Source organism: Poeciliopsis prolifica, unplaced genomic scaffold (assembly GCF_027474105.1).
Source record: "Poeciliopsis prolifica strain line A6 unplaced genomic scaffold, Auburn_PproV2 SCAFFOLD017, whole genome shotgun sequence".
In the NCBI taxonomy this organism is placed as follows: domain Eukaryota; kingdom Metazoa; phylum Chordata; class Actinopteri; order Cyprinodontiformes; family Poeciliidae; genus Poeciliopsis; species Poeciliopsis prolifica.
Window position 1 is genome coordinate 6,078,275 of NW_026562392.1, and position 137,732 is coordinate 6,216,006.

General features: G+C 41.1%; 15 protein-coding genes and 1 non-coding gene across 18 annotated transcripts in view; 7 read left to right on the forward strand and 9 right to left on the reverse strand.

Moving 5' to 3' along the window:
- The first annotated feature begins 13,753 nt into the window (after positions 1-13,753).
- Positions 13,754-42,485, forward strand: LOC129367479 (zinc fingers and homeoboxes protein 2-like). Of its 2 annotated transcripts, none has more exons than XM_055041921.1 (13): positions 13,754-13,834; positions 32,234-32,646; positions 32,834-33,553; positions 34,919-35,131; positions 35,284-35,535; positions 35,675-35,890; positions 36,049-36,133; positions 36,254-36,439; positions 37,560-37,969; positions 38,893-39,145; positions 39,238-39,394; positions 39,601-39,717; positions 40,969-42,485. In XM_055041921.1, the coding sequence occupies exons 2-12, from the start codon at positions 32,548-32,550 to the stop codon at positions 39,713-39,715; spliced, it is 2,706 nt and encodes a 901-aa protein (XP_054897896.1). In that variant the 5' UTR covers positions 13,754-13,834; positions 32,234-32,547; the 3' UTR covers positions 39,716-39,717; positions 40,969-42,485. The 2 variants fall into 2 exon arrangements, with proteins under 2 accessions (XP_054897896.1, XP_054897895.1); XM_055041920.1 differs by lacking the exon at positions 13,754-13,834 and adding an exon at positions 13,943-14,056.
- Positions 42,486-43,570: 1,085 nt separating this feature from the next.
- derl1 (derlin 1) lies at positions 43,571-50,400 on the reverse strand. Its single transcript, XM_055041922.1, has 8 exons — positions 50,072-50,400; positions 48,626-48,737; positions 48,467-48,531; positions 47,886-47,912; positions 46,714-46,809; positions 46,541-46,593; positions 46,318-46,428; positions 43,571-45,422 (listed from the first exon to the last, which is right to left on the reverse strand). The coding sequence occupies exons 1-8, from the start codon at positions 50,222-50,224 to the stop codon at positions 45,272-45,274; spliced, it is 768 nt and encodes a 255-aa protein (XP_054897897.1). The 5' UTR covers positions 50,225-50,400; the 3' UTR covers positions 43,571-45,271.
- Positions 50,401-51,788: 1,388 nt separating this feature from the next.
- Positions 51,789-62,889, forward strand: tbc1d31 (TBC1 domain family, member 31). The gene is made up of 23 exons (XM_055042115.1): positions 51,789-52,194; positions 52,355-52,495; positions 52,973-53,088; positions 53,234-53,412; positions 54,042-54,193; positions 54,299-54,458; positions 55,404-55,604; positions 55,694-55,864; positions 56,793-56,872; positions 56,948-57,094; positions 57,183-57,316; positions 57,405-57,538; positions 57,864-58,043; positions 58,130-58,362; positions 59,104-59,176; positions 59,302-59,381; positions 59,467-59,602; positions 59,671-59,763; positions 60,505-60,633; positions 60,772-60,966; positions 61,152-61,221; positions 61,674-61,823; positions 61,945-62,889. Exons 1-23 carry the CDS (start codon positions 52,124-52,126, stop codon positions 62,094-62,096), a joined length of 3,177 nt encoding a protein of 1,058 aa, XP_054898090.1. The 5' UTR covers positions 51,789-52,123; the 3' UTR covers positions 62,097-62,889.
- A 1,503-nt stretch (positions 62,890-64,392) lies between these two features.
- On the forward strand, positions 64,393-69,112 carry LOC129367568 (protein FAM83A-like). Its single transcript, XM_055042112.1, has 6 exons — positions 64,393-64,720; positions 64,811-64,930; positions 65,497-65,591; positions 65,688-65,855; positions 65,943-66,067; positions 66,692-69,112. The coding sequence occupies exons 1-6, from the start codon at positions 64,423-64,425 to the stop codon at positions 67,887-67,889; spliced, it is 2,004 nt and encodes a 667-aa protein (XP_054898087.1). The 5' UTR covers positions 64,393-64,422; the 3' UTR covers positions 67,890-69,112.
- Positions 68,893-72,211, reverse strand: zgc:101716 (uncharacterized protein LOC492784 homolog). Its single transcript, XM_055042113.1, has 8 exons — positions 71,897-72,211; positions 71,615-71,716; positions 71,079-71,222; positions 70,575-70,625; positions 70,351-70,495; positions 70,163-70,274; positions 69,410-69,542; positions 68,893-69,323 (listed from the first exon to the last, which is right to left on the reverse strand). The coding sequence occupies exons 1-8, from the start codon at positions 71,999-72,001 to the stop codon at positions 69,165-69,167; spliced, it is 951 nt and encodes a 316-aa protein (XP_054898088.1). The 5' UTR covers positions 72,002-72,211; the 3' UTR covers positions 68,893-69,164.
- Positions 72,212-73,121: 910 nt separating this feature from the next.
- LOC129367570 (fucolectin-4-like) lies at positions 73,122-75,709 on the reverse strand. The gene is made up of 6 exons (XM_055042114.1): positions 75,601-75,709; positions 75,421-75,500; positions 75,182-75,211; positions 74,808-75,087; positions 74,238-74,383; positions 73,122-74,072 (listed from the first exon to the last, which is right to left on the reverse strand). Exons 2-6 carry the CDS (start codon positions 75,485-75,487, stop codon positions 74,050-74,052), a joined length of 546 nt encoding a protein of 181 aa, XP_054898089.1. The 5' UTR covers positions 75,488-75,500; positions 75,601-75,709; the 3' UTR covers positions 73,122-74,049.
- A 2,615-nt stretch (positions 75,710-78,324) lies between these two features.
- Positions 78,325-80,933, forward strand: LOC129367700 (fucolectin-4-like). The gene is made up of 6 exons (XM_055042332.1): positions 78,325-78,345; positions 78,489-78,522; positions 78,753-78,782; positions 78,878-79,166; positions 79,890-80,035; positions 80,611-80,933. The coding sequence occupies exons 2-6, from the start codon at positions 78,489-78,491 to the stop codon at positions 80,931-80,933; spliced, it is 822 nt and encodes a 273-aa protein (XP_054898307.1). The 5' UTR covers positions 78,325-78,345.
- Positions 80,934-82,529: 1,596 nt separating this feature from the next.
- LOC129367599 (fucolectin-1-like) lies at positions 82,530-85,000 on the reverse strand. The gene is made up of 4 exons (XM_055042152.1): positions 84,861-85,000; positions 84,203-84,515; positions 83,317-83,462; positions 82,530-83,094 (listed from the first exon to the last, which is right to left on the reverse strand). The coding sequence occupies exons 1-4, from the start codon at positions 84,892-84,894 to the stop codon at positions 82,745-82,747; spliced, it is 843 nt and encodes a 280-aa protein (XP_054898127.1). The 5' UTR covers positions 84,895-85,000; the 3' UTR covers positions 82,530-82,744.
- A 2,226-nt stretch (positions 85,001-87,226) lies between these two features.
- LOC129367610 (zinc fingers and homeoboxes protein 1-like) lies at positions 87,227-99,812 on the reverse strand. Its single transcript, XM_055042164.1, has 8 exons — positions 99,322-99,812; positions 96,999-97,297; positions 95,983-96,455; positions 95,120-95,338; positions 94,821-95,036; positions 93,949-94,113; positions 92,481-93,734; positions 87,227-92,054 (listed from the first exon to the last, which is right to left on the reverse strand). The coding sequence occupies exons 2-8, from the start codon at positions 97,192-97,194 to the stop codon at positions 91,770-91,772; spliced, it is 2,808 nt and encodes a 935-aa protein (XP_054898139.1). The 5' UTR covers positions 97,195-97,297; positions 99,322-99,812; the 3' UTR covers positions 87,227-91,769.
- Positions 99,813-102,152: 2,340 nt separating this feature from the next.
- On the reverse strand, positions 102,153-118,008 carry LOC129367619 (ATPase family AAA domain-containing protein 2-like). Its single transcript, XM_055042178.1, has 29 exons — positions 117,626-118,008; positions 116,342-116,496; positions 116,225-116,262; positions 115,960-116,140; positions 114,603-114,690; positions 114,406-114,487; positions 114,089-114,253; positions 113,796-113,916; positions 112,582-112,683; positions 112,329-112,437; positions 111,922-112,037; positions 111,447-111,621; positions 111,175-111,263; positions 110,858-111,017; positions 110,154-110,244; positions 109,867-110,044; positions 109,666-109,802; positions 109,443-109,575; positions 108,453-108,639; positions 107,920-108,105; positions 107,701-107,836; positions 106,756-106,952; positions 106,497-106,656; positions 105,427-105,549; positions 104,959-105,126; positions 104,242-104,874; positions 102,939-103,072; positions 102,708-102,836; positions 102,153-102,523 (listed from the first exon to the last, which is right to left on the reverse strand). Exons 1-29 carry the CDS (start codon positions 117,821-117,823, stop codon positions 102,494-102,496), a joined length of 4,401 nt encoding a protein of 1,466 aa, XP_054898153.1. The 5' UTR covers positions 117,824-118,008; the 3' UTR covers positions 102,153-102,493.
- Positions 108,175-108,308, reverse strand: LOC129367763 (small nucleolar RNA SNORA5). Its single transcript, XR_008606737.1, has one exon. It is a non-coding gene; the product is annotated as a small nucleolar RNA SNORA5 (small nucleolar RNA).
- Positions 118,009-118,277: 269 nt separating the features above from the next.
- Positions 118,278-121,478, reverse strand: psma2a (proteasome 20S subunit alpha 2a). Its single transcript, XM_055042402.1, has 8 exons — positions 121,400-121,478; positions 120,824-120,900; positions 120,516-120,648; positions 120,114-120,236; positions 119,737-119,818; positions 119,505-119,578; positions 119,121-119,178; positions 118,278-119,018 (listed from the first exon to the last, which is right to left on the reverse strand). The coding sequence occupies exons 1-8, from the start codon at positions 121,438-121,440 to the stop codon at positions 118,902-118,904; spliced, it is 705 nt and encodes a 234-aa protein (XP_054898377.1). The 5' UTR covers positions 121,441-121,478; the 3' UTR covers positions 118,278-118,901.
- A 529-nt stretch (positions 121,479-122,007) lies between these two features.
- mrpl32 (mitochondrial ribosomal protein L32) lies at positions 122,008-124,168 on the forward strand. The gene is made up of 3 exons (XM_055042064.1): positions 122,008-122,187; positions 122,348-122,544; positions 123,323-124,168. The coding sequence occupies exons 1-3, from the start codon at positions 122,091-122,093 to the stop codon at positions 123,572-123,574; spliced, it is 546 nt and encodes a 181-aa protein (XP_054898039.1). The 5' UTR covers positions 122,008-122,090; the 3' UTR covers positions 123,575-124,168.
- Positions 124,169-126,231: 2,063 nt separating this feature from the next.
- On the forward strand, positions 126,232-128,008 carry zmp:0000000930 (uncharacterized). Its single transcript, XM_055042325.1, has 2 exons — positions 126,232-126,462; positions 127,498-128,008. The coding sequence occupies exons 1-2, from the start codon at positions 126,329-126,331 to the stop codon at positions 127,829-127,831; spliced, it is 468 nt and encodes a 155-aa protein (XP_054898300.1). The 5' UTR covers positions 126,232-126,328; the 3' UTR covers positions 127,832-128,008.
- Positions 128,009-128,701: 693 nt separating this feature from the next.
- ccdc127a (coiled-coil domain containing 127a) lies at positions 128,702-131,435 on the reverse strand. 2 transcript variants are annotated; one of them, XM_055042322.1, is made up of 4 exons: positions 131,360-131,435; positions 130,718-130,855; positions 130,069-130,313; positions 128,702-129,972 (listed from the first exon to the last, which is right to left on the reverse strand). In XM_055042322.1, exons 2-4 carry the CDS (start codon positions 130,845-130,847, stop codon positions 129,526-129,528), a joined length of 822 nt encoding a protein of 273 aa, XP_054898297.1. In that variant the 5' UTR covers positions 130,848-130,855; positions 131,360-131,435; the 3' UTR covers positions 128,702-129,525. The 2 variants fall into 2 exon arrangements, with proteins under 2 accessions (XP_054898297.1, XP_054898298.1); XM_055042323.1 differs by having other exon boundaries at positions 130,718-130,852; positions 131,360-131,421.
- A 255-nt stretch (positions 131,436-131,690) lies between these two features.
- The window catches only part of sdha (succinate dehydrogenase complex, subunit A, flavoprotein (Fp)), a 7,276-nt gene continuing 1,234 nt past the window's right edge, over positions 131,691-137,732 (forward strand). The window contains exons 1-11 of the mRNA XM_055042208.1: positions 131,691-131,765; positions 133,545-133,628; positions 133,742-133,903; positions 134,035-134,178; positions 134,381-134,545; positions 134,632-134,780; positions 134,863-134,987; positions 136,757-136,925; positions 137,010-137,205; positions 137,293-137,464; positions 137,573-137,691. Of these exons, the coding sequence (XP_054898183.1) occupies positions 131,703-131,765; positions 133,545-133,628; positions 133,742-133,903; positions 134,035-134,178; positions 134,381-134,545; positions 134,632-134,780; positions 134,863-134,987; positions 136,757-136,925; positions 137,010-137,205; positions 137,293-137,464; positions 137,573-137,691 (1,548 nt within the window). The 5' untranslated portion in view covers positions 131,691-131,702. The remainder of the gene's footprint in view (positions 131,766-133,544; positions 133,629-133,741; positions 133,904-134,034; positions 134,179-134,380; positions 134,546-134,631; positions 134,781-134,862; positions 134,988-136,756; positions 136,926-137,009; positions 137,206-137,292; positions 137,465-137,572; positions 137,692-137,732) is intronic.

A 137,732-nucleotide genomic window follows, 5' to 3' on the forward strand; every position in this document is an offset into this window, starting at 1 on the left:
TCAAGGCGACACAGAGCTGACCAGAACGACAAACAAATGGGACTCGGTTTAAGATTTACTGCAAACTCCTCGCGGCGTCTCTGGTCAAAGCAAAGTCACTCCTTGGGTCCAGCGTATTGCATTCATTTCAAACCTGCTACACCCGCTGTTCCTATCTGCATGCTCTCTAACACAATATGAGAAATAAAAACTCTGCAGAACTGAACATCTGTAACTCATTCAAACTCATTCAAACACTACTTTAGGTCAAAGTAGTGTGCAAAAGACAGAAAAATAGATTAACAGAATTATTACTGACTATGTTCTGTACTATGGCTTAATGCAGTAATGCATTAGTTATTCAACTTTTGGATTACAAACAGTAATTGCATTGTTGAAGGGATGCATTTCTGCATTTTGTTGGCCATCGATGCCAAAACGAATAACATCAGAATTCTGTTAAAAAAATTAAAAAAAAAACATATTTTTAAGCTCTGAAATAGTTCTCAAGTTACTTTGGTTTACTGATTTACTTTAGGATGGATTCACTTAACTTTCTATCAACTATTTGACCATCTTTTTATTTGTTTTGCTCCGTATCAGTCGAGCACTCAGTCAAAAATGTCAGGCCTCTCCATGGAATCAGTGTTTCTGTCTGAAATGATTAAATGTGGGATTTTTTGGAAATGAATAAGTACGGCTCATTTGTGAAAACCAGAGATATGCGCAAATAAATTCCGAATTTCTGAGCCAAGGCCCATTAAAAGATGAGGGGTCAAACAAAAGTTCTTTGTGGTGGCCGAGGACACATTTTTATTGAAACTTATGTAATAAATGTCACAATTCATCCATAGCACCTGTAAACGTGCTTTGGCTGTCTGAATCTGAATATTTCCACAATGTGTGCCTTCCTGTCTGTATTAGATTATCTCAACTTACTTGATCAGGCGGAATGTGTTCAGGCGCCAGGTCAAAATTTTAAAAGCTTTAAAAACATTTGTTACAAACGTGTCAGTAAATTTTTACCTTAGGATGATCAGAGATGCGGTTTAAGGACTGAGGTCTGTTCAGAATGTATTCAAAATGATTATTTGAGCCACAAATGATCTGCAGTTTGTAATAAAAATGTCACTTAACATTAAGAAAAAGTAACACTGAACAGACGCCATGCCTATGATGAAACATGATGGTGGCAGCGTCATGCTGTGTGAACATTTGTCTTTAGTCGGGACAGAGAAGCTGAATAGGAAGGTAGATGTACATAGGCAGGAAGTCGACAAAGCAGACATGAAGGCACCTTCAAATGACAGAAGATTCATCGAACACGCATAAATAAGTCGAAAGAACAGTCTGGGTATGTTCATGTTAAAAAATAAAAGGCATTAAAACATGACATAAAACTGTAAAAACTGTAAAAGTGTAAAAGTTTTGCATAACACCTAACTTTGAATCAAATTAAAAGACATTTTGTTAATACAGAATGTTGCATCAGACCAGCAAAATATATTTTTGATGTAGGAATGTGGGCTTTAAGTTATGCTTAAAAGTTTTGATTTTAAAATGCTACGTTTAATCAGACAAACCAGCCTCATTGGTACAAATATTCCAATTTCCTGAGGTGTATCATCAACACCTCTTCAAGCACAGTAAGGTTTCAAAGAGTCAGCAAAGGGAAAGCAGAGCCTGCAATGCACAAGCCTCTAACAGCCATAATAAACTATAAACCACTTGCCTAAAGCCACTACTACTGCATTCTTGGGTCATTTGGCTGTCTAGAGACATTTTTGGCTTTCTCTGAAATATGTTTTCTTAGTAATCTGAATGCTTGGACACCAGACACATTCAAAAAATGTATTTTAAATACCAAACGAGGATGTGACTCACGCTGCACTGCAATGCTCTGCCTCTGGTTTAGCATTGCAATCTCTGCAAGAAGAGTGGGACATTTGCTCTTTGCTAAGGAAGCACTTAGGATCAAAGAAATCACCTTGTGGGATAAAATGCTCCAGGCTCCAGATGGTGAGGGTACATCGGGGAAGTTCACTTCCTCAAAAGCTGGTGTAGATTTCAATGGTTTTTATATTGGGGTTAGAGTGGGAATGGAGGCTAACCGACTGACAGTTAACAAATGGTCTCGCAACTTTTATAGAGCAGGGGAAAGGAAACCAGAATCTCTCTGAAGTACATTTTTTTTCTAACCCACACGCAGACACAGTGTACATTCCCCAGTCCATTACACTTACCTTTATCGCCATGTCTGAATCACTGACTCCTACCTCGGGTCTAGCTGTAATGACTCACCTCAAACTCAAGACTTAAACCTGACAAAAATTTGAATCTCAAAAAGTCCCTGGTTTGTCCTCCGGGACGACATGAAGTGGACAAAAGTCAACGTCCGGCTTTGGCTTCCTGTCAAAAAACAAATGCAAGCTCACATGAGTGACAGTAAAACATAATGGAGCCACCGCAGTTACAGAAAGATTTATGATTTCCGCACGGTAGACGATAAAATTTGGTTTTGGCAAACTCTCCTCATTCTCAGGAAGTCAATCAGAGCCTCTTTAACAAAGCTCCAGCCTGCATGAGTTTGTTTAGGAAAAGGCAGCAAAGTCCTCCAGGGAAGAGCGGAAAAGTCACAAGAGACCTGAGTTTGACATGTATTCTGGAAAGCTAACTTTTACTGAGTTTAATTCAGTAGTATTTGCTTTTAGTTTTATTTAATTTAACGGGCAGCCTAAGGATTCCCAATTTGTCTTTGTCTAGAAAAAGTAGCTATTGGAAGAATGCACTGTTAAAATATCCTTTAGCTAAATTTGTAAATTATAAATACAGAATAATCGTGACTTTTTTAAAATTTTTAACTGGTTGAGATTATTTAAATCTGATTTAGTTCATACAAACTTTGCTTCACTCTCAATAATTCCCTATGTAACACAAAAATCTTGCACTTCAGTAATAAAAATAATTACTGCATAACATATTGGCAATATCTAGAACATGATGCAACTCCATTAATACTCAAGATCCCCTATGAAAACACCAATGAATGCTTATTCCAAAAATACAAACACCAAGTATATTTTGAAACACATTAACAGCTGAAATCTGCTGCAGCTCCGCTCTTAAGGCACAACCAATGACTGCCAAGGAAAATAAATGACGGCTTTGCAAAAGCTGGCCAATAGCAGGTTAAGTAGCATTGTACCTCGATATTTAATCTCCCCAAGCTGAATGGGACATTACCCTCCAAAGGAAAATATGAATGGCAAATAAACATTGGCCAAGTTTTAGATCAAAAGCTAATGTTACAATATTACGCAAAGTAGTAAATATTTTTTTAGAACAAATGTGGACTCTACCTCTGAATGCCAAAGACTTCAGACCAAAGCTTGAGGGACCTGGAGGTCTTCTTAGTAAGTCTACGCATTACGTCTTGGGAAATATGAACAGGAAGACCACCAGAAGGACCTTTCTTCTTTTTCCTGCCAGCTTGAGGAAACAACCAAATTTTTTCATATTAACTGAGAACGTACAGGTCTTAGGTCCACGTTGGGTGCCACTAGTGTAAGTTGAGAAAAGGAAACTGAGGCTAAAGCTTTCTGACACACACCCACAGTTTGGAAAATAAAAAGATGTCTTGATTTTAGCTAAAACCTTCAGCTGGTAAGGTCAGAATTTAGAGTGGTCAACATAACAGTATGGATAAACCCTGAATTCAGTGGGTCAGGCTGCTGCTGAACCACTGAAGGAAATCAACTTGCCACACTCCTTCATCATTCAGCTCTGTTTGAAGAATCCTGAAATGTTTTATGTGAAGAATTAAGGCAGGTATAAAGGCAGAAGGAGGTCCAACCTGGCACTAGCATAATGTACCAGATAAAGAAACGAGTTTCCTAACTAAAGGTGCTAGGATACGAAACACTGAGGGTAGCTTAGCCATGCAGTCCATTACTTTACTTTCACAGACTAGCTGGTGATGCATGAAACAATATAATCTCAAAAGTGAAGGTATTTTGTTGACGTGTACATGACACGTCAACAAAATAATGAATTACCAAGCTTCCTAAAAGCATTTGTGCATATAGTTTTAATGCAGGACTTTAATAACCGTTCATGTTGGAAGCATTGTGAAGTCAGAGCAAGACATCACTTATTATGGACAACGGTCTGTGTGTCTTTAATATGCTCTGAAACAATTAGCTTTGCACTTGCAAAAAAATACAGTGCTGCATGTGCATCCCTTCAAAACTTTGCCACCTTTTTAAAAACCAGCCAGAAGCTGAACTTTCCACAAAACACCAAAGAGAAACAGCATGAGACCAGGTAACACTCCAGATCCCATACTGGAGATCAAACAGTGTTCACAGGGTTCAAACAATTTTCCCCCTCAGTGACCACAAGTCTGCTCAGTCCCTTTCCTGTCCACGCTTCAAACGAGCTGTTTAACCTAGCTTCTTCGACCATTGGTCACACATTCAATTAAATCATCAAATCTGAATCAGTGTAGCTGGAATTCATCCTGCTTCCGCACTGAGCCCAATTCAAATTGACCGGCTCAGGCTGTGGTCGCAGCAGTGCCTCCATTCACCCGTTTGCTGGGTTTGGTTCTCTCTGCCCTAAATGGACACCGTTAGCCCACAGGCTCATTAAGCCACTTTAGCCCCATTAGTTCTCCTCCTTGACACGCAAGACGCTCAGCTGGAAGGCTCATGTTTGGGTTCTGACAAAGAGTCAAAGAGAAGGAGAAGGGGATGAGGGGAACAAGATGTGGAAAGATTTCAAAAACATTTGACCATTTTCATCTTTTCATCTCGCAAGGTCTATTATTGTGTGGTGTTTGCTTACTAATTAAAGACTGAGATGTCATTTCTTTGTTGCAGAAGTTACCACAATTGATGCTGTGGGATAGATGAAAAGGAAATGTGACGACAAAGAAAGGACAATGCTGCGAGAGTGAATATGCTGAGGGAGTGACAGATCTCATATTTTCATTGGTTTACATATATATATATATATATATATATATATATATATATATATAATATATATATATATATAATATATATATATATATATATATATATATATGTGCGTGTGTTTGTTTTGTTTTTGTTTTTTTGCCATAATGGAGGATTTCTAAAAAGAAAAAATAATTCAAGGCTTAAACAGTGAATTGAAAGGTTGCTTTTAGTATTTTTTTTTGTGATGTTTTATTGCAGAATATCATCATAACAAAAAAAAAAGACAAGAAAATACACAGAGTTACTGAAAAATGTGGAGGTATGATAATAACAAAGGAGAATTGCGAAAGCAGGAAACGGTTAAATGACTCAATGAGAACTGTGTATAAAAAGAGTCAGAAACTACCAAGATAAATGCTGTGATGATGTACTGCTCTTCGGGAGATTATACCCCGATTCTTAAGGCCTGCAATAAAACTTCAAAGAACTATTGAGCTCCATATTTACTAAATACTAGCATGGCTCTGTTTATAGCTGTCGAACTTTTACTGCAGGATGTATGTTGGGTTCTGGCCAGATCACCGAGGGACTCTCTCTGAAATCCTATACACAACAAAATCAAAGGGGGAAACATCCCCCATAAACCGCGAGTACATTGCAGCGGAGAACATAAAGTTGTCCTTGTATACTCTGATTACAGACCAACAACCCAATGGCATCATGCATGTGTAAACCCAGTGTATACACACTAAAACCGAAGTAAGTGAAAGCATCAGTGGCACGCTGAAAAGTAAAACTGCTGCATTATAATTTATCTTGATACAGATTCTTGCTAGTCATGACCAGTTTTTTTGTTTTGTTTTGTCTTTGTTTTTTTGATTGTTTTTTTATTGCTGCAATACATTCACCACAATATGGAACATTAATCTTAAGCGCAAAAAGTTTATGGCAACCATTAGGGTAATTTATTTAGGGTACCGTGAAGACCAGAATTATTTTATTAGTCAGACATTTCCTGTCTAACTAATGCAAATAAAGGCCAAAAGAGCAGCAAAATATAAAAACAGAAGATAATCTTGATTATACCTTGAAAGGAATAACAGGTAGAACTCATTTAGTTCCCACAACATGACTGATGATAATGTCTAGCAGCCAAATTTGCCTTTATTCACTTAGACCAAGCAGTTAAACTAGGATTTTATGGTGATTTATTTTCTTTTATGCTGATTTTGTGGTGCTGCTTTAAATATTCTAAATAAATTTGCCTATATTTGCACTTATACATAACAGCTAATGTGATTTTTTTGTTGTTGTTAGTCGGTATGTCAATCAGTGACTGTAACTTGGCTTCTAGGAAGGATGAGGGAGCTGTGCAATAGAAGTCAGATATACCTCCAGGGGGTTAGCAACGTTTTTAACTATTTGTGTGGAAAATTTGCAATAAACCCATAATTAAGCAATAGCTCGCAACAGTGCGAGGATCTGTTGATTTGGCATAAATTTCCTTTATCTCAGAATTGCAAACAACTGGAGGGACTGGGCAGCAGTGCTGGCTTTCTCTGCTCCATACAGTCAAAACTGAATAACAAAAGTAAAACATGAAATTCGGTTAGAAAATAACAATTTAGAAAAGGATATTGCATGAACAATTATGCCGTATAGAGAGTAACAAAGAAAACAATTTTTGCTCTTATATAAATGAGATTATATTGTCCAGTTACTGTTGACTTATTTTTAACTTGCAGTTTAGGATGGTGTTTCTTTACCATTATTGCCAAATGACAGTAATGGGCTTGTGAACTGTGTAGGGTGATGGTGATTTAGAAAAGATCCAGACCATTCCACAACTTCACAATTGTTAAAAAACAAATTTAAAAAAAACAAGAAACAAAGAGGCGTTCTGCCAGAAAGCCCTGAGGACAAACTTCTTCCATGTGCGGTCTTTTCCCAAAAGTTGCAAAGTTATGGTTTATTCAGAAGATGGATTTGCGTCATTGACCCCTGTCTTCCAACTGCATTCAGACCCCTGGAACAGATTATGTCTCTATGGAAGAGATTAAGTCGAAATGAATGGTGCAACAAAGCTCACGAGAGCGTGGTTCTTCTGTTCAAACGGTCTTGCTCTCGACCCCCTCTGTGGTCAACTCAAACCAAGCCGACTTAGATCAGCAAATTCTCTACGTTTTAATTAGCCTCTTCTCAAAAGTGAATCTGAATGAAAATTTGGCTGCAGCCACCTATTTCTCATTGCAACTTCCCCTTGCCTTCCCCGCCCTTCTACTCTTTTGCTTTTTGTTATCTTCTCTCCAACTCCAGCCACTTCATCTCTACTTCTCAATCTCCTTCCCATCCCTTTGTTCTCCTCTTTCTCACTCTCTCTTGGATGCATTACTGTAATTTCACTTATTTTGCCTCTCCTATCTCTGCTTTCCATTTTTCGTCCCCTCCCCTCTCCTCACTTAGACACTGGAAGCCATATGGGCTAATTGCAACCATGTGTTTGTTTGATCATTACAGTGGCAGCTCTGTCAGACTCTGAGAACCTTTACTGTAGCGCAGGAAGGTGGCACCCACCGACGTGCACATGCGTGCATGCAAACACACAAAACACACACACACACGTGCAGCCGGTCTGGGGCCACTACAGACTAAAGACACACAATCTGAAACACGGAGTGGAAGCAGTTTCATACCTCCTCCCGGTTAATATCGCTGCGATGAATATTCTCATATCATGGTTCTCACGAAGTGACAGTACCCTGAACCGCAAAGGATAAGTGTTTCACAGAAATGGAAATGAGCAAAGGATTTGCTCGTAAAACAAAACGCTCGCTCTTCCACTCTTTCTGTGAGCATTGGGAAATCATGACGATGCCAAGCTTTGTGTATTGTGTTGTTGCCTTTCTCAGTTCAAAAGAATGCTGGTTTTGTCCTGCAAAACAAAGGAATTACGCACGTTTTTAATCAAAGAAAGATGAGAGGCTAATAAGAAGGAACACTGAAATGTTTCTTTGTTTTTTTTTGTTTTTTTTACAATCATGACTTGCTGAATTTCAGGAATTTATCAAATTGAGTGGATGCTTGTGTACATTAGGACATATAGGTTTTTGTTCAATACTTTCTAGAGTATTGTACAAAGGAGTTTGATGGGGTTGGGATTCTCCTTTACTTTCAAAGCAACGCATAAAAAACATAATATAACAGTGGAATTTGCTGGCAAAGGCATAAAGAAATAATCACGATAACATGCAGTTGGTATTTCACAGAATATCTGTGTTAGCATCTTCAGTTTTTATAACTTCAAATTATGTAGTTGAGCCCTGAGACAGAGAATACAACTAATCCGAGATGGACCGAGACCAAAGCAGAAGTGGAAATTTGAAGTGGAAGGTTAATTATCTGGAAGGAAAATATTATTGACACAAAAAAATGGATTTAGGAAGAGGTGAGGTACCACTAATCTTCCCTTGTGAAACACATAATGAGAGGAACATGTAAATAATCACGTATTGCAAACAAAAACATAAAGATTTACAGTAGTAGATCAATTTAGTCCTGGCCCCTCTTGGATTTATCAGTAGCTTCAGCCTGTCGGATTGACTAATCTGGATTATAATCTGGGCCTCATTTCAAATAATTCATTTAAAGATTTCTGTCCTAATTACAAAACCTTCAGTTCCAGTGATGTAAAGTGATGTAAAGTGATGTAAAGAGTCTCCAAGTGGATTCTGTCTAAAAACCGATGTCTTAACAGGACTTTTAAATATAATATATAACAATTAAACTCTTCATGCTGTTTCCTTAGCTATCATTTTAGACACTTTAGAAAACTACTATACAAGAACAAATGGAAGAATAGTGACATGACGAGCTATTTATCTAAAACGTCATCTTGTTCTTTTACTCCTGTGAAGCTTGTTTCCACTCCGCTCTGTTTGCACCATCATGGCCCCAACCGACAGCTGTGTCACGGCTGAACCTGAACGTGGGAAGAGAAGTCAGGCTGAGGCTACGGCGATAACAGGACTGATAGCTCCCAGTGCTCTCTCAATGAAATGTTACCAAAACAGTCTGTTGATCGTGTTCCAACTGTCTGCTGTCTGAAAGGGTCCAGCTCTGCTCACCAGGGATCCAAATGCAGAAGAAGAAGAGACAATCACACACATTTCATCATGAGCAATTGCTTTCATCAGAGCTACAAGAGCTGGTGCAACAGAGCACATCTAGGAGGAAGTGAACTGGTAAAAAGATTTACTAATAGGAATATTGAGCTATATTACCAGCCTCGCTGACCTGCAAAAGCAACCACATCCATTGACTTTTAACATGTTTCTGCACATATTAGAAAAGCAGATAATTGTGATGCTAAAATAAAAATTTAACTTTTTTTATCATTATTATTATTATTATTATTACAAATAAGCTAAAAGTGTGTCATTATCGCATTCGGGGCTTCTTTTAAGGACTGAAATATTTTTCATTTATTCTTTGTAAAATAGTTCAAGCACACACATTCTGGGTAGAAAGTGTTTGGGAAAAGCAATTTTTCAGTCAAAATAGAAATTCTTAATTTGATTTTGATCTGGACTTTGACTGGGCAATTCAAACAAATAAACATGCTTTAATCTACGTGAACGTATTGCAGCTCTATATGTTTAACATCACAGCGCGGTACGACTGTTGTGTTTTACTATAGGATGTTGTGTTCAGGAGGCTTCTGGCTTTCTGGCACACATAGCATTTTGCAGGTAAGCATCTAAGTTCAATTTTGGTTTCATCTGACCTGAGTGGCTCTTGCACATGTTTGCTGTCTCTTGTTTAGCTTGTGGGAAATTGTGAACAAGACATTTCATAGCTTTTTATTTTTAATAATTACCTTTTTTTTTTTCTTTTAGCAAGGCCAGGTTTGTGACACGCAACTTCTTCAGAATTAAAAAAGACTGCTCTTCTGCTTTATTCTCTGCCTGCCTAATATAAACTGTTCTTTGAATAAACAGCAATGTTTTTTTTCAGGGCTGCGGTTGTCAGTCAATAGAAATGGGTTTAATTAAAATATATATATAAAAAAAAAAAACTAGTATACTGTAAAACAGAGATCTGACCAGTTTGATGAGTCTTTTTTTTTCAGAGCAATAAACTGATTCACAGTAGTTATTGTATTTAAAATGGTGTGTTTTCAGATTTCAAAGAAAGTAAAAAGGAATAAAAGAGCAGTGCATTTCTACTAAATGGGGTAACAAATTAGCTAACTGAGCCCAAGCCATTCATCAGAACCAACATGGGTGATTTTGTGAACTCTCTTGCGTTGTTGTTTCCAAGCAACCAAAATTAAAATCCTCAGATGCTCATTATTCATATTTTCAAGTACAGCACAGCTATCACATACATTTATCACAGGGCAACACTACAGCGAGTGAATCTGAATCTGAATGCAAAGCTATTCATACACTCAGCAGAGTTAGATTTAAATGATGTCCCTTCAGTCAAAAAGTTTGTTTCTCATAGGTCTTATGACCTATGAGAATTATTATTTCAAACAATAATTTTTTTTTACCATATATATGTTTTTATTTACAATTTTAGCTGTTAAAATTGTAATAATTAAAAATTATTTAGACCCTTATCAAAGTGGGAAAGTGTTTCACTGGCATTACAGCAATAAATACTGCTTGTAACTGTTGACAACATTTCCACATGTTTCTACTACTATTATAAAAATGTATTGTTGGTAATGACATAAAAGTTTTAAGGTTGATTCATATGTAGGTCCCTGTATAGATTATCACCCGTGAAGCGACTGGGACTCCCAGACTTTAAAACTCGTCGGTTAAAATAAAATGTTACTGTTTGTCTGTTTCTGCCAGTGGTATGAATAAATCTGGCCTTAGCTGTAATTGCTTTCTTGTACTGAGAACTGAAAACTGTGCATTTGAATAAACACAAGAGGAAGTCACATGCCTTATTATTTATAGTTTTAGAACAAAACCTTAATGAAATTCGGCTGGTGTCATGTTTTCTGTGTAAATTAAATAAAAAGGCACACGAATGCTTACATTCACCCACAGAGTCCAGTTGAATGTTTCCTGGAAATCCAAAGCCTTTAAAAATGTTAACAGCCAAGTGACATTTGAAATTGCAAACAAGCTTTAATAGGTCACTTAACAGGAGAAAAGTGGAGAGGAAAATGTCCAGCCTGCAGGCTTCTATCTGACCACATGCTGACACTGTCGTTTCAGCTCGGAGCAAGCGACAGCAGCAAGACATTTTGTTATTCAAACAGCATTTGATGCTGTCTCTGTCATGGTTTTATGAAAGAGGTTGATCCCATTCAGTCTTTTGATTTTTCACCTCCTATTGCCTACATGACCTGGAATCAGTTGTATTTAGAAGTCAGCTTGTGGTAAAAGTCGTAAACAAGATATCTGCGATGGTTAATTAAAAAGTCTAAGTTGCCTTAGACTTGTCATTCATACTTATGATTGTTGATCCAAATCCATTGAGAAAACATAGGTGGAGTTCAGTGCAGTGTGTATCAATGCAGCCACTTGGCACCATCTAGTGACCTTTTATTTAACTCACAGATCAGAGTATACGTTTTGTCTCACCACGTGTAAATGCAAGAAGTAAATAATAATACAAAATAAGAAACTGTCCTCTTTTTAACATTTAGTTTCCATTGAAAATCTGGGCAAAGAACACATAAATCATGTTTGATGGAGAACATTTTCTGAAACTAATAGTTGAAACGAGGCCTTGTTTCTGTTCAATTCACAAAAAAGATATGGCACAATTACTTTTTGGGTTAGCGGTGCATGTAACCATAATTGACCTCATTTGGATTGTTGACACAAAATACGATTCTTTCAAATAAAAGTCACCCTCTGTCTTTTATTGCATTTGTAAATATTCATCTGAGGCTCCCGTGATCTTCATTAAAAAGCATCAGTATTAAGAGATTTTTAAACTGAATGATTGTTGCTCTTCAGAACAATGGTTATTTAAAAAATGATACTTTTGTCTTTCTTGAGCATAAACATGCTTCTGTCCGATGTGGGTCAGTTCACCCATTGACTTGTTTTTTCATAGTCATTTTGATGAAAGCCAACCTGAACAATAGCACACGCTAAGGATATTATTTTACGTTGGATCTTGTTCGTCATGTTTTGTCTCATGCTGCGTGTTATTGTCCACCTAGCTGTTGGCTGTCATTGGTGATGGGAGTGCGGGGGCTGGTTTGTGGAAAAGAATTTCCCCTTTGGGGACAATAAAGTCTTGTCTATGTAGACAAAATTAGGCCAGGAAAAAAAAAAGCTTTTTCCATGTGCCATTCAACTAGAAAATAAGCAAATCTGTTCGAATTAAATAAAACAGCAAGGGTGCAATAAACTGGTGCTTTTGGTAAAGCACCATTTGAGTTACTTCATGCAAGTGTTCCTGCGTTAACAAGCTCCAATTGTTATATTAAACCTGATTCACCTGACAGACAATTTTTTGTTTGTTTGTTTTATTTTTTTTGCATTTCTTAAAGACTACTTTCAGACACACCTTGTTACTGCAGACCTGTCTGGAGAACAGGTAGAATGCCCCTTAGCGGCAGGTTTAAACAGGAGTCTTGAGGCAGAGAAACGGTGCAGAACAACCAGGTGTTTAATCTCCGACATTTAACAAATAGACGTCCCTGCTTGCAACAGCCATGGATCCCGGCAGCAACCACACCTACGAATCTGCAACGTGGCCACATGGAGGCTTTGATAGTCCCTGGCTGCACCGATTAACTAACCCACCAAGAAACAATGTAGGACAAAATACATATAAACCAAATCTTCAACGTAATATTAACAAGCACTCTTCATTTTAAGCAGTTATTTCATTTCTAAAAATATCCTCCTATAAATATAAATCCAATCATTAAACTTCTAAAATGCATAGTGCTTTGCTTCCCCTCTTCCATCTGTATTTGGTCTCTTCTGGAACCTTTAAAAGGTGCTCAGGGCACCTGGGGAGTCTTTTTTGCCTGAACACCCTGCAGAGGACAAGACAGAGGTAAACCATATAAACATTTAAATGCATTTCCACAGTAACAATACTTCCATTTGTTTGTTTTAGTTTAACAGGACACCATCAGTTCCAGCTGAGATGCCACTGCACAAAAACACAAACAATAAAAAAAGTTAAATCTTCATCTGTCTCTTTTATCCTTCACCCACACATTTAATGTGTTTTCACCCAAGTAATGAAGACCTTCATTACACTGCAAAAAAGATAACAGGTTTCAAACTTTACTGTAATATTACACCTCGCTGTTTGGGTTCTGTGTTTTTTCTTACACAGGTTGTAAGAAAAAACGTGTCATCAAATGGACTGTGCCTGAGCACAGGTCAGCAGTTTTTGCATGAATCCAGAGGAGGTCAGTGTTGCGTGTCTGCTTGTGACCTCAAGTCACTTCCCCTGACCTCACACTAACCCCTATAGATTCAGCAGGGAGAGCGTTTTTAACTTTGAATGAAGCAGAGGCAGAGCAGAAATGCGGGTTTCCCCTGCTGCATCCTGGAAGAGACCGCCTCCAGCTGAGGAAGCACTGCAGCAGCTCTGCTTCTGAGGGATGGGGCTGGTGGGCGTGGCCGCGGACGGTGGGTGGGACTTTGGCTGGCAGCAAACGCCCCATCGCTGGCTGTAATATTCAATGAGCTCCGAGCAGAGGACATCATCAAGGGGCAACTTGACGGCAACAACACGCAGTTCATTCATTTTCAGCGCCGCGGACATGCTTGGTGGACACTTCAGGTTCCCTCCTGATATCGGGATGCAGAGTTGTCCCACTTCTCTCCTCCGGCGGCCAAACTTTTCCCGGCCGTATCGCCATGGAGCCGCTGTGGACGGACACCGGCGCTCCGGTACGACATGCAAATACGTACTCTGACGTCGGCGATCATGTGGCTTTTGGCGTAGATCCTCCTTGTGATCGCCAATTTTTTCCCTTCCCTGTCGCCTGTTGTCTCGTCGGCTATCGGGCCGCCGCGAGACTCTCGAACCCGTTCGGCGTGCTCGCTGCTCCGGCGGTCGCTTCTGGATTGTACCGCGCTACCTGAACGTCGCGTCAAGAAGGGGGTGGGCAGGTAAGAAACGGCTAAACTCTTCCCCTGGTTTTCTGTCGACTCGCCGCGGCTCCGCGGACCAAAAAGTCCCCCCAAGTTGAAGCTGCGTGTTGTTGTTTGTTTGTGTCCCTCTCGGTGCTTCGTGACGTCCACACGCCGCCGCGTAAACATTTTAAGTTGTCTCGCCGCATGAACTTTGCGTGGCTCTGCCGTTTTACACCTGCGTACGGGGGGGCACAACGTGTCCCCTCCTGAAGTTCGGCGGACATTTTCGAGCCCGGTGTGGGAGTTTGATTCCGATATGCTGTGGCGGCGGCGGGCAGAGAGGAGAAACATCGTGTCGACTTTTCCTCCTCCCCCGTGTCGACATAACCAGCAAAACATGGCCGTCTCTGCCGACATGTTGTTACGTCGGTGGCGAGAGGGGAACATTTGAGAGGGGTGGTGGAGAGAGAGGGAGAGAGAGAGAGAGAGGGAACGTGTTTCTCTGCGCCCCACTCTCACGTCTCGCCTGGGCCCGGCGGAAAGGACCCGGCAAAGTCCGCGAGGCGGCGGGTGCAGCCGCTCTCTGCTGGAGGTGCTGAGGTTTTAACTTTTAGACTCCGAGCTTGTTTCTCCACTTTGATTTGGGAGGCTCTGTGATGTAGGCGGACCGTTGCCCCTGGTGATGCCTCCTCTTCCCCACCGACACGCACGGCGCCGCTAGTGTGGCTCCTCTCACTGCGGTGATGTAAAGCTCCCCCGGTTTGTGTTTTCCCGTCATTGTGTCAACTTTGACCCCCGCCAGCTTATAATGTTCACCGCCACTCAGCCTCCTCGGGAGGGGAGTTGTTCCCAGTGTTCCCACTGTACCCACTGACAGGTTTCGGAGTCATGGTGGCACCTCTGCATCCATCAGGGGTTTATTTAGGTAAGGTCACAGAGGTGACATGAACAGCCACAACACCTGCCCGCCCATCACCTCCTGCAAGTGTTTTCCATAACAACTGGAGCAGCTTTAGGTCACAGGTTTGTCACCGTTCATCCTCCAATAAGGAGGATGTGACAGGGTTTTTTTATATATATACAAAGCCCCTGAGCAGACTTTACTGGGAAACCCATCAAACTTCCTGTGGCGTGTAGTGTTAATACACACACTACGTTATCGGTACACTTTAAAACATTTTTTATTTACTAAACACATTTTGTGACGTCATGTAATTGAAATCTATATTCCATTATTGCACTTGGAATCTGTCTATTTGCGTAAAGAATATGTAAAGCAAAACAAAATGAAAACAAAACGGTAATCGAGGCGTTCAAGGACGTCAGCTATGGCCTTTAATGCTGCTTCGATCAGCCTGTGGGAGTAAAATTAAAGGAGCGCTTTTAAGCGTGACGGTTATGATGATTCATTGCACTTGGACAGAGGAGGGAAAAATAGTAGTTCTGATTCTCTTAGCTCTCATCCAGTGCGTCATACGAAATCTGTTGTTGATCCAATGTCTTTTTTTCTTTTCCTGTCGTGTCTTGGATGACCTGATGTTCTTCTGTATTTTGCTTTTTTTTTTTTTTTTTATGTTCTCTGATCAACAACCCTCCTCCCCCTCCCTCTAGAAGATGTAAAGTGATTTTGATCACAGCGCAGTTAACCCTCCTGTCAGGCCCGTTACCAGCTGTTCCCTTGAGGATAAACTTGGCTGCGCTCGCTTAGGTTTGAACTCCCTGTATTTTTTTATTGCGTGTGTGTGTGTGTGTTTTCCCCCTCAATTGTGAAGAGAAATTTGGGTCGTGTTTGTTCTTCACATGGTTTCTGCTTGGTCTTTACATCAGAGATGATGTTACGTAATGTGGAATGATAGCTGAAGTTTCTTTTCTTTTTTGGAGGCGGTGGCCAAACGATAAAAGCGTGTACCTGCTTCGGTTGATTAAAAATCGGATGGCTCCCTTTGAAATTGTGCAAAAAAAAAAAATTCCAAGCTTCTTTCGTTTTGCAGAATTTGGAGAACCATCTGTTCAGTGTCAAGTTCTGTGCATGAGAAAGCAGTGCTAAGTATTTTGTTTGTATGTTTTTTTTTATTGTTGTTTTCACTTTTATTTTTTGTCTGTGCTGTTTGGACCTTTTTAATCATTATTCATTACATGCAGGGAATATAAGTACCTTATGCATCCTAAAATTGCCGGCTTTACTTACATCAGGTTGCTTCCTTTTGAAGCAGTGTAAAAATAAATCTTTCTCTTGCTTTATTGTAATGTTCTGTTTTTTTTTTGTTTTGTTTTTTTTCCCAGTTGTAGCCAACCATGTGGTCTTTCTCAACACATTGTGCTCTTTCAGAATGTCACAGTGAAAACATCCAGCTGTGAAGCTATCTACTCTATTTGTTCCTAGAGGCGTTTATCCGTTTACCATAGTCAGATGGTGGAAAATGAACAAGACTCGCTCTGTCACATTTGTTTAGATCAAACGGCTTCAAAAACTCGTGTCAGACTTGAGCAGCGGAAGGAAGGGGAAAAACACAGAGATTGTTCTGTTTAGGCATATTTATTCAGGCAGTCCAAAGGCAAGCTGTTAAATCAAAGTTGGAATTGTGTTTGACAGCAGTGGATTAGAGGAATCGTGTTTCGTAAAAACTCCCGCAGTGATCAGAGCTGCTTTGTTTTTATTGTTTAAGACTTTTTTGCGTCTCTTGCTAGGACATTAGGTCCGATCCAGTCCGGTGTGATTTGCAGAGGAGATGACTGGTGGTTGCCGTGCAGCCGGATGTTTCGCGCGTCAATCATTTGAGCAAGTTTACCTGCTGAAACCCGTGTGGAGATCGATTAGACATCCGACATTGTTTTCAAGGGAGATTTAAAATAAGTTTCTGGTGTAGAGAAAAGGTTAACAAGATTGAGTACAGCTTTTTAAAATGTATGGCTTCCCAAAGCGCTTTGCTTATTTTGAAAACTGTATCATAACAATTCCTTTCATTGCTCTGCTTTCATTTTACGATTGTGAAATGTATTCTAAATGCAGAACGGGCAAATTGTTTAATTTTTCTGTAATTGGGATGCATATAACTGGGTCCAGAAAACTCAAAGGACTTTGATCAGATGATAACCTATATTGCAAGTGTAAATTACATAACTGTATAATGCAACACATTGACCATGTTTGATGAAAAATCAGTTTTATTGCCGATTTCCTACAGTACCACTGGTTGCAGCAGTGCTTCGTCCTGAATTGTTGCTTTAAAACCTTCGGATGATGTGTGAAGGTGCATTTTCTTCTGGTCTTCAATCCGCTGAGAAGTCACAACATATTTATATCAGGAGCAGAAGTGATGTCAGAAGTGATTTCAACAACTTAAATCTCACTTTAGCATCCTGTACTTGTAAGCACTGACTGTGATTAGTTTGAGTAATGAGGCACGTTCATACAGAACACATGTGACTAGCTTGTTAGCTTCCACAAGTCTGCTTTTTTATTTACTTCGTCCAAATTACATTTTCTATTTACAGAAAGATTTAGAGACGCTCAGCACAAAAAAATGTTCCTTTGTCACTTTTTATTATTTCTCAGAAAACAATCAAAAAACATCCTGATTTTTCAATTTTTTTTTTTTTTTTTTAATTCTGATGTTCTGAAATGTGTTAGCTTTGTCAGGAGAATCGGTAAAGGAAACTGGTTGAACTTTTAAGCTGCCATTAGCAGCCCTGCAATGAGCTGCTTATTTTACGGACAGACACTGTGGCGGATTTGTTCGTTTTCATAACATTGTTGTCTTTATGAGTGAGCGGTTCCCATCTGGTGGTCGAGCTGTTTCTTTCACTGCTAGACATATTTTTAAACAGAGAAGTTGGTAATGAGAGGGGAAATCCCTCTTGAGAACCAACACAGCAACGTGTGTATTTGTGTGAATGCCAAAGGGCAGCAAAGAATAGTGGAGCATCCATACAATCAGTGTGACTTTAGTAACTTTAATGAAAAACTCTTTTCTTTTAACTTCAGAAATTAATACGTCAAAATGATTAGTTTTATAATGGATTTTTTTTTTTCTATCCGGGTATAGATTAAAACCTGAAACAGAATTATGTTTATGTACTTTAAACAATTCCTGTCTGTTTATTCAGTTTTGAATATTGTGAAATATGCAGTGAAAAAAAGTTTACTTCCTGTCAGATTTCTTTTTTTTTTATCACACTTAGATGTTTCAAATTTTTAAATAAATTTTAATATCAAAGATGATGTAAATGACAGAAGCACTTTTTAAAGCCACGATTGAGTAAAATACCATCACTCGTCTTTGCTGAATGGTTTTCTAATATATTTTCTAAATGATTTTCAAGCATAACCTGCCTGTTTAAAGTCATTCCACAAGATTTGTATCAGATTCATTGCCTGACTTTGACTAAGCCACTCCAAAATCACCGTTTTGTATTTTTGAATCATTCAGAGGTGGAATGCTGGCATGTTTTATACTAGTTTTCAGCTGCAAAAACCAAGCGTGACCTAGCTGGCTAAACCTTTTCCTTTAGGATTTTTCAGCTAGAGAACAGAATTGATGACTTCATTGTTTAGCAGGTCATCCAGGTCCTGAAGCAGCAAAGGAGGCCTAGAGCATTACACTACCATCGTTGGACTGTAAATCTGTCTTGCCAGTCCACAGAATATTTTCCTTTAAGTCTTGGGGAGCTTGCTGTTGAGTCCTGCATTAACTGTGAACACACACAGTCAGGGTGTCCATGTGTCCTTAAAAAGTCTGAAATTCACAAAGCCTTAAAATGTCTCAAATTCATTCAGAAATTCAAGTTGGTCCTAAATACGCTGATCACAAGTGTAAAATTTGGCCGTTTCAGGACTTTTTGCTTATTTATTATATCTGCGCAGTTTATTTCTCTTGTGCGACTTTTCCATCAGGCAAACACTTCAGTCGCATGCAGACTCAAACTCTTTATTATGTTCTGTGACTTGGGGCAGTCGATGCTCCTGCTATCTGGCTGCTAATAAACCCTTGCTAGCCTCATAGCTTTTGCATCCATCATTGGTAAGTGCGAATTATCGCCAGTTGGCCGGACGACGTTTGTCTTTGCCACTGTCTCACTTCTGTTACCAACCGATATGACGCCACGGGCATGCTGTCCCAAAAAGCTTGGCACTACTTTATAAAATATGCAATTTCATTTGTACATTTCTGTCTTGCTATAAGATCTGTATAATGGCTGCAGATCTTAAACATATTACCTTTTTAAGACCATTATCGATTAACTTTGAGCTGGTGAAGTCTGAAGAAAGTCTGGGAGTGTGTTAGATGTTTTTCTTGGTTATTTTGTAACCTTCTGTTACATATAGATTATTATACTGCGGTATAATAATCTATATGTTTTTCTGGTAACTAAAATTCTTAGAATTTGTTTTGTAGCTCTTTAGGAACCGATAAATGTCAGCGACTTTGTTTCTCATCTGTTCTTGCACATCCTTACTTTGGAGCTTGGTGTGTTCATTTTTGCACTCTGTTTGACGTAAACAGCATTTATACATAGTTCGAAAGGCCAGCTTCTATTTTTGTAGATTGGGGTGAAAAGTTGAGCGTCTCCAACTTCAAACCGTTTATCCAGAACTCTGATCCTACAGCAATAGAGCACATCCAGAGATTGTTATAACAGAGCTTTTCTCTCTCTCTCTCTCTCTATCTCTCGCTCTCTCTCTCTCTCCTGTTTTAGATATTACTGATGGAAATATTGTGTGCTTGTATAATCTGCTGTCTAACTAATGGGGGGTGGTGGGGTGTTGAACATGTTTTCTTGTTTTGCATACTGATTAGAACCATCCATTGTTTCATAACCGCACATTAGATTTCCACATCTCAACCCGAGCCGTATAATGGCTGCCCCTTCTCTCTGTGGAACGCCGGAGTGAGTCATCACGGGTTCGGAGGACGGAGGCTGTTATCACCATGGCCTGCCGTGCTCACACGGGCCTCGTGATGACATCACTGGCGTCTAACACGGGCCTTTGTTCCTGCGCTTTTTGGTTCAGGTCTTCCTCTCTGCCAGCTTCTCAGACGTGTTGTTAGGTGACTAAGGCAACCGCAGAGATGAGCTCATCACCTGTAGGTGGAGCCGGAGGAGGGGTGGGTGGAGGGAGGGGGATCAAACGGTGGAGGCTGCGACTGGGAGTAGGTATGATGTTTGAGAGTGAGAGAAACGAGGAGGAGACAAGTACACTGCTGTTCGTAAAAGTGATCAGGCGTGGTGGTAAACGGGGAAACATTAAAAGTGGATTAATGTCCTTTTAACCTTTAAAAACAGTTTTTCATGTTGGTGTCAATTTTCAGTGTAAATGGCTTAGGTATGCTGGCTTCAGACTTCCTTGAAGTCCCCCATCACATCAACATTTCCAGGTAAAATGCACAAAAGCCCACAACAGTTTATGTCCGTGAACACAGTTCGGTTCTCACTGGGGTTGGGATCTCCGTCTCCTGCTACAGAAGCAGATCTACGTCTCTAAAACCTAAACCGAGCTAAAGGTGACTCTCAGAGAGCCGTGGAGGGACAAAGAAAGACGCCGGAGTCAGAATGTCTGAGCAGCATGAAGGAGATACAAGAGTAAACTGAGACTTGTTGTTGTGAGAGAACGGTCGCCCACTTGGGTTCAGTGTTTGGAGCCGAGTTCTTCATCAGCAATGGAGCATCTTAATTCATTAAAAATCCTTCCAGCTTCACCGTGGGGTTGGGTTGTATTTGAGCATGAGGCTGCAGAGGAGTTTGCACAGCAAAATGCTTGTGTAGTGATGTATTAAACTTCCCCGCTGTACATGACCCACCAGCTTTTTTTTTTCCCACCATATTCACTGCAGTGTTGTGGATGTTCTGCTGTGCTGTCTGCACCAAACCAGCAGATTGTTCATTAACATCACAGCAATCCTTGTGACTGAAGCGTACGCTTGGTACTGTCCACAATCTAATTTCAACCACAAACTGCAATGTATGTTCTTTGGAATGTAATCGGGGCAAGCATTTATTGCATCGTTTATTATTTCTATGGAAAACTTCTTGTCAAAAGAATCTTGATTTATTGTTGCCACAATAAATTCAATTTAAATGTTGAGTCAACTACTTATTGTCTGAACAAGAACATCAATACATTTGAAGATATGATCAAATTACTGTGCAGTCTTTTTGTGACTGGCGTCCTAAAGAAGCGTATCTCAAATGGATCGGCCTCTTGCGATAAACAATACATCAATTAATCGCACGATAAATTAAAACTATCAACTTCGTTTCCAACTTCAAATCAGTTGGAAACCTCATATTAAACATTTACAGAGTAAAACTCAGTAGAAGTATCCATATTGGCTAGAGCTAGACATGTATTGAATGCTAAATCACTTCATATTCTATATAACTCCCTGATTTTACCATACCTATCATATTGCTGTGAAGTGTGGGGAGTTAATTACAAGAGCTCTTTACATCCAGTAACCGTCCTACAGAAAAGAGCCATTAGAATCATCCATAATGTCGGTTCTTATGACCATACAAATCCGCTCTTCATAAAATCCAGAATTCTCAAATTCGACGAGCTTGTAGAATTTAAAATGGCTCAATTTATGTTCAAAATATCTAAACAGCTGTTACCTGAGCACATACAGAGCACGTTTTCTGAAAGAGAAGGGGGGTATAACTTGAGGGGTCACTCAAACTACAAAATCCGCAATTTCAGAACAACAAGGAAAAGCTTCTGTATTTCAATTACAGGTGTAAAGTTATGGAATAAGTTACATGAAGATTTAAAACAAAGCAACAGTTTAACGCAATTCAAAAGAAAGTACAAAGAGGTAATTTTCAATAGATACACATACGTGTAATAGAAAGCAATAAGGTGTGTATTGCAGATAACTTGGTGTAAGGGTTAAGAAAGACAAACCAGCATAAAATGGGAAAATGAATAGGTAAATATTAGTAACTGTTACTTCTGACTGACACTTTGATTTTGTTTTTTAATGACAGTAGGATTCTACAGTCTCAAGTGTTTTAGGGGTAGGAGTTTATAAGTTCTCACTTCTTCCTACCCCATTTTGAGCATGATATGAAACAAAAAATCTGTATTTTCTCTTCTTTCTTATGCACTTCTTGTTACTGTGCACTATTTTATTTTTATATTTGTATCATGTTCGAATAAATTTCAAATTTCATTGTTTCTTCTGGCTTTTTTCTCTTACTGTTGATGACGCTGAATGAAAAGAGATTCAACTCCGGGGCTCTCCACTGACCCTCCCTTCCTCATTTCCTTAGCGTAATGCCCAGCACGCACGACACGATCTTAGAGCTGTCTGCCGATTGTTTGCCCACTTTCTAAACTTGAGAGACCACAGACTAGCCGACAGAAAATCCTAGTCACTTTGCACAGAGGTTACCATCCATCTTGGCAGCCAAGCATCGCTCATGTTTCCTATGTGTGGCTATAAAAAGACAGTGTCTTGAGGTAGACAGAGTGCTAGAATAAACACCTAAAAGACAGAATCGTTTAGGCCTGTCACAATGAATGGCATGATAAATCAAAACAAACTTAATAATTTCCAAAATAAGGACAATTCTAAGGGCCCCTGACCAACAGGAGGCCTAACAATTTTTTTTTCCTAGAAATTAAATAAAGTGGTGCCCTGTCAATTACAAAATTAATCATATTGTGTTTTCTAAGATTGTTATCAATTTAAAGTTTATTGACCCTTGAGAATGTGTTCTTGCATTATTATTATTATTATGCCATGATCATTATATCACTTAAAAACGATCTCAAAATAGTAATAGTATCGTTTATCACAGTAACTTCTGGGACAATTTTTTGTCCAGAAAAATGTGTTATTGTGACAGGCCAAACAAATGGATATGTTTTTCAAGAGCAGTATTTTTGGGGTTTTTTGCTATGCCTTTCAGTTACTTTAAAAAGAAGTAACAAATAGTTCTTATTGTCAATTTTTATTGTTCTCACAATCGTATCCCAAAGCAATAGGCCAAGTCTTTAAGTCACATGCTTTTACTCATACCCTAAATAATAAAAAAAAAAACTGGCATCAAATTGTCTTTAGAATTGACCAAATAAGTGGAAATTGGACTACGTGGAAAAGAAAAAAACTTACAACTAATCAATATTCCTTCAACTTTATATATATTTATACATACTACATTTTGTTAGTTTATTACATAAAGTTTCAGGAAAAAAATGTAGCATGAGAAAATGTGAAAACATTCCAGGGTTGTGAATAATTTCTGCAGCACTGCGTGTCACAAAGAGGTTCATGCATAAACACGTGTGGAATAGGCTGTCTCCTCTGAGTCTCATGTTTGTGGGAGTAAAAAGGAAAATGGAGGGTCCAAGCCATAGAGCTTTTCACTCTGTGTGCCACTGGAAGAGCTTAGGTGCCCCTTTTGTCCGTTTGAGGCCAGTAAGAAGCTGCCGGGAACCTTCGCTCACATGCCCCACCTACTGCAGCGAAGGCATAGACTGACAGGTGGGGAAGTCGGCCCCCCGGGGACGCTGGCTGTTTGAGGTTCATGGAAAACACAAAGGCTTACCTGGAATCCAAAAACACTGGATCGTATTGCAGTGAAAAAGGATTGAATGTCAGGGATTCAACTATTGGAAACGTGTAAGTGAAGTTCTGTAAAACTCTCATTTTATAGAAATGAGCTAGATAATGTTTCTACAAACTTGAACAGTCAGATTCTCTGTGGAAAAAGACACTGCGGAGAACTCTCGGATGGTTTATGCAGTTAAAAAAAAAAGACTGCCTTGAGACCGTCAAGCGAGAGCAACGCAGTATTGCTGTGGCTGGCTGGTCTTGAACAAGGCCATGGGAGAGAGAGGAAAAGAAGAATGGAGGAGTGGCTCGACTAAACAACAGGAGGTGGAAATAAGATTGCAGAGCCTTGTCAAGGGGGAGTCTTTATATTGGAGACCCCATGTTTTATGTTAAAAAAAAAAGATCAAGGATGCTTTAATCCAGTATTTCTGGATTTGTTGTAGCAGAACTATGTCAAAGCAACAAAATCTTTCCTGTCTTCTTTCCAGTCTTGTTTTCTTATGCTGACCTTGTTCGTCAGGGTCATTTTCTGTAAGGGGAGCAAAGGTTATTTGCTTCAGCAGGGATAGCTAAGGTGGGTCAGTCGACAGGAATATGGAGGTTAAGTCCAATATTCTTCGCATGCTTTTGTTGAAGGTATTTTTTATTTTTTATTTATTTGATCAACATTTCTTCTGATTGGAAGTGATGTTGTTTTTGAGAAGCCCAGTCAGAGTTCTGATTTGAATCCCATGGGGAAACTTTGCAGGGAACTCAAGATTTGGGTTTTGGTAAGGAGGTCCTCAAATTTCAAAGACTTGGAAGTCATAGTTGTAATAAAAAAATTAAAAAAAATTGAAAAGCAAAAATATGATCAGGAATTTGAAAAAAGGGTGTAAATAGTTTTGGTTTCGCTAAATATTTGAAACCGGGATGGAGGTTTTTCTTCAAGCTTCAGATGGGAGCTAAAGTGTATTATTATTATTATCCTGTGTTAAAATCTTGACTCAATGAGGCAGAATACAAATGCATGCCACACTTTTCAGATATGTATGAAAACAAAAATCAGAACCATTATGAAGTGGAACCATTTCCTTCCACTTCGTAATGATGCAGTTTAATCCCACTGTAAAACACTGATGTTTGTGGCTGTAAAACAGCAAAATGCAAAACATCATGGCTGTGGCCTTGGTTTGTTGAACATGATGTTCTTCACCTGCGATCAAGTTCTTTAGTCAGATTGGCATGAAGTTGTCGGTGTTCAGAGCAAGCTGCGGGTTTCTCGCGCTGAAACGTGCAGCTGAACTGGATTTCAAACATGGCAGCTGTCGTGACGGTTTTTGACCTCTGCGGGGTTTCTGCTCCGGGATGCAAGCACACACTCGCACACCACGCTCTCTGTTGGTTACAGCGTTGCCATAGTAACCCAACCATCCGCACTTGGATATTTTTATAGCCTGGCCTGTATAAGCGTCCCAGTGTAGCTGTGCGTTCTGTACGGAGACAGGTAGTGAGGGGAAACGAGGAAGAAGTAGTCTGTTCTTGGTGTTTTTTTCTTTTGTTATTTCTATTTTTTTTTTTTGTAAGCCAGGTTAAGCAGAGGCGAACATTGTGGATCCAATTCGAAGCAGCTTTTTGGAAAATGCTTCCTCTACACTGAATATAGGTTGGTTTGGTCAAGGTGAAGCAATAATCAGGGTGTTTTTTTGTTTTTTTCCCTAAAGTTTTGAGTCAAATTTAAACAGCTTTTTAAATAAGGGGAAAACAAAATAATTTTGGATTGAGGCACCAGGATTGTTCTTCATGTTTAATAAGCTTTTCAAAAGATTGGGATGTTTGACGTCAGAACAAACTGGGGGTTTTTGGCAGTATTTAGAACTTTGCCACTGGAGAAAACCATTGATGTGTGTTTGATCTGCAGCAGTAAATGTTAGATGTTATGTATCTGAGAATAATCCATATGAACACCAGACAAGCTTATCTTGCTGAAGATTATTTTGCGTTTTGACATCTCATCTTAGTGAGACCACTGTGCTGTAGAATCATGCCCCTTGGTACAGCATGTTCCTCTTATCTTTCATATCTTTTGATTTGTCATTTCAGATATTAATGGAGTAAATACCAGCTGCAGACTCAATTCTGCTGGGAAAATAATTTTTTTTGGCTACTGAGCCACATTTACAGTAGTCTTCATAGCAGGCCTGCAAAAAGTAGCACTGCTCTGTTGCTATGCAGAACGTAGCGAGCACTCAAACACAGTGCAGCACTTCGCTTTGCTCCAGAGGAGCCGCGTGATGAGATTTAAATTAATTCTGCGACAGTCCGAAATTCAGCCTCCATCTCCCTCCTTCTGGGATGCGTTGCGTTTGTGCCGGAGCTTCTCCTCACCCACACAAGTCTTGCCGACACACACTCATTGTACTTCCGCGCTGCAGTGGCTCACTTGTGGATCATGAGGGGAAAAGCGCTCCAAAAAAAAGACAAGAGATGGGGGGGAGGACACGCCCCACCGAGCCCAGCTACCAGAGCAGGGAGGGCACGCCCTCTGATTGTAGTAGAAAGAAAAATGGCTTCTGATACGTTAAAGCTTATCAGGTTTTTTATATATTTTTTGTTTGTTTGTTAAAGAAAGAGAGGAGTCATTTCAGGATTTTGACTCCTCTGCGCTGTGGTCTGGTGTGACCTGCTGGTTTGTTCTTCATGCGCAGGAGTCAGAGAGGCTTCACTTGAATGCCTTTGTGTTTGTTTTTCTTGACCCCCTAATCCTTGCTTTACTGTTAATTTTCCACCTTGATTTCATCATTGAGATTTTTACAACCCAACTAAATTTTCAGCTGGATGGCTGTTCACAAGGGGTGTAGGAATGTATTTACACTCATGAGGATGAATTTGGTAATATTTTATTGGAATACCAAGAAAGCCATTTGGTTTCCAGATATTATTGTGCTTGCCTAATTCTAAGGTGACCCTACTGTCAAATACTGTATACATAAAATGCTTATTTCTGGGTTTTAGAGTTTGAATTAGAAATGATTAAAACAATTATGACTGCCCCTTTATTTTTGTGCCAGTAGATAATGGCAAAAAAAAAGGCAACTTAAACATTGTTTCCACAGTTCCCCAGTCAGAGTGTTCACAGTGCTCACAAATTGCTGCCAAACAACTGATTCTTAACTGGGAAATGGTGGATTGCTGCCTTTGGGTCATGGATCTGCCCTCGCCTTTTGCCAAGAAGTTGAAGTGTCTTGTACAGGAGTGATGATGGAGCAGGGGATAAATAAGGAGAATTGGGGCTCATCTGCAGATCTGTCGTGCTGAGCAATAAGCTAACTCAAAAGTGCATTCCTTCATTTTCTGATCTGTCTATGTTCCAACGTTTACTTATTGGTTATAAGATGGGGATCTCGACCAAAGGAACAAGATACTGGGTGCAAGTGGCAGAAAAAAAATTTCTCTGCTGGGTGGCTGGATCCAGTCCTAAAGATGGGGAAAGGAGTGCTGCCATCATGAAAATGATTGTGAAAACTTTGAGATGGTTCAGGCATTTGATCAGGAGGCTTCCTGGGCATCTCCCTTAAGAGGCGCTTGAACATGCTGGAGGCACTATATATCTCTTTTGGTCTAGAAACCCTTTGCGATCCTCCAGATTGCATTGGAGAATGTCAGGAGGATGTGTGAGTTTCTCTTCTGGATGTTTTACCCCCGTGGTGCCATGTTCGATGGACAGATGGATTGATCATGTCCACATGCGGGCGATTTCTTCGATTCTAATTCAACTGAGTGTTTTTAGACTTTCAACACAACTAGGGTTTTTGAGAAGTACGTCCTTTTTACTTCATACAAGCCTTTTAAACGCCTTCATATCTGTGTCTCATATTGGCTGACGCTTACTTCACCAGACAGTCGCATTAAGAGAACAACCTTGACTTGATGACTTGACTTTGACTGGAAATGTGGGTGTTTGTAACATTTTGAGACCTTGTAGCACAAGTTTGCAAGATAATGTCTAGCAACTTTTTTCCTTGAACATCTCAGTCATATTGGCAGCAGTTACCTTAGTGATCCCTAAGTAAAATGTTTTGAGACATAAAGAACAACATTAAGATCTTTCATTACAAGCCGTATATTTTTATTCACAGAGAAGCTATGATGGGTATTTTTATGACAAGTTCAGCTAAACTGCCTCTTTGAAACTCCAGATCTATGCGGCAAGTGAGAAGCATCTGCCTATCCTCAGTGTGAGATTACCTTAGTGGCGCGCAGAAATAGGGACGGAGTCGAGCGTACTGCTGTGACTCATCTGTTCTGTGTCATTTGCCTCTCCGTGCTGTTTGATAGCACATCCTTCCTTCAGCCCTTTTGTGTTTCTGACGTATCGGATCATCTGTCCGTCTTCATACGTCAGAGCAGCAGCTCCGGATTGCACGGTCTTGATTCCTGTTGTCTTACTGTCTGTAGCGTAACTTGTTACTGTCTGTCCATCTTCATTGCATTACTTAACATTTTCAGGTAGATGGCTCCACTATTATGATGCCAGCCAGGCAGCCAAACAACAGGACAGCACAAACTGACAGACGGCCAGGCTAGAGGCAGCCAAGCTCAGTATTCATACAAGTTTAATGAGCATCCAGACAGTAGGGAGTTTGTGGCTCTGGCACGGAGCTCACTCTGCACACATTGGCTGACAGGGTTAGACACACGAATGAAACAGGTGGGAGGGTGACAGTCTGACCTAACTTATGAAAGCAGCTCAAGTTTTAGAGAAAAGATCACAGTTAATAAACATTTTCTAGCTTGAACAACAGAGGCTTATTTTGGTGTTTAAAACTCAGGCAACAGATTGCAGAGTCCAAAAAAAAAAAATCCTTTTTCAAGGACGTCAGACAAGAAACCCCCAGTGTTATTTTACCTTGAGACTGAAAGTCTGTTTGTTAATGTATTACAAAGAAGATTAAATTAGATAAAGGCTGCAGATATGATATGATTAACAACATGGATTCTTTGTAATGGCATTCGGTGAAGCAGCAGGAGGGCTGCCCCTCCTCCAGTGAAAATGTTGAGAAAGGAAGAAGAGTGTTGGTCTATCTCCAGTGTTCATCTGTTTGCTCAGGCTTTTCTCCCTGTTTGATATGGTGGGCACACATGTTTGACTGCCACAATTCAAACTGGCTGAGTTGTTTGTATTTACGTTGTGTCAGATATTGTCTGCCTTTCTGACTTCTGCTCAAAATCTGACATGTTTTGAACACTTTTTTGTTTTACTCAAGTGGCACGGCAGCAACGTCTTTATTACATAAAGCAGTGTCTGATGTTTTCCTCCGTGCATCCTGTTGACGACACTAAGTGCTTGTCATATAAATTCCTCTGACTAAAAGATGTTGCATAAGGGGATGGCTCATCTTCCCTCTCAGCTTGCATAGATCCACTATAGGAGATAAAAATTTGGCTGCAGCACGATGACTTTTCTCTTCTCTTGCTCTATCTCTCCCATCATGACTTTTGAGGAGAGCTCATGCTGTGTCAGCAGTGTGGCAGCTGAAGTCCAGGAGGTCATGTGAAGTGGCTTTTCAGTCGCAGCTGACAGATGCATCCCTCCATTCCTTCTTATCAGATGTTAACTGGATTTCAGCAAAGACGAATCAAACTTTTCAAGGGGCAAATGGTGTATGGTGCACTGGTATGCAGTTCTATGCTGGAGTTATATGATGTACTATATACTGTAACCAGTGGCAATGGGAAATTACGTCCCGTCGCCACTTAACACAGAATTGTGTTAAGTGATGCGCAATAGTGGTTTGCCGTATGAACAGCCTGTTTAAGGCCTTCCCACAATATATTAATTAAAGTTGAGTTTGGACTTTGACTAGGCCACTCAACCTCGTCCTTCAGTCGGTTTCTTTGGAGCATATGAGTCTCGCTGTGCTTTGTCATGCTGAATATCAACGCTGAAGTCGAGAACTGGAGGATGGACATTCAGGATTTTATGACAAGTTTTCAAAGCCGTGAAGCAGAAAGAACCTCCACCTTGTTTGGCTCATTCTGAAATCTTATTCTGAAATGCTGTTAGTTTATGCACCACCTGTTACAGGACACAAATCTTCCAGAAGGTTTCGCTGTTGTCTCTGCAGCCCAGAAAGCAATTTTCAAATACCTTGGGGATCTTCATATGTTTTTTTTTTTTTTTTTTTGTGGTCAACAGTTGTTTTGGTATTGAAACTCTACTATGGATAAAATTTTCTTCTCTTATTTTTTGAATTATGACCACTGAGCTCATTTGACACAGGTGTTAGTCAGTGGTAGTGACTTGCTACAGAGAGTCACCACCATGCTGATGTTCCAAAATGTTAACAATGGCACCACAACCCTTCCTAGAATGAAAGATATCAATGATTTTCTCGTGCGTTTCTTCAGATGTGTTGCTTTTTAAAAATTTTTTGCCTACTTCACGTTTTCATCCAGGTTCTGATTAAATTATTTGGCAATAACCAGACCTGGATGTGGCTAATAAAAGTGAAAAATATCTTGTGACACAAGATCTCATTACCGGCCCATTTTGTACAGCGTCTGTGCCAAGAACGTTTCATAATATTTGGCATTTCACTCCTATCGACAATTTTTATTAAAAAATGTATACAAATAAATAAACCTGTCTGCATATTGCCCACAGCAGGTCTAAGCTTTTGAATCAGCGTGCTGCAAACCTTCCAGCTGTAATCAGCCAATTACAAATCTGGCTTTTAGTGCGAGCAATTTGTCGGTTGCCACAGTTGCCACACCTCTTTTCTTAAACTGTAGGTGTCTCTGCGTAGAAAATCTACCTGCTACACAGCAGGAACATCAACACAAGTTGTAGAGGAAGGAGATTGTTGGTACACAAACATGAATCAAGACTTTCAACCTTTCTGCCTCCAGAAATGAAAAGTTGACTTCCTTTCAAAGATATATGCTCGTTTTGGGTTGAAAGCACATCATGAAGTTCCCACTGTGTGTACAGTTTAATTTGATAATGATCATTTATGGAATTTATTTTTATTTTTTTTGCTAAATTTACCATCCAGATTTCCCAAACCACCCATCCTCATAACAGGTGCATTAGTGCAACTCTTCCTCTGTCTCTAAGATACGGCAAACAAACCTGAATGCAGTTGGACGATGATGTTTTGTACAGCTTGTGGTACTTTACGTTCACTGTTGTCATAGCGACACCACGGCAATGCAGCTGCATCCTGACAATGTTTCAGTGGGACGCTGGAAGATTTGAGACCCATTGGGACATTGGGACAGTGACTGCGATGGCAGTATGTGGGCCTCAAAGGCTACAGCCCTATTCTAAATGGAGACGATGTTGGAGAGGTGATTACAAAGTAAATCCACAGCTGATGAAACTGCCTCGGGTCGTCTCTGCTTGGAAGCGTTAGACTTCCTTTGTTTATTTTTACTTTATTACTGGAGCAATAAAGCGCTGTTGTGTAAGTGAGATTTTAATTTGGAATGAGGACTCGTTCTTCTGTGCCATGTTTTATGGGACCTCATTAAGTCCCGGTAGAAGAGCACCACAGCTGCATGAACTCATTTGATTTTTACTCATGTGAATATGAGAGTAAAGCTGAGAGACCTCCAGAATATCAATGGGCCTTTTCAGTCAGATAAGCTTCTCTCTCATTAGCCTGCAAGAAACTTTCCTCAGCTCACACTTCCTCTGATATTTCTGAATGTTCCTTCTTGATGGGGTGTTATTTTCCACAATAAAGCTGTTCTCTTCAAGATGCGAATGTGAATCTGATTAATTTCTGATTTGTCATTCTATCCACACTTTGTGATCCAATCAGCTGAATAAGTATTCAGCATTACTCTGGACAGTCCTCTTGTTCCTGACAGCAGCAGATCTGAATACATTTGCATCCCAGCTACTGTATTGCCACCACAACAGAGTTATTATGAGAGTCAGCAGCAGGTTTGCAGACCAAAAGATCATCTTCATCATCTGATTTACAAACAATAATATTTATAATGTTCAACTAGTTGATACCCTCAATTTGTATTTTCCTTTCCCAGCCTTAATAATTTTTCATTCAATTGACACATTATGTTTTCTGACACTTGTTCCTCACACTTTACAGCCAGTATTATCTCTGGCTCATGCTTCGCCTTAAGTTGTGGCGTTTTGACAGTATTGTCAAAAGTGTTTCTATTTTTGTTTTTTGTTTTTTTTGTCACGTTCTTTTCCACCAGTCTCCCAGCATGAAACAACAAATGCTCATTAAGCAGCATGCTACCTTTTGTTTAATCTTCCAGTGGTTCACTGCAGGTACTCCTTAAGATTGTTGCCTGCACAGTAGTTAGTGCAAAAAAAAGCATTGTTGCAGTTTTGTTCTATAATTCAAAGACTTTTCTGAAGCAGACCACCTGTAGACCGCCTGTTTGCTGTGCCGTTCATTTGCCAGCTACTGTTTTATACCCGTCGACATTCAGCTTGAAACTTGAAAACTGTGGTAATTTGTTACACCAGACAATATCAGCAAAAGCCAAATCTAGGCTTTTGCTTCCCAATGATTGCATCGTCATTGCCTGTGCTATGCAGAAGTTTTCATCTTATTCGCACAGAGGTTGAAGAACTGTAGATGAGTTGGGAACGATCAGTTCTCATTTGCTGACTTTTTTGTCTCCCATCCAGGCAGCATCCTGTCATGAAGACCCAGAAGAGCTGCCATTGTTGGAGCTGACACTGTCAACGAGTCCAGCCCACGCTGCTCTACAAACAGTTCTGCATCTCCCATTATTGTATTTGATCTGTCTACAAATACCAAAACATTTCTTTGACGTCTCTTTGTGACAGTCCCAGAAAGTCCCGTTCTGGTCTGCGTTTGATCTGTCTGGCTCTGCTTTAGACAGTCATTCTGTATTTAATCAGTGGTCCTCCATCTTGGAATCCTGAGCCAAGACAAAAGCAACTCGAAGCACATTCCTGACCCGCAACCTGAAAACATCATGTCAAGTCGACGCAAAGCTTCCACTCCCTGCATGATCCGACCAGAGAAGACACAGTTGGAAGTGGATGACGATGAGGAGGAATCGCACAATATGGAGGCAGGAGCATTGTGTTTTTTTTTGTTTTTTTTATTGTAACATGAACTACACATTTGGAGGCGCTGGTGGGATTTAATATGTGAAGAAGATCCTAATTACAGTCATTTATAAAGCAAAAGGTTAAACTAAATATTTATATACAAGTTAAAAATCTAATCTAATGACTTTTGCCTTCTCTTTCTGCTAGGTAACAGAAAACCATGTTCAGGAGGAGTTGCCTATGAATACAGACCATCCAATACAAGCAGAGCCACCAACAGACTCAGATGAGACAGGCAAAGCCTCAGACGCTCCCACAGGTCCTGACAAACCACAAAAGGAGCCGCCAGACCCCTCCAAACCTCAGCGCAAACAGCAGGGGGGCTACGAGTGCAAATACTGCACCTTTTCCACACAGAATCTTAACACTTTCAAGGAACACGTGGACTCCAACCATCCAAATGTCATCCTCAACCCACTGTACCTGTGTGCTGTCTGCAACTTCAACACTAAGAAGTTCGATATCCTAACGGAGCACAACGAGAGATGTCACCCCGGGGAGAGCAACTTCAAATTCAAACGCATCAAAATGAACAACCAGACAATCCTGGAACAGACAATAGAGGGCAGCAGCAACAGCGCAGTCATTTACAACACGTTGGGTTCGCTTCCTGGCAAAGGGGACAGGCTGGGTAGCTCCTCGCTCAGCAAAACCAACACAGTAAAAACTGCTAAACCAAAAACTTTGTCTACGGACACCAAACGGACAGAATTACAGATGGGTAAACTGACCCCAGAGCTCGCCAAGAAACCAATAACGGCGCTCAATGTGAACGGGACCGTTATCATCCCAGAGTCGACTCTGCTCAAAGCAGACAGCCTTTCTCACATCATGCCTTCTTTACAGCAGCCTATAAACTATACCCAGGTAGGACCAAGGGAAAACATCTGCTGTTTTATCACGTTGAATGTACAAACTTCCATATAGTTTAGTAGGATTTTATTATCGTCCCACCAGAAAATACATTCTTTTTCTGCCTTTTCTGCATTTATCAAACGTCAGTATTTTGTAGGACTAACTTTCACAACCTTTAAAGTTGCAAGTGGTTTTGGATATGAATGTTTCTCCCATCTTTGTACACATAAAGACTGTACTTCTTTTTCTTCTTCTTTACGAAGTAGCTCAGTTTCAGCCAGAATGAACAGAGAGCGTCAAATCGCCAGAAATTTACAACAACTAATGAGTTTTTAGTTGTAAAGTGTAGTCGCTGTGGTAGAATCATTGGTTATGGCTTTATTGTTGAAAATCATTGTTGTTGGGAAGTTGCTTTGCCACACTCAGTTGCCGACCTCGATGACTCTCTTGCACTGGTAGAACTTACCTCATGGCATCACTGGTTCTAATTGGGACCCCAAAATAGTTGGCTAGAGTAAGTGAAAGCTCCAGGGAGGATTATAGTATAAAATAATAGTCAGACTATGCCAAGAAATGCTTCAATTTGGTCTCATTTGACCAGAGCAGCTTATGTGAAATATTAACTGTGTCCCATAAATTAGTACATTAAAAAGGACCTTTGTATATGGAACAGTGTTGCTTTCTTTTGCCGTGCTTCTGCTAGGGCCAGATTTGTGCAGTGCCCAGCCAATAGTTGTCCTGCGAACAGCTTCTACCTGGTGCTGATCCAGAGTTGATGCTCTCCCTGCCCTGCATTTCCGTTCAGGTAGATGGCTTAGTTGCAGAATTTTCAATTGTCCCAATTAGTATATTAGACCGTAGTTACCAAATAGGTGACTTTTTAATTTTGGGGTATCAGAGTAAAGAGGGGCGAATACATATGCACATTTCACTTGTCAGATTCTTGCACTTTCCTTCCATTTCCCCTCATACTCTAGTTTGTGTATCACTTTGAATCCAAGCAAAGTGCTATTAAGTTTCAGGTTGTGACATGATCAGATAAGGTTTATAGGTTTATAGTGTGTGAATGATTTTACTTGACCATGTTTTGGTTTGGAATTGTCTGTGAAGTTATTTTGTGAAAATATTGCCTAACAATGTTGGCAATTATTTAGGGAAATTTCAGAACGGTGCAAACTTTGCACTCCACCATCCAACTCAGAAAGTCATTCAATGAAACAAACATATATTTGATGTGATGGGGGTATTTTCATAGCTGATCCAGAATCAGGTAATAGTATTTCATTAGTCGTTATTCCTGTAACTGGTAACAGTGAGAGTTTACCAAAAAAGGAGGAAAAATCCTCCGGTTTCCCTTTTCACTCGTTTTTGTTTCAGGTGCCGAAGATCGCAGTGCCCCTGAACACAACCAAATACAACCCGTCCCTGGACGACAACCTGACGCTCATCTCCTCCTTCAACAAGTTCCCGTACCCGACGCAGGCCGAGCTCTCCTGGCTTACCGCAGCCTCCAAACACCCGGAGGAGCAAATCAAAGTCTGGTTCACCACTCAGCGGCTCAAGCAGGGCATCAGCTGGTCACCTGAAGAGGTGAAATGATCATTTTTTATTTTAATTTGCTGTTTGTGTTGCTGCTAATTGTGGCTTTAGCCCAGGAGCCCTGGTTCTTGTAAATCCGGCCCTGCTGACCGTGCTCAGTTTGATCCAAAACGTTCCAAATGATCTCATTCTTTATGTCTTAGGTAGAAGAAGCGAGGAAGAAAATGTTCAACGGCACCATCTCATCAGTGCCTCAGACTCTGACTGTCGTGGCTTCACAGCTGGGCTCCAGCTCATCCACCAGCAGCACCGCCTCCAAACCTCTGCCGTCGGGTGCCTCTGTCCTGCAGTCCCTTCCCTGTCAGATCCTGGGCCAGAACAGCCTGCTGCTGACTCCCGTAGCCAACGGCTCCAGTGTCACATGCGCACCACTGGCGCTCACAGTGGCGAGCCAGGTACGTGACCAACAGTGCAAAGGACATTTAAACGTCAAAACTGGAATGTGAATATTGTTCACAGCAGATTCTGATTGGACCCGTTAGGAGTATCTTGTCGCGACTTGATCAGTGAGAGAAGCCGTTTTGACTCTTACAGGTGGCACAGTCTCTCAAGCGGACGCTGGCCACTCCGGTGATCGCAACTGAGAGTAAGCGGCCGTCCATCATTCAGACCGTCCATGCGTCGACGGCCACGTCAAAGCTGGCCTCGGCCAAAATGTTGACTTTCACAGCAGACCCGAACAAAACGGCCGAGCAGCTGTCAGTGCTGCGCTCCAGCTACACACAGTGTCCTTTCCCCGAGGAAGATGAGGTAAGAAGTGAGTGGAATGACATCTTTTTGTGCAGTAATAAACATAATTGTTTCTCCAATGGTTGGAGTCCCAGTTGAGTGTTTTTCCTCTTAAATCCACACCTATCAGTAGCAGTAAACCACAGTTACTGTTTACTTATCGCTGTTTACTGTGGCAGATCTACAGGCTGATAGAGACCACGGGACTGTCCAGGGGAGAGATAAAGAAGTGGTTCAGTGAACAGAGGCTGCTCAATCTCAAAAGTATGTAAGCATAGAAAACTCACTCTATACAACATCTTATCTGCGTTTTCTTGTTATACGTGATGAAAAAGTTCTTTTTGTGAATGTATCTTATGTTCATTTCTGTGCGTCTTCTTGGAGGCGTGGCTTCTCCGCCTGTGCTGGTGAAAGCGGAGGCGGCCCCGGCCGTTCTGGGCGGCCCCGTTAAAAAAGCCGTGCCGAGTCACTTTCCCCTGCTGGAGAGAGTGAAGGGGAAGTCATCGGAGCAGCTCAAGGCGCTGGAGGAGAGTTTCCAGAGATGCAGCTCTCCGACGGAAAAGGAGCTCGGTAAGGAGCCCAAACCGGCGCGTAAACTTTTATCTTTTTACTTCCACTTCCTGGTTGTCGCACTTCGTAAATTTTTCCACGTTTAGTTACGTTACAAACACAAACATAATGTGTTACGATTTCATACGAAAGTATTGAATAATTGTGAGATGGAAAAGAAGATTAAATTTTTTTTGGAGTAATAATAATTAGAAGGTGAGATAGGAGGCTAGAGACGCTCTGGAGGAGCAGCAGAGATCTTTAACTCAGGTAGAAGAATCCCTACCAGCAGGACAATAACACTAAATATGCAGCCAGAGCTGCAGGGGAAAGATATAGTTAACTCCAGACTGGCCTAGTCAAAGTCCAGATCTAAATCCAATTGGGAACCTTTGCAAAACTAAAAACTGTAATCCATCCATCCATTTTCTATACCCTCTTATACATGGAGGGTACGTCTTTAACAGATCACCAGTCCATCACTGGGCGACAGAGACACACAGAACATACAATCAAAAACCCTGATTTTGTTCTTATGACATTACAGTATATGAAATCATTTAAAAAGTGTGAATACTTTTGTGTTAAATGAATCAGTTTTGCTATGTGCTGCATTAAAGTGTCTTGAGATCTCTCTGAGGACACAGTCCTCAAAGAGATCTGTGTCTGACACAGATCTCTTAGTTTTACATGATTTCATCCTCATGGGAAACCCTGAAGGAGGAGAAATCAAGTAATTGGTTGAAACAGTGTTAAGTTTCACTGACTAATCAAAGACATTTAGCCAGTCACACACATGTTCATCTCTGTTTCTATTCTCTTGCATACCGGTCGGCCTAATTAGCAACTTGTAACGCTCCCGCCGTCTCTGGCATTTCTGCCTATGAATTAGACTTTTAAATCACTAAAATGAATCAGGTTGTTTTCTTTCATTTACACAAGTCCACAGCATGTGACTCGGTTTTTCTTTCACCCTGGAGGAGCTGCGCGCTCCTCCCTCGTGGCTCCAGCCATGACTGGAATAGCGGCGATGATTTTAATGAGGCCCCGTTTTCCAAGTCCTCCCGAAGCGTGACTGAATCCCGCGGTTTGTCGAAAGGGGAACGACCATCTTTTCCTCACCGTCTTGTTTCTGCTGCAGACCAGCTGGCTCAGGAGACGAGGCTGTCCAAGACGGAGGTGGACTGCTGGTTTTCGGAGCGCCGCGCCCTCAGAGACAACATGGAGAAGGTTCTGCTCACCATGGCCTGCAGGAACACGGAGGACAGGCCGGAGCGGGCGGGAGGGGCGCTGCTGAATGGGGCTTCTCACCAAGAGCAGGACGGGAATGCTCTTCGTTCCTCTCCTCACCCGCCTCCTTCTTCCTCTTCCTCCTCTTCTTCGTCTTCTACCTCCCCCCCTGTGCTCGCAGCATCTTCCCCTCAACCACCCGCCCAATCCTCTTCAAGATCTCCTCCCATACTCAACTCGTCCTCTCCTCATCCTCCCCTCCTGCCAGTCTCCTCAAGCCCAACGCCCATCTCCAGTCGCACGCTAGCCCTTCTCAGGGAGGTGAGAAGCAGTGAAAGCATGTCTTTAATAGATTGTGTTTATTTTTCAGTCAAAACATTAAAAATGTACGCAGTATTTTGTTGATGTGCCACTAATATCAAAAAAGGTACAATTTTGTAATTGCAGCGTTTCCCTTAAATAAGGCATTTAAAATCACATGTTTGTTCTTGTGATAAATCATTAAAAACATGCTACACCATCGTCCTCCTAGCACTTCCTGTCGCCCCTTTCGTCTTTTCCGCCAGTAGAAACACGATCACATGACTTGTGTGGTGTTTCATTGTTTTTTTTTTTCCCTTAAAAATGTGCGCAAAACTTTGTCAATGTTCTGCTAATGTCAGAGCCTCTCCCCACAATGTCACAACAAATAAATTTGTTAATATGTTAGAAAACATGCCACATCGTCATCCTCCTACCACTTCCCATCGTCGTCTTTGTCTTTTCTACCAGTTGTCACACGATCACATGACTAGTGTGACGTTATCGCCAATAAAATGTGCAAAACCTTTGTTGATGTTCCACTAATGTCAAACCTCCCCCGCTGACCCCACAATTGCAATATTGTGGGGTATTGAATTATTGCGATAAGTCGTTAAAAACATGCCACGTCATCACCCCCTACCACTTTGTCGTCTCCGCCAGTGTTAGCATTCGGTTATTGAACGTATTTCAATACGACTGAACAATCTTCTCGTTCAGTCAAAATCTTCCTATTGAAAGTTTTTTTAACTATCCATGTTATCGTTAAGTAAAAAAAATTATTTTACTTGCTGGCGCAGTAAGTCGTTAAAAATCATGCTGCGCAATTCCCATTTGCGCAATTATGTTGCGGATGAAAACGCAGCTACTGACGCCCATTTGTTGTCGACGCTTAAAGATGCCTCCCTTATTTAGTGATGTACATGCTGTGCTTTTACCCACAGATGTTCTGTCGGACCCAGTGGCCCTCCCCCGAGGAGTACAGCCAGCTGGAGCTCCAGACGAAACTGGGCCGCACCGACATCGTCCGCTGGTTCAAGGATCACCGCTCGGCCCTGAAGAACGGCGACACCCTGGACTGGATGGACGCCGTCCAGAAGCAAAGCCTCGCTGAGGAACACAACGCGGGCCAGCACCAGAACGGCCAGATCTCCGACGACAACCAGGCTGTTTCCTTGGAAGTCAAGGCTCTGAATGGTGAGTCCCGCCGGAGGACATCCTGTTCTCTGTTTGATTCATTATTGCTCCTCCAGTCTGAGGCTCTAAAAATTTAATCTTGTTGATCCTAGTGGAGGAGTCTGATGGGAATGTAGCAGCTGTGGAGGACTCCAAACTGCCCGGCCACGACAAAGGGCGCCGGCTGGCCGAGCGACTAGCGCAGGGCGTGAACGATCTGAGCCGAACCGGGCTGGACCAGAACAGCTGCGGCGCATCCGACAAAGGAAGGTAAGAAAAACATTGGTTTCATACTGGAGAAAAATATCTTGACCCACATTTGGTTGCATAAAAAACAGGCAGATCAGGTAATTCTTCATAGACATTGTGAACCATCATTTCTTCAGCCTGAATTTATTCTTCATGTCAATAAAATATAATAATGCACAGATTAAATTAAGTTTTTTTTTTTTTTTTTCATGTATTTTTTTTTCCAGATGGGTCAAGGTCACTGTTGCTGCTGGAGACAAGACAGAAGCAGCGGAGAGACAGAGACTGGCCACCGACACTGGTGTTATGACTGTGGAGCAACCAGGAAGAGTGACCGGGTGACGGTAGGTTCAGCCATAGATCTGTGTTTTGAGCAAAAACAAAAAAAAAGGTATGCAATTATGAACTGGAAGCGAAATGATACGTGGTTTTACAAATAAAAATCTGAAAAGTGTGGGGTGCATTTGTTTTCCATCCTAACCCCTGCACAGAGTAGCTGGATTAACAATGACATTAAATTACATCCAAGTCTGTTTTGTTAACTGAGTTTTATTTATTCAATTCGATTCAGAAATACTTTATTGATGCCAAAGGCAAACTAAATGTTTGTTTTCAATCAAATGATGTTTTTCAAAGAGTTATTGTGCATGATGATGGCTATGGGCAGGAAGGATGTCCTGTAGCAGTTTGTACTGCAGAGACTTCAGAGCTTCTGCACTCAGCTCCTGCAGACTAGCCAGCAGCAATTAGCAAACACCTGGCGGAGCTGCACGCCTGCTCTATAGGCGCTACTTCTCAGTGCCACGCTGACAGAAACATTGTTAAAGGGTTAATAAGAGGAGCCGTGTTGTGACGACTTTCGGAACGTGACAGAGCAGGAGTTTTTAAAGAGACAGAAGCCCAATTTCAAGTTGTTAAATTACAAAGTCATATTTGATATATATATAAATTTTTTCTAACAACTGAGGGAAAAATAGCTACTAGAAAGTGCTATAAAATGGGACTACATATAAAACACATAATACCGCCCCTTAAATGTCTGGAAATTTGAACATAATAGATCTAATCGACCAGTAAGTCTAAGTTTGTTTCACTTTTTAAACCAAACTTTTGGTTTTCTGCATTAGTCTGCAGCCCTCAGAATCAGTTACTGCTGATGCCGCTGCTGCTGCATTGCCAAGCTTTTCCCTCTGTGGATGCTGGGAGACGTTCCAGCCCTCTGTGACTCCTGACGGGGCGAACTGCAGAGAATAAAGGGGTGGCAGGAACAGATTGTGACTTGGCTGAAATTAAATGGTGAACTGTTCCTTTAAGAGGGCACAGCTGCGCTTCAGCAGCCGTCCAGGAAGTTGGTGGTGTGTAATTACGTCTGATTGGTCCTTCAAAAAGATGGCATGCACCGCCATTAGCATCAAATGTGCAGACAAAAGCAGATAATTATGGTCACGTAAGGGCAAAGAGAAGGTTTGTTTATGTAAATAAGAGTGTGACGGATAAAATTAAAAAATAAATCTCCAAAAAGAGAGCAAGACTTCTTAACGGTTATCAGAAAGACATTGGCCAATATCATAAATATGACGCTCTTTCTCTCCTAGGAAAGGCAAATCTTTAAATGCTGATTCTCCAGCCATCCTGGGGCAAGTCAAGACGACCAATCAGAGATGCAGTATGTCTGTGACGTCATCACAAAGCGCCAGGGACGATTTCAGCACTGAGGTGAAGAACGCACGCCGACATGGAGAGGAGTGCCAAAGCTGGACTTGATGCAGAACTCCCACCACTACTTTGTTTTCTTTTTTGTAACATTTCTGTAAATATTCTTGTCATACAGAGTAAGCGGTCTGTTCAGGTGCAGAGCGGCAAGCTTTTCTTTTCGTTTTTATTTTCAAGATGAATGAATGTCGCCCCAAAACCTGGAATGTTTTTGGTTGCTGTAATAAGAACAAAAATGTATTATAGTCTATTTGCTGGAAATCTCCTTTTTTTAAGAAGAAAAAAAAAACTAGCTGCATTTTGCTCATTACGAGTAGATTTTGATGGCACTTGCATATTTTTCTTGTCGTAGTGGTAGATTTCCGTATCAGGCTGCTTTTCAAATGCCTTTACGGTGATACAATGCTGACTCAGATGTGCAAAACCGGCGAAAAGGAGGAGTGTGCAGCTGAGGGAACAAACTGCAGTGAGCACACATACACACACTGATTAGCAGCAGTGGTGCAAATACTTTAACAAAGAAAAAGAAAATATCCGCAGCTTGTTTAAGCAGTTAGTTTTTTTTTTTTTTTTTCAGGCGTGTTCTCGAAGCTGATGCGGAGCATGATGTGCACATTTCTACAGAGAACTGATAAATCCCGGAGAATGCAGGGTCTGTTGGACACCATGCTGCCTTTCCAGCTCATACCTGTTCTTTCCTGTATACTTTAAGAAAAAAAAAAAAAGGGAGCAGAGTGGAGCAGCTTCACAGTTCTGTGTTGTAAATCTTCTCGGCCAAACTTGCCAAAAGCCTTTTTTTTTTTCTTTTTTTTTTTTGTTTTGTGTTTTAATTTTGTGAAAATGCTACATGCACTCTAAATAACCTGAGCACCTTTATCTGAGCCTTCTCACATATTTCCATTCGTTTAGCTGTAAATACGTCTCGCCTGTTATCTAGGCTTCCTCGCTTTAGGGTCAAGGTGGGATTAATTCCCCTCTTCATTTCCACACACGCTCAGAACGGAGGCCGCCGAACGTCGGAGACACAGAAACGGAGCAGCAAGAGGCGGCTGGAATGTCACGGCAGTCGAAAGCTGTCGCAAAGTTTCGGGCGTTTTTCTCTTTTTAAACTCATCTTGGAGAGTGTCGTTTAAATTGACCTCTTTATTGCTACACGAATGAAATCTGTGTTGTTTTTTTTTCTTTCTTTCAATCGCAGAAGGAGGGAGGAGAGCTGTAATTTAGCATCAGCAGGTGTATGACTGTATGCTTGACTGCATGTTGGTTCCTGCTGCTTTGGGTTCACGGCCTCAAATAACTCAACATCTTGTTTCTGACGTGTACAGGATTACTGCTTGCATTCTCATTTTCTACCTTTTAAGTCTGATGCAATTCAATAAAAACACAGTTGACTGCAAAATGCCATGGAGAATATTTTTTTTGTCCAAGTTCAGAAGGATTTAAATTGCTAGACATTTGAATTCATTGTGATTATTTTCTGCCAGCAGCGACACAGTGCTTTGGAGAAGTCTTTAAACACTTTTTCATTTTTTTTCTAACCTCATGAGATCGATTAAAAATGCTTGCCGCACTTTTCAGATATGAATTGGGATCTCGAGGTAACGGCTTCAAGTTAAACCTGAATTTCAACGTGGCGATAAATGGAGGCATTGTTCATAGTAACTCTTAGAAAGATTTTAAGTTTCACTTTTAATGAGCAGACAGTTCAATCTTATAGCGGTCCAACCAGCAGTGGAGATTGAGCCGCTACATATGAGATTGATTCTAGCTGCACTTTCACATGCATGTCTTGTAAAATGTTTCCACCAAGTTTTACTACTGCAGAGCGGCCATATTGGAACATGAAGTCGGCCTTACGAGTCGTAACTGGGGGTAAACCAGTTTCAACCCATAAAATAAGAAATGTAATGCGAATAAATCCATAATTGTTTAGACTGAACGTGCACACCAAAGGAAAATGTTGGATTAGACTAAAAGAAAAATGAGATTATATGGAATGTGTAAAATAAATGCAAATATCATTTTAAATGGGATGAATTTCGTCTAATTTCTTGCCTTCCTCGGTGTGAAATTCTGACGTCAATCAAGTAAATCTGCTCACCCACAGACTGAAACCTCGCAATGTCGAGACGAAACTAATTCCTTTTGCTTTTCTACGGTCTCTTGTGCCGCCCCCAAAAACATGCCGCCCCAGACAGAGAGCCATGTTGAGCATAATGGAGAACCTGCTGTTCACTCGTTAAGTTTGAGGCTTCTTTGAGAATATTTAGGTTTTCTTCCAGCACCAGTTACCAACATGACCCAGTAGATCTCTTCTACTTGATGTACTGATACAAAACTGATACTCAGCCCACACCAATGCAACAATGCAAGATAACTCAGAGGGCAATAAATGTCAGTGTTTGCTCTTTTAGAGGAGAAAATGAGCACTTATGCCCCAAGGCAGAGAAACCTATATAGTAATAATAAAATGATTCTCAACTGTTCCTTCTGTACATATTCTAATAGTTTATTTTGCATTAAGGCAACAATAAAAATAACACACCCAGACTCATCTTTTTAATTATGTGCTGTATTTACAAAAAGAAGAGCAATAGCTCTTTTTTCTATTTTTTTTTTTTTTTTACCTTATTTAAATCGTCTCATGTCAGAAAAAGTTCCAGCTCTTTGCACCAAAGGCTCGAAAATATGTTACAAGCTCAGACCTGGGAGCTACACAAGTTAAATACAGTTTCTATTTATTAAAAAGAAAAGTATTCACCCCCTAGGATGTTTTACAAATTTTACTTTTTTGACAAAAAGAAAAAAAACAAAGTAAATGTTTTTAGTGGAAATAAACTGACTGTGGGAAACTGACTTTTTACAAAACAGCTGATTGCATAAATATTCACCACTTGAAGTCGTTATTTCGTGGACGTCATTTTTGCTGGACTCAGCCAGTTTTACTCCAGTCGCCTTTTCAAAACTCTTCAATCTTCCGTCAGGATACTGAGGATCAGTTGGGGATCGTGTGTCAAGTCCCGACGCAAATTCACTACCAGATTGAAGTCTGGGCTTTGACTAGGCCACTCTGTTCATCTTCAAACCATTTCTGTGTCGCTTTAGCTTCTTAGTTCTCTTGTAGATGAAAACAAATTGCTCTCTGGCATTTCTCAGTCATTTTTCTACATTTGTTTTACCTTCTGCCATTACTAGCTTTCCAGCCACCATGCACATGATGTGAGGTGTTGCGATCTTCCAAACAGTGTCCTGTTTGATGGCTGAAAAAATCCACTTTCACTCATCAGTCTAAAGAACTCTCTTCTACTTGACCATGGAGTCGCTCTTCTATTGTTCGGCAAACTCTATTCAAGCCCAAATATGAATTTTCTTTAGCCGTGGCTTCCTCATCGTCGCTTGCCTGTGCTTTTTAAGTGATGAAAAGCACAGGCAACAGGCGGAGTCTGCCATTTCAGCGGCTGAGGCTTTTTTATATCCATCCCCTGACTTGTACTTTTACTTGCTGGCACCAAATCTGTCAAATTAAGCCAGCCGATATCATGGGGATGTTAAGTGTAGAAGACAGATTGATTTTCTTTTTTTAGTGAAGCCAACTTTTGTTGATCATGATTGATTTGTAAAAGCAATAAAGAGGGCAAAACATCCAAGGAGGTGAATACTTGCTTTTTTATGCGCCGTAGCTTCCATTCTCTTCTGCTGGAGGAAGGCTGACGGCGCACTCGGCAGTGATAATTACAATGTAATCTGATATGGCATCGCAGGGAGGGAGGAGTCCGAACCGACAGTGTGCAGCTGCAACATCTCTCGTGGAGGAGAACGACGGAAGAGGACAGGAAAGACGGAAATGAGCGGGAGGCGTTCGGGGTCGCCACTGAAAAAAGACATTTATTTTCGTAAGTTCCCTCTGCTGGAGACGTGCAGCGGCAGAAGCGGCTGAACCGAGCCTACGGTCAGAGTTCGAGTCCTGCAGTGCAGAGCGGAGCAGTTCCGGTTAAAGCACATACGCACACTTCCTCCGGTTTCATCCTGCAGCATCTCTCAAAACAGACACACACACGCGAATCAAACTTGAGGTAAAGTTTTTCTCTCTCTTTCTCAAAACAGAAAATTGTGACAAAGCAAAAATCTCAGGCAGAAAAAAGGAAAAAAAAAAGTCGACTGCTCAGTTGTTTGTTAGGGTGAAGCTCATTCTCCTCCGAGGCGAAAGCCTTGTCCCCAGTTGTGACGGCCTCCTCCTCCCCCGCCTGCCGCTGGCGGCTCCTGGGGAACCGGCCTCCTGGTCGGAGGAACTCCGAACCCTGACACTCCTCCTCTCGTGTTGGGGAAGAACCGATACCTGGAGGAGGAAAACAAAGAGGCGATTTATTGAACATTCCTTTGCTACGAACAACCTCCTGACCTCCGCCACCAGACGGAGGTCAGAACAGATCCCGGACTTTATTTGGTTCACTGTTGCTTTAAGACGAAGACAAACCGTTTTTATTCATTTTATTCAGAGAAGCATCAGAAAATGAATCATCAAAAGGTAAAACGTTACTGTGACTCAAGAATCTGACACATTATAAATTACAGCGTTAGATGAAGATGTTTGATTTTGAAAGGATGCAAATGACTCATGTTACTCTACACTGCCAAAACTCAACATTTTACCAGGTCTAATTCCAGTACAAATATCTTACTTCTCTTGAAATAAGGCAAAACTAACTTAGAAGTAACTTTTCAGCAAGAAGTAGGAGGAATATTAATGAAAAAAGTACAAAACAAAAGTGAAACAATCTGCCATATTATTCCTCTTGTTCTACCTGCAGACTTCACTTATAACTAGTACTTTACACATCAATATTAGGAAATTCTTGACTTAAAACAAACTCCTACATATTGATGAAAAGTTATCTGTAAGTTAGTTTTGTCTAATTTTAACTGTACTAAGATATTTTCCCCAGAAACTCAACTTGGAAAGATTTTGTGTTTGTGCAGTGTCAGATGCATATTTTCAGGAAGCTGCGACAAAAGCGCTACAGTCCTTTAAAGTTGAATTCGCTCATCCAGCTGACCCGCAACCTGGAGGATTTTACTGTTTCAGCAGGTTTTCAACCGCTAACCTTTTACCACCCAATTTTATTTCAGGCAGAAATTGGATAAAGAATTTCCCTTTTCAACAAAAACCAGAAATGAACCGCAACGTTACGGATCAGCGCGTTTCTGCTCTCATCTTTTGTTTGAACACTCACAAGAACTCCGGCGTGGAGAGGAAGGAGCGTCCGCCCAGGTCCATGGGGTATTTGAACATGAGGAAAAAGTAGAGGTGGCCGACCAGATTGCCTGTCAGCTCATTCACAAATCTGCACAGACGCAAAAGAGAGGAAGACTGAAGAGACCTCACAACACCGATCCGCTGCGACACGTCCGGCTCGTCCCTTTGGGATCCAATAAAACGGGTAAGTTGGTACTTACGATCCTCCGATGATAAAGTTGAAGACCAGGATGACCCAAGGTAGGTAATGTGCCTACAAACAGAGCGCCAGACATATTTAACTGGACGTGTCCATGCGTGCGCCAACGTGAGAGAGAAGTCCCTCTCGACAATCAGCTTCATGTCCGACATGAACGAGGTTGGAGACGCGTACCTTGAAGCGAGTTCCAAACCAGAAAGACACGATCATCTCGCTGTTGAACTGAGCCCAGACGTACAGCACCGACATGATCAGCGGGATCATCAGCAGCTGAAAACGTCAACAAAAGGCGACGCCAAGTCAGGCAAAGTAAACTTTCACGACTAAAGCTCGCAGTTTGTTCCCTGATCTAGAAAACGCTGCAGCATTTCCTGACTGGGACCAAAATAAAGGAGTCTGAGTGACCAGTGAGAACATCCGACTGTGACACAATTAATCTGATTCATCGATTATTGAAATAATTGTCAACTAATTTAGGAAGTGATTAATCATTAACTAAAATATGCAGATTTTAAAAAAAAGTAGGCTGTTTGCTGAAAGAACCAAACACTCAGAGCAGTAATTAAGCCAAAAACTGTATGAAAATGTATACATTTTGTATTTAAGAAAAAAAATTAAGCTGTCTAAATGCATTCAACCCGGAAAACATTGTAGCATTGTTCAAATTGTGAAGAAGAAAAAAAACACCTATTCGACCCAACAGATTAGCAGTATGGTGTGTTGATGTTAAGTTGAGCAGAAATGCCTGAGCTTTCAAGCTTATTGATGTCAAATGTACAGTAAAGGAACTCTATCAGTGAATTTTAGGCAATAAAATGTTGATTTTCTTATTTAAAAAAGGAATCAAATCATTTGTTTATTCGCATCCTTTAGCGCATTTCTAAGATTGCATAAAAAGCCTTCAGAGCTTAAGTGAAAAATATGCAGAATGAGCACTTTCTTTTATTTGATTAATCGATTAATCGTCAAAATAATCAATTACTACAATAACTGTTGGTTATTTTTGTATGACAATAAACATACAAAATGTACCCAAGTCTGATATGCAGCTGTAAAAGGAGCCAAATTGGGTTCTTCTAAGCATTCAATCAAAGGAGATTAAATAAACATGCATGCCACACTTTTCAGATTTGTATCACATAAAATCCAATTACAAACAAACCCAATGAAGATTGTGACTGTATTGTTACAAGAACATTTTGAAAAATTCAAGAGGTGTGCATACTTTTGCACGATACCGAGCAGCGAATCGGTTTTCAGTGTTACCTGGAAACAAGCACTGCATGCTTCAACAACTCGGTACAGTCAAACCTGCATTGTGGTGTAAATACAGCGAGGATTCTTACCCGCATGTCCATAAGCAGTCCAGTTATCTAGAGACGCCAAGTCAAGGACAACAAGCTCTAGGCGGTTTCATTTGCAGCTTCAGGATTAGGGAGAGGGTACTCATGGAGAGGAAAGAAAAAAAAAATCCCCCACTTAAATCCCCATTTCAGCTCTAAAAGCACCTGGCACTCACACTGACCTTGACGTATCACGCCTTCCTGCTGTTTTTACCTGAGGTTATCAAAACTGGAAAATTCATACTCCTGACTTGTGTGACTCAGTCTGGGGTGTCAATTAATTATCACTCATCTCCTGACAAAACAAACCGAGCCGGACTGCAGAGTCGCTGGGTGCTGCGTGTGACCTAGATTAAGTTTCTCCGCTCTGCAGAGGGTAGACTGACACTGGGCCACTGGCGCAGAGCCGCCCTGACATGGCATGCTTCTGCTGCAGAGTGAGGGAGAGAGGGAGAGAGAGGGGGTACAGAGGAGGAACAAAAGCATCAGCGGACCTGTGGAAAACAGGCCAACAAAGCGCTGCAACTTTCAGCGTTCATTCAGTCCTTTAAGATTTTCATTTGGCCACGGCGGTGAAAGGATACGACAATGCAGATCCAGTTGAAAAGGAGCATGAAAACGTAGTCTGCAGGCCGGCCATCAAACGCTCCTAAGGATTGGGAAGAAAGAAAATATCAAAAAAAAGAGAAAAAAAAAGAAAAGAAAAAGGGTGACAGAAAGTGTGAACGGCCCGACAGCCTCACCTGTTTCTAGCCTAGTGGAGTAATGGTAGAGGAAATAAAGGTTGACCAGGTAGAGGAAGCCAGTGTTAGGGGTGATGGGGAAATAAAGGGTGGCTGTCACCGGCCTCCAGAGCTGAAAAAAAAACAAAACAAAACAAAAGAGATGTGGACTCAAGGCGGATCACAAATCATATGTTTTCTTTCATCTCTATCCGTGTTAACAGATCTTTCGCAGCGCTTAAAATATGCTGGAAGGACAGAGCTCTGTGAACAATCCGAGAACAATTGTCGCTAATCGGTTTAGCTATTAACCTGTAAAAATGATTTCTCTTTGTCGCACCGACAATTCCATTAATCTGGGATGAGGCAGCAGCAGCCCTTTGGTCATTTTAGGTTTTACTGATTTCCTACTTGATCTCAAAGAATGGAAACCAAAGTATGAGATAAAAATATGCATATTTATAATTTTGTTTGGTAGCAATACAACTGATAAAAATCACATGACTTACACGGAATCAAATTGCAGCTTAATGGGTGAGATTTAATGCATTTTCCCCCAAGCTAGTTTCAAACTATTCTTTAGCTGAACCATGGCTGACAGCATTGGAGTAGGTTGTAACACCTGTTATAAACATTTTACAACCATCTAGGGAGTATTTTTTTATTATTATTATTTTATTGACAGTGGAATACAAACAGATGCATAAGCTAATATAAAAAAAAAAATAAAAATAAAAAATATGGTGAGATCTTAATATGTTAGTCTGATTTTTGTGTTGTATGTATGGGACCTTTTGGCAACTCCAACCAATAACACAAACCAAACTGCACCACACACACACGTCAGAGTGTCTGAGTTATGATTCTAGTTTATTATTTTCTTGCAAAAGCATGTATTATAATATAGTCTCTTGTAGTATATAATATGTAAATTATGTGTCAGTTTACTTTTAATGTCCATCATGTAAAAGAATATGTGAATACAATTATTACTAGATATATTTTTTTTCTACGGAACAAAAATAATTATGAAGAACGATATTAATTGTTTTTAATGCTGCGTTTAAAAATCATTTTCTGTCTCGGGCACAAATTCAAGCAGAACGTTTTTTGTGATTACTGTCGTACAGTCGCCGCCTCGTGGACTACACCAGAACAACACCCTAAAAATAAACATATTTACAAGCCCTCTAAAACAGACATTTTTATCACATTCGTGGAAAATTTAAAACATTAACTTCACTACTGATAACACTTTAGAATGAGACGGTTCACTGAGTATTTTTGTGTGAGCAAGTCAGGGGATACTTTCAAAGCTTCCGGAAGTTACAACCTACGTCTCGACCTCTGATTGGCTGCAGCAGAAGGCCTATGAGGTTTAGCCAGCTGCTAACAATCCGAACACATAAATAGAACCTCAACAACAACCAACGCTTTAGCTCAAAGAGACAACCACATTGTACTCACCTGGAATCTGCTAAAGACCAGCTCTGGGAACAGCATAAGGTTCCTAAAATCAATCAGTCCTAGTTTACCGACAAAGGGAACAGCAATCGAAGCAGCAAACCAATACCGGGTGATCAGAGGGATGCTTCGGAACCATTCCCCGATGTCTGACATCTTTCCATAGGACTCCTGCCAACCAATAAAGCCGAAACAGAGTTTGCTCTTAAAAAATAACTCAAACTCGCTTTAAAGTACAAGCCTTCTTGGGTTTGTTTGACAGCTGCTCCACAGCTAAGTTAACATGACGTGGCTAATCACTCATGAGCTAGTTTTGCATTTGTTGACGTCAAAAAAAAAGAAAAAAAACTCCGAGCGGTAGCTTCCGGTTCAGATTTTCATAGTAAAAGGCACCAACTGTACCTATAATACCCTCCTGCAAAATCATAACAAATTATATTCAGTCTACTCGAAAATACTGATTGTGAAATTTTCAAACCTTTATTGTCAAAATAATTGTATTATATATATATATATATATATATATATAATATATATATATATATTATATATTATATATATATATATATATATATATATATATATAATACTATAATATAAATATAATAAATACTTTCTACAAAAAAACAATACTTGGATCTGAAAAATAGGCATGACACCACTCTTAATTTGGATGTAAAGAGGGTAGTAGAACCGGATGCTTTTTGAGTACATAATGCCAGATTTTTGTTTATATTCTATTTCCTGTCAAATTTGCACAGCGCCCCCTTGACCATTCAGAGGATGCCAGCAAAAGAAAGAGGCGTGTCGGTGCCAGTCGACTCAGCAACTGAGAAGTATTTTAAACTGCAAGAAGACGATAAATATGGACAAGATCTAGATCGTAAAGAAAACGTCCGTAGAAATGTGTTGTAACACGAGACTTGCTCTCCGTTACGCAGCCTTAGTTTAGTTGCATTTGTTCTTTTCAATATTTTTCGATCTGTTTTATTTATCTAGTGTCAAATTACATCAGTGTGAAGAGAAGTTTAACGTTACTCAATTTCAAGAGGTACTCATGCAATGCAATATTCATTAATGCAATAATTTGGGTAACGTAAATGAAAAGGAATTTAACATCCTCACCTTTTAATATGTAAAAAAAAAAAAAAAACTACATTGTGATGTTACTGACAACAACGCTTACTGGTCACGATTTTGGCCAACACTTTTAATTTCCCATCACCTCAGAACGAGAGCTTCAAAACCATCTCAAATCCTTCACACATTTATAAAATCCCACTCTTGTTTAGACCCCCTGAACAAAATAATTGTATTATATATATATATATATATATATATATATATATTATATATATATATATATATATATATATATATATATATATATATATATAAAATATATATATTTAAGATATAAAACATCTTTAAATATGCCACAGCATATGTGCTAACACAGAAAACATCTTGAAAGCAGAGGTTTTGCAACAAACATACATTACAATGAATAAAACTGAAACTCAACATTTTATGTTAGCATAGTTCAACTAATTAAAGTGTTCAGATGTTTATGAAAGCTCAATAATAATGTAGATATTTTTGAAACCTTTTTGTTCCAGGCTTCCAAGCCAATCGCCTCAAAGAACCACACGTTGAACTTCAACTCCCGTGATTCAACGCCAATGACGTCATCCTTAAGCGACGAGTAACCGTCTTCAAAACAAACATGAAAGCTGACCAACGAGCAGCTGTTTGGCTGTACTTCTGCTCATTTGGTAGAGCTAGGTTGAGCTTCTGTTAGCTTTAGGTTTTTATCCTGACATTTACAAAGTTTTTTGTCGATATTCTTACAGAATAAAGTTCGACTGTAGATTTTGGTTTTAAATTTGGCGCTGTTTGCTCCGCCTCTGCGTTATGGAGGCCGGTTCCCTGTCAGGCCGGGAACTTAAAGAAGTGAGAGTGGATTCTGTTCCAGTGGTTCTTTAATCGGCGGAGACATTTTATTATTATTATTATTATTATTATTATTATTATTATTATTATTATTATTATTGAATGGAGGTGACGGACATTGGAAACAAAGAGGAAGGGAAAGTGTGGCATCGTAAGCCACCGCCCGGCAAAAGGTCAGTTTGAATCTACCTAGGATGCCTCTTTGAAACACCTGTTTCATTAGCAGCGCTCAAGTGCCACTGAGCTCACAGAGAGCTGTTAAAGCAGACATGACAACGGTTTAACGTGGCAAAGTTTCGATTTCCATTCATATGTTATCTTTCCCCTCCTCAGCGTGTTGGCGACAGTGGTCCGCACTGCTCATCAGTCCAAGACGGTGCGTTTCCTCCACGTGGCCTTCGACACCACAGGGGACTCTTTTCTGGCCGGAGATCACCATGGCAACATTTACGTCTTTGACATCACTAGAAACAGGTGACTATCTGGGTCACCTGATAGGGAGGGAGGGGATGCTGCGGAGTAAAACGTGAAACAAAGGAACATTTAAAGCGTCTCACAAAATCAGTCCTTCCACTTGAAATGCTTTGCATTTGTGTCACATTAGGAGTAATCAGTTGGCTGTATGTGTGCAAGGAACACGCTAGATTTGTCAGCGCCACTTGCAGGTGGCCACAAGCAGCAGGAAGGTGTTTTGGTCTGAGGAGATCAAAATTGAAATCTTTTGGTTTGCATGCAAATGAACATTACCCTGAATGCATCATTCCCACTGAAAGACACCCAGAGTTGTGCTGGATGCCTTTCAGCACAACTGGAGGGATGCTTTGCGCTGGAGGGAGCTATGAAAGTGTGTTTTTTTTTTGTTGTTGTTGTTTTTTTCTATAGAACAATAACGCTAAGTTCTTAGAGCCTAGCAACTCGATGTCTAAACATCCCCTCCCCGTTCCTGGACAGGTTCCGCTTGGTGCAGAGGACAGGACAAGCCTGCACTGCTCTGGCATTCAGCCTCCGCAGGACAACTGAGTTTCTTGTAGCTCTGGTTGACCACACCATCAAATGCTTTGACAAAGGTGAGATGGACTCTTCTGAATCTTACATCCAGCAGCAAAACTATCTTGAAGCAAAGACCGAAACATGTCATAAGGATCTCTTCAACACGGCAATGTTTTGTTTTTGTTTTTTTTTCTCTGTCGTGCCATGTGTTTACTTCTACAGACACAAAGCAGCTGGTCAGCTGGATGAGAGGTCACGAGGGAGCCGTCACTTCCATATCCGTCCACAGCTCAGGCCGATACGCCATCACAACATCATCAGACACGGCTCAGCTCTGGGACCTGGACACGTTCCAGAGGAAGAGGAAGCTGAACATCAAACAGTCTGTCGCCATACAGAAGGTAAACAAACAGATGCAGCAAAACATAGTTAGACCCAAGTTACTCATACCTCTGGCAGATTGAGATTTTACTCTAAAGTCTTTTTTTTTTTTTTTCTAGATTTAAATAAAAAATCACAATCAACAATTTTGATGATTCAAACAAGTTTTCAGTAATGGTCTTAAACTTGTCCTTAAATGTTTTGAAACTCTAAAAGTCTATTCAAAGCGTCATTATTTACCGAATCACACTTCACGACTACAGTCATAAACATTCATGAAGACTCCTTCATGTTTATAACAGTGTCATGTTAGTCTTATGGACACCCCTGAAGCTTATTTGTGTGACTCCATTCAGACCCTTTGTAATACAAAGTGCTTCGTAGGAGGAAACAACATCTGATACAAAATCACATAAAAGCATAAAGTCATGCGACATAATTGGATATTTTTTGGAAATTCTAGTGTGAAACTGAAGATAAATGATAAAGCAATTAATGTCCAGCGGTGATTTAAAGGAGTCAGCAGTTTAAGACAGTGGTCTGTTGTCTTTGGCTAATTCAATTGTAATTTCTTGCATTAAGGTGCAACTCAGAGTCTCTCTGTGAGGTTGACGGTTCTGCAGCGACGCTCTTGTTTCCTGTGTTTCAGGTTTTCTTCCTCCCCCTCAGCAACACCATCCTCAGCTGTTTCAGCGACGACTCCATCTTTGCGTGGGAGAGCGACACCCTGTTCTGCCGGTACCAGCTCCCCGTTCCCGACTCCGGACCCAGGATCATTTACAAGGCCTTTGCCGTCACACGGTGGGTCTCCAGCCCATTTGATGAGCTCCTCTCCAGCGTTGCTTGTGAACGTCAGTAAAACCCTGCAGGGTTCAGAAGGATTTAACTTGGGTGTTGTGTCGACAGAGACGGTAAAAGCCTTGCTGCCGGGGGCCGCTCCAACCTGCTGCACCTCTGGTGCCTGGAGAGCCAGCAGCTGGTCAGGGTGATCCAGATGCCATCTCAGGTCCGAACTGTCAGGCAACTGGAATTCCTGCCTGAAAACTTTGATGGAGGAGCCAGCCAGGTAGACCAACAACAATACTTTTTTTTTTTTTTTTTTTCCAAAGATCTTCCTTTTTTTTTATTTTTTTTGACTTTGAGTTTGACATGAAAGTCATCCTCCATCACAATCAACGTTCTTCACTTTGCTTCCACAATTAGAAACCAGGTTAGATTCTGGGTTTGCTTGTCACATCGTGTCCTAATTAAAAATGAAGAGATTTGAGAAAAAAACAAAAAACATCACAGGAAATGAACAACTTAAGCATTTGACATAAATATCCACTAATATTGTAGATTCTAGATTATTTTGAAGCTATTCAGCAGTGAATAAATGTGAATTCAAGCTGATATATTTCAATATGTGTTTTATTGACATGCATTTATTAAAAAGATGTTCAAATTGTTCAGTCATAAACCTCAGTCTATCCTACCTCAGACTATCTAAAGACAAAAATGAAAAGAGGGACAGAAACTCACAGCATAATGAAATTATTCCATGGCAAACTTCCACATTCTTGACCAGTTACTCATTACACACACACACAGACACACACACACACACGGACACACACACGGACACATATAAAAAAGTACAAATTAAATTTTGTTGTTCATATTGCTTCACCTCCTGTGGGATTTCTTTCTTTTCCAGTTTCTATTTTTCTAGACAGGAAAACAAAATGTTCCCTTCAAGAAATATTTTCAAGGTGAAACGCTGATGAGCTGCATGTTCTGATATGATCTTGTGCTGAAGGCGCTCAGATTCACAAAAAGCATGAATGTATTAGAATGGAGGGAATAAGCCAAATGGAGAACTAAATAATTCTGGCTTGATGTTCGGAACGGCCGTCTTATGTTTCCTGAATCAACTAGAGAGAATGGCTTCCTTCTTTTGTGCTTGTGTTCACCGTCTGTTGTATCTTCTCTGCAGTTTTCATGTTTTGTTTTTTTTTTGTTGTCTCCACAGACTTTAGGGGTGTTGAGCCAGGACGGTGTGATGCGGTTCATCAACATTCACACATGCAAACTTCTCTTCCACATGGGATCCGTGGACGAAGCCATCACCGCCGTCGCCGTCGGCCCCAACGGTCGACACATCGCAGCCATCATGGACAACGGCAGCATCAACATCTACAGCGTCCAGAGCCTGACGCAGGCATTGAATAAGGTGACGGTAAAACACGTTGCTACAGAACACATGTTCTTACCGGGTCACTGAAGGCTGTTTTGTTTTGCATCTGTGCGTCCTCGCTGCAGCCTCTTCCGTCTCGGGTAGCCGTAGTGTCTGACGGCGGAACTGGTCACGACTTTTCCAACATAAAGATGAAGGTTAGGTCAGAGGCGGTCCGACCAGCCAGGCGATCAGGCAAAGAAACACAGGTGAAGATACTGAGACCCCCTGCAGGGCCTTCAGCTGATGACAAAGAGGTAGGAGAAACAGAAGTAATTATTTTTATTGACACTTGTTGCACGTTTGGTTTATTATTTTTATTACAATACAGCAAATTCTGCCATTGTTTTTACCAGAAGCACACGGATCCGATATTAATATCTGTATTGGTCTTGATATACAAAAAAAATTCTAGGTCAGGTATCGGGGTCTGATCCACCAGGGCAGATCTTTTCAGTCTAGTTCTACGCTTTGTGCTCTGAGCGACGTCTTGCTTTATTATTCATTTTATATTATATTTCTAATTACACTTTTTGAACAATTTCAAATGCTTGTTGCAGTTTATTTTTACGTTTGACCAAAGTAGTCAACCTATTGCTTTTGTCAGTTTCAGTTTCTTCTTTATTTATCTTACTGTGGCTGTTCTACTATTAAATACTCTGAACAAATTAAAGGTCATATTTGACCAAGCTTGTGAAGTGTGAATTTAAATGTGCTGGACTGATGCAGAGCCATCAAATAAGACTGCAACTCAGTACAGTTATGTCTGTGTTTAGAAAAAGAAATGTTCTCCGTCAATTCAGCACGATCGTTATCAGTACCAGCCGATACCAAAACCTCAGATATCGGTGCGTCCAATTAGGATCGCCGAGCCCCTAATTTTTAATCTAATTTAATCATTATTTTATGTGAATAAATAATGATTTAATCACATAAACAAAAGTTGCAATTGGTAGAAAAAGAAAACCCAGAAGAAATCTGGTTCCCTTTGAGTTTTATGAAATATTTATGCATTTAATTGTATTATTCTTTATTTTCAAAGTTATAAAATAGTTTCCAATGGTCTAACGCATGATAAACCACAGTTTGATTGTAACATGACTAAATGTCTATCATCCAATATATTTCCCCAATCAAACAAGAAGATTCACTGATCATTTGCTTTTCTCTCATTTTGTGATTTAGAACGAACTTCCTGCTGGTCTGAACAAGAAGAGACTTGTAGCTCTGCTGAAAGCTTTTGGGGAGTTTCCAGCTAAATACAGGTGAAAACCTCTTTCTGTTGCCGTATTTGACGGCATTTTGATACTTTACAATCATTTTCTGCGTGGTTTCTGCAGGATGTTTGTGTGGAAGTCTCTGCTGTGTCTCCCAGAGAACCACGCGGCGTACAGCAGCCTGACTGACAAAGGCCTGCATTCAGCCTTCCTCACTCTGCATGAGAAGTACCCAATCAAGAGCCAGAAACTGCAGAGAGGATTGCAAAGGTCCGTTTCTCCTGCAAATGTTACTAACGTTTGCAGGAGTGATTTTTGTCTGGTTAATTGTGCAAATCTTTTTCTGTCTCCTCTGCAGGCTTCTGTCTGCCTTAGCTCACTGGGCAGCCATTTTTGCAGAGGTGGAATATATTCCTCTGCTATCGTTTCCTTTTGTCAAGCTTTTCCAGAACAACCCCATGCTCTGCTTTGAGGTGGTGGCCACCGTTATCGGTACGTCTTGACTGTGTCGCTGTTTCAAAGATGAGACTAATGCAGGTTTCCTCTGTAATTTCTACTGACTCACTGTGTGCTGGTTTAGTGAACTGGTGCCAGCACTGGTTCGAGTATTTCCCCAATCCTCCTCTGAACATCCTGAGCATGGCGGAAAACATTCTGGGTCATCACGACAAGGAGCTGCTGCAGCACCTGATGGACTGCGGCATCACCTCGCAGGTAATGGCAGCAGCAGCAACACAGAGAGACAGTCTGACTTCTGCTGTTTAAGGTCTGGACAGGATGGAATGGAAAATAGTTTCTACTGTTCCTAGACTTTAATTAATGTCACAATATCCATCTGTCCGTCCATATTTTAAGATCATCAGTCCATCTGATGATCCATAATCCACCATTTGATAATCTGTTCATCTTCTTAATTCATTCTGTCAAAATGTGCCACAAGCCACTCAGAATTTTCCATCTGGTAAAGTTTGTAATCTTTACCAGACGGGTTCATCCACATTTCTAAGAAGCCTGACCTCCGTCTCGCCGTGTGTCCCAGCTGTACGTGTGGCCGCTGTTGGAGACCATGTTCTCCGAGGTTCTGACGCGCGACGAGTGGCTCCGGCTGTTTGACAACGTATTCTGCAATCATCCGTCCTTCCTGTTGATGGCCTGTGTGGCCTACATCATCTCCTCCCGGGAACCTCTGCTGCTGTGCTCCCAGAAGAAGGACTTTGAGGTTCACTTACTGCCCCTCCATCTTCATCACCGCTCCGATCTGTTGTTTCGCTTCACAAATGCCCCTTCCTCCTGCTCTTCTTTCAGTACTTTTTTCACCATCGTAACAACCTGGACGTTGGGGCGATGATAAAGGAGGCTTACAGGATTACTGGCAGCACGCCGCCTGCCATCCACCCCCGAACCCTGCTCTCCGACTTTACGCCCCTCACCAGCGGCCAGTACCCCATCTTCAACCAGTACCCAGAATTCATAGTGGAGTACCAAAGCAAGGAGAGGGAGCGAATACGGCTGCAGGAGATGGAGTATCTAAAAGAAAGGCGAGTTAATCTCTATAGCAGAAATATAACTGCATCATCACAGCTGCATGACGATGTAAAGACGTGTGAGCAGAGCAAGTTAAACATATTTTTATGTTTTCCAACTGCAACCTTTGAATGACCTTTTTTTCCCCCCCTTCTTCTGTCCTGGAGATTTTTTTTCATCCGTTTTACATTTAATATATTTACATTTTCAGGACAATTTATCCTGTCTGAGCTAAAGACGCAATTCAGCGATTAACGAGCTAATCTGAAGTTGATTGACTAATGATTAATAAGCGGGAGTTTTTGTTTTAAAGCCAGTTTTCTCTTGACCGTCTTTAGCAGGAAGGGCTTGAATGTCCAGATTTAGCCCTCTGACGCATGGAGCAGATGGATACTCATTGTTTCCAAGTTTATATCTGAAATGCTTTCATTTTTATTTTATCGTCATAAAAAAATATTTTATAGAAATTAATTGACCCAAAAAGTTAAATAACCGTAAACACTGACAAATGACATCCTAATTTTTTTTTTAATTATTTTTTATTTTAACTTGTTTAAATTATTGTTGTGCATTATTGATTGGAGGAGAAAACAAATTTTGCCCCCTGAGGACATTCAAGTTGGTTATTTTGGCCCTCGATGCAAAACATTTGGACCGTTATTGGAACTAATTAACTATTAATTGACAATTAATTAAGTTGACTAATTGCTTGTGTCTCTAGTCTGACCCTAAAGCGACTTTTGTGTCGTCTTCAGGGAGGAGTTGTCGGCACTGCGAGCTAACTTTGTGCGCCGCCAAGCTGAAGAGAAAAACTACTACGCCCAGCAGGTGGATTTATTCACTCGACTTCCTCGCGAGCAAAGACCGCTTTGTGTCAAAGTGTTCAGATTTGAATACAAAGCACCTGAAACAGTCAGATTGCTTAAAAATACAATGAAACCATTTCAATGCAGGAGTTGCTTCAGCAAGCCGAGGAGCAGCGCAGAAACATCCTGGCACAAGAGGAGGAGAAGCTCGCACAGCAGAGGACAAAGTATCCAATAACGCTCTCCCGTGTTCATTGTTTCCACCAAAAGAAGAAACGCAACATTAGTTCTTAAAGTTTTGATGGCGTTTAGGCTGACAGCTATGAAGAGAGAGCTGAAGGTGAAGGAGCTACACCTGCTGGACGCAACGAGAAGGCGCTTCATGAAGCACCAACAGGATCTCCAGTTCTCGCAGATACAGAAGCTGGACCAGGAGATCAGCAGGAAGGTAAACTTCTCTCCGTCTGAGTGCACCATGACGTTGAGCTTTATTGTTTAAACCTCGTTCTGCTGCAGATGGATCAGCGGGAGCAAGAGACGGCCGCAGCGGTTCAGGATCTGGAAGTCAGACAGATGGAGCTGGAGGTGCAGAGGAAGCGGCTTGAGCAGGTGACGGGAGCCACTCGGGTCTAATGGGGAACATGAAGCCGTTTACGTCAGGAAACACTTAGATTAATGGTTCTCTGTGTGGTTTGGACCGGTGCTCGAAATCCTTAAAAACACTTGAATTTCAATTGGGTATTTTTACCATTTGGAAAGTGCTCAATTTCTCTGTAAAATCCTTGAAGGAGTGCTTGAGTCCAAACTGCGCAGTTCTGTAATAAACTGCAGTCTAAAGTTTGATTAGAGGCCTTTATTTTATAGTTGAAACCAGATTTTTTCATACAATTGAAGAAAGACAGACAAACTTTTTTTCTCAAGGTCTGGAGTTGGCTCAGACTGAACATTTTTTTATTTTACAGTGATTTGGAATGACCAAAATTAGAAAAATGTGCTAAATACCTGAAAACATAGCAAGAATATATTTTTTTACTTTGGTTTTGAGTATTTATTATTCATAATGACTCAATTACTTGCTGATCTGTGTAACTAAAATACAGATTGGCTTATATTTTATAAAAATTAAAAAAAATTGTTAAATTGGTGTTTTGTTCCTGGACCAGTCAGGTGTATAGGGTGCGTGTTACAGAGACGTTTCAAATCATGAAATGTCATATTTCAGCTTTCCTCCTCAAACCCAGCTCCAGTGGGGTGCTGGGTTTGAAAACTTACTTTGAAAATGCTTGAAAAGTGCTCAATGTCTTACTGGGAATAGCAAACAAACCCTGAAAAAAATTGCTGCTGCTGTAGGACCTGCTGAAGAAGCAGGAGCGCGTCGGACGACAGCTTGAAGAGGAGCTGCGGCTGAAAATGAGAGCTGCAGAGAGAGCAGATGAGACCGGCCCACAGCTGCCGCACGGCGCAGAGAGCAACCTGCAGGTCAGCAGCACACCCCCTTGGAAATTTAGCACCTAACAGTTTTCCAAGGAAAGCACCAAGCAGTCATCATAACTTGGGTTCTGGTCCAAGTTTCTGCAATATTTACCTTCTGTTCATGCGACATAAATTCTCACACAGGCCCTGGAGATGTCGCTGGCAGAGGCGTACCAGCAAAGCCTAGAGGCGGACTGGCAGAGAGAGGTGCTGGGGCGCCTGCAGCAGGTCGAAGCTGAGCAGGAGAGGAAGAGGGATCTGCTGGCAGAGCTTCAAAGAAAAACTCTGGCAGAGGAAGAAAAACTGTCTCACACCGTGAGAGAAGTGGCAGGAAGAAAAGTGAGATTTTATTTTTTTTTGTCAGTGTTTACAGTGTTAGCAGAAACAAATAATACAGGTGTCATTTTATCTCAGACTTCAAAATAGGCTTCGTCTCTGAGAAGTGTGGGATTTGTTCAGTTTTTTTTTTGTTTTTTTTTTACTGTTTTTATTCATGGAGAGTGATTGCTGTGTTCATTTTGCAGTGGGATGAAGTGATGAATAGCAGAGCAGAGTTACAGGAGCAGCGACTGGCCGGGTCCACAGCAGACCCAGGTAACACACCACACACACTTCATAGTAGAGGTGGACATTAATAAATGGTCAAACAGCCTTTAAATTTACCCGAGAAAGTTGCCCGGAAACTGCCTGCGTTTACGAATGTTGATGGGGGGGAAAACTCCACCTTCAAGACACCTCGAGTCAGCAGTAGTTGTCATGTCAGGCCACTAGATGGCGATGTGATGTTCAGGCTTCACCCTTTCATTTTGCTCTGGCTTGTTTCTGCTCAGACTGCTTCCTACCACAAGGTGGCAGTGTCATATCCAGTTGTTTGCTACCACAGAAACGTCCTGTACTGCACAAAATTGATTTAAAAACATTTCTCTCACTGTTGTCATCAACATTAAGAGAAAAAGGCCGGGAGAAACAATAAAGCCGATAATTAAAATGAAGTCGATAGTTTGAATTCATCCTGCGATTAATTGATTTATTGTTTATCGCGACAGGCCTACCTCTTCACAGACCAGGTGCTTCTGTTGCAGCTAAAGGTGTAAATACAGGCAGAGCGAGGAGCTCTGCCGCCACCCAGAGGCAGGAAGGCGCCAGCATGGTGTGTCTGAACAGCGCTTCACCCTCAGGGAGCTCCACCACCAACTGTGAGTCGGTTGAAGCAGTAAAAACTCATTACATTAACTACATTTTAGTTAACTTCTTCAGTGTTTTTGTGTGGTAATGATTATTTAATAGTGATTAAGGGTTCTGGTTGCGTCCCGTTAGTCTCCCTGGACCGCGGCCGGGCCGTCTTGGACAACAGCGAGAGGGAGCTGCTGAAGGAAATCAGGGAGCTGCGACAGAAGCTGGCAGCGCGAGCCAGACAGTCCACCTCGTCCTCCTCACCGTCTGTGCCCACGCCGTCCTCTGTGTCCTAGTGACCACCAGCCGCCTTCTGTCGTCTGGCCCGTTCACGGAGACATATTCTGAACCTAAGCTCACTGCAGAAAAACACAAACAGTGACTCAGAGCGCGGAGCGTGCCGACTGGCTGCTGCGTGTTTACCAACCATCTGCCCTTCCATCTCTGACAGGTTATGGGTTTACTTTACGCAGATGAACTCATGCATGAGAAGATTCTCTAACAACATCATTGGGCGTGGTTAGAAGTTTAATTTATTCCAGTTCTGGGAAGCATTTTGTGATCAAACGATAAAATGCGTCTCCCTGCATCTTTCACGGTCTTTGTTGAAGCTCTTGCTGGTTTTTTGCTGACTATGGACTTTTCAAAGAGCAAACCGTCCAGATGGATCAAGTTGAGCAGCGTCAGATTGGTGCTGTGTTTGAATTTAGGATTTCCACTTCCTACTCACCAGAGCGTCTCCTCACTCTCGACTTCTCTGGTATTTTCTGTACTTGTGAGCTCAGTGTGCGTAATGTGCAGACTGAAACCCTCTGACAAGGAAGGAGCAACGATTTTAAGCAGGAGTATAATTTAGGGGCACAGTGAGCACTCTGCCTTCAGATTTCTGCTGCAGTGAACTGTATAGTATGAACTCTTGCAGCCATTGTAACCAGAAGAACAAATAAGTGGACGTAACTACTATGGTTTAGTTATTTTTATATTTTCTTTGGTAAGAGCACCAGTGCTTTCATTTGATATTTTATTCTTTGTATTATATCGAAGATGTTTTTTTATATTTGTCTCATTTAAAGTCATTTTTGATAAAGACGCCAGTATTCTCTCTTTTTTACTTTTGATTCCCATACATCTCATCTTGACACGTTTTATAATTATTTACTCACATTTTACCTAAAATATGCCACCTGAGCATTTTTCAAAAGCGGCCACTGAGTGACCAAAGCATCCTCCTTTTGGCGGCGCAGTGAAAAGCTACAATTATCCACTGAAGTAGTTGCAAAGACTCGTGTTTAACTTTTAAACCTGACAGGTGGCGTCAATGCAAAGCAAAACCAAACCAGAAAAACCTCCAAAAAGGGTAAAAAAAAAAAAAAAAAAAAACGGCATTGAAGACAGAGGCGAAAACACATGCCTGTCAGCTGGAGATCTGCTTAAATGTGTCATCATCAGTGTGAGAAACGGCCTTCGCTCGGCTTTTGTGTCTCTGCTCCTAATCCCCGTCTGGGTGTGTTTACCATTGAGCCAAAAGCCAATCAGCCGTTCTTTGACAGGAGCCGAAGTGACAGCCGTCTTCATTCCTGTCACTCATTCGTGTCCAATCCGGCTTGTATCTGCGCTCATCAAGCTGTTTCAGGCCCGGGAACAAAACCACACGTCTGCTGTGCTGATCTGTCAACCGCATTAGTAGACACTCATGAATGTTTTTCTACTGCTTGTAAGAAAACGGTCAGTAGTGCGTTTCTGTCATTTAATTACACATAGACATACATTCCTCTCTATTCTTTTTTTTTTTTTAAACTTCACATACATAATATCATCCTGAACTGTTTTGGAACCTTGAAAGAGCGCGCATGCTTCCTGAACCCCACAAAACTTTAATATATTACATTATTAATGTGATTGAGCAACAAAAAGCACCACATCACTATGACGTTGTGCAGCTGTTATGAAGGCTTTAGGTGTTTGGTTTTTTTTTAGAAAACAAATCACAAAAAAAACAAGGAACACAGCAGACAGGCCAGAAGAATGTAAATTTGAAAACAGTTGATTTATGAAACAATTTCCCAATTATTAACCATCTCATGTAAAAATAAATAATAAAAATAGTTCAATATATTATCCAAAATTGGAAAGAGTGACACAGCTGCAAATCTACAGATCAGGGAGGCAAAAAGAAAAAAAAACTCCAGAAAACTATTAGTCCACACTTGTTTTTTTGTTTTGTTTTTTTCATTATTGCCTCAAATAATTAAAGTCCTTATCTAAATCCAAGTGAGAATCTTTCAGCTTGTGAAGAAAAACTAGCAAAATGTCATTATTGCAACAGCACAATAATCATTACAATGTTTACCATCAAATGGTAATTATAGGAATGATTACTTGTGATCTGGCACTTAAAAGTTGAGCAAGGTGAACAGCTGTGCAAAGTCCTGCATAACAAACTCACCTGTCGCATCTCATCTTGTGGAGGAAATCACCTGGGCTCTCAGCAGAGGCGGGCCTGCCTCCTCCTGTCTTTCCGCATCAGTGGTTCTCCCACACAGCTGCAGCAGAACCCCTGATCCAGACTTTCAGAACCAGAGCCGCTCCAGTCAGAAAAGCCTCGATTAAAGTTCTTCTACCATGGACGGATGCAGCGGCCTCCTTGTTTCGCCGTGCAGAAGGCCCGGGCCGGTGGGGAAGGTGAGGCGGCGGGTTCAGGGCCTCCGGATCCCCTCCTCCTCTCGTCACTGCGCCCGCGCGGTCGGCGGAACCGAGCCGGACCTGAGCCACAACGAGAGCGCTCGGCTGGCGGCCGACTGTCTGCTGTCCCAGGGCCTGGACGGATACCGCCAGGTGCTGCAGGCTGAGGGGGAGGTGGACTTCCTGTCAGAGCTGGAGAAGCTTTACGTCCTGCAGAACGGGAGGGACGCAAACACAGGTCGGGTGATTTCCTCAGTTCTTTGTTTTTTTATTAATTATTTTTGTAATTTCAGGGTTTTTTTTTTCTTTTGCTGTCTTGTGTCGTTAGCAGATGACGCAGGTGAAACAGATGACATGGACAAGGAGTTTGTCAACCTGTTTTCCCAATGCGAGTCCCAGACGAGCAGCGACTCCGCAGTGGAGTGTTCGGTCCAGAAGATCGATCAAGGTACCGAACAATGTTGCTTCGCTGCAGTCATGTCTGCCTGAAAGGCTTCAGCCTCCAATCTCCGTCTCACCGGACGTGAAATTCTTCGCTTTCGGTGTCTGATGTGTCCCAGCAGGGCTGCAAAGCCGGTGATTAATGTACCGATTATTCGGACGATTAATCGTATAAGGAAAATTGGCACATTGTACAGATTTTTTATTTATATAAACAATATTAGAAATACGTTAAAATATAAAATATGAAAATATAAGAAAATATTTAGATTCCTTATTTAAGTAAGAAAATTAGTATTGATGCAACAACAAAAGTGAATTTAAACCGGGTGACACTAAAACTGCACCACGTGAGGAGTTTTGGATAAAACATATTCACAATAACTTTTTAAATGTTATTAATTACAGTTTAATTACAAAACTAATTAATTTAATTACAGCTCTGAATATGTAGGGATTTTTTTTCAGCATATTGCATTTTTTGAGTCTGTGTTCTGAAGTTAGCGATTACTCAATAACTAAATCAGCAGACGATTATTTCAGTTATCGATTCGACACGATTAATCGTTTCAGCCCCAGATCCCAGCCCTGAGGTGTTTCTCCAGGCTGACAGGACAGCGGCTGCCATGAAAGATCTGGTCAGACAGTTCCTCAGAAAGACTAAACTGGTACGATGGGAGGTGTGTCTGTGTGACATGGATCCCTGTTGCCACAGTTGACAGGCATGCGGGTGCGTGAATGTGTGTGTGTGTGTGTGTGTTCAGGCCCTGGCTATAGTGATGGACGTCTTCAGCGACCCGGAGCTGCTGTGTGATCTTCTCGAGGCGAGCAGGAAGAGAAACGTGTCTGTTCACCTCCTGCTGGACCACATTAACCTGGAGGAGTTTGTCAGCATGTGGCAGGAACTCAGACTCGTCAGCAGAAACTTCCCGGTCAGTATATTTAAAACGGGGGGGAGGGGGAAGAAGAAAAAAAGCTGCCGCATGTTTGTGATAGCTGGCGTGTGTTGGTGTGTACAGAAGGTGTCGGTGCGAAGCGTCCCGGGTCAGACCTACAGCGCAAAGACGGGCAGGAAGCTGACAGGTCAGATAGCGGAGAGTTTTATCATCGCCGACTGGGATGAGGTGCTGACTGGTACATACAGGTACGTCTACACACACACACACACACACACACACACACACACACACACACACACACACACACACACACACACTGCAAAAACACACCTATTTTCACCAAGTATTTGTGGTCTAGTTTCTAGTGCAAATATCTTAGGACACTTTAAGCAAGACGAAAACTAACTTAACAAGTAACTTTTCAGCTTGATGTCGGAGCTAATCTGGAAGATTTTTCCCTTGTAACACGGGAAAAATGTCTTCTTATAAGTGAGCTTTGGACCATGTTATAATGTCGTTCCTCATCAAAAGCATACCTGGAGTGTTGCCTTGACTCTTTTATTCATGTCTGAGGAATCCTTGAATCTCCTGTGGGAAACATTCGGCTGTGCCAAACGCCTTGGTGCACCGAGCGACTTTCCAAGCTTCCGCTTCACAGAGCAGCCCTCGATTTACTTGATTGTGCTATAAAATAGCATTATGTGTCTGGAAAAGACAAAATAGTGTAAGATATTTACACTAGAAACTAGGCAAAAGGACTTGGTAATATTTGGTGTCTTTGCAGCATACTGCTTCCAGAAACGTTTTCTATTTCTCTATTAATTCTTCTTCTATTATTGTAAAACTCTTGCTTTTGGTGTCTCCCTCAGTTTCACATGGCTGTCCAGTATGGTCCATCAGAGTCTTCTGGTCCTCATTAAAGGCGCCTCGGTCTCACATTTCCATCAGGAGTTCCTCAGACTTCACTCCAGCTCTAAGCCGGTCCCTGGCTTTGTCACTTTCATCTCTCTGCCACGGTGTCTTTGCTTTTACTCTGGATCTCATGTGCATCCAGACAGCTGTATCTGGAAACCCCACAAGACCGTCACAGCAGCATGTTCACGTGGAGAGATTGGTCTACAGCCTCCTGAAAGCGATGAGCAGCTCAAAGAGAAAACATCTCCGCATCTACCTCTGAAGCCTCCGGCTCAAACGGCAGCAGAGAGCGGGACAGGAGCCAAGGCAGAGCTGCAGAATCAGAACCAGATTCGCTGTCACCCACACCTTCCCGATCAGACCCTCTCAGATGTTCAGCTTCACAGCATCACTGTGACGAAGAATGGCGAGGTCCAAGAGTCGCGCAATCTGAACGATCTGTCCCTGACGCACTGTTCACCGCAAAATGTTCACCGTCAGTCAGGCTTAAAGAAGCAAAACAGCCTCGCTCTCCCAGATGGGACCAGTGAAGGAGTTTCCTCTCAGCAAAGGAACAGAAACACGTCGACAGGGTTCACACCAGACATCCAAGCACAAAGAGACCAACTGGACTCCTCGCGAATTGTTCACGCAAAGGTGGAACTTCAGCGTGATGAACCTCAACTCCTGTCACCTCCGTCGTCACAGAAAACGGGACCAAACCTCAGCCGTCAGGTCTCTTTCAGGAGCTCCTGGGAGTACATGCCCAGCCTGCAACCCAACGCCTTCAGAGGAACCAGCAAGCAGGAAGGGTTCATGGAATGGCATCATGGCCGTCTGAACTCCTCCTCTCACACAGTGACCTCCTGCTTTACACGAGCACCGGCAGGAACAGGAACCGCTGTCGGTCCTCAGCAGCAGGCAGAGACCCAGAGGTTCCTGTCAGGCGTAAGGGGCACGATGCAACTGCATCCCGTCAGACTGCACTGGAGCCCACAGGCTGCGGCACCCAGAGCGGTGGGTCGCTACAACTCCTTCAGCGGTGCACATGAGATGGGGCGGGCAGGCTGGAGAACCCTGCAGAGCAGCAGCAGCGCATCACTGCGAAGGAGCCTGAGCCTGATGGAGAGAAGCCCAGCAGGATACAGAGGAGCAGGACTGCACCCTGTATGAATGCATCCACGGTTTTGATCAAAAGCCCATGCAGCAAGAGCTCCACTGCAATGAGAGTCAGTCAGCGAACAAGAAGCAGACCAAAAACAAAGCAATGCAGAAATCTGAAATCAAAGAGAAATTGTATGTAATTTTCAAAATTCAATAAGAAATGTAAGGGGTAAAAACAGAGAAAATGCTGCATTTCTTTTTTGCCCCTTTACTTTGATACCACTAGATAAAATCTATTGTAACCAATGGTCTTTGGACATCCGCCAAAGACCATTGGTTGCATTCTTCATTCTCATGATGAAACATGGTAGTGGCAGAATCATGCTTTCTGTGACAGCAACAAGGAAGCTGGTTAGAGTTGATAGGAAGATTATTTTTAGACAGAATGATTGGCAGAAAAACAAAGTCCATCTCCAGACATTCAATGAACTGACTGAAGGGAAGCAATACAAAATGTCTGCCAGACTGCCAAACAAATTTTTAATTAGAAAAAAAAAAAACATTATTTAGGTTCCACTTCATTTTATTTTGTGTCAGACTGTCACATAAAACCTTGAAGAGAATAAGCTTACAGCAAGAAAAAACTGGGAAAACGTGAGTGGAAATGAACTGATTTGCAAAGCTCTGCTTTTCTGGTTCAGCTATTGTCTTTTGAAATTGACAGATTGTCTGATTCTGTCAGTTCCAGTGACTTTGAATGGCCTTTCTGGTCTGTTATAAACATGAGTTGGTTTTCCTACTAAAAATATTCTGCTGCGTTGAGTTTTTTCTCTTCAATACTAAATATTGAATAACCTGCCAGGCTGTAGTTCCTCGTCTCATCTAGTGTTTGTGAGGACAAACCGGATTAAATCCAATCCAGTTCGGTTTATGTATAAATGTCATCTGAAGGCGCCTCACAGAGAAATGTCAAAGTTTGTCAAAAACATCTGAATTTTTTTCTTTTGGACCATTTTTGATTCTATTTTTTATGCATTATGCAACACTTGAATGTAGTATTTTAGACAAAATATGTTGTAAAAAAACCATTTATTAATTTGTAGAACAAAATTTTGAAGAAAAAAAGAAAAAAGACAGATAAAATATAAACAAAACTGTTCAGACAGCACAATATGTTGTACATGTAATACTTAACGGTACTCTTACTGGCAACACATTACTTATTCTTTGGTCAGCCAAAAAAAAAACAAACAATTAAATATACTGCAACAATGCTATATTTGTTTGAAGCATTTGATCTGAAATCCTCTGCCAGTTTGGTTGCGAACGTCGATTCCAGCAGCGTTAAGGTTTCGCCTGTGGTCCATTAATCTGTGACGCTCCGGCCAGTAAGACGCCGCTCCACCAGCGCTCTCTGAAGCTCTGCAAGCTCACCGAGGTCAGGCTCTCCCCGTCCTGGTAGTCCTCCCTCATCTTCTCTGGGATCAGGTCCTCCGACATCACCTGGATGATCACAGCAACAACAGACGGTTCTGGTTGAAGCAGACGCTAGACTCTCTGAGAACAAAGTGGAAACTCATCCCGCTCACCTCGGTGAGAGCCTGCAGCGTTGCTTCTTTGGGATTTAGTCGCTGTAGAGCCTCTTCTGTGATCTGGAGAGTCTTTTTGCTGCGATGCAACACAAAGGAGGACTGCTGCTGCCGCAGGATTTTCAACAAGAGCCTTTAAGAAAAAAAACCAAACAAAATAGGTGTATGATTTACACATAAACAAAAACCAAGGAAATCTGTCATTTTATGTCGCCTGCTGCTGCGTCGAGGAATGTTTAACTGCTACACAACAAAAGGCTTTGTTTTCAGGTTGTTTTTATGTGTTTAATGTAGGGCTGAACAATAAATCGATAACTATATTGTGACAGACATGGGATCAACATCAATAGATAATACTGGTAGATTATTCAATCATTTTGCTGAATTCCAATCCAGAACCGCACAGCATTCTGGGGGATGTAGGCAGAGCAAAGTCTTTGCCAGCTAAGCAAAATGGTTATGATCAGCTAACTCACTCACTCCGGTTATTTAGCAACAACCTGTTGATTAAGGTGCACAGCAGCATTTTCAGGTTTCCCCACCGTGCCTCACAAATGCGTAAAAATAAACGCTGTGGAATGAAAACCACGGCATTTAGCACAAAACTGATCAATGATGATCAATATCGACTGATACAAAATGCTTATCCTGTGATTTGTTTTTCAGCCATACCGTCCAGCCCTAAGTTAATGTTTCATTAGCTGGGTGTGATTTGGCCTATGTTAAAGCAGCAGCTCCATCAGAAAGCTTTACCGTGTTCTGATGAAACACATGCAAGCTCTCAGCCAGACCCGGTCCTCAGTGAGCTCTGCTGCCCCCTCCTGGTCCTCCTCAGACTCTCCATTCACAGCCTCTGATGAGCGTCCTTGGTCACAGAAGCACATAGTCTGTACATATATAATGAACTAAAGACATGCAGATAAAAAAATATTTTATTGTACCCAAGTCCGAGTCGCAGTCCAGCAGCCGTAAACACGTCTGGCCCAGGTTGAACCAGTGCCAGGGGTTAAAGGGCAGCAGGCTGCACAGCTGCTGCAGGCAGGACATCTGAGGCCCCACACAGCCAAAGTGCTGGTAGATGCTGACCTTTAGGATATGTTCAGATTTAAGGTTGGCATTCACACCAATCTGAATTATGAACAAAAAGGTTTTATTTGATACAGACTTTGAGCAGCAGGAGGCCGGTCAGGTGGCAGGTGTTGGAGGCTTCTTTGTTCTGCAGAAAGTGGACACAATGCGAGGGACGCTGTTAACGCAGGGGGTCATAAAGCATTCAGATTTAGAAATGTTTGATGCCTTCCAGAGTGTAGGAATTGTAGATGCGTGACGAAGCACATGAAATAATCTTTTAAAAATGTCTTTCGACCGACGAAGACAAGTCGATGTTTAATTTTCTCTATGGCCTGGAAGACATAACTACCGTAATTTAAAAGATAAAAAATAATAATAATCAGCTATGGTTTTCATCCAGTGAACTTATATTCAAACTTCTCCACATACAAAGTTCAAACTAGTCGATTTTTTTTATGCTCTGTCAAAAATGTATTGTGTTTTATTACGGTTCTCGACTTAAATCATCGAAACCAACCCCACGATCATTCAGAATTTTTTTTTGTTTTTTTTGTGTGCAGGTAATTTTAGATAAAAACCAGCAGGAAAAGAACTTCACCAGTAATTCAGCTAACTCCAGCGCCTGCTCCCTCTGTCCCAGCTTGGTGCAGCATCGAGCCATCCCCTCCAGGACGTCGCGCCTGATGGTCAGGTTGTTGTCTGCGATCCACTGCAGGCAGCTGCTGTAGGCATCCAGGGCTCTCTGAGCGAGGCGGCGTGAGACACAGAGAAAGTCAAGCAATGATTTGGCTTTAAACCTAAACAGGTGCTGGGTTTGATGGTGTCACTGCATGAAACGTGTGAAACATCTAAAGCTTGTAGGTGTGTGATTAAAGGATTGCAAACCATTTTGTCCTGGTTAAATGCAGAATATTTTTGTACATAAACACACAATTTCAATATTATGGAAATATCTCTCCTCTTTCTGTCATTCTGATCAAATGAGGGGCCAAAAAAAAAGGAAAATAAAGTTTTGGTAAATTCCTCATCAGTATGCTGTGTCACATTACATGCAGATCTTGTTGCAGTTCGGTTTTGCAAACTCTGCAGAGAAATTCACATTAGAGAGACAGAAAACGGCAGGACTCCAGTCACCTGGTAGCTCCCTCGTCTCAAAGCCAGGTCACCTCTGAACTTCAACACTTTCTGCTTCTCCAGGGAATCGTCCGTGTCCAGAGCGGCGCTCTCACAAAACCACTGCGAGCAGAAACAGGAGGACGTGACCGATACATTAAACTATAGGAAACAAAAATACACTAAAAAATAGGAGAACCACCATCTGTTTTTTCCGTATTTGTCCGAGCTCACCAGTCATTTTGATAGAGGGTTTTCTGATGCTAAATGTCAGCACACAGTTAATAATCATGATAGTCTCACCTCCGGTTCGCACAGTTTGGCCTTGTAAGGCGACAGAGACTCGCACACCCGCTGCCTGGCCTCTGAAAACACGGAGTCATCAAACGTGCTGCCGAGTATCTCCATCCAGATGCTCCAAATGCGTCAACTCAACTTCACCGGTTTGTTTTGCGACCGACAGCCACTCGGTCCGCCGTGAGAGGCTCCGATGGAAAACTATGATAACTCTATAGTTCCGGTCTTGTGCGAAGATCTGTTCCCCCTGCGACGGGAGCGCGCATTGCAGCCAGAGAGGCGGATGGATGTGGCGGATCTGAGCGATTTCTCGGTTATAAAAAAACATCAACAACTTATATAATCATGTCAAGGTTGTAACATTCTCAGTTTAACCGAAAGCTTTTTTTTTTTAAGAATCAATAATAAAATTTTAAAATAAATAAATAAGCGGGGTCTTCTTACGCTGATTTGTGTTGTTATTTTAAGAATCGGCCTTTTTCCAACTTTTGTCACTCAAGCCTGACAAATAAAAGCCAGTCAACAAACACAGTTTTCCAACATGTTGTGTGTATTTATAATTTTTCATTGCTGATATGAGAGGGTGGAAGCTGGCTGATAGCAGAAATGAAGACTTTCTGACAAAGATGAGAATGTAGATTGTCCATGGAGGGTTTGATGCTCCTCCATGGAGTCTGGGAGACTCCATTGAGTCTTTGTTTTTCCTATTTAAAATTCTAATTATTTCCCCCCCACCCCAAAAAAAAAAAAAAATTATTTGAGAAAAAAGAGCCAGCCACAGCTCACTTCTTTGAATTCGGAAAGCGAGGAAGTTATTTCACACCTTGTTTCGGACAGGTCCTTCCTAATGTCTGCTCAATATTTTGCTTGGTCATTCAGGATTTTAGTTTGATCCTGAAGATCCTCCAGTGTCTGAAAAAGCTTGTACATTTTAGGAATGAGAAGGACTCGTTCGCATCCTCCTGTATCGGTATGCAGGGGAGTCCTGGCAGGCCTTTGGGCTAGTGGTAGCCCTGGAAATTTGCAGCTGTTGGGAAACATGGCAAGTCTCCTGAAAAACAGGGATTTGGCATGTCTTGGGTCCAAGCAATGGGGGTAGAGTAGAGAGCAGGATACCCGTCAGGATGGGGATGGTGATTCCATTAAAAACTGCTCCAACATAGGTCAACATCCACATGACCACAGCTAGCTTTAGAGAATCCTCAAGGTCCTCAACCAAAAACAGGCGGCTCATCTGCTTCAGGGCTTGGTTGATGTGGGTCAGTCTGGTGTCCACGTGCCTGGATAGATGCGAAAGGTGATGGTGACACTGGTGAGCAGCAGAAGCAGGGATGGGCCGAACGCCACACCCGATTTCTTGGGGTCCCGCCGGTGGATCAGGTCATTAATGAGCTTCCTCAAAGCTCCTGGGTCAATTTGAGTTTTCTTCTTCTGAAGACCATTCTTCTTCCAGAATGAATGTTATTAGAGGAAACATCCATGTCTTTGGCGTCCATGCTGTCAAACTGGTCTTCAGGGACAATGTCTTCAAAGCCAAAGTGTTTCCATCTCCAGTCCTCTTCGCTTTCTACTAACACACCATCATCTTTCACGTCGTCTTTGGCGACAATGTCAAAACCAAAGTATTTAAATCTGTCTCTGCTCAAACGTCATCTTTAATCCTACATCCCAGAAACTTTCCTACAAGAAACCCGAAGCCCCAACCGATAGCAAAAATCATTTTGACTGCAGTTGAAATGGTTTCTAAAATCACTGTTTGAAATCGTCTCTCTACCATTAAAAAAGCAGTCAAAGCTGCCAAATCAGTTCTCTCAATGAGTGACTACAGTATTTCAAAAATTGCATAATTATTTCAATTATTTTGTGATGTTTGAAAAAAGAAAACATTTACTGTACTTCTCCATTTATTTTGATTAAACAACCTAATAAGCAATGATCATCAGCGGCCTTTCACAGCAAGCTTTAGTGCATTAAACATTATAAATATTACTATGACATAATACGTTTCACTCAAAGAAGGAAAATCAAACCAACCACCCAAAGGCAGAAATAAAAATGAACGTTTCAAACAGAGGGCCGTTCTGTCTGCGTCTGCCCAGCCAGGATTCTGATCCAATCTCTGATCTTCTCCTCGGTTTTTCAGGGATTCGTCACGACAGTCAGTCTTCACAATATGGAGGTTCTTGAAAAAGAAAATAAGTCTCTTCATGTAAATCCAGTCAACATAAAATACACCATGCACTTGGAGTAGTGATGGGAAATACATACAAATAATAATAATTAAAAACAGCTATTGATTAGCAGTGTTGCTATCAATGAGTGGCACCATGTTTCCGTGTGAACGTACCCAGCGGCGTGCCAGTGATGTTCACGTCACAAAGAACCATGGCTTGTTGTCCTTCTCTGATCACCTTCACGAAGCGCCCAATCACTGATTTGGGGAACTGGAAGACGTTTATCTGGCCTGCGGTGAAATTTGTGATGTTGTAGGCTCTGAGAAAAAGACGAAATACATCAGCTGACCAACATCAAAACCAGCTGAGCAACAATGAAACACCCGAACAATGATGCAGAAAAACCTAGAAAACCTTTTTTCAAGTGTTGGGGGTGGGACCTTTTCCCAATTGATTTTTTTTCTTTCACTGAACTGTCTAAAAATATGCTATATATTTAAATTTTTTTGACAATATTTACATTTTCTGAGACATTTATTTTTTACTATCTACAAGCCATAATTATAAATCAAAAGACATAACCACTTTAGAGTCCACTGGTGTAATGAATCTATATTTTTCCATTAGTTTCACTTTCTGAAATGACGAAAAATACAATTGTTTCGAACTGCACCTGCATGTTCTGTCATGTTAAAGCCTGAGCATGTAAACTGTAACACATCGAGGGAACACGAGGTTCTCACAGTTTGACGTTGTTCGGAGAGTTTCCTATGTAGATCTGGGCAGGCTTTAAGTTCAGACTGGAGCAGTTCTGGTTGTATATACAGACACAGGAAATGTTGTGAACGCCCAGCAGGTCAATGGTCCACCAGGAGCTAGAGTTGATCAGGGTGAGAGAACATGTGGAGCGATTCCCGTCAATGGCCTTGTCAGCGTTGGTTAGTCGGCTGTATTTATTAGCAAAGTTCGAAGACTGGGATGTCTTCTTGTCAGTCAGATCTATCACTGATTGGTTGCAGAAACCTACAAATAGAAAGAGTCGATCAGACATGTCCTTTCAAATTTTCATGACATGATTTAAAAAAAAACAAAAAAAACTTGATTTTTTTGGTCTCACCTGTTGTCTGCTGAGTTACATACAGACTTCCTATGAAGAATGGAAAAAGTGTCATTTTTAATGAATTAACAACTTTTAGTTAATAAGGACAAAATCCTTCTCTGGTTTTCTCTGTTTAGCTGTCTCATTTATATATTCACATGTTTTTGTCTGTCCTGTTGTGGACTTCGGCAAAGTACAAATGCTTTTTTAAAAACATTTTAAATGTAGAAATGTGATGGATGAAATGAGCAAGTCACCAATCAGTAGGACGGGTAACAGTCTCCACATCGTCTTAGATGGTTTCTGAATTTGTTCTTCGTACATGAATCACAGACGACTGAATGAGATACGAGGAAAAATAGTTATTTTGCACAAATATCTTTTCCATTATGAGTCCAAGAACGACTGTCTCATCTGGCCGTGTTGAATTCACTCACCTTTGGGATGACGTCAATCACTCTCTGCTGGTTTTATGACTCTCTCTCAGTCACACCTCAGCTTTCATTTGTCAGTGTTTCTAAGTTGGAGCGAAATGTTGTCCACTAGTCCAACCTGATCCAAATGTAGATATTTTACTTTGGAAGTATATTTAAAACCAAACGTTTGCATCTGATTTCCATAAGCCAAAAAAACTGTACGGCTGTTTGTGACTCGTCTGCCTTTTTCCATAAAGAAGAGATGTAAATGTGTCCTCGTTGGTTGACAAAGAGACTGTTTGAACAGTCTCTTTTTCATTTTTTTTTCTGAGATTATTTGTTTGATAGATGAGCCTTTGGTAGACTATATCTTTCCATCTGCAGCAGAGGTTCTCATATTTTTACATGTATCACCAAACCAACTTTAACTGATGATGATGGTAATTTCAGGCATTTTTAAAAGTGAGTGCTGACTTTGCTGTAGAAATCACAGTGAAAACAAGACATTTATAAAACTTTTGAGGATTTTAATCCCATTGAAACTTCCACATGCAGTTTTCTGCAAAAATGGAAGAGAAATCTTGAGCAACAAAGAGATTCATAGGGAGATTGTCATAGGAGGTTTTCTATGAAGCGCTTATCGTGGTTTATTGTAATGACGCTGATTCAAAGCCTCGCAGGCCGGATGCACCGTGACTGAGTCAGTGACTCGGTTTTTGACTGATTTAATAGCAGCTATTCTTCCTGCTAAGAGCATCACCACTGTGCAGCTGAGTTAGAGATTATTTATAGATCTGACGCTGGGAAAACAGTTTTCTGTTGTATTACATCACAGCGATGGCGAGAGAAAAAGACAGTGCCATTTTGAAGCTGAGCTCCAGTTGAGTGCAGCTCCTCACTCCTCCCTGCAGCTCCGCCTGCAGCAGACACCCATGTCAAACACACACACACATGCACACACACACACACACGCACACATGCACATACACATACACATTAATATTGTTCAGGTTTGATAAGGAAATCCTCTTCTGCTCCACTTTTGAGAGTTTAATGTTCAATTGAATCAATCAATCAATCAATCAAATTTTATTTGTATAGCACATTTCAGCAGCAAGGCATTTCAAAGTGCTTTACATCATAAACACAAGAACACAAAGTCATGCAACATATAATAGACAATTAATTGTTACATATTACATTTCAAATGAAACTCTAAACAGGTGTGTTTTTAATTGCGATTTAAAAGAAGTCAGGGTTTCCGCTCTTTTACAGTTGTCTGGAAGTTTGTTCCAAAGTTTTGGTGATGCTGAAAGCTGCTTCTCCTCTCTTGGTTCTGGTTCTGGGGATGCAGAGCAGACCAGAACCAGAAGACCTGAGAGGTCTGGAAGGTTGATACAACACCAGCAGATCTTTGATGTATTGTGGAGCTAAACTGTTCAGGGATTTATAAACTAACAAAGTATTTTAAAATCTATTCTTTGAGCTACAGGGAGCCAGTGGAGGGACTTTAAAACTGGTGTTATGTGCTCTATCTTCCTGGTTCTAGTGAGAACGCGAGCAGCAGCATTCTGGATCAGTTGCAGCTGTTTGATTGATTTGTTGGACAGGCCTGTGAAGATGCTGTTGCAATAATCAATGCGACTAAAGATAAACGCATGGATGAGTTTCTCTAGATCTGGCTGAGACATTAGTCCTCTAATCCTGGAGATGTTCTTCAGGTGATAGAAGGCCGACTTTGTTACTGTCTTTATGTGGCTCTGGAGGTTCAAGTCCGAGTCCATCACTACTCCCAGGTTTCGGGCCTGATCGCTAGGTTTTAGTTGTAATAACTGAAGCTGTGCATTGACTCTAGATAGTTCCGCTTTAGGTCCAAAAATAATGACTTCAGTTTTGTTTTTGTTCAGATGGAAAAAGTTTTGGCACATCCACACATTTATCTGTTCTAAACATTTATTCAGTGATTGGATGGGTTCAGAGTCACCTGGTGACATCGTAATGTAGAGCTGTGTGTCATCCGCATAGTTGTGGTAGCTAATATTATTTCCTGTTATGACCTGAGCTAGTGGGAGAATATAAATATTAAATAAGAGGGGTCCTAGGATTGAACCTTGGGGTACCCCACATGTGACCTTTGACCTCTTTGATAAGAAGTTTTCAATTGAAACAAAGAAATCCCTGTTCTTTATGTAAGATTCAGTGATTGGCCCAGTAAACATTTGGGCCCAAAAAAAAAAAAATTCTACTGGAGGAATTCAAGTGAATGGGAGAAAGATGGCTGCACACGGTGCTCACGAGAAAGTTTTATTTGTTTTTTCTTCAATGTTCTTTTTATTTTTTTGCATTCATTATGGTATCGGGAGTCACTCTCAGTCCTTGTGAAAGTTCAGATTACATAATTTACACAGTAAGCCCATCAGAATAAACCTTCATAGAGGCAAATAAGGTGATGAACAAAGACATCTGGAATGACGTTAGAGTTTAAGTGAGCTCTTCATCAGAGCTGCTGTTGAAGAACTCAACTTTTTACAGAGACTCTCTCTCTACACCAAAATAAACATGTAAACATGTTTCTATGGAGAACATTGTTGTTACTGCCTTATATTCTTGTTTCACTTATGAAAATCAGATGCAGAAAACTGACTTCTGCAGAAACAACTTCAAATTTGCATCAGGGTTTATCCTAATCTTAAATAAATGTTGAGGTGTGGCTGGCAGAGAGCATCAGATGTACACTGGCTGAGAGTGAGCAACTTTCCTGCCAAGGTGAGTGGAGGGAATTTGAGCTAACGAGAAAATAATCAATCTGTACAAAAGATCTGTATTTTCTAATTTGAATGCAATTATTTGTAGTAAATTGATCATAAGTGATTTCACAAAACTAAGGACAAAATATTTATCTACTTAAGATGATGTGGAGTCTGCTAATCATCTTACTGATTGGTAAGTCATTTTATTTACTAAAACATCAACTTAATCTGGTACTAATGATCCAAACTATTATAAAGTTGTAAGCTAAGTGATCGCAAAAGTTAATGAGCTCACAGTAAAACACAACATATAACTACATGACAACACTAAAGAGTAGAACTGGTGTGAGAATGTTATGATTATTTCAAAATGAACATCAAGTTGGTCGATAAATAAAAACGTATGTCTCTGGCACTTCACAGGAAGGCTTCCTGGAACTGATCAAGCAGCAGGTGAGGCTGAGATAACATCGCTGAACTGTAGAAACTGAACTTTTGTAAATCATGGATGGCAAAAGTACAGATCAGATCTTCTCTTTCATCCCCAGATCTCTGCGACAGACAGAATATAAATCTGACTGACAAGAAAGCGTCTCAGTCTTCAACCTACACTGCTGCTAACATAGAGTTCTCTAGTGACAAAGCCTTTGATGGGGATCGCTCCTCATGCGCTCACACCCTGCAGAACATCAACTCCTGGTGGAGAATTGACCTGAATGCTGTTTACAACATTTCCTGTGTGTCTGTATTCAACCCAAATTATCTTAATACTAACATGTTAGGTGCTGAGATCTACATTGGGAACTCTCTACAGACCAATGACTCCAAGAACACACTGTAAGGTCTTCTTGTTTCCTTATTTGAAATTTGACATCTCAAAATAAAAAATAATAGTTTTAACGATAAATTTGATGCCATTTTGCCATGCTGTTGCTGCGTGATGCGTATCATGAATGTGCATCACGGCTCCACACCCAAAATGCAAATCTCCCGTTTCACCACATCCCAAAGGTTTTCTATGGGATGGAGATCTGGTGACTGTGGAGATCGTTCGAGTACAGTGAACTCATTGTTGTGTCCAAGGAACCAGTCTGACATTATTGGCGCTTTATGACATGGCGATTTATCCTGCTGGAAGTAGCCAGATGGATACACTGTGGTCATAAAGGGATGGAAATGCTCACTGCACATTCTTTCTTCCCCGTTGTGATGCTCGGTTTGAACTGCAGCAGATCGTCTTGGCCATGTCTACAGGCCTAAATGCATTGAGTTGCTGCCATGTGATTGGCTGATTCAACATTTACGTTAAAGTGCAGTTGGACGGGTGTACCTAATAAAGTGGCATATATGCAATAGTGTCAATACTTTGACAAATTCTGACAGTTCCAGAAAGCTCAAAATTTTCATTTTGATTTAATTTGATTTCTTCCCAATATGGAGTCATAACAAACTCTCTGCTTTCTTCCATTGGTTCCACCTTCTGCATCTCCATTTTCAATACCATTCAGTTGTATTCAATGTCATCTCAGCAATGTGTTTTTTTCTCTCCCTCTCATGCAGGGTTTTCAACATCACAAGCTTCCAAACAAATCAGATAAACGTCTTCAAATTTCCCACATCGGTGTCTGGGCGCTACGTCACTGTGATACGACCAGGCAACTTCTTCCTGGTTCTTTGTGAGGTGAACATCACTGGCACAGAGCTAGGTATGTTTCATTTAGTTCTCAGCCATAAATTAGGGCAAATAAGTGAATTAGAAGCTGGAGATGATTTGACACTTTCAAGTTTCTCCATTTATTACCAAAAATGTTTTGGTCTCAGTTTATGTCACATGTACTAACACAATATATAGATCATAGTTTATGTATTTGCACATGTTTTGTGTGTACTCATTTTCTCACTTTAAAGTGCTGCATTAACCTGTCTGAAATAGCTAAGGTTGGAGCTCTTCTTGATAGAAACAGTAGACCTTTATCAAGCTGGTTGGTTTTCTGCCAGATATTCTGACTTTCAGTAGACCTGAAGGTCGGCTGCTTTCGTTCTGATGTTGGAGCAACCAGCTGTGTCAAACTCTCTCCTCCAATGAACGGAGACTGGTTGGGTTGCTTGAGTACAACAGAGGCAGAAACAACAATCAGGCTAACATGGAAGTTAATGGAACTGCAGCTTCTCTAAATGCAGTGATGTAACCTAATCCTGTCCCAAATGTGTCCCATTTATTATTCTAATATGGACAAAATGGTAAATATTTTCATTTCCTCTCTTCCCCTTTCTTTACCAGTATCTCCCTTTAAGCTGATCGAAACAAACAAAACGTGGGAAGAAGCTCTGAACTACTGCAGGGAAAACCACACAGGTCTGGCCTCCATCTTGGATGAACGGATGCAGATGTTTGCTGAGCTGGAGGCTGAGAAAGCCAACAGTCCCTTTGTCTGGATCGGACTTCAGTACAACTGCAGGCTGGAGGCCTGGTTCTGGGTGGATGATTGTAAAGTCCAATATAATGAGTGTGACACCAATGGAGCCATGGAGACAGAAGGGCAGCATCGCTGGTTCAACAAGTCTCGTGATGAAAAGTTCAATTTCATCTGTGCATTGAATTAAAACTGCAGACAAATATTATTTACTGTCATGCAGAAAGAAAAGCTTCTGTCTCTGGTCTTCGTTCTTTGTGTTTGTGTGACGTGGACAGCTCCTCATCTCCTGATCCTTGAGATGTTCTCTCCTCTCTGGTTTTGCTGTTCCACTCTGAGATTCTTCCTCCTTCCTGGCTTCATTAGACAGAGCTCTGTTTGGGAGCAAACACTGTTAGGAAACTTTCATTTATATCATATATTATGCAAAACAACATCCCAGGAGCTGAGGATGATATAAAACAGCAACCACATGGTGCTGAAAACAAGAAATAATTCAGAACTTAATTGGACAATTTCATATCAAAATTTAAAACTTGCTTTGCTTTTTATAAATTCCTCTGTGTTACTGTTACCATTATTGATGCCTTATTATTGTTACATTACTATTATTATTATTAGATAATTTTTTCCCCTCTGTGCTTTTTTATTTTATTTTATTTGTTGTTATATAAAACAGATTAAGAACATTTTAAAGATGTACTTTGGCAAAGAGTTGGTAATTACTCTGATGTTGTCTGTCTGGTTGTTATTTACAATTATCATTATTATCATGATTATCATCCAGGGATTTTCTTGTCTTGTTAGGATAGTTAGTTTGTAACCAGCTTGTCTATTTAATGTAACTTATTTGTTGGTTTTTTAGCCCTGTATATTGAACAATCACATTAATATTATGAAATGGTTTTAATTACAAATGTTAATGATTATTGAATTGGTAAGTTCATTAAATTGAGGGAAGGGGCAGGACTGAATGAATGTTCACTTCTTCCCACTCCGTTTTGTTCAACAAATTATTTTGTTCTAGGTTATGTACGCACATGTTTCCTCTGTCTTACTGGTTGCTTGTTCTCTTGTTTGCAAAAAGTAAATGTAATGATAAAACATAATAAAGTAGGAAAATGTTTGAATGAAGCAGATTTGATTTGAATTCCTATTTATGACGTTGCAGCTTAAAATGACTGAATTTGCATCACCTTTTTTCAAAAAGTTGCAGATTTTCTTCAGCTTTATATTTGCAACATTATAGTCTGACAAAATAAAGTTGAAATTGCTCCACGTAACCTTTGCAACCCTTCTCTTTTCTCTCATCGATTTGTAATGCTCATTTAACCCAGGAAGGTCCTGCATCATCATCCTCCTGAAATACATTATCTCCCTGCAGCAGCTTTATGTTACTATCTCAGTTTGTCTGGAAGAAAACTCTAAAAGGTTTTTTAGCTCTGGCTTGTTGCTGAACATGATACATAAGATAAAATTAAGGCATTCTTTCACTATTCTTTCACAAGAATAGTTTTTTAAATATATATTTTGTATATTTGTGAATATATATTTGTATATTCACAAATATACAAAACAGCATTTGGGGCCCTGCCAGAGCCTATGAGGGAAATAGGCGGAAGGAGCAAGCCATGGGAGATTTAACCTGTGGAATATCCATCTATTCCTCAAACATGCATGAAAGAATCAAATAAACACTCCAGGTATGTTTCTGATGAGGGAATAACTTTATAACATAATATGAAGCTGAAAAAAACCCAGATTTTACATTTCAACCAGGATATAATAAATAAATCTGCCAGGGATGAGAACATAGTTAGTTTATCCAATAGTTCCTAAATTAACTAGTCAAATTTACATAGATCGCAAAAAATCTCAGAGATTAGACAAAAGGTCTACAATATAGAACAATATAGTAAAACAAACATGCTAAGTGATTCAACAACAAAAACATGATTTTGCAGTAAAAGTAAAGCAATGGTAACTCATAAGTCACAGCTCTTAGGTTAAAGCACAGATAAAATTAAACTTATCATGTTCAGACTTGCTAAACCACAAATGCTTTCCTTCTTTCTCCATGGCTCCACTGGTGTCACAGTTTTTATTTGGTTCGTTGGGACCCCAGTGTTTAAACTCTACGGCACTGTCATCGACCCAGAACCAAAAGTCCAGCGTATCAGCGTAGTGAAGTCCGATCCAGACGAAGGGACTGTTGGCTTTCTCAGCCTCCAGCACAGCAAACGTCTGCATGTGTTCATCCAAGATGGAGGCCAGATCTGTGTGGTTTTCCCTGCAGTAGTTCAGAGCTTCTTCCCACGTCTTGTTTTGGTTAATCAGTCGAAAAGGTGAAACTTAAAAAAGAAAATTAATTAAAGTCAAGCACAGCCAGTGAAATGCAATAAAATTACCACATTGAATCCTATCAGTGATGTTATGCAGCATCATGTAAATGTTACAGTAACTCAATATATCTGAACTAGTCAACATCTTGACAGTTCCTCTGGAAGCTGAAATTATCACAACATATCATGTGGTGTTTTGATGGTGAAAGTTAATGAACATGGATCACGTACCCATTTTTGTTCCAGTGATTTTCACTTCACACAGAGCCATGTATTTTTCTTCTGGTATGATCACAGTGACATATCGCCCCAACACTGATGGAGGAAACCAATAGACATTGAGCTGGCCAGTTTTGAAGTTTGTCATAGTTTGGACCCTGGATAAGAGAGAGATAATGAAACCTATTGTTAACATGACAAAATAAACTAATCAATATAAATGAAATAGAAACTGGACATCAGATGTAACTTCATATTTATCCCAATGAAAATGCATTTGGTTATTGGATGCTGATCCTTTGAATCTGACCTTGACTGAGTGTTGACTTATTTCACTCACTTCTATTATTTGTAATGGAAATTCAGCCAATGCTGCCTGCTGTCCTTTTTTTTCTTTTCAGCTTTTCAATTGTTTTTTTTCTTTGTGAAGGTGTACCAACTGTTTTTCTTTGCTTTGTTTGTATGTCCCATGTTTCTGTTTTCGGGTGACTTTGCTCAAGATTAGCACTCACATATTTAGCCCTACATATCTGAGACTTTATCCTGCTTGTAGTGTTATGTTAGGTTTAGATTGCATGTTTTCTGCAGTGAATCAATTGCATCATGCAGGTTTTCAGTGAACTATTTTAGGGTTTTTCTGTCTGAACTGGTGATTTAAATCAGGTCGAATGTTAGAGGATTAACAACAGATGAATACATTTAATGGGAAACAATAAATATTGTTAATCTACTTTATTCTCATTGCTGATTTTCACTTTCTGGCTCTTCGGATCATAACAACCAAATGATTAAATATGTATTTTGAAGATCAGCAACATAATGATTGCATTGAATGAAACACATGAAAAAGCCTTAAAATGTAAATTAAATTAGTTTTAAGGTAACATGAAACTCTTACAGCTTGTTATTGGTGAAGGGTTCCTGACGAGAGTTCCCGATGTAGATCTTGGCACCTGATATGTCCGCATAGCTAGCTAAATGGTAATAGCCACGATTCCAAATAGAGATACAGGTGATGTTGTAAACATCCTGCAGGTCTACAGTCCACCAGGAGTTAGCCTGCTTCAGGGTGTAAGAACATGTTGATTGATCCCCATCAAAGGCTCTGTCAGCACGGTACTCTGTTAGTAACCCATCGTAGGTTGTAGATTGGTATGCTGTCTTGTCAGTCAGCTTAATGTTTGGTGTGTTGCAGTTTTCTGTGGATGAACCTTTCAAAATACAGAAAAGTCACATAAAAAGTTAAACATTAAATGGATATCAAAGAAAAACACATTGGACCTACTTGTGACCTCATGTGCACACAGCCTACATGCAGAGAAAAATTAGGGGGAAAAATCTGTTTTACAGTGGAAAATGTCAGAACCATTTTCAGATTGAATTGTTATTAAACTTCAACCCTAAAATTAAACTCTCATTATGATGTGTGACATTATTTTTTTCTGTGTGGTAAAGTAGAATGTCACTGATAATAAACTAAACTCTCCATAGAGTTTAGTTCATTTTAATATTTGTAACATTAAAACATCAAACTATAAAGCAAATGAGCAGCTTACCAGTCAGACAGATGAAGAACAGAATCCACAGCATCTTTGGAGGACAAATACACAAAAATGACTTTTTGTTCACTAAACTGAGTTCAGATCAGAGGATGTTCCCTGATGCCTCCTCCTCTACAAATAAGTAAAAGACGAGTCAGTTTGGGTTGATGTAGCTTCAGGATGTTTCTCTCTCTAAGCTCATATAGATAAGATCCAGTTTCATGTTTACACCTAAATTTGAATAAGTTTCTCATCCTTCGCAATGAAGCGTTTCACAAACGTATAATATATTCCTCTCCATGGATACTGCTGCTTGTTTTTCTATCAATTTGCATTACGTCCTAATAACTGGGACAGACAGAGCTTGTGTGGGACAAAGTGAGACATGTCAACTCTAAAATGCAGGATTTAAGAAAAGAAATAATAATCATTAAATAAATGATCTACTATAATAAAACATTTGGACTTGCATGTAGAATCCACGTAATAACACAATAGTTAGGGAATACAGCAAAGACATTCACACACAGGACAGTTGAGCTTTTATTATACAGGAAGTAGAGAGAAAATTGGAGAAAAGATGTAGATATGATGTTAAAATTGGAAATCAGAGCCCAGACGGCTGCAACAAGGTCCCAACTTATTTGTCTCACTGAAACGTCTCAACTTATGAAAATATTCTAATATTATACTTAAGATTAAAAAAACAAACAAAAATAAACATGGCATTTGCATCCTCCTTCATCAAAACAAAAATAACTCAGTTCAGGTTTATGTCATAATAATCACACCAACCTCAGCAGATGGTTCTGGCTACAAGCTGATGCTCATAATAGAAACTTAAAGATGTTCCAAAGTTCAGTCAAATACAAACTTTTGCATCTTATTTCCATCAGCTCCCAAAAAAAGAGTAAGAAATGTGGCACTGTGCTTGTTTTGTTGTTGTGTCAAGAGATGCAAATACTTTGCTCTTTGCAGATGGATTGTATGAATAAAGACTTTCACTCACTGTGTTCTTCCTGTTTCTGAGTTATTACTTTTTGATCACATTTAAATATTCATCCATGATCTTAGATGAGAGTCAAGAGACACCATGGACAACAAAGCAGAGCAACACAAAGACAAAAAGACAAACACACCCAATCAATCGATCAATCAACCCAATCAATCGATCAATCAATCGATCGATCAATCAACCTGACAGTCCAGTGTTTAGATGGTGAGAGGAAACATGGAGAGAACCTTCGCATTCACACAGAGAACATGTAAACTCCATGCAGAAAGACTCCAGGCTGGGAATCGAACCCAGAACCTTCTTGCTTCTTGCAGCCCCACATGTAAACAGATCCACTTTGTAGACAGATATGGAGAAATATGTGAATGAAAGCAGTTTAATGGTATTTAATTTGATCAAAGAGAACTTTAAAGAACTGAACCCAGGTTCTAATTCTACATGATAACATTAGTCATTTATTTATATAAATAGACCTGGATTCCTGGTTATTAAAACTCAGGAGGAGATTTTATTCTGAAGGTTGTAACACAGAACATTAATTTATAAAGAGCATCTGTGGAGCTCTTAGTAGAAACCAACTGTCCGATGAAACAACCACTAGAGGGAGCCAGAGGACATGTCTAATTTTTTATTCAGATTTGCAGGCTCCTGTATTCTTTCCAGATTATAATGATGATAATTAAATTCAAGCTTTGTACTTAACAAGACATTACAATTAAGTCCAAATGTATTCATAACATTGGCCAATTTATATTCTAAATGATTTTCATTCATACCAAAAGGCTGGTTTCTAATAGAAAACCACACAAACATCTCTTATAAGGTAGAAATGAAAAAATGGAGCACAAAAAATTGCCTATAAAACTTCATTTCTCAGTAATCAATAGAGTAAAAGTTAGACAGCGCTGTGGTTGGCTTTATAAACGTAAAATGTGATGTTGTGCTGCAAATATTAATTTAATAACTGAGATTAACCTGAATCTTTGCATCTGATTTGATTCTAATGTTTTGATTCTATTCCAAGAAATGTTATCTATGTCCTCTGGTTTCACGGAAAACTTATCCGCAATAAGCTTTTCATCCTCACCTTTGTTCTTCTATCTGTTCAGGCTTTTAGAAGACTGGATGTTAAAATCTCTTTTTCTGTTGCTGTATTTTCCAAGAAACCAAATTAATTTTAAACCTAAATCTGCTGCGGGAATGCATAAGTTTAGGATTCACTAATATGACTTGATTGATTTCATATACTTCTATATATAAATTGCAGGTTTAAGTTCAAAGTGCAATAAAATGATGAACTGAATCAAGGTTAGAAGCAAACTGAAAAGGTTAAAGAGCAAACAGAGAAAGAAAACAGCACCCAAAATGGTTTTAAAAAGACATTTTACTTTGTTTGTACATCGTTGACCCTCTGACAGGATGGACCCTTGGTTCGTCTAAACATGACTGATTGCAGTGAGGATCGTTCCACCATCTAGCCGACTAAATAAAACAAGTGAAGACTACAGCAGAAGTACAGTAAAGGGTACAGATATGACACAGCAGGTAAACAATTCGGATCACAATGTTCGCTCTCAGATCATCAGCACAAAGTTAACTGGGATACAAGATGCGGGCCGGGGACAGAATCACCACGCCGTGAACAAATATGGCACCTGGACAGACCAAATGTTGCAGGAGTCAGTCTGTTCAACATCTATTCACTGAATGTCTATAGCGACGTGACGGCAATATTTTATGTATTTACAGAAACGGACACAGCCATTCGGAACAGATTATTATGAAAAGGAAATAGCACACGGTAAAACGGTGAGGGCTGGAGACCCGGGAGCAGGAGGCCGGACCTGTGGACTAAACCGCTCTCTGTCTGTGTGAACGTCTAGAGAGCCGAACACTTCTGAAGCGGTACCAGGTGTTTGTTGGCGTGACACGCGGCAGCTCCAAGTAGATAAATTTGTTCTGCTGTAAACTGTAATTCATAGCCTATTCTCACCGCAGGAACCTTTTACCTCTGCCGTTTCCACTGAGGGAACCAGGATGGAATCACATTACCAGAGTTGGAATTCACTCCAAAACGCCGCCCTGGTATAGAGGTAGCACTTCTTATTGTGTGTTCAGAACCAATTAGTCAAGTCACATGATGCAGCAAGTATGGAGACAGACGGCGGGTTGTAGCCTGCTGGAAAACGGCTGTAACCACTGCCATCTTCCTCTTTGCGCTTGCTTCTTGGCTAACAAAATGATTCACGGCAGCGAGTACACCAACACAGAGCGTGTACGTCTGTAAATAAGGAGAAAGCTGTGTTTTTATTTTGGCAGTCTCCATAGCAATGGCTCCGAATCCAGCTGGATCCTGCAGCTGGCAGAGCGCTAACATCTCAGCAGATTCTGTTCTCATGAAGATATTACTTTATCCATATCATCTGGACTGGATAAGAAAAAGCCGTTTTGCTTGTATATTCAATTTGAAAGTGAATATTTGCTGCTAATACTAAATGATACATGAGGAATCATTTATACATCTTTGCTTGCAAACATTCAAATCACTCTGTAAATCTAATCCTTCCACTTCAAGTCAGACTCCCGTCGTCTGCAGAAGCAAATACTCAGACAACGCTGTTGTCACCAGCTGGATCAGAAATGGACAAGAAGCTGAGCTCAGAGAGCTGGAGGACCAACGTGTGTCATGGTGCGCTAACAACCATCTCACCTTGAAATGTGGACAAAAAATGTGATGCCTGTGGATTTATAGAAAAACAGGAATATGTTCAAGGTCTTTACTTTATAAGTTTCCTGTGAAGAATGCAATCTTTGATGCCAACATCTGCTGGTGTAGCAGCATCAGAGCCAGGGACTTTAAACAGCTAAACAAGCCGACTCTGTTCTCCAAAACCTTGGAAAGTTGAATTATTTAAAAAAAAAAACAATATTTTGTTTAGGATTTATTAAGTATTTTCAAATTGAGTTAAATGTCACAATTTCTTTATTCCATTTTTGCCTCTGCTGCTGCTGTGAGTCGGTATCTGTATCCACCAATGAACAAATCTGAATCAGCGATTGAGTTTCTCTCAATAGCAAGTATTCCCTCTTTGTATATGGTACCAAATTAACCCTTGCTGTCGAAAGGCTTCGTTTACATCAACACAAAGCTTTTGGACTCGTCGCTGGAAACGCACTCAAGAAAAAGATAGAGGATATCTAAAAGGTTCCTGGAAAATACTGCAAGTACTCGGAGTAAACGGTTCAGGGTAACACAGTGGAAAGGTCCCTTTCTATGTTTTCAACAAAGAAGTTAACTTTGACCTTGAACAAATATCTCTAATCATGTTCGTGACATTTAGCCCATTGGTGAAGTCAACCTAATGAGAAAAATGTACCAGGTATTATTAAAACACAAAAGCAGCTCAGCCCTGTCCCAAGTCCACCAACCTCACATTTTGTATGTACAACATGAGATGTTTGTTCTGGCTGTCGCATGCAACATATGACAAAAGTACACTTCAACATTACAGGTTATTCATTTCATGGACAGGCACTTGTCACTGGACGACAAAATGCATAAAGTCAGCTCTCTGTCAGTTCCTAAAATCAAGATAAATTACAGCCAGCAGTCAAAAGTGTTCAACACGAGATCATATAAACGCTGTGAGGGAAACTGAACGTTTCCATGTCTGGTTGTGACAAGTGCCTGGCGACAAAATACAAGTAGCTTCAGCAAGCCACTTGTATTTAGTGGACTGTCTGAAATCCGTTTCAGGTTCCGGTCATCTTCTAATGTCGGAGGAAAGCAGAGTTTGAACATTATTTAGTCTGAAGAAAATGTCTTTAAGAAGGTTTTTTTTATTTATTTTTCACATTGAAAAGTTCATGAACTTGAGTTCAAACAAGTGTAGGAGCCATTTAGGCACGAAGGTTTAGCAACAAATAGTCATCGGAGTCGCCGAAGAACAGTAGTTGGGATAGCTTTTAGATCGTCGTACCGTTTCTTTTTAAAGCAGTAAACAGGGGCGTCGTTTGGTTGGATTTCCCCCAGAAAAGAGGAGGCCGTCCTGCTTCTTCATCACAACTCAGACCGTCCTCTTTGTTTACTGGAGCAGTTTTCAGTCTTTTGGTTTCTGGCTCCCCCAGCGTGTCAGTCGGCGATAAAAAGGGAACCCGACCGAACGCTGCTGGGACGTGCACATCATGAGTCTAGTCATGGGTCTGACAAAAAAAAGACTCGATAAAAGGCATAAAATGTCATTAAGGGGCGAATGGAGCAATAACAAAACAAGCTCCCATCGTTTAAAGCAAGACAAAAAAAAATCCTTTTAGGCTTCATCAAATCGATAGGTTATCAAAACGTAGGGCTGATACGACATTATTTTTAGTGCAGAAAAAGTGGTGCATGATTATTCCTTTTTTTTTTTTTGAGCAGTTACAAATGTCCAGCTCTTTAAAACATGTGGTATATAAATAGAAAAATCAATACAATGATTATATCCCTCCATGTGAAAACAGAAGGAATATAAAAGGCAAAATACTGGTTAGTCATAAAAAACAGGGTTGGTCTCTCAGAGCCATTTCATGGTATAATGTGAGACTTAAGGTGCCTAATCAAGTGGAAAAAGTGCAAACTTTGAAAGGTGAGTTTAAGTGCTTTAGGTTGGGGCGGGGGTCAGTGCAGAATGGGTTCAGATTACAATTTCAAATACTGTTAAACATGTTTCTCTTACAGTATGGGTCAGGACACAAAGAGTCAGTCATTTTGTTCTAATTAGAATCGTGACATGATTTTTCTTTCTCTGATTTCAGCAGATTTAAACCTCACAGTGGGCGTTGCTTTGTTCTCCAGTGTCTCCTGCCACAAACTGCCGTCTGCATGGGAGGCACCACTTTCAGCTTTGGCACAGCATGTTTTCAGTATCTCTTTTAAAAAAGGGTCAAAAAAGCACGTAACATATATATATATATATATATTTTTTTTTTTTATCAAAAAGTGGAAAAAAAGAACGGAAAAAGTTTAAAAACATCATCAGCAGTTCAATTCACACACATTCAGTGGCGTTTCCGCCATCAAATTTGCAGATGTTCAGTTAAAAACGTGTTAATATCGATGAAGCGGTAAGGCGGTATAAAGGGAAAACATTCCGTACTATTTAAAAGCATTTTAGCATTTGCATTCATGCAGCATCTGGCTACTCGTTTTATTGCCAAGTGAAGCCTCAGCCTCGGACTAAAATGTCACTGCAACTCCTGGTGAAGCGCAAACAATTCCAGCGTCTGAATTTCAGACGCTGGAATGAATATCCACGCTGAATCCTGCATTTAGATTCATGATTTAGTCTTAATGTCACATTTTGATGCAACTCAGACTTAACTTTAAATTGAACACACTTTAACGTCAGTGTGACGAAATTATTGTCAGTTTCAGAGAGCAGAAAATGTCAGCTTTAACGTAAAAATGTGTCTGTCAGTCTTCAAACTTGATTATCGGTAATCAAAAACAGATAATTGTAGTTGATAAATTGACGACCTTCACAATTCTGAAGAAGAGTTTCCATGTGCTTTCCACTATATCAGGTTTCCTAGCCAGCTAGTTTTTGTTTTTATCTGTTATATATGAATGATATATAGTGGGAGATTTTATTTTCAGCTCAGTTTTAACACTTTTTTTCCCCTCAAGTTTCATTTTGCAGCAGCTGCTTTATGTCCTCTGTCAAAGTTTGATCTTGATCTAAACCTTTCCTTCAAAGGTTGAGCTAAAGCTAATAATTGATGTATTAGTCTCATGTGGACTTGATTTAACAGTGAAATAGTTCTTGTTCATGCACGTCAGTGGCAAACAAACAAGGATACAAATAAAACTTAATTTACCTAACTGACCAGTCGGCCTAACGCAAGTCAATTTTCAGGCCAAATGTCAGTCTTTAGTCTTCGGAAAGGGACAAGCTTTTCCTGACGCTGCGTGACGGCTCCCAAACCTCGCTGTCGTCCGTTTCGTCGCCGTCGTCCTCCTCCCCGTCTTCGTCGTCCTCCTCGTCTCCCGCTCCTGCGCCCGCCGGCTCCTCGGCGTTCTCCGATCTCTCTCCGTGCGTCTCCTCCTCGTCGCCCCGCGCTGCTTTGTCCCCGCCCGTTCTCCCTGCAGCCGGTTCCAGGAAGGGATCCAACCCCAAGTCCAAGCGTCGCTGGACTTCAGCAAACCACTCCCTCACCTTTTTAAAATCAGAGACGTAGCTTGAAATATCAAATAAGACATGCAAAATATTTTCTTTCATTTGGACCAGGTGTATAATATCTCATACTGCCTGAATGAAAATGAAAATGTCATATCCTGTTTTTGCATAGTTAAGCACTAGTTTAACAAGTTTTGGTTTTCCAGTGTTTGAATCAGGAAGGGGAAAGATGGAGACAGATAGAAATGGTGCTCTAACCAACCTTGGGTTATTTCACCTTACAATTATTTAACCACTGATTTAGTGTGTATAGATTTTTGAACATTCATTACTACCAATTAAAGCTATTGCAACATAATGGAAAAAAAATAGTAATAAAAAAGACAGACCCCATTTTGACACAGCAAACAGCCTATTTATGGATTTAGTTTCAGGGCATTTTCTTTTAAAATCTGCATCACCCACCTGTTCGTAGCTCATGTTGGTCTTAGTGACCAGCTCGTCCAAGTCTTGCTCACTGAGGAAGTGGTGCTTCAGGTAGTACTCCTTCAGGATTTCCCGCCCAGTCTTGAATTTCTTTGACGGCGGGGATCTTTTGACATCTGCGCTGGAAGAGGAGGAGGACCTCTTTGGCTGCTTCCTGGTTTTGGACCGCCCCCAGCCGCGGTTCCGACCACGTCTTTTCCGACCGCCGCCCCCCGTTTTGACGCCGCCTCCTTCGCTCGGTCCCTCGACGTTGCCACTTTGGTACTGGAAGAACCACTTCAGGTTCCCGTTTTTCCAGGAGTACCGGGAGTCCCCGAACCAGCTGACTATGTAATGGCGGGGGAGGCCGCTCTCCTCCGCCAGCTGGTCATACTCCTCCGGCGTGGGCCACTGCGTCCGCACAAAGGCACTTTTTAGAATGTGGAGCTGCTCTGGAGTCTTTTTGCTTTTCTCTTTAAGGTCTTTCTTGCTGCTGCCGCCGCCGCCAGTCAGCTGCCTGCTGCGACCGCCTGGAGGAGTCTGACTCCCCTTTCGAGATGAGGAGGCAGTCGGAGGAGAGATGCTTGAACCTCCTAGTTCTCCTGCTTCCTCCGCCTTCGAATTATCCGTTTCGATCTTCCCTCCCTCGGACAACTCCGGGGAAGACGTACTCGCGGTGGGGACTTTTCGCCTCTCGTTGAACCAGGCGTCGATCTCCCTCCGAGTCAGTTTGGTTTCTGTCCTCAGACGACTCAGTTCTTCGTCCGACGGCATGCTGCTCTTCTCGAAGCTCTCCTCCAGCACCACCAGCTGCTCGGGAGTCTTCTCCTTAAACTTCTGCAAAGTGAAGTCTGGGAAGGGGTTCCAGGTCTTAACTCGGGTCTCTTTCTCTTTTTCCTTCTCCTTTTCCTTCACAGGGGAAGTGCTTGGAGGGTGAGGGGATGCGGGGGTCTCGTCACTCGAGTCGATGACTATGGGGGTGTTGGCAGCGCTGCTTGAGCTGCTGCCCCCTCGGCCCCCTCCGTCGTGGAAAACGATCACGTGGCTGTTCTTGGAGTTGCGCTGGTTGTAGCGGGTGTCGCTGAACCACTTTTTGATCTCGCCCTTCGTCAGATTGGTGAGCTTCATCAGCCGGGCGATCTCCGCGTCTGAGGCGAAGTGGTTCTTCAGATAGCTGGCTTTCAGCTCTGCCAGCTGCTCTTTGGATTTCTTCGGTCTCAGACTGAACGAGTCAGCACTGAGGGCTGAGTTCTCCTTGGAGAGGGAGGGGGGAAAAAAGTTAGCCATCAACACCGTGTTCCTGTTGTGTCATTTTGCACAATAAGGAAGCAACCAGGAAAAAGGCAAAGGATGTAAACTCTAAACAAGGAGTTAGTGCAACATTTAAGAAACATCAGTGCAATTAGATGATGAAAATCCTAAATTTACTAAAACAGCAAGCACATCCGGATGTGAAAGGTGTCCCAACCTGGGGAGACAGAGAGGGAGGCTGGACTGTGGTAGCCCGTTTTAGCTCACTGTTTGTCGCCGTGGACTGACAGGAAACTCTGCTGGAGCTCTGAGACTGACTGGGCAAACCTGCCACAGTCAACGTGATTGGACTAGTCACTGGAAGATTCCCACCTGGACCAACCTGTGGTAAACACAGACAGAGATCACTGTGTCTGGTTCTTATGCATGTTTTACGACTTTGCAACGACAAACAACGTGATGTTTTAGCAGGATTTAATGTCACAAACCACCGAAAGTAGTTTGATATAACTGTGAAAGGAGCATGTACTAAATGGGCAGAATTATGTGTTTTCCTATCACACGGTCCCATTTTGTAACAAAATCAAGTAACTACATTACCTTGTGTTATAAAAATGTTCCATGTATGTCTCTTTGAAAACTCCTGCTCATTCTGAATTTCCACATTCAGGAAGTCGTTACAAAATGGCTCCTTTGTTAAAGCTTTAGCAACGTTTTTACCAGCATTTCACTGAGAAGTAGCTCGTATGCTGAGCTCCGCAGATTTGCATTTCCACTAGGTGTTGATACTAATTTCTGCTGGCTAGTCTGAAGGAACCGTGTTGGGGAGAGCAACTCTGAAAGGCGGAAGCTTGAAAACTTGGAAAGTGAAGCTCCAAGCAGGCGGTCAGTCCAGCCAGGCATTTTGCACAGCTGAATGGTTGCCAAGGGAGATTAAAAGAATCATGAAAGAATCAAGGCAGAACTCCTGGTATGTTCTTTCAAGCTCAAGCTCAGTCCGACTGAGACAATGCTCACACAGCAAGCTTGAAATCCAGAACCTCGTCTCCGCTCATTGACATGCGGAACATTCTTTCTTTCTTTGCCTACCTGTGTGAACACAAGGCCAGGTTGGCCCACAATCTGACAGGTCTGCAGGATGGACTGCAGGCCGTTCGCCGCAGCCGACAGTTGGTGTGCGGGAATGACGGTGATGGTTTGAGGCACTGTGTGCACGGTCCCGTTGAACTGCTTCCTCCTGGCCTCCTCCACTTCCTCTGGGGTCCAGCTGACGCCGTGCTTCAGACGCTGGGCCGAGAACCACACCTGCACACAGATGGAGTGTCTCCAGTTCAAGCAAGACAGAAAAAAAAACCTTTTTGATTATGACAAACAACGTGATCCTTTACCTTGATCTGCTCTTCTGTAAACTGCGTCTGTGATGCCAGGCTGCTTATTTCTGCCAGGGAGGGGTAAGGAAACTTCCTGTAAGTGTTGAGCAGAAGAGGGTTGGAGTCCATAGCTGCACTGTAGGAGGGGATGCTGCTCAAAGGAATCAGCAGCTGGGACTGAGAGACGGCCGCTGCTGCGGCTGCTGCACTCTGCTGGGCCTGGAACGCTGAGAGCACCTGGCATGAGGACAGAGAAGGTGAAAACCGTTAAACACAGCAGCTGCTGCTAATATTTGCCATTTAGTATCAAAGTTATGAGGTAAAGGTAACGTCCCGAACAAGATACTGTGAATTGTCTGTCCTTTGATAGATTTGATCAGGATTCCATGGAACGGTTCAATGTGAAACAAAACACATATACTAACTATTTATACTAAAATACTAATTTTAGAGCCATAACTAGCGATTATTTTAGTAATCGGTTAATCTATCGATTTATCTGATTAATCGGATAAAAAAAATCTGCACATTTTGCAGGTTTAAATAATCAAATTTCTTTTTGGAATAAAAATATTTTTTTACCTACAATTCAATAACAGTATTTGTTTAGGGTGCACTTGATCATTTACAACAAAGGATACTTCAGCTAAAAGAAATCACTTCCAAGATCAACATGTGAAACGCTCTGCTCTTTCCTCTTGACTTAACAACTTAGTGCAGCGATGATCTGTTAACTATTTTTTTTAAACAACCGATTGATAACTGGATAGCAAAAGGTGCTTAGAAAAAAATCTCAGTAAATATAAAGGCGTGGATGTAAATTGATAAATTTGAAGCCGCATTAACACTTCGTGTTTAAATACAGAAGCAGTTTTCTCTACCTGTGCCAGACCAGCAGGCAGGACTGTGGGGTTTAAAATGGAAGATTTTCTCAGCTGCTCCGATGGTGGGCTGACCAGCAGGCCCCCTCCTCCGAACTTCATAGAGTCGTGCAGCAGCTTCTCCACGGGCGTCATGGGTCCGAGCGGGGCTTCGATGGGCTCCTGCTCCCCTCCCTGCTCCCCGTCTCCTCCCCCTCCTCCTGCCACGCCCTCTCCCGCTCCTTCATCAGAGGATTTGAGGGAAACGGCGATCCTCTTGGGTTCGGACTTGGTCTTCATCCTCATGATCGGGGTCTTGCTCAGGGAGATGGCCGAAGCTGCGGCCGAGTCCGCTCCTCCCGCCCCGGCCGAGTCGCTCTGCGGCTCCTGTGTGGTCTGATCACAACTCGGGTCCTCCGGCGAATCTTTCGGTCTGGTTTTCGGCGTGGAGCCGACAACTTTGACGCCTTCGGCGCTGGAGACGCCGGCTTCATCTGCACGGGGAGTAACAATGTTCTGCACTTATTTTCATTTGGGGCCTATTTAGCTTAGGTTATAAAAAATGGGTTGAAACAAAAGCATTGTTCATGTTTTTAGGTTTAAAAATAAAGTTTTAAAACTTTTTTCACACAAAAGGAATGAACACAATTTTTCAATAGTATGTATAACATTTAATAAAAAAAAGCTCAAAGTTGGCAACAAAAAAAAATACTTTTTTAAAAAGAGAATATTCTTTGTTACTGAAAATTATTTGTATTTGTCACATGAAAACAACTAGTATTTTTTAAATTAACTTTATATTTGAAAACACCAATTTTATAGCATTTTTGAGCAAACTTATTAAGAGTTACATGATATTTCTGGATCCGCAGGTTGAAAACACCTGATCTAGAGGGCCACGGAAAATAGCCATGTTGGGCTGGATTTGGCCCGCAGGCCACAAGTTTGACTTGTTCTACGCTGCTCACGTTCGCATCTTAATTCTCTAAGTCTGAGTAACAAAGTTCCACAGCCACTCATGTCTGTGAGGGCTTTACCTGCATCCGGTGGAGCGGGAACAACTACCACCGCCTGACCAAGCTCCTCCTTCGCCTCTTTCCCCTTCCTATCCTCCTCCTCATCCCCTGCCTCGTCCTCCTTTGTTCTCTCCGGCTTCTCCTCTACGGCTTCCTGCTCCACCACGTCCGAAGGCAGCACCATGCAAGGCGTGGTGGACTTCCGGCGGCTCGACATCTTCGATTCAGACTGACTCGTACTCGTGTTGCGGCCGAGCTGTCCAGGTTCACATATTGCAGGTCAGCGAGTTGATGAACTGGATTCTTGGAATGCTGCTTCTCTGAAAGGAAAACACAAATAAAGAGGCATGTTAAGGTCGTATATATTCCTGCCCTCACTGAGATGCAGTAATCAAATTCATGATTCCTTAATTTTCTGCAGCAGCTTGGAAACTGCGTGGGAGTGGACGTGAGCGTAACATAGTTGGTGTTTCAGAGTTTCTGCAAGTTTTACCAACTCAAATGGAAGATTTTTTTTTTAAACACCGTCTTAATACTATTATGAATGAAATTTCAGAACTATGCCGTGACAGAAATTGTAAATAAATAAACTGCATAGGTTGGCAACAGAAGTGAAGCATTGGCCAAGATGAAGACCGTCCAGCCAACTGGCCATAAATCTGCACTAAACTTGCATTTCAGCCTCTGACATGCTGGACAGCATAGAGGAAAACTGAGTAGGCCATCAAAACTGTAGTATATCCTCATGTTATTAGGTTTAAGTTATTTCTTTGCACAAAAAACCTGATTTTCACGCCTGCGTTTAAAGTGCCAAAGCTGCACCTTGAGTATAATCTAAAGGTACATCTAAAAAAATATAAAGTTTAATATTTTTTTAGGAAACACAATCTAGTGGATGACTGCTGACTTGGCAGCACTCCAGAAGACCGTCAATGAAAAAGGGTAAGTCACAGAAGGTCTCTGCTGAAGAAGCTGGTTGTTCACAGACTGCTGTGTCCAAGCCTATTCACAGAAAGTTGAGTGGAAGGATAACTGCAGCTCTGAGAGGACGGTCAAACAAAATCTATTCAAGAAAATACGGTAGCTTCATAGGAGCGAATTGAGGCTGGCGATACAGCAAGAGCCGCTCCGCACAGCTGACCCCTGCAGGCTGCGTATCAAGCCACTTCTGGACCAGCGACAGGGTCAGCAGCGTCTTACCTGAGCTAAGGAGAAAATAACTGAACTGTTGCTCTGTGATCTAAAGTATTATTTTCATTTGGAAATGAAGTTTGCATTTCGTTTGGAAATCAAGATGCCAGAATCTGTAAGAATAGTGGAGAGGCACAGAATCCACGTCACTTGAGGTCAAGTGTAAAGTTTACCAAAAGCTGGTTTAATGAGTGTGGTGTCACTGTAGCTGATCAGCCAGCAAACTTGTCTGACATGAACCTTGTGAAGAATGTGTAAGGTTATTGTCAAGAGACAGATGAGAGACACCAGATCCAAGAGATGCAGATGACCTGAAGGCGGCTATCGATGTAATCTGGGCTTCCATTAAACCTCAGGAGACCCACGAGGTTGATTCCGTCCACTCCACGCCGCATCGATGCAGTAATTTATGAAAAAACGAGGCCCAACCAAGTACTGAGCGGATAGAAACGAACATTCTTTAGAAATTTCTATTTAATGTACAATTTTCTGTTGATCTTGTAATGTTGTAGTCTAATTTTTTGAGACATCGAATATTAGCTTTTGGGGACATGTGAGAAAAAACAAAAAAAAATCAGACACAAAGTCTTGAAACCTTGTGTAAGAAATCTTTGTGATATATGATTTTCACTTCATGAAAAGGCAATAAAATATTCAACTTTTTTTTTTTTTTTTTTTTTACAAAATTCAATTGTTTTATAGGTACACTTCAGGATAGTGTGGCATAGCCTAAGTAACAAGCATAGATATTTGTTTAGGAGGCTGTTTGGAGAAACACTGCAGATCCCCTTCGCTGCTTCATCCACAAGCCCAACGTGTAAACCAATACCTTCATAAACACACTGCAAAGTGCTTTGGGACACATTTTTATCACTTAACGGCGTTAAAATGTATCACTGCTTATAAATATATGACTACTGTGCGTCCCCACTGCTCTGCTACCACTGTGAGGTTTTAACACCAGCACCTCGAAAATGTGGAGGTGTCAGCTAGCTCACTTGTTATTATTTAAAGTAACGCAGCACCGCCATATGTCACAAAGACAACGCGAAAGGCTGCTTCTTTTCGGCGGCAGAGGAGCGTTTCAATGCGGCGGGCCAACTAGCCCGCGTTAGCCGGGGCCGGTCATTATGAGGTCTGGCGGTAAACTTACACGAACTACAAGTAATGTGCGCTGTGTCGCTACCAGGCTGGAGAGGCGAAGCGAGGAGTGATTTCCTGGGTCTCGGCGGAGCAGCCTCCAGGTGGTTCCCGTCGGTATCCGTCGGTGTTGCTTTCTCCTCGGGCTAAGCATTCAGCCCGGCCGGGGCGGCTGCGGCGTCTACGTGAGTTATTAAAGCAGATGGAGCTCCGTATAAAAATAAAAAATAAAAAAATAGAGCCAGACGGAGCGCCTCAACGGCTACAGCCCTCCTCTGCTGATGCTGGAAACACCGGACATCTCTCCGCCGGTCCGGGCAGGTTATCTCCCACCAGAAAGCGGCTCCTCATAAAAATCCACCCGGCCGCAACACGGCTCGTCCCGGCTGTTCATAGAAAGGGTCGCCCGGTGCTTTGTGTGTGTGCGAGTGTGTGATTTTTTTTCCTATTTTGATGACCTATTTCTCAAATATTTTAACGGCTGATTTTTTTTTTAATGATCAAACAGCGTCATCATTCAATGTAATACGTCTTGACGTCATTCCGCGGCGACTTTCGGGGGATCTTAAAAATGTTAGCAATTAATGGAGGGGGGAAAAAAACACCCGTTTTAATGTAAATACGGACCGTATTAGAGGATGAGTGGGTCGCAGTGGGCTCGCAGAGGGGGCTGGGTGTCGGACAATCAGCGCAGAGGGTCGTAAACGCGTTCGTTTCCGATTCGGCTGCGTGCCAAAGTGTCCTTAAATGACCCGCGAGAGGGAATATGAGAGCTACTTGAGGACACGCTGCTAGTTCCAGCCAAGGTGATTCTCCTGGCTGCTGCTTTTCATTACATTAGGCTGGCTGCCTCGGTCTGTTTATGTACACAAAGAGTACACCGAAGTTAGTGTGCGGCAAAAGTATTCACACCCCTCTTTAACTTTTTCTCGTCTCGGCAAACCGAACCTTTTGTGTCTCGTGAAAGATGTTTCGCGTGACGCAGCAACACGACGTGCAGCGTTGTTGTGCAGTGGAAGTGAGAGACAAGCGTAAACAAGTATGGGGATCTGAAAAGTGTGGCCCGCATTTCTATTCTGCCTCCTCGTCTCTGGCGCTCTGAAGATGATCTGAAAGGTTGAGACCGAGATCTAACCTTTTTGGCTGCACTGTGCTGCGGTTGAACATGGTGGTGGGGGGATTTGGAGCTGCTTTGGAGGTAGAAGTTTACAAATCTGTTTTGGTGTTGATCCGATTCAAATAAATGCAGGGCTATTATAGTCAATACCAATACTTATTGACTATAATAGCTTAAAATAATAATCTTAAGTAACTTAATAACTTGATTCAGTTTCAAATTTGTTGATTATGGTTTTAAGATCTTTAAGGAAAATAAAGATTTGCATAGAACCATTATGTGCTTAGAGACTATGCAAATGTTTTTTTTAACTACACTAGTAGACAACAATGTAGTAGAATATAAATGACTTAACATCCTGATTACCTTCAACTACATATAAATGTTTCTTAGAATAACTGAGTCCTTAATTCGCATTTAATAGGAACATATTTCCCATCAATACTTAATATTCATAGGTGTATATTTTTGAGCTGCAGTGAGATTTTTTTTTTAAACTGCATTTATGAGATAATTAAACAATTTGTGTTTGAACTTAAGCAGATATTTTGACAGCAAACACTCCAAAGGTCAAAAATGTAAAAATACAAATATTTGGTATTTTGACTCCTGCATATACCAACATGCATTTTGTCAGGACACTCGGAGTTATTTGCAGAACATATGGAAGATACACTTTAAACAAAAGTAGTGATTTCATCTTGCTCGTATCCATCCCATACTAATAATATTCACCTTGGAATCAATCGATAGGGTCCGTATTTAGATCAATACCTGATCAAATGTGACAAAGATCAAGGGGCCAACAGGAACTGTTCTGTGTGATCTGACCAGGTGGAGGATATTTGCTTTTTTTTATTAAGATCGTCTCTGTTGAGCATGCCCAGAGCGAGATAGGTCACCAGTCTGCTGACCTACTTTCACCAGAATACAGTAACACTGCCTGATGCAACCATGGATTTCTGACAGAAATAAATGAAAATATCCCTTACTAAACTTTAGACATGTTTTCATTTTGATCTTTTACACTTTAAGCCAATGAAATAGATCCTCTTTCATGGCTGTTTAGTTATTTCTTAGTCATTTTATCAGAAATGTGTGCTACAGTACCAGCTTTATGTAAAACTAATTTTATTACAGATAGATAAACCCACAGTGGAATTTAAAAGTGGTTTTCTGCTCAAGTCTGTAAAAATAGTTTTGAAACAAAAACAAAGGTTACTTTTGGTGAATTTCAATACAGTGACATCTTGAGGTTGTCGAATTTCCATAGCGTCCATTAGATGCTGCTGCTTGCTTAGTTATTTTTTGTGTTACCATCACAAACGTAAACATCTACTTAACTCTGCTCTGGCTTTTAGTAGAACTATGTGCTGTGATTAGATGAAGCCAAGACAAAAACAGTCATCCTTGTATCTGTAGCATGGAATGTGTATGTGGAAAAGCGCTTGATGCTGTCTGAAGTACAGAGGAGGATCTCTGGGTCAGCTCCTGTGCCAAAGGTCAACAGGAAACTGAAATTTGGGTCGTCACTGCATGTGACAAAAGACAAAAAAAAGGTAAATAGAAATCAAAGACTCAAGACCCAAAATGACCCAGTTTTTTCCAGAATGATCCATTTTATATTTTCAAAGATTTAAAAGTACTCTAATTAAAGGCTACATGTTTCAAAATTGGCAGTGGAAGTTAATGTACTTTATTGCAATGCTGTAAATATTTTTAAATGGTGATGCCAGTAATACACATTTAAATCAAACTTTACACAATGGTGGCCTCAACAAATACTTTGTAATTCAGACTTGCTTTGAGTAAAGTGTAAAAAAGCATTTTCTAGAAACTGAGAAAAGCTTCATTGTTAGTAGTGACAGTACAGTCTGTTCAAACAAACGTTCTGTCACGCAACAAAGGAAAAGCGCACAACAGGTGGAAAACCCTTTAATTACATATAAACAAGAAGTGATACAAAGTTTGAGCTAAATCACAGCTATAATCATTTTTCTACAAAAAATAGGACCGTTGTCTGAATATTTACATGTATGAAAATTATTTTTTATTTTTTTCTGAAGAATCAGAAGTCTTCAATCTCTTGCTCCAACTCCTGATGAAAACAAGAAAATAAATCACACATATGACTACTTAGCATAAAATATGTTGACTCATGAACATCACAGAAGTCTGACTAGAAATAAAACTAAAAAACAGAATTTTATCGGAAAATCTTCAAAATATCAGGTTTTGACCTACTATGCTCTTCTTAGATGAATAAAAAAGAACAAACTAACCTGCATCAGTGCTGCTTTGTTGTAGTCTTGTCTGTGTCTGTAGATGCTCTGGCAGAGCAGAGCGTAGAGTTTCTCCAGTTTGCAGACTTCATAGTCTAACGTCTTTGCCACTACTTTATCTAGTAGCTCCTGGTTAAAAAGAAAAGAAGCAAAAAACGGATCAAGGCAATCAGAGATGTTAAGCTCCCCCCCCCAATAAGAGTAGTTTTTTTTTTTATTGACGTCGCAAACCTTTAACTTGTCTCGGTCCACGACCAGAGGAGGATTCTCCTCGTTGAGAATCTGCCGAGCTTTGTCCTCTGGGATCACGTGCTGCTGCAGCACCGTGTTTTTCAGGGCACGGGTCATCCGTCTCACGTTTCTCTCTGGGGCAAGAAACAAGAGCGGCACGCTGACTGATACGCACCATTTCATCTCCTCCTTGATTTCTAACAATATCTGGAGACAGTACGTTGCGTGTTTATTTGGCTGCTTTCAGGAAGCAAGAACAGCGGAAAGAAAAAACTCAGGCACAGAGACCAAATCAGTCTGTATGAATCTGTTATCTCACAGTAGTTATTGTTCACATCACTATCCTATTTGTAAGACCTGAGGCAATGGATGCCAGTTGTGTTGGGAGTCCCAAAGGCAAACAGATGAGTGAGTGAAGGGGCAGAGGGAGGCTGAAAATAGGATGTTGATTCCATCTGCTCATCTATTGGCTGTTAGGCTAAATGTATTTGCAGCTGTTTTTATTGATTTACGTTTTTGTTGTTTTACATTGTTTCAATATATTTTACATTAGTAGACTACTGTGAAGCCTACAAACTTCATCAGTGTGTGCTTTCGAGAGATGCACACACTGATGGATTTGGATAAATTCAGATGGTCTGTGAACCTTTCATGGCCTCTTTTTTATTTGCCACTTTTTTTTCTTTCTTGTTATTATAGTTGAATGGGGCCACAAACATCAAGTGAGTGTTGACGTAAAAACAGGCGTGGATATACCCACTCACTGAGCTTGCGAGTGGAAACAGCAAGGTTGAATACAGCAAGGTTTTTTAAACAAAGTTCTAATTTCTGTCGCTGGGAGTAGATAAAAATAAATAAATAAATACCAAAGATGTGATCCAAAAAGTTATGAATCTGTGCGCCTGTCTTATTACGTGAAACGTCTGAGACTGTCTTTCATTCTGTTTTTTTTTTAGTTTGGTTTTATTAGATATTGCATGTCTAATTTTTTTCATTACAGAATAAAAAGAGAATATTGGCCCCAGTACTTTTGATTTGGTGTCCAAAACGTTTGGACACCGTATGTTTATATAAAAGCATAAAGATCGGTCCAGTCAAAGTCCAGATCAAAATCTAATTGAGAATCTGTGGAGGTCCAGATAATTGTCCCAAGCTGCCATACAGACTCCCTAAAAGACTTGCAGCTGAAACAGTCTGCAAAAGATGGCTCTACCAAGTATCGTCTGCGAAAGGGCAGAATACAAATGCATGACACACTTTTCAGATTGGTCAGCGGTTTGTTACATGACGAAGAATAACCAACCTGCACTTGTGTCCGTCTCGCTCCTGGTGGTGGATGTTTCTGTTGCATCCACTACAATGGGCTTAGCAGGTTTGTCCAGCTCTGCTTCATCTCCTGTGACCCGTTTTCTGTTCCGATTGTCAGTGAAGCGACTCCTCTCCACCTGCATCTCTGACTGATAGGCAGGACTCATGTTTGCCGTGATGGCGTTCTGAGCGTCTCCCTCTCCCTCCACGCAGTCGTCCCTTTTCGTGCAGACAGAGACCCCCTTGCCTGCATCTTCTCCCGTGAAAGGTTCAGACTGCTCCGACGGATGCTGGGCAGCTTTGCCGTCTTTTTCTGGTCCGTCTTCGTCGTGCCGGTTTTGCTGCTCTTCAGCACCTGGTTTCTTCTCTGTCTTTTCCTCCTGGCCATTCGGCTCAGAACTACGTTCCTGATCTGCTGCACTTCCTGGCTCGACAGCTATTAGACCCTCTTTAATTCCTCTGTTCGGATTCGCCACTGCTCCGTCTTTCCCAGCCTCGCCCTCATCATCTCCATCGTCTTCGTCCTCATCGGAACCGCCGTCCTTGGATACGTGGGGGGACGAGGAGGGCTTCTTCTTTGCTATGTACCCAGTGGACCAGCGACTTCTCCGACGCTTCTTCTTATGCACTGAAGCAACAGAAAAATGTTTAAATATCACAGAAAACCTTTAAGCTGCAGGACTTTTTTCCCTTTTGTTAAGCATGTTGTTACCCGTGTTTTTGGGTGTAGTGACAGCAGAGACTGTCGTGTTGCTGGCAGCAGCAACAGTGGGTTCAACCGTCTCACTTTGAGGGGTGAAATTATTGGGACCTGCAGCAGATCTGGGATGTTTAGGAAGGACGTGGTAGAAAGAGGGAGCGAACCGGGCCGTGGAACAACCTAAAATGGTTCAAATAAAAATAAAATACAATTCTTTATTAAAAAAAAAAGTTATGTGATGTTCACGTGTTTTTTTGTTGTTGTTTTTTTTTTATAATATGGGCCAATTGCTTTGAACTATAGATTGTTTTTTGTCTGTAGCTTGCCTGAATCACACCTTTATTCAGTAACTAAAACTAGCACGTTTTAAATAATATTAATAATCATAACTTCACATGTTAGCAATTCTTAGAAACTTCAAAGATCCAATATCCACCTGTTAAGTGACAACTTGTGGGTGAAAAGCAGCAACATACTGACCCCTTGTTCTGCGAGACTCTTTAATCTCCTCACAAATCTTCTCAAAGTTTTCGTCCAGTTCTTCTCGGATGATGGCGTGGACGGTGTCCTTCAACGCACATGCTCTGTGACGGATCTGCCGATCTGCAGGAAACACAGTAGCACAAGAGTGCACTCATGTAAAAAATAAAAAAACTTGGAAAACTTCACTTTCACAGCAGTAAACTAATGTATTTCAGCAGGATTTTCTTTGATCAAGCAACACAAAGTAGTGCGTGATTCAGAAGGAAAATGGAAAGCAGCTCTATTTAGAAGATCCTGAGGCAAAAATGTGTTTGACCACATTTTTCTGCAATTACAGCTTTGTGCATGTTTGCCGTGAGAGGAAGCTAAACGAGTCCCTTTTTAGCAATATTTCTTTCCTAAAACGCTTCAGCTCAGTCGACACAAGAACGTCAGTTTTCAAAACAGATTCTCGGTTAGTTTCAGGCGTTGACTCAAACACAAAAAATATTGATATAAATCACTTTGGCTTAATGTGTAGGGCGTTTGTCCAGGTCGAAGGTAAACCTTTACACCATTTCTAAGTCTCAGAGTTTTTGGGTAGTTTTCTTCACTGTCCAGATGGTGTTCAGGAGTTTTGCATGCTGCTGCTTCCACATTTATGAGAAAAAGAAATAGTGTAGCATTTTTGTTTACTAAAAATGTTTGATAGCATTTCAGTAGTCTGTTTCTTTTTGCTACTCTCTGAGCTTGCTCTGCTAGTTTAAGTGGGCAGCCATGTCTCGACACGCTTGCAGTTGGGTCATACTTTCTTCCTCTTTTTCCATAATGGATCGAACTATTCATTAATGCCTCTAAAAAAAACCTCTGAGACTTTCACACAACAGCTGTATTCATACAGAGTCTAAATCACACAGATGGATTATTTTTCAAATGGATCATTCATTCCTGATGCCTACTGGTTGGACTGGATTGCCCCTAAATAAAAATCTGTGCCACACTTTTTTTTTTGTTTGTAAAGATGAATTATTCTGCTTCCTTTTTCCTACGCTCTGAGTTGGTTTGCACATGTTGTGTGTATTTGGTACCTGAAGGGTCCCTGTCTGGGTTGTACTCCAGGGCGTTCTGCCAGATGAGGTCAACATCCTGCAGAAACTCTTTGACCGTGCCGTATCGATGGAGGTCAATCCTCGACAGAACCGTGGACAGGTCCATGGGCGTCTTGATTACTTCGGCGTAATCCGGAACCTGCGCAAACACACATGAGGTTGTTTAGAGAGGAAGCTAAACGTCTGGGGAGAAAAGTGTCACTGAGAGTGACGAGAGGAGAGGAGCCCGGGCGGCTACCTCGTCCAAATCCACGGGTTTAGTGAAAGCTTTGAAGCGTTTGTCTTGAGAGAGGCGGTTCGTGACATCACGCAGAAACAGCCGCAGCTCCCTGAGCGTGTCCTCTTCCTGCTCGTCCAGCCGCCGACTCTCCTCCTCCGTCAGCTGTCGAGGCGGAGGCGGCGGGGCCACCGGCAGCACCTCCAACGCACGAAGCACTGGCAAGCGAGGATTCAGAAGATATGAGATGAAGCTAAGATGTGAAATTCAAACTTTTCCAGCACCACACTTTGAAGATAAAAACTAAAAAGGGACATTTGATTCACTGTTGTATATCATTTATTACTGTTGATTTTTGTGATGGTATTCCACATTCAACATTTAATTTAAGGTCTTAAATTTTAAGTTTTGAAAAGTTTCACACTCACATTATACACTGGACTGGTCCAAGAACAAAATACTAATTTAGCAAAAAAAAAAACTAAACTTTGTCAATGTATAAACTGAAGAACGATCAATCGATTGTTAGAGTCTTTAGAAATATAACATTGAAACACTCCAAACAAATTGTGTTAAGATAAATGACCTTCCAGCTAAAACTAAATGCTTTCATACAAAGAAACAAAAAATGTCGGCATTTGGCAAATAGAAATAATTTTGGTAATTCTAACTGATGCAAAACAAAGTAAGTTGACCGTGGACAGGTCCACAAGTTTAGTCTGATTTAACTTCAGTCAGTGAGAAAAAAAATGTGTCCGTGTTTTTATTGGATGTATGAAAATATCAGGTTTTAACTGTAAATAACATTTTCCAAAAAAACCCATTAGATTCCACTTTACTACTAAACTGTGCAGTTTGAATATTAAGCACCGTCAAGCATTTTATGCTTTCCAAACCTAATCAAACCTTTCAAGCACTTTCTTTTTTTTTCTTAAACAGAATTATGATTTCAGGTAAATCTCTTACCAGCTTTTCTTTTAGAGGCTGGAGCTTTTGCAGCCTGGTTGAGGAGGAGATCCTCAAAGAAGTCCCTTCTCTCTCGGCTGGTGGGGACTGGCACACAAAAAACTTCTCCATACTCGACCCGAAACAGCTCCTGGACCTGGAACGCGGAACATGACGGCACATTGACATCTAATTTTCATAAAATAAACGTTTCTCAGCGGAAACGCAGCAGCGGCGTACCTCCACGCTGAGCTGGTCGTAATGGACGCTGCAGGTGGCCAACAGCAGAATGGGAGAGAAGGCAGGAATGGAGCTGAGGAGGCTCAGGAAGGTGGCCCTTAACGCAGAGCCCACCGTCTCCCACCACTGGCCGATGTGAGGGATGTACAGGATACTGGGAGAGGTTCGCTTGGCTTCAACAAAAATCTGGGGAGCATCAGACAACAGTTTAAACATGAAGTTCACCTTTTCAGCACTCAGATGAATGTAAGACGAGATTGTCTGTAGTACAGATTTGTCCCCATTTGCTATTATGAGAGGAAGTGGGGCCCATGAACTACAGTTTATGTGGCAGCCATTTTGGCCAGTGAGGTCTACCAAAGAGACACACTGAATTTGACAAGGCTGCAGAAGAACAAAAAGATCAAAAAAAGAAAGAAAGAATCTTTGACTTTTAGTGCGTTGTTCATATTGTTATGTTTGAATGTGAGAAGGCAGACACATTTCATGATAATATTTGACATCAGAGTGCATTCAGAAAATTCCCATCTCACCTTTGCGCATGTTTCTTCGGGCGCCGTCGCACTGGCTCCAAACAGGACGGCCATGTCCAGGGTGTACACCGTGAATTTCTCCAGAGCGTGGAGCACAGCGGGGCCCAGGTGGGAGTTCTGACCCGAGCCCGGCCGGCCCTCCAGCAGCAGCCTGGGACGGTACGACGTCGGCTGACTCAGCACACTCCTACATGGGAGGACGGGTTGCAAGAGGAAGTAACTTTAGAAATTTAACCAAAAAAATCATACAAGGCTATTATTAAAGGTTACACTAAAGAGAATCCAATATGATACGTTTGTAGGAAAGATTTATTTTTAAATTAAATATTCCTAAGGCTGCAACACCATGATTATTTTGATTTAAAAAAAACAAACACTTAAAGCTTTTTTATACAATATTAAAAATACACAAGAAGAAATCAAACAACTAATTCAATTTCTTTTTTAAATATGAAAACACATATTTTAGTGCATAAAATGCAAGAATGCATTATTTCTCTAGTAAGTGCTTGATCATTTATAGCAAAGGATGCATTTGTAGCTAAAAGATACTTTCAACATGTGAAAAGCTCAGGCTTTATGCTCGACTTTACATGCACAATAGTGTTGGAATAATCTAATGACTAATTTTTGGATTAAACAATGAATGCCTTTTTACACAATTTCAACTGGATGAAACTGAAACTATTCCACTTCAGGAATCCTGAGGAAAACATATTTACAGACAAAACATGTTTTTTTTTTTATTTATCTTGATACAGTTTTAGTTTAATGACTACTTTGTGGGTCATTTTTCAGTAGAAGGCATTTTTTCGTTTAGTGTGTAAATTTCAAATAATGATCTACTACCAAATTAGTTGACAATTTTTTCAGTAATCGACTCATAACTACTAATCAGATTAATCATTTCAGCCTTGTGCTTTACTCAACTCAAAACTAGAATAAATAAATACTTTCAAGTTAATTTCTGAGGAAGAGTGACTGATTTACCCGCTGAGGTCCAGCAGGCCGCTGGCGGCGGGGAGCTTTAACTGAGACTGGGAGGTCGGCCCCCTGGAGACGACGTCACCCTCCTCTTCCTCACTAAACATCAAATCTTCATCTGACGACCCACAGCCCACATCTGTAAACAAAGAACCACACAGATTGACAATAAAGTTGATGATCTTTTCTTTAGTGGAAAAAAAATACCAAAAAGAACCACACAGGGCACCTAGTCCTCTCTTCCTCTTCAGTCCCTGATCTGCATGCGGGAAGACTCGCCTCAGCGTGTGCAGAACCGTCTGCAGGGTGGCGTTCAGCAGAGGCCGGATGGCAGGTGTCAAGGCCTTCGCTGGTGACACCATCGCCCTGAAGACCACGAGGAAGAATTCAACAAATGCCTGCAGGAGAAACCAACATTTTGTTGCTCTACCTTTGGGCAGCTGGTACCATCTTGGACATGGCGCACTTAAAGTCTTTGCTAGCAATGACGATGGAGTTCACGTCCAGAACCAACTTCTGGGACGAAGAGTAGATCTGTGGGTAGCGGCGCCGCAAAGCGCACAATGCTGCCTCAGAGCAAACCGCCTTGATATCTGCTCCACAGTATCCTTAGTCATGGAAATGGATGACACTTGTAAATCATTACTGTATTTAAAAAATAGAATATTTCTTTCTGTTGTTGCTCCAAAGGTTTCCTGCCTCTACATAAAAACATACCAACACATTTCTCTGCCAGTTCCTCCAGGAAGGCCTCAGAGGGTGGAGGGCTCCACTGCCTGGTGTGGATCTTCAGAATCTCCCTCCTTGCCTGTGAATTATGCAGAAACAAGATGTTCCGTGTCCAGAAACAAAACTTTAACAGCACATTTTGAACATAATTTTCTTTTTTGTGTGTGTTTTTTTTTTTTTTTACAATTTCAAAACTAACCATTTTCTTTCGAAACATCTTAAAATACATTTCAAATCAGCTCAAGATGTTTTTTTTTATTATTATTTAAACAGATCGTTCTAACAAAAGTTGCACCTCGTTCCACAAAACCTGAAATGATCTACGTTTCTAAATGTTACATAGCAGAAAGATTTTTACAAAACAAACAAAAATGATCTACAAAGCAGAAAATGTTACAAGAATTATTTCAAGTTACAATGCGTAGACACAGGTTGTTGATTTTTTGTTTTATTGCTGCTGTCACTATCGGACTAATAAGACTTAAAAATAAAATCTACAATTTTCCCACAATTTTTATTTCTCACTAAGATTTTGTAGTCCAGGTTCAAGGATGCCAAAACTACAAGTGTACAAGTCAAAATGGAAATCTCAATTTTCCAAAATGTAAGTCTTCAGAAAGAGCAAATTTGATTAATTGATAAAACCGATTTATCGCCCAGCACATTTTCTGCTTGATGAAAAACTTCCCCACCTCTCTGTCTGGCAGACCGAACAGGAACTCTCTGTCGAAGCGTCCGGGTCTCCTCAGAGCTGGGTCGATGGAGTCCAGGCGGTTCGTCGCTCCGATGACGACGACCTCCCCTCTACTGTCCAACCCGTCCATGAGAGCCAGGAGGGTCGACACGATTGAGCTGTACAGAGACAGGAGCAAACTTTAAACGATAAATGCTCAGCTTTCCAACTCCTCCCCTATAAAGAAGCGTAGGAACAGCAGGATATGGAGATGCATCTCGTTGAATGTTTTGGTTCCGCTCAAACCTGCAGCTGGATCGAAAGAAGAACCCAAACCTGTGGATCTGGTCCTGCCGGCTGGATCTGACTGGAGCCAAACCATCGATCTCATCAAAGAAGATGATGGACGGACGCATCTGATAGGCCTAAACCAAACACAGGAACAGTCACTGACTCCACACCATGACTTCACAACTGTAGGAGACAAACTGGTTTTATTTAGTCAGATTATACATGACAAATTACTGATAAATGTTTTCTTTTCTAATTGGTTGTTAATTAATTATAAATGATGAAAAGAGAACGTCTTTTAAAGAGCTCGGGTTTACCTGATCGAACAGCAGCCGCAGCTGTCTCTCCGATTCTCCTACCCACTTGCTGAGGCAGTCCGCTCCTTTCCTCATGAAGAAGGCCACCTTTCTCTCCCCCTGGCTACACTCGTTGGCCAGCGCTCTGGCTACCAGGGTCTTCCCGGTGCCTGGAGGGCCGTAAAACAGGCAGCCCCTGGAAACAAGAGGGACCACAGAAAGGATGCTTGTGGAGGAGATATGATGGCAGTAACGCAGAGGAAAACGTTTTACGAATGAGGAAAACAATTGACACGCACATGAAACATACCAAGAACAGACCATAAACCCCAGAGTTCACCATTCTGGAACAATTCATGGATCTGGATTGATTTTTTAGAGTAGTTTTTCCAATGAAAATGTAGTTCAAAGTTCACTACTGCTTCCGTCTGGAAGCATTTTTATTCAGCCAATAAACAGCGCTAGTTTTCATTTTCACAGGACTCGTGTGTTTTACCTCGGTGGCTGTATTCTGAACCTCTCAAACACCTCTGGGTAGAGCAGAGGGAACACCACCATCTCCTTCAGGGCCGAGATGTGCCTGCTCAGCCCTCCAATGCTGTCAAAGCGAATCTGGAGCAGGAGAAACAAGATTCTGTCAAGATTTCATCTCCATGCTTTATCCGTTAGAAAAAAAAAAAAACTGTACATCTCATTTATATTTCCTTGGTGTAGATCACTTTGTGTTAGTCTGTCAACTAAAATCACAACGAGATACATTAAGGTTTGTGGCCAGCATGTGACAAAGTTCAAGGAGCATGGATATTTACTTATGCTTCACACTAAAACCGTCCTGTGACAATACATGCAAACCTAAATAAGTTTAGGATCTGGATGCATTACTTCGTCCTTCCTGCAGCTCACCGTTTTGTCGATGTGCATGGGGTCAACGTCAGCGAGGCTGGCTCCGATCTTCATCCTGTCTTTCTGGATCCCCAGCAGGTCTTCTTTCACAAGGTTCATAGGGAGGCATCTTCATAAAAATAATAAAAAAAACAACAACATTAAATCGCAAAATTTTAGTGATTCTATCTGATGTAATCACAGAGTCACAGGTGACACATTGCCAAGCGCTAAAAACTCAAGAATTCAAGTCATCAGTTTTTGTTTCTCTCACCTGTTGACCGACCTGCTCCGGTTGTTGCTCCTTCGTCTCTGGAATTTCTCGTCGTCCGAGGAAGACGATGTGGAGTCGCTGCTGTGGATGGCGTGTCGTCTCCTGTCGGGTAGAAAAGAGGTTAAATTAGTTTTCCTGCCTCACTCCGTAACGATGCAACATACAGCCCATTCAGCTGGACCCAACAATTCCAGTTTGTTGGCTCAAGCTAACAAAACACAGATCCGTTTATACATAAACATATTCGGCATCGTAACATTCACCAGCATAATTGTGTTGTACGTTTTCCTTGTCTTGTGCAACCCTGGGTGACAGTAAATATCATGCCTTGGACTCCAGTGACAGCTTAACATGTAGGACTGCAATTAAAGATTATTTTGTTAATCGATTATTCTGATAATCAAACAGATAAAAAAAAACTGGCACAGTTTCTCATTGACATTTTTATGCAACACTAGTTATTTAAAAAATGCAAATGAACAAGTAATTCAGCTCAGTTTTTTCTTAAATAAGAAAAACATTTTATTACCTAAAATGCAACAACTTAACATTTCTGTAGTAAATTGGAACCAGGCAAAGCTAAAACTATACCTCTTAAGATGTTTCGGGTAAAATATAATTGCAAACACAGGCGTTTTCATCTTATGTTAAATGCAAAATATAACAGTTGCTGCTCGTTTTTTCAGAAAACTGCCTTTTTTTGAGTCTGTAAGCTATAGTTAACGAATAATCGATTATTACTAAATTAGTTGATGGTCATTTCAAAAATCTAATCTTCGCGATTAATTGTTTCAGCCGTATTAAGATAGCATTAGTATTTAAGAAGTGCTTTAAAAGAAGAAAGAGCCAATCACCAACACCTACAACGCTAACAAGCCCATCCAGCACCCCACAGACAAACCAAGAGCCCAACCAAGACACAGTAAAAGTCTTACCTCTCAGAACTACTCCAGAGGTTGGGAGGGAAGCCAATGAGGAAAAAAAAACAAAAACAAAAAAAAAGACAAATAGAAATTGGAGAGATTTTTGGTAGTGCTCTTTAGGAAAGTTGGGCTAACTTTTTATAATTAAGGCGACGTGAATCTAAGCATGGGTCAGCTACCTGTTTCTGGTTTTGCAGAGGTTACAGGAGTTTAAAAACCACTACACTTTTCCGTCGCACCATTCTGACAACTTAAAAGTCTGAAAAAAGTCCAGACGAATGGAAAACCCACCTGCTGGTTCTCCTTTGGTTATAGGGGCTCCTGGGGGCCGTGGAGCTGAACCTGAACCTCCGTCTCGTAGGAGACGAGTGCTCCTTGAAGTACATGCTGCGTTTCCTGGGCTCCCGCGGTTCTGGAAGATCATCACAACTATTTATTACAAAAAGCTTGTTGGTAAGCTTCAGCAGTGGTTGTGTCTCTCATTTAGATTGATTATTAAAAAGCTGTGCTCTTTAAACAGACATTCATCTAAGCTTCAGAGATCAATAATTGATTGAAGTGATTTCTTTGAACAGATGCGGTACCATCTAACGGGGCCTGGTAGCGAACTACAGTCTTCCTCTGCCGGAAGTCGTATCGTTGGTGGTTTTCTTCTTCTTCCTCCTCCTCGTCATCTTCGCCGTCTTCATCCTCTTCGTCCTCCTCTTCATCTTCTCCATCTTCACTGTTGTCATCATCTTCCTCATCATCTTGAGTTTTGAATGAAAACACAAACAGACCGTGTAAATAAGGACATAAAAGTCTTCAGGAAGTTGAGGTTCATTTAAAGTAAATGAAACCGATCGGATCTTTGTAACCCGGCATGTCTCTGAAGCACTTCCACCTCGTTTCCTCTCCTCACCTTGATTCTTCTCCTCGGCTTTATTACTTTTAGTATTTGTCCTCAGGGACCGCCTCATTCTGCCTGAGCCGTAAACTCCAACCTGCCGGGACGAAACATAAACCTTAAACGACTGACACAGCGGAAAGCTCAAACTGGAGGAGCAATGTGAAAGACAAAACAATGAAAATTAAACAAATAAACAAAAAAAACATCACCTCTTCTGTATTTTCTCTGTCTCTGCTCCTCAGCCGGCGTCTCATTTTCTGCATGTCGTCCATCTTTTGGAGAACTGCTTCAGCGGTGCTGAGAAGAAATCATAGCAAAGATTTTTTTTTTTTTTTTGTGGGGCAACGTCTCTTAACACTCAGAAAACAAAACGACGTCTCCTCGAGTCTATCTTTCTATTTTTCATTTGATTTACATCTAGACTTTGATTCTATTTAACAAATGACTATGCTTTGATCTAAACCGTTTTATCGCAGCTCCAGCTGGAAGGTGAACTTCCTGATCTCAAGTCTTCTCAAATTAAAAATTGCTTGATAAGTTGGAACGAGCTCAAAAATCAAAAAGCTGCTAACTGGCAGTTTTGCCCGTTTTCCCCCATCAGAGCCAAATGATTGATATATTTTGAAGTACAATTCTGTTTACATTAGACTTTATAATCCATTATATTTATGGTTTTGGTAACATTTGGTTTTTATTTACAGTTTTTGCCAGTGGTTTCGTTTTAGATATTTGAAATGTCTTCCAGTTCCAGTGCTAACTGTTCTTTAGAAATTAAAAGTTTATTCATCTTTGAGAGGGCAAACTTGCACCAGTATGCCGTTATTATATTTTAGATCAGGATTAGTTTTATTTTGATAAATTTACAACATTACAAAGGAAGAAAACACAATAAACCACTATTTTGCAAACCAATAATTTACAATAAAAAGGAGTAGGCTCATTTTTATTGCTACTACTAGTTCTTCACTAGTGGTAGTGAAGAAAAAATCACAAAGCTGCTAACTGGCAGTTTTGCCCGTTAGCAGTAGTTCTTCACTAGTGGTAGTGAAGAACTACCTTGAAAATGGTTCTTGAAAAATAGTCTGGAAAACGACAATATTATCACTTTTTGCAATAATTTTTTTTTCCAGCAAAGTTTGTAGTGACGACAGACATAGATCTAGTTTTTGTACTTCAAATTACTTTTGGCGAATTGCAAAAGAGACAACTTTTGCCTCTTTTAATGCCATTTCTCCACAACAATCCAGGTTTGTCAAGTCCACAACTCGATAGTTGTCATTGTCAGTTACACTGAACTTTATTTAGCACCTTCCGAGTAAAACGGGGGGAGGGGTCTAAAGCAAATGATAGACATACAGTTATACAACTGTAAAAATATTGTAAAACATGTCTATTTAAAAACTAGTTGATTGTGTACATCACATAAAATGCCAACAATGCTTCCAGAATGGCACTGTAAAGTTAACATTCAGTACAATTATAAATCAATACGAATGTTATAGATCCAATCAGAGAAATGAAGGTGGGCTGAATTGACTGAACTGGTTTGGATGTTGCTCGACTCACTTGGTAATGAGGCGATCATAGAGCGCTGACTGTTTGCGGGAGTTCAGTTTATATCTTGTGATTCTGGAGCTTCTTCGAACCGAGTGATCCTCCTCCTCTTCCTCCTCGTCCACTCCCCGGCTCTGCAGATTGAAACGACTCCTCTTGGGGGTGGATGACCCCTCTGCCTCATCTGGAACGTCTGGCAGGAAGGATTACATCGGGCATTAGTTATCCAGTAAACACAACGTTTTCGCACAATCTGTGGGGTTATGCTGCTCCTCACCAGAGGGTTTTGCTTCCCTCTGCAGCCTAGAGGACTTCCTGGACATCAGAAACAGAAAACACAAAGTCAGATCACTGTGTCTGTAGAATTCAAACGCAGAATAAACAAACATTTCACCTAGTGCAGCAGCTGTCTGCTTTGTCCTCATCCACAGGAGAGCTGGTCTTGGGCTCCATGTCAGCAAAAGAGACTTCCAGTTTCACTCTTTGTCCTCGACTCCTCAGGGAATGACCCAAACCACTTCCATTGTCCTGCTTCATGTCCCTGTGACCCTGAGACAGATACAGAGAGCACAAGTTAATATTTAAACCAAAAACTGATGATTTAATCTCAAAGGAAACTCAAGATATGTAGACTCCCTGCAATTCCCTTATTTTCCACAGCCTGGGAAATCAGGGTTCCTGCAAATTGAGACATTTCCATTCACAACTTTCACTGTTTGTGCTTATGTTCTGATCTGAAACACAAAAAGTGTATTAACTTATGGTAGATATTGCTACAGCTAGAATGTTTGAAGAATAAAACATTAAAAAGCAATTACTTTAAGGAAGGAAGAGGCGTAGAATAAAAAGGAAAAGGGAGGATGGATAGAAAGAAAGAAATATTAATATACACAAAGAACTGAAGGAACGTCGGCAACGGAAGAAGGATCAGGAAGAAGAAATAAAGTAAAGTAAACTGACAGAAAAGTAAAATTAATTTTACAAGGAAAGAAGTGAACTATTGCATTTAGTCAAGTTTGGTAGAGGATGAAATTAAAGAAGTGGCTGGTGGTTTTGAAAGACAAGTGTGAGAATATTGCAAAAGTACAAATATTGCAAAAAAAAAAAAAAAAAACAGTAAGATTGGACGAATTTATGAAAGCCCAAAAATAGATTAGTTTGCCCATTGGACAATGGGCAAAGAACCAGGTGAATACAATATTTAGAATATGAGAAGGTATAAAGTGTATATATATATATATATATATATATATATATATATATATATATATTATATATATATATATATATTATATATATATAATTATTTTTTTTTTCCATAGTTCAAACTTTATAGAAAGTACCAGTCTTGATTATAATCAGTTTCTCAGGTCTGAGATCCAGGTTGAGAAGTGAGGGATGAAGGAAGTGTCTGGTATTTACAGAACCGGGAAACAAACAGGTTAAAAGCGCTAGGTTACTGTGTAAGTACACCGCATGACTTATTAATTATCATTACCCTGGTATCAACAACAGCGCATAGAAAGTTTCTATTAAATCTGACGTTTGGAGCAGCGACGCGCTCGAGCTGCAGCGGCTGAGCTAGTTAGCTTGGCGCGTTAGCTGAAGCGGCACACACCTAAGTTGCCATTAACGACAACTTGTCCGCCAAATAAGTGCTATCCTCGCATGTTCTTACATTCACCGAGTTGGTTTCCGGGCTGCTGAAGCTGTCATTCAGGGACCGAGAGGACCGAGTCACCCGGGCAGACTTTCTCTGCGACGCGGGAATCAGCGACAGAAAGTCGGGGCTCATTTCCAGCTCCGTCGACCTTCTCTTTGGAATTGTGGCCACCGGTTCAGCTCCGACTCCACCGCTGCTGCGTAGGACCACCATCTTGACTTTATTACAACCACAAATGAAGGAGAAATCCGTCCACGATCGCTACGTTTACAATGTCGTCAACATAATACAAATAACGCGCCGTTCTCTCCAGCTGACACACACTCACTCCTCTCTGAGCCCTTGATTTCTGGCGCCATAAACGTCATCAGGGCGTTATGTGGACTGGGGGGCTACTCCTCCGCTGACACAAACAGAGCGCCGACTAATCGTTCGCACTAAATCAAATCAAAAACTTCAGTTTAATTTCGAACACAACACCTCTGTTGTACGACTGAATACGATTTACAGACACAACCGTACAACTAACAGCAAATAAAAACACAGAAACAAAAACAGAAGCGGAGGGATACATACATACTTTGACAAGGTGCTCCGGTAAACGTTAGAGCGCACTCGTTTTAAAATATTTTCAAAATAAAAATTGAATGAGTCGAAGCAACAAGTGAACAGTTCACCATTCTTTATTTGAATAGGTGACACATAACAGTGGAGAAAATACAAATTTAAGAACTGTATCAAGCCTGAAAAAAAGTACATAATGTAAAACGGTAGTACAGCAATCAGATCTTGACTGTAAAATCTCAAGCCTCGCCACTGAATCCTCCAAAACCTGCTTACTTTTTAAACCAACTCAAATCTATTAAAAGATTTAAATATCTTTTGTTGAATGCAAAGAAAAACATTTGTCATGACCTCTAATAAGTTTGATTTTTACGCAAATATGCTTTTTTAGCTAAATGTATTATGCAGAAGAAGTGTGTCCTCAAACTCGGCGCAGATTCAGTGGAAGACCTGAGATTTCTCTCAGAGCTCAAAACCTTTTCAGAATGCACACGAACCAATTGTCACAAATGACATCAAGAGTACATGTTAGGGTGAAGCTCATTTATTTTCTTATCTCCTTAAGTATAAACATTTGTGCAGACATTGAGTCGCAATTGTGAATAGGGATGTGTACGTCTTCATTATGTTGTTGTGGACATACTCTTCTGTTCCTTGTGTCAATTGGCCACTGTGCTGCTAAATCTGTTTTGAAATGTAGCCAAGTGGCCCTTCAGAGAGGCTGTGTTCACGCGATGGCTGCCAGGTAGTCTTTCACCTCTGCAGGGGTGAGTCTTTTGAACCCGGCCTCATTGCAGATTCCCACCTCAATGTTCTCCTCCGTCATCTGACCCTCAAAACTCTCCTAATGCACAAAGACAAACAAATGTTAATAATGGATTTGAAAGTAAGCACAATAACAAAAATGTTTTAATGCTTCCAGTAATGCTGATAAGATCTGATCTACCTTCAACGTAAGGATGGCTGTGTGAATGGCATCTTCTAACTCCAGGTCATTATTATACCTAAAGGGAAAAAAAAAAAGACAACACAAAATGCTTACTCATAAATCAGTCATTATTAGGATTAATCTATTTATAAACAGTATTCCAAGATTCAGACTTTTAAAGAGCTTAATAGAAAATAACATAAAAATGAATCATGACTTAACAATTCCTTAAAAATGACCAGTTCTTTCTGGATTGAAAAGAAAAAACAAAGAGCCCAGGAACAGCAAGCACACATAAGTTCTATGAATTTATGTGTGGCCACACTCCACACATAAATTCATAATGTATATCCATTGACAGTGTATTGGATATAACTTTCATATTTAATTCTCAACCTGTACCTTTTTTCAAGGAATGTTTTTCCATTGACATAGTTCTTTCCCATGGCTGTGGCCTTCCATGCAAAGTATGCTCCCTGTAATACAAAAACAGAATACTGATATTTGGGGGCCTTTCATGTTTCTGACAGATATATACAAGCATAATCCAATGTCCACCTTTCATTTTTCTAAACGTACTGATGGCAAAAGCGTAAAACAACTTATCAGACAATGAGAAAATAAATCAACTTACAGAAGGATCGGACTGGAACAAGTAGGGGTGATCCTCATCCCAACCAGCTATCAGCAGTGACACACCAAATGGACGCACTCCGCTAGAGGTGAGAAAAGAAAAACACATTATTTAGGAATACAATTTTAAAATTGTCTCCTGTCCGTGAAGTACCACAACTGACAAAGAAAGATTTTCAGAAGGATGAACTAAATGGTGAAGAATTCGTTCTGCATCCTCTCCAAAACAGGAAGCAAGTGAAGAAAGTGAATACTTTGGCGCATATCAGGTAAAACTATGAGCTATACATTAGACAAATTTACAAGTCTATAGCTCATGCTTTATAGCAACATTCACAGTGAAAGAGTATGCAATACGAACTGTTCACCCAAACGTACCCAGACTGTGTGTATTCCTGCATTACAGAGGCCACCCTCTGGACAAGCTGGCCTGTCGGAATTGGCTCCTGGTACACCAGATAGTACTGCTGTGCCAGCTTCCGGGCTCTTCGCACCAAAACCCTGTCATGATGAGAAACATATTAGTCTATCTGTGGGTCAAGACTGAGCTATTTTATTACCCAAACAATGATGTCATCGTCTATGGATAAAGTAAATTCCTTAACCTCACAAAGCAAATTAACAAAATACATTTTAGAAATATTTTTTGATTTTGTGCAGTTATAAAAAGCATGATAATCCATAGACTGGAAATTCATTTGAATTGTAGTTTTATGTTTAAATTCAAGTTAGGCTTCAAGTTGTTAAGATTTCACATCCAGATGGGCAAAGTCTCCCCACCTGTAGTCAGGTCCCATGCCACTGTAGACCATGCCTATGTGTTTGGTAATGGGTTCCACTTTGTGGACACTCTGTTCATCATACAGAATGGATTTCTGCTTCTTCTCCGTAGCAAGGACCACTCCATTAGTGGCTGTAATAAGATAACCAGTGTGATCACATCCAAAGTAGCAGAGTATCCACATGAAAATATGACTCAAAAGTCACAAATTTAGTTCAACGACACTTCTTTGTGCAGGAGAGAAGCAATAATGTCCCCTTCGACTGAATGAAATTACATTACAGCAGCAGATTCCCATGTTTCCTACCTTTGATGCCAACTGAGGGAGCTCCTGCTGCTACAGCTGCCAGCGCATATTCAATCTGGACCAGTTTACCCGAGGGGCTGCAGGAGCACAAACATCACGTTTAGATATTATGCTGAAGGCTGGAAGGGAGTGAAGCTCATCCACGTGCGAGCAAAACTATTCCCTCCCGATGCACTAAAGAATTAAACAATAAACTATCTGACAAAGACGAAACTGAAAGTAACACCAGAAACTAATGTCTGTTAATGTTAGCAAAGCAAACTACCAACACAGCGATATTCAACTCTTTACAATCACCAACTGGTTATATAATTATTAATATTATTTTTTCAACCGATGGAATTTCACTCTAAAAATATCTTAAAAGTTCATATTTAAGAGTTAGCCGTTAAGCTAATAGCCGATTCATTGGACGACAATGACAGTGCATCAACTCCAGCCGCGAGCGAGAACGCCTCTCAGTATTTAAACGGACCACACTGAAACTCTAAATAATACTAATGTTCAAGAAAACATTTTCACGTCGCAACTTGAAATTTCTGACAAGGATTATCTTGCTTTTTTCAGAAAGTTTACCTAAATGTGGTGAGAGAGAAACTATAGCCACGCTCCGCCATTTTGATCTCCTTCTTCTTCTATGCAAAAGTGAACAGGAAACTCCAAATACACTTAGAGTTGCACAGCGCCCTCTGGGAGAAGCGTCATAAAATAAATGTGAAAGTCTTCCCTTCTTTACGCCTGTGTTATATCATTATACGAATATTACAACTTAACGTTTAAATGGCAGAAGAATGTTTAGTTTAGTTTAGTTTAGTTTAGTTTAGTTTAGTTTAGTTTAGTTTAGTTTAGTTTAGTTTAGTTTAGTAAAATGGGATATGCTTCATAATAATGTAACTCATACAACTTTAATTTAAATGGTGTTCTGTCATTCTTTCTGTGACGGTCCGCCGAGCAGAGAATGAACGATATCAGTTTCTTCTAACCGAGCAAGACCTTTTGAAAACATTTGGATACTGAATTGATGAAAGAGGAGCCGTTTTGATGAAAAATATATATATATGTGTGTGTGTGTGTGTGTGTGTGTGTGTGTGTGTGTGTGTGTGTGTGGTGGTGTGTGTGGTGTGTGTGTGTGTGTGTGTGTGTGTGTGTGTGTGTGCGACTGCCACTAGATGGCAGTCGCACATGAAATCAGCGAAGAAGAAGAAGAAACCCCGGTGACCGTGAGGCGTTTGTAATGTCTGAAGGAGAAGAAACGTGCTGACACAAAATGATGAACTTATCTGCCTTGGTGCACAGCCTCAGATGTTCTCTGCTGCGCATTGAAAGCAGACTCCTCCAAATATCCGGACTGGACACGCAGCTGGGTGAGATTAGAAAAATTAAGGCCGCTGCTTAAACCCAATTCAGTTGTTGTCGCTCCACTTCCTTTTGTAACAACAAATGTGAGGTTTTGTCGCCGTGCTGGCGCTCGTCCACGTCGTAAGCTGTCGGTAAACGCGTGTCCGTTTCTCTGTCCGTGCCCAGCCCCAGCTCTGGCAGTGAATGGCCCCAGCCTTCTGCCCCAGATCCAGCAGGACCCTCCGCAGGACGAGGAGCAGAGCCCGGAGCAGACACCTGGCCTCCTGGACAGCATCCTGTGGATGGCGGCCCCCAAGAAGAGACGCACCATAGAGGTCAACAGAACCAGAAGGAGAAATGAGAGAAAGCTGATCCAAGTTAAGGTGCATCTTCGCTGCCACAGTTTCTTATTATTAGTAGAGCTCCTATTGCATCACACACCCTGTAAGCTTAAGGTTTGTGGTGTGTAACGTTTTAGCTGTACAGTGTTTCTGTGTTAAACCATTTGAAGAAACACAACAAATTTAATAAATTAAACCGTTAATATGTTCATACTGGAGATACGATCTTTGTTTCCTGGCTCTGGACCCACCATCTCAAGGTTCTGATATGTCAGGATCTATAGTCATCACTTCTGCCTTGTGCCATTGTCCTCCACCAGACTGTTCAGCACCCAATTTCTCTTGGCTTGTTGAGCAAAGTTGTCCTTTGCTCCCCTCATTATTGATTATTTAGATACAATTGTTAGTGACTCCACAGCCTGAGACAAGACGCAGCTTGAACTGCTTCAATATGATACATAAAGTAAAACTGTACATATTTCAGCAATATTTTACCTTATGAAAAAGGAAAAAAAATCTTGAGCGTGTTTGCTTTGTTTTCAACGTTAAAAATTGTGTAGCTCGCTTTTGTCATGCCTATATGAAAACAACAACACCTATCAAATTTCCCACTATTGCTTTGAAAAGATCATTGAATTCAGTATTTATGGTAAAGTAATGATATGGTTTTATAGTATTTTTTTCCAAAGCATAAAATATTTAAATATGAACCTATTCATTTTCAGTTAATGCTACTTTTAAAGAGGTGTAAGAAAAAAGTTGTGTTCTATGCGGTTCATCACTTTTTAACTCCCTCTGCTCTTTCTGTCTGCTCAACCAGAGAAACATCGAGCCGTGTCCAGAGTGCGGTCATTTGAAGCAGAGCCACATCCTCTGCGGCTTCTGCTACGCCAAGATTTGCAGGGAGACCTCCCTGATACGTCAGCAGATCCAGGAAATGGAAGGCGGCCCCCTGAGGGCCCCGACCGCGGAGACGGTCATCCTGTACGAGGGGGAGACGCCGAGCGAGCAGGACGGAGGGAAGAGGATAGTGGAGCGGTCCAGGAAACGGCCCGCCTGGTTCAGAAACTGATGCTCAGGCTCGGTGATATGAGCTTTACGGAGACAAACGACATGTGTTCGTGTGTATGTTGTTTTTGTTTTTCATGAGTACATTTTTTTAAAGAAATGCAGACATTTCTCATGTGTTTCTGCTTTTCCCTGATTTAAAAAGTTCTTTCAGATGAAAGTGTCGGAGGAACATGATGTGTGAATGAACAAAGTAAAGTCATTCAGTCAGAAAAAAAAAATCATTGTTTTGGATCTGTTCTTTATAGCCTTTGATTAAAAGTGATAAACTGTCTCTTATTTCACAATAGGACTGAAGCAGTTAATGTAATTGATAAATCATTGACATAATTGTAATCAGTTAATTGTTAACTGGACTACACAGACTCTTAAGGATGCCAATCAGAGCAGTAATTAACATAATCAGAGCAGTAATTAAGCCAAAACTGTACAAAAATATGTTTACTGCATTTAAGATGAAAAAGCTTCTTTGTAAATATGTTCTAACCAGAACTCCTCAAGTGGCATTTTTAGCTTACTCTTGTTAAAAGTTTGTTAAAAAAAAAAATCTTCTTAACCACATTTTGCTGTCCATTTATCAATAAAAAAATAAACAGTCTAGTAGTCAGTACTTTTTAACTGCAGATGCAGCCTTCACTACAAACGATCGGTATTTCGTTAGAGGAATAATAATGTGCTATTGGATGTTTGGCAAAATCACCTTTGTTTTCTTATTCAAAACAGCAATTCTGTGATTTGCATTTTTATCACAGAATTCAAGTGTTGAGTAACAAAAAAAATCTTAACTGGTTTAGTGAAGACCTGCAAAATGTGCCATCATCGTAATCCTATTCATCGTCATAATAATAAATAATTGCTGTTCTTGTTAATCATCCAATTATTTCCACTTCAAACATCCAAATGAATGAGCGAGTTCAGGGCGGTCAGTGAGAGAACAACATTGTTAGAGACACAAGCATGTTTTCTTCTCGGATATAGAAACCGCATGAAGTGATACGTCTCCCCTCTCGGGACTTTTAATGCCACTTTGACGTGACCAAAGGTTAATCTGTTTGGGGGAATGTGAGTCCTTGTCACCAGAGCAACACGTGTTCGGACCAGTGCCTGAACTGGAGTCATGCGGTGCTGACTCTGGTGTCACGGAGCCGGGTGTTGCTGGTTGGAGTCCAGCATGCTCCCCCCCCCGCCGCATCACAGCGTCACGATCTTTCTGATTCAGTTTCATTCTGATCAGACTCAGGTTGCTGGGGGGTTCTCCTGCTGGAAGAATGTCTTTTAAAACACCTGGTGAGGTAAAAATCGACTTCAAGTCTTCAATAGCCTCTGGCAGCTTTACGGGATTATCCTCTAACTCTTCTGTAGCTTCACTTGACTCCCATCAGCATGACTCTACCACCACCATGTTTCCCAGAGGTGATGATGTAAAAAGCGGTGTAGCCTTTTGCATTAAAGACAAGAAGTTGAATTTTGGTCCCATCTGACCAGATAGCTTTCCTCCACCGACCCGATATTAATATCTGCATCGGTTCCGATATCGGAATTATAGCTTGGATATCGATGACAATGTGTCTGATCCATAAGGGCAGATCTATCCCATCTAGTTCTATACTTTGTGTTCTGAGCAAACTTTATTATTCATTTTACATGACATTTGCGATTCCTAATAGTTCAAACCATTTGAGAGGCGGTTTGTTTGTCAGTTTCTTTATTATTTTTTTTTTTTTGGCACCCCATTGCAGTGACGGAACAAATTAAAGTTGTGTCATTCTGACATATTTGACCAAACTTGCACAGCTGTTGGTGGTAGAGATTCCTTTTAACGTTCTTCAACAATTGTTTCTTCGTCAAAATTATTCCACAAACACCAGATTTGTGTTTGAGCCTTTCGGAATATCCTTCCACCTGTACATGTTGTTTTTTTTTTTAAATCTACTTTCAACTTCACACCTCAATCCCTGACATCTCTGCTGTGTTTCTCGAGCTCTGGAGTGGGTTGAATGCAAACGCAGGACAAGAGTTTCAAGTTTTTTCATTTGTAAAAACACTTTGAAAATGTGTCCTTTTCTTTCCACTTCATAATCACACTCCAATACGAAGGGGAGAAAAATCCAATAAGACGAGTTGAACTTTTCTTGCTTGCAATGAGACAAAATGTTGAAAAAAAGTTTTAACATCGATGTTTAAAACGCCTTTGCTCCGCCTCGCTGCTTGGAAAGCAGCTCTGAGTTAATGAGCCCGATTAGAGAACCAGTCAGAGCTTCTTTCTCTCCTCAACTATGCCAGCAGACATTTGATCTCAGGTCAAATGGGATCACACTAATCCATTTAATATTTCTGTCTGCACACATAAATATATAGGTTTGTAAACCAAGAACATCCTCTCCATTAGAATACCAATTCTACCTGTTTACACGAAGACACTAAGCTGACATCTGAAACCACATTAGCTCAACCTGTTTATTGCTCCAAAGTCTGTAAAGCTACAAATATCAAGGCTTAAATTCACTCCGATAATCCAGTTGGCTGACATCATGGAGGCTTTCATAAAGCTCCTTTTCAGATGGAAACCAACCTGCAGAAAGCCTGAGGGGGGGCATTCACCAAATACACAACAATGTGACACAGAGGAGTAAATATAGCAACAAGACGGGACATTTAAGACATTGCAACACAGAGAAACTCATCGCAGGCGACTCAATGTCCGATCTCCTTTAAGTTCTCGTCGAGAACCACAAACGTCTGCATACATACGTCCACTATGCACTGTGTGAGCAGAGGAAGGGTCTGCCTGGTGAAGTCCTACTCGGACCTTCAGGAGGACGACCTGTGCAAGAAGGAGAGCTACAGCGCCTGCTGGCTGAACATGGTGCTGGAGACAAGACCTCAGTACAGGTGAGCGGTTCGATGTGCCGAGCACGGCTCCATCAGCTGCAGAGACACGGCCTCGTAGTCCAATTCACACCACACAGAGAAGAGTTTTACAGCAATCTTTCATAGCAACAGGTTTCTTCTGACTGGAACTAATATTAACAAAGTGAAATGGTTAAAATACCAATGGGAGAATGTTAAAAGCTGCTCAGAACGGCTCAGACATCCGACCAATGACACATTTTTTCACCAGCAATGTGAACTGGAATATGGATGCAAATAGTTGTTGACGTGTTGTTTTTAATAAAATTATAGAAAACCTAATTCAAATAAAAGATAAACAATACCTTCATGTTGTTATATGTTTTAGACAATCCAAATTTTTGGTTTGATTTACAATTTTCAAACTAAAACAGAGAGGGGTATGGATCATTTTGGGCTCAATTGTAAATATTAACTGTTTTTACAGATTGAAAGAAAAAAAAATGTTGTTAGATCATAGAAATTGAAATTGGATGCCGTGCAGACACCTTTGTCATCTCTGACAGAATTGGATTATTGGTCTAAGTAGCTCAACGTTGGTTTTGATAATGACTGAATCACTATATTCTCATTTGTCATGTGCCAAATGCATAAACATGAACAATACTTGCTCTTCATCTGAAGGTAAATTAAAGATGAACCATAAATCTGCTCTCATCAATCTCATACATTGTTTTTTTGTAAGAAATTAAAAGAATTAAAAAAACTTAACGAAAGGCCTTCTTCTAGCTAAAATGATCAGAGTTTTGTTATATCAGAGTGTTGGAAATAAGAAGCCATATTTTCATCATGAACCAAATGTAATTCAATAAATTACATATTTACAAGATAGCTAGAATAACATCCTTCAACAGTGTTGGTCCTATATTTGTCTGAAACTGACTCATTTTTTTGTCATGTGAAATTTATCATCCTAAATAGGTTTTAGCCTTAACATCTCCCTGTTTTTATTGTCTGTTGCATCTTAAAGCATAGCATAAAGTTTAACTGTGTGTGTGTGTTTGTGCTGTGTTCCAGGCTGACGTTGTCAGAAACCGACAGCGTTCGCAGAGAGAGTTACAAGCAGCAGCAGGTGGTCCACCTAATGGTTGAGAGGAGCCCCAGCCAGATCCTGAAGCTGGGCATCGAGGGGGGAGTCATGAGAGAGTACCAGCTGCCGTCCTCCAACAGGAGCAAAGCCTCCGACACAGAAGAGCCCGTCGTTGAAGGAAAGGCGACTCTCGCAGCAGACAGGGAGGAAGCCCCCTCCATCACTGGGGGCCCCTGCAAGCCGGCCAGAGAGAACTTCAGAGCCTCCAGGCTGATGTCCTCTCCGAGAGAAGTGTCTCATCGAGAGCAGAGGAGGGAGTGAAATGAGATTATAACTGCAGCTGAAGAGTCTAAATAGTGCCACGTGCTGTTATTATTTATATAAAACTGGAATTGTGACGGTAATGGCAAAGATGTCAGTAGGTCCCATCTTGTGGGTTCATATTTAGATCTATTCAATAATGGATTAATGCTGTTGAAATAAAACTCCAGATATGAACGCAAGCTGGTTGCAACGGTGTAATGTGTCTCACATGAAGACCTGGACTCATTGTAACTGGAATTGTTCATTATAGTTGTGCAATATGAGCTTCCAAACATATTCTGTCTTGGATTAAAGCAGGGTTGCCCTGTCCAAAGTGAATGTTTTTTGCAGCCCATGACTGTAGTTCAAGAATTGTACAATTGTGACCCTCCAATGGCCACCTTTGTCATTTTTTTTAGAATAAGAGTTTTAATGACATATCTCATTATTCTTTAGTGGAAATTGTTGAGCACATAGTATTTTTTTCTTTTTCTTATAATTTCACAGTAAGTGGGGCTATAAGCATTACTTAAAATAAAAAAAAGATGAATTCTTCTATTAAACTTTGTTCACATGAGAGTTTTTTGTTGGAGAAAGTTTTCATTTGTAGGAAATGGACTCAAAATATTTACCCAAAAACTAAAGAAACTGTCTGCCTTTCATCTAATAAATGCAGCTCTTTGTTTCTTAAAGAAATTGTTTAATTTATTGTTGAGAAGATTAGAACAGAATTGACTTTAAGTTGGAAAAGCTTTTTGTACTTTCTACTTTGGGATTCTCGCCCAGGTTGCAAAAAGTTTGCACACCACTGGAAACAATTAAGTTGAGAACGCCCCCTTGTGGACACCGGTATTTAGTTCGAGGGGAAAAGAAAACAACACAAACATGTTCAGTTCTTGAAAAAAAATATATTCAGATTGCACATAGTGGTTGTTATCAATATATGTGTGCTCACGGAATAAAATCCATCACTTGAACAAAGTTTAAAAAAAAACAAACAAACAAGAAAAGCGTAAAGCCTGGTTTCCCAATAAAAAGGCTATACATGTGAATTCATTTTACATGAGCATTACAGTGCAGAACCATCTGAGCATTCTTGTTTTTATTGAAGTTTTATTTTACTTACACATGCAGCTTCAATAAAGTGCTGTCACCAAGATATCTCACAAATCAAACATGTCAGACCTAAAAGTATTTCAATTCCAATGGAAAATACTATAAATGATTAAAAACTGAGGAAACGGTGATACGTTGAAACTGTGTCCCAATGTTGCCTCCACCCAGAACTTAAAATATGAAGAAAATTATGTTCTATCAACATAACGTTATGTGTTTTACTTCATTCCTATAAATTAAATCAGATGTGAGTGTTAATCCGAATTTCTAAATGAGATAAAAGGGAAATAAAAATTAAGTTCACATCTCAATGTCTTCGATTTAAAGTGCTGTCGGACTCCACCTGATGTATCTAAGTGCATTTTAACTTACCCCGTGGTTAAATTAAAGCTGCCAAGTCTTAAATGAGGCCTCAGAAATTAGACCTACTTTCATCATGTTCCCATAACTCAGAGATCATGAATGACATGGACAAAAACATCCGCATAAGATTACCTTTTAGGTATTTGCATAACATTCCCATCAGATGATCCCTGTCCCACATTAACTTAACATTACTCAAAGCCAAAAACAGTAACAAAAGCAGCTTATGGAGATCACTTTCCTTGACCTGGGATTCTCCCGTCGAATATGGCTTCTTCTGCTCTTTTGTGTTTCTGCAGAGTGATCTGCAGCTGCCAGTACTTCAAGTAAACCCACATGAGGCTTCCGTTCTTCCTCTTGTCCATGTTCATCAGATCCGCACAGTGCTTGTCTCTCTTGAAGATATCCTTCAAGTCAGACTCCAGATCAAGCTCCGCGGCGACGGGGTTTTTGACCATCTTCAGCAGCATGTTCCTCTCCATCTCCAGTCGCTGATCCCGGGGCAGGATGAGAGAGCAGTAGGCGTTCTGACGCTCGATGAGCAGGCCCTCCAGCTCCCTCAGAGTGGCTGTGGCTCGCTGGTGCCACTCTGCCTCCCGTTCCAAGGCGTCACGCAGCGCAGCACCAGCGGCGCCTGATTTGACGAGCTTTTGTTTCTCGTCGTTTAGCGCCTGTCGCTCCTTGTGTCAAAGAAAAACAAAAAAACGTTTTTCTTTAGTGGGAACAAGAAATGGACAAGAATGATGTAAAAGCGGGGCGAGCTGAAGGCAGCATACCTGTTCCAGCTGTTTCCGTTCCTGGATTAGATGCTGGCTGTGAGAGACCAGAGCCTTCTGGTATCCTTTCACCCTCTGTTGCTCCTTCTCCAGCTCCAGCTCCAGCGTAGCCACTGCCCTGCGGCTCTCTGTCAGCGTGTCCCGGTAGCGAGCCTCCATCTCGCTTTTTATCACGGAAACGTCTTTGTCGTACTGGACTTTGACCTTCTGGATCTCATTCTGAGAGTCCCTGGTCCATATCCAGCCTTTAAAGATAACAGTTTTTAGTAAAACGGCCAGAGGAGCTTTTTCTGGTCCTACTGAAATTGAAATTAAGTGTATTGTTATAAAACTTCATAAAAACAGTTACTGCTTATTTAAAGAGGTGGTTTTAAGTTAAACTGGCTTTTTTTAAAAAAACTTTTTGTCATGTTATGATATTTTCTCATCAAAAACATACATTAAGTGTTGCCTTTAATCCTTCATGCATGTTTGAGAAATCCTTTAATCTCCCTGGACAACCACACAGCTGTGTAAAAGCAGCAGTTTCCAAACTTCAGGCCTCCATGGCCATTAAAGTCAGGAAACCGCATAACTCTGCCCACTTTTAAATCCAGAGTTAAAACGCCCAATCCCAACACTTCCAGATGGATATAATTGTGTAGCTTACGAAACGCAGCCAGTCCCAGCATGGGGACCAGCAGGGCGTAGTTCCACTGGTTGCCCCCACCGGGCCCTGCATCCCCCCCTCCCTGGTCTGGCTGGATGTTCCATCTAGGGGGGTCATTCAAGTTGTTCATGGAGGCTGCTGGAAGGACAAGCGCATAAAATAATCCAACGAAAACAAATGTTTTATTTATATTCATTCCTTATGTAGCTAACGATGTGATTTGCACATTCGCCTGCAGTTATAAACACAGCAGATTTCAGACACGTGTGGACTGGTAGCTTAGATTATTGACAGCTAGTTTGCCTTTAAAACCCTAAACTTAAGTTCAGTATTCGTCATTAGATGTAAATATTTATTTTAGCATTAACAACATGCCCGTGACTACCAAAAAAATAGGTCTGCGTATATTGTAGACGTGTTTTTACAGACTGTGGTGACGACACCTGAGGAGGTTTGGCAGTTTAGCTGACCAAAAACAAAGCTAGCATCCGCTAGCATCAGCTAGCATGCTGGCTAACCTTTAGGTTTGCCTTTGCGGCCACAGTATTTAACCCCAAGCTGACAACGGAAACTGTAGCTGCGTCATAATTATAATCAAACCATTATTTTATTTTCTGCATTGTGCATGCAGCCGCCTCTCACCTTGAATGAAATGCCTAGGTCACTTATGCATTTGTTCCTGCATACTCCGCTTATATAATAATAACCATTTCCTCGCGCACACCGCTGGAGAGGGTGGGTGAGTTAAACCGACTTGAATAAAACTTTATTTAAATATCACAAAACAACAAATTTTGTTCGTCTTTTAATTTTCTTACACTGCTGAATGTATCGTCCTCTCGAAACAAAAAGCTAAATTTGTTCTGTAAGTAAAATATGTTAGGCATAAATTAGATAGCTCCCCCCTCTTCGTACAGTGGTTCCGTCCAGTCCAACAGCATATTTCTTCCCCCGACATCAGAGCAACAGTTTTTCAACCGACAACATGGCGACAGTACGCGCTGCGTCCCGTCTCCTCTCCAAGAGGGTGCTCTCTAACACGAAAGCGGTTAGTAGCCACAACCGGACATTCAAAAATGATTGGGCACAGTTCTATCTCGATATACTTTGACTATGTGTGTACATTTGAGTCATCGTTTTTAGATGGGCAGCAAATAAGTACTGCTTTCATAATCGCCGAGTTGTTGCTTGCGTAACCTATTATGTAGCGTAGGGTGTCTCAATGTGACACCTCAAAGAATACAACTATCGCCAGCCCGGGGAAAAGTATTGTTATTATCGAACTATTCCATGTTTATGTCTTGCAGATGATCAATTTAGAGCAATATTTGTGAACCTTATGGGCCATTGTTTTTATTATTATTATTTATTTAACAACTTTGTAATTAGCTCCTTTCGTGGACATGCTATTTTTTTTCCAAGTGAATGTATACATGCACGACAAGAAGCAGAACAAATGTTGGCATAGAACACACATTTTCAAGCATCTTTAAATAATTCTACTATGTTATCTTGCAGTGTTATGCATTATGGATCCATATTTGCCCTCTCTTTTGCTAGCTCCTCTCTCATTGTGAAGAGCTACTAAAATGCAGTTTTCTATTCCCTTATACCACATCTCTTGTTTTCAATAAGCTTCATTATCGTGGGTCAGGCTTCATTATAGATATTGTCTTTATTTTTGCTTGTTCCTGATTTATTTTTGTTGTACATGGTGTTCAGAACTGGCATCTTTTGGTTTCAGATGATGGTTGTTGGTATTTATTGACTTTTTACCAGAAACTACTGGACCCAACCCCGATGAAGTAAATGAGATCCTCAATGATGGGCTATGAAGAGGTCCACACTTGCACATGCATCACTCTATACAACGTTGTGCCTTTGATTGCAAGCATTTCAAAGGGGAAAACTGAATTAGTATTTAGTGAAAATATTAATAGGAACATAATTTGCTTGTTTGGTTTGTTTTCGAAGTGGAAATGCTGTTTGATGCAGTTTGCTTATTTACAATGCTATGATCCTGACAAGACCATGTCGGTTTGTTTGGGATAAATTATGATGCCAATTTCAGAGATGATGGGGAGCACACTCAGACTTGCTAAACATTTAAGTGCAGCATCTTTGTGTGAAACAATATCTGTCAGCTTTTTTTTTTTTTAATTAAAAAAAGAGTATTTATAGAGATTTGAAGGAAAATATCTGCTACTGGCTCAGTAGCAGAGACGGTAGTTTTGAAACAAAAGTAGGAATAAGCGGTCATCCCCGTTTGTCCTTTGAAAATGTATTTTTTTAACATCTATCTTTTTAAACTAAACTCAAAGCAGTGCATTAAATTCCATGTTGTCGTTTACTAACATGGTAGTTTGGTGTGTCCAGTCCTTCATGGAGCAGAAAATAAAATATCTGATGTCAGAGTGTTTAGTCTGCCAGTCACTGGTCAGATCCGATCAAAACATATCTGGCAGTTTGGAAAAATTTTCTGATCCTAGTGCTTTCCTGATGTAACCAGGGAGATAACGAACATATTTTTAGCAGCTGTAAGAGTTTGATTATTATATATTAAGTGATTCCTAATAATATCTACTGTCTGTTTCCTCAACTGAAGTTGTAGGAAAATATTTAATTGAGCTGCAGTTCTGCTTTGTTCAACCAGTGCATAACATTTCTTTGTGTCATAATTTACTAACAAACTGGATTCCTTCCTCTGTTGTCAACATCGAGACGGTCACGAATTCATTTGCTTCTGGAGTCTTTTTGATAGGAGCACGGCCTTCAGTGGATTTCATGTAATCTATGTGAGTTTTTAGCTGTTCTTCTTCTCTCTCAGGTCCCTGCTGCTGCAGTTCAGGGTTCCAGGAACTTTCACTTCTCCATCTACGGCAAGAAGAAAAGCGTCAAAGTAGCAGATGATGTGAGCTCTTCTTTTTGTGTGTTGAAAATCAGGACTTCCTCCTTCACCAATTTGCAGATCACCTCTTTATCAGGAGTTTTAAACATACACCTTCTTTATCTGACTGTCTCCAGATCTCCACTCAGTATCCTGTCGTGGATCACGAGTTTGATGCCGTGGTGGTGGGAGCCGGAGGAGCCGGCCTTCGGGCCGCTTTTGGCCTGTCAGAGGCCGGCTTCAACACCGCCTGCGTCACCAAGCTCTTCCCCACCAGGTCTCACACCGTCGCTGCACAGGTACCCCCACACGCTGGCGCATGTTAACAGGACCGTCGGCCATTTTGGAGAGGAGTTTTGCCTCGACTCCGCTTGCGTCTTTCGTTCTTTTGGAGCGGCGCTGTTTGGTAAAGTATTCCTCTTGTTTCCAGGGTGGGATCAACGCGGCTCTTGGAAACATGGAGGAGGATGACTGGCGCTGGCACTTCTACGACACGGTGAAGGGATCCGATTGGCTGGGAGACCAGGACGCCATCCATTACATGACAGAGCAGGCTCCTGCAGCCGTAGTGGAGGTCAGCTCTGTCTCTTGATGGGGTTTTGTTTGATCTTTCTTTTTTTTTTTTTAAATCTTGCATATATTTGACTCCTCCCAAAGAAACCATAATTATTCAAGGTGGTGCTACAGTGTTAGTTTCTTTAACTCTATAAGAAAGCCTTCGAGGAGGCATGAGTCACAGTGATCAATGTGAGTCTCGTGTTGCTCATCTTTCTCAGCTGGAAAACTTTGGCATGCCGTTCAGCCGCACCGAAGACGGGAAGATCTACCAGAGAGCCTTCGGGGGTCAGAGTCTCAAGTACGGGAAGGGGGGCCAGGCCCACCGCTGCTGCTGTGTGGCGGACCGGACGGGACACTCCTTGCTGCATACGCTTTATGGAAGGGTGAGGACATCAGCTTCTCCCTCCAGCTCAGACCGAGAAGCTCATTTTGCTCGAACTGCATTTCACTCTCCCTGCCTTTCCCTCAGTCACTCCGCTATGACACCAGTTACTTTGTGGAGTACTTTGCCCTGGATCTGCTGATGGAAAACGGAGAGTGCAAAGGAGTTATTGCTCTCTGCATGGAGGACGGCTCCATCCACCGCTTCAGAGCCCAGAACACCGTCATCGCCACCGGGTACGGCAGGAACCCGGCCGCGGCTCAGTGTTGTCGGCTCGGGAGTCAGTCGTAATACAATTTTAATGTGTGTGTCTCTCAGTGGTTACGGAAGGACGTATTTCAGCTGCACGTCTGCCCACACGAGCACAGGAGACGGAAACGCCATGGTGACCAGAGCCGGCCTGCCGTGCCAGGATTTGGAGTTTGTGCAGTTCCATCCCACTGGTGAGAAAAGTCACAACCAGAGTCAGAGGAGAGACAAACTGCTTTAAAGTGCCACAGAAATGTGGCATAATATTGTGAGAAAGTGTTAATGTTTACATGTGTGGAACTTTGCACCTCCTATCTCACTGAGCGGCATAAAGAGAGTTGAGAACAAAGCACTCAAGAGTTACAATCTTGTTGATTAATTGAAAGGAAAAGCAGCATTGCTTTATTGAGATTGAACTGCATTAATGCTGAAACATTGGTTTCATGCTGGATGTTGTTGTTGGCTGATTGTTGTAGACCTTCATCCCAAAGGCTGCAGCAGAAGGTGAAGCTAGAGACGCACAGACGGACAGACGTAATGCCACAACTACTTTAACTTGAAATTTTGGAAAAGATTAAGAAAAACTGTGAAAATAAATTGTGACTTGGTCCAGGTTTTGCAGAAAAGAACAAGTCTTAACTCTGCATGTTTTCACTCAAACGACTCTCACCGTGCGTGTTGTAGTTTTACATTTTGCTCGATTTTTGACCCTCTGATCATCGGTGTCCAGCTTTCGGACATGGACTGAACCGTTTCTGTGTTCAGACGTAAAATGTGACAGATGTGTGTGACTGAAGGCCATCCTTGTTTTTGTTTCAGCCAGACATTTAACACCAGGCTCAACGGTGACGTTTCACAATCGTGCTCCACCGTATTGAAGGCTGCGTGTTTGTCTTTTCTCTTATAGTCTGATCTTCTTACTTTCACCTGTTGGCTAAATAAGCACAGTTTAAATAGTGTGGGTCAAAAATAGTTACGGTTGGATTTACAGTGATGAGCGTAGATAATTGAGGCCACCACTACAACCTGCCGTTTTAGATTTGAGCTCAGAACTGAAGGGTATAAAAACCTTCGTGGAGGAACGTTGCAGCAGAATGCGTCAACTTGACTCGAAGGATGACATAAATATTCAAATTTATTGTTTGATTTTATTGTTTTTCTTACATGGAACCTAAACGAGTTCATTTTTAGAGACTTTACAAAAACAGGGCAATCTAAATAGTATTGTAAGACTTGCAGGTAGAGAACCCGTCCAGGCCAAACCTTTAGTGTCTCACGTTTTAAAAATGACACTAAAAGGTATTTAGTTCTTGGAAGTAAGTCCTGGAATTCAGGGCTGCAATTAATGATTACGTTCATTGTCGATTATTCTATTGATTACATTGATGACTGATCGGATTTTTAAAAAATTGCCACATTGTTCCAATTCTTCATTTAATCACATAAGCCACTTTTTACACAATATTTAACATATTTTAAAAGACACAAATAATTAGGCTTTTTTTTTTTTACAGTGCAATAACAAACATAGTATTCCTTTAATGAAAGCTTGATTATTTGTAGTAAAAGCTGCATCTTCAACAATAACTTACTGTCTACTGTGTTGATTATTTTTGAATTGATAAATTGACAGCAAAATGTGCCTAACAGAAGACTGATGTAGCAGAATTTGAACCAGGTGAAGCTAAAATGATACCTGAGAAATTCTGGGTAGAATACATTTATAGACTTTTTTTTGTTTAATCATAAATGGAAAACATATATTCTTTATACAGTTGTTGCTCAATTAGTGCTCTGACTCTTATTCTTTCAGCAAATGGGCAACTTTAGAGTTTGCATACTCCAATTAACCGATTACTAAATTGGTCAATAATTGATTAATCACTATTAACTCATTTCAACCCTACTGGAGTTGTTGTACGAACGATGCCTTCTCAGCAGCTTAACACGTGAATGTGTGCAGGGATCTACGGGGCTGGCTGCCTGATCACAGAAGGTTGCCGTGGCGAGGGAGGGATCCTGATCAACAGCGAGGGCGAGCGCTTCATGGAGCGTTACGCCCCCAACGCCAAAGACCTGGCTTCCAGAGATGTGGTGTCGCGCTCCATGACCATAGAGATCAGAGAGGGCAGGTAGGGAGGGACGCACACAGTTTTTTCTGCTTCGTGGCTGCAAGCATGAAGCGGTCGATGAAATGGCCGCCCCACTCTCTGCAGAGGTGTGGGTCCGGACAAGGACCACGTGTACCTGCAGCTCCACCACCTGCCTCCGCAGCAGCTGGCCACCAGGCTGCCCGGGATCTCCGAGACGGCTATGATCTTCGCTGGAGTCGACGTGACTAAAGAGCCCATCCCCGTCCTGCCTACGGTTCACTACAACATGGGAGGAATTCCCACCAACTACAAGGGACAGGTACGCCCCCTGATCCCGTTCGCCGCTCTCAAATGGTCTCCTCAGACCGTTAACGGTGAATTTATTTCTTTTTTTCCCCACCTTCAGGTGATCGATCACACCAACGGCGAGGACAAGGTGGTTCCTGGGCTGTACGCCTGCGGTGAGGCGGCTTGTGCCAGCGTGCACGGCGCTAACAGGCTGGGCGCTAACTCCCTGCTGGACCTGGTGGTGTTCGGGAGAGCCTGCGCGCTAACGATCGCAGAGGAGCATAAACCGGGTAAGACTTCTCTGCTTCTGCGGCAGACAACGTGACTGATGGGTCAATGTGTTAAACTAGCAGTGTTCCATGCGAAATCACTGCTAACGCTTGTTTACGTCGCTGTAGGAGAGAAGCTATCCCCGCTGAAGCCCAGCGCGGGAGAGGAGTCTGTGGCCAACCTGGACAAGCTGAGATTTGCTAATGGAAGTCTGAGAACATCAGAGATCAGGCTGAACATGCAGAAGGTGAACACTTTGAACACAAACTCAGCAGTCCACCGTGGATT

Coding starts and splice junctions, on each gene's coding strand:
- zgc:101716 (XM_055042113.1), bottom strand. CDS start 72,001: ATGGAGATACTCGGCAGCACGTTTGATGACTCCGTGTTTTCAGAGGCC. Junction 71,223..71,614: donor TGAGACGAGGGAGCTACCAG/GTGACTGGAGTC, acceptor CGCCTCGCTCAG/AGAGCCCTGGATGCCTACAG. Junction 70,626..71,078: donor TGGAGTTAGCTGAATTACTG/GTGAAGTTCTTT, acceptor CACTTTCTGCAG/AACAAAGAAGCCTCCAACAC.
- LOC129367619 (XM_055042178.1), bottom strand. CDS start 117,823: ATGGTGGTCCTACGCAGCAGCGGTGGAGTCGGAGCTGAACCGGTGGCC. Junction 112,038..112,328: donor CCATGCACATCGACAAAACG/GTGAGCTGCAGG, acceptor CTCCTGCTCCAG/ATTCGCTTTGACAGCATTGG. Junction 104,875..104,958: donor CACTACACCCAAAAACACGG/GTAACAACATGC, acceptor CTGTTGCTTCAG/TGCATAAGAAGAAGCGTCGG.
- LOC129367568 (XM_055042112.1), top strand. CDS start 64,423: ATGGACGGATGCAGCGGCCTCCTTGTTTCGCCGTGCAGAAGGCCCGGG. Junction 65,592..65,687: donor TCCTCAGAAAGACTAAACTG/GTACGATGGGAG, acceptor GTGTGTGTTCAG/GCCCTGGCTATAGTGATGGA. Junction 66,068..66,691: donor GTGCTGACTGGTACATACAG/GTACGTCTACAC, acceptor TGTCTCCCTCAG/TTTCACATGGCTGTCCAGTA.
- tbc1d31 (XM_055042115.1), top strand. CDS start 52,124: ATGGAGGTGACGGACATTGGAAACAAAGAGGAAGGGAAAGTGTGGCAT. Junction 54,459..55,403: donor TTGATGGAGGAGCCAGCCAG/GTAGACCAACAA, acceptor TTGTCTCCACAG/ACTTTAGGGGTGTTGAGCCA. Junction 55,865..56,792: donor CTTCAGCTGATGACAAAGAG/GTAGGAGAAACA, acceptor TTTGTGATTTAG/AACGAACTTCCTGCTGGTCT.
- ccdc127a (XM_055042322.1), bottom strand. CDS start 130,847: ATGAACAACTTGAATGACCCCCCTAGATGGAACATCCAGCCAGACCAG. Junction 130,314..130,717: donor GCTGGGACTGGCTGCGTTTC/GTAAGCTACACA, acceptor TTATCTTTAAAG/GCTGGATATGGACCAGGGAC. Junction 129,973..130,068: donor AACGGAAACAGCTGGAACAG/GTATGCTGCCTT, acceptor CTTTGACACAAG/GAGCGACAGGCGCTAAACGA.
- LOC129367479 (XM_055041921.1), top strand. CDS start 32,548: ATGTCAAGTCGACGCAAAGCTTCCACTCCCTGCATGATCCGACCAGAG. Junction 35,891..36,048: donor CTTTCCCCGAGGAAGATGAG/GTAAGAAGTGAG, acceptor TTACTGTGGCAG/ATCTACAGGCTGATAGAGAC. Junction 39,146..39,237: donor GGAAGTCAAGGCTCTGAATG/GTGAGTCCCGCC, acceptor TGTTGATCCTAG/TGGAGGAGTCTGATGGGAAT.
- psma2a (XM_055042402.1), bottom strand. CDS start 121,440: ATGGCGGAGCGTGGCTATAGTTTCTCTCTCACCACATTTAG. Junction 120,649..120,823: donor TCCCTCAGTTGGCATCAAAG/GTAGGAAACATG, acceptor ATCTTATTACAG/CCACTAATGGAGTGGTCCTT. Junction 119,019..119,120: donor CAGCCATCCTTACGTTGAAG/GTAGATCAGATC, acceptor TTTGTGCATTAG/GAGAGTTTTGAGGGTCAGAT.
- mrpl32 (XM_055042064.1), top strand. CDS start 122,091: ATGATGAACTTATCTGCCTTGGTGCACAGCCTCAGATGTTCTCTGCTG. Junction 122,188..122,347: donor CGGACTGGACACGCAGCTGG/GTGAGATTAGAA, acceptor GTCCGTGCCCAG/CCCCAGCTCTGGCAGTGAAT. Junction 122,545..123,322: donor GAAAGCTGATCCAAGTTAAG/GTGCATCTTCGC, acceptor CTGCTCAACCAG/AGAAACATCGAGCCGTGTCC.
- LOC129367570 (XM_055042114.1), bottom strand. CDS start 75,487: ATGTACGAAGAACAAATTCAGAAACCATCTAAGACGATGTGGAGACTG. Junction 75,212..75,420: donor GTTACCCGTCCTACTGATTG/GTGACTTGCTCA, acceptor CATTCTTCATAG/GAAGTCTGTATGTAACTCAG. Junction 75,088..75,181: donor TGTAACTCAGCAGACAACAG/GTGAGACCAAAA, acceptor TTCTATTTGTAG/GTTTCTGCAACCAATCAGTG.
- zmp:0000000930 (XM_055042325.1), top strand. CDS start 126,329: ATGCACTGTGTGAGCAGAGGAAGGGTCTGCCTGGTGAAGTCCTACTCG. Junction 126,463..127,497: donor GAGACAAGACCTCAGTACAG/GTGAGCGGTTCG, acceptor GCTGTGTTCCAG/GCTGACGTTGTCAGAAACCG.
- derl1 (XM_055041922.1), bottom strand. CDS start 50,224: ATGTCAGACATCGGGGAATGGTTCCGAAGCATCCCTCTGATCACCCGG. Junction 46,810..47,885: donor GACTGCTTATGGACATGCGG/GTAAGAATCCTC, acceptor TGACGTTTTCAG/CTGCTGATGATCCCGCTGAT. Junction 45,423..46,317: donor CTCTCCACGCCGGAGTTCTT/GTGAGTGTTCAA, acceptor TTCCTCCTCCAG/GTATCGGTTCTTCCCCAACA.
- LOC129367700 (XM_055042332.1), top strand. CDS start 78,489: ATGATGTGGAGTCTGCTAATCATCTTACTGATTG. Junction 78,523..78,752: donor GCTAATCATCTTACTGATTG/GTAAGTCATTTT, acceptor GGCACTTCACAG/GAAGGCTTCCTGGAACTGAT. Junction 78,783..78,877: donor TGGAACTGATCAAGCAGCAG/GTGAGGCTGAGA, acceptor TTTCATCCCCAG/ATCTCTGCGACAGACAGAAT.
- LOC129367610 (XM_055042164.1), bottom strand. CDS start 97,194: ATGTCGAGCCGCCGGAAGTCCACCACGCCTTGCATGGTGCTGCCTTCG. Junction 95,339..95,982: donor TGCCTGCTGGTCTGGCACAG/GTAGAGAAAACT, acceptor TCCTCATGCCAG/GTGCTCTCAGCGTTCCAGGC. Junction 93,735..93,948: donor CTCCCTCTCTGTCTCCCCAG/GTTGGGACACCT, acceptor TCCCTCTCCAAG/GAGAACTCAGCCCTCAGTGC.
- LOC129367599 (XM_055042152.1), bottom strand. CDS start 84,894: ATGCTGTGGATTCTGTTCTTCATCTGTCTGACTG. Junction 83,463..84,202: donor CCCTTCACCAATAACAAGCT/GTAAGAGTTTCA, acceptor TCTCTTATCCAG/GGTCCAAACTATGACAAACT. Junction 83,095..83,316: donor AATCACTGGAACAAAAATGG/GTACGTGATCCA, acceptor TTCTTTTTTAAG/TTTCACCTTTTCGACTGATT.